Source organism: Rousettus aegyptiacus, unplaced genomic scaffold (assembly GCF_014176215.1).
Source record: "Rousettus aegyptiacus isolate mRouAeg1 unplaced genomic scaffold, mRouAeg1.p scaffold_m13_p_8, whole genome shotgun sequence".
Lineage (NCBI taxonomy): Eukaryota > Metazoa > Chordata > Mammalia > Chiroptera > Pteropodidae > Rousettus > Rousettus aegyptiacus.
Genome location: NW_023416311.1, coordinates 29033587 through 29155482, shown reverse-complemented (window position 1 = coordinate 29155482; position 121896 = coordinate 29033587). Strand labels below are relative to the sequence as shown.

The 121896-nt window shown below is 49.6% G+C and overlaps 8 protein-coding genes and 1 pseudogene across 27 annotated transcripts; 5 read left to right on the top strand and 4 right to left on the bottom strand.

Annotated features, from left to right (window-relative positions):
• Positions 1–678: 678 nt before the first annotated feature.
• On the top strand, positions 679–2502 carry EPO (erythropoietin). Its single transcript, XM_016124705.2, has 5 exons — positions 679–691; positions 1238–1380; positions 1650–1736; positions 1994–2173; positions 2344–2502. The coding sequence occupies exons 1-5, from the start codon at positions 679–681 to the stop codon at positions 2500–2502; spliced, it is 582 nt and encodes a 193-aa protein (XP_015980191.1).
• A 9478-nt stretch (positions 2503–11980) lies between these two features.
• On the top strand, positions 11981–43362 carry ZAN (zonadhesin). The gene is made up of 46 exons (XM_036225913.1): positions 11981–12021; positions 12586–12749; positions 12916–13187; positions 13362–13449; positions 14138–14290; positions 16581–16871; positions 17157–17248; positions 17429–17507; positions 17617–17763; positions 18282–18553; positions 18842–18953; positions 19496–19563; positions 20026–20780; positions 20865–21637; positions 22333–22517; positions 24523–24664; positions 24842–24958; positions 25443–25567; positions 25812–25957; positions 26580–26723; positions 27102–27209; positions 27320–27489; positions 28158–28360; positions 29503–29644; positions 29920–30167; positions 30408–30588; positions 30889–31000; positions 31388–31482; positions 31791–31967; positions 32792–33000; positions 33253–33394; positions 33823–34070; positions 34164–34328; positions 34539–34663; positions 35011–35321; positions 37673–37884; positions 38414–38555; positions 38932–39179; positions 39633–39762; positions 39960–40131; positions 40416–40589; positions 40861–41000; positions 41415–41614; positions 41714–41852; positions 42299–42439; positions 43259–43362. The coding sequence occupies exons 1-46, from the start codon at positions 11981–11983 to the stop codon at positions 43360–43362; spliced, it is 8604 nt and encodes a 2867-aa protein (XP_036081806.1).
• Positions 43363–45541: 2179 nt separating this feature from the next.
• On the bottom strand, positions 45542–61047 carry EPHB4 (EPH receptor B4). The gene is made up of 17 exons (XM_016124824.2): positions 60520–61047; positions 57685–57755; positions 57161–57448; positions 56069–56465; positions 55199–55354; positions 54690–55022; positions 54241–54365; positions 53726–53891; positions 52571–52673; positions 52319–52383; positions 52090–52203; positions 51741–51988; positions 49148–49363; positions 48725–48874; positions 48136–48329; positions 47794–47949; positions 45542–46650 (listed from the first exon to the last, which is right to left on the bottom strand). Exons 1-17 carry the CDS (start codon positions 60569–60571, stop codon positions 46521–46523), a joined length of 2964 nt encoding a protein of 987 aa, XP_015980310.2. The 5' UTR covers positions 60572–61047; the 3' UTR covers positions 45542–46520.
• An 11139-nt stretch (positions 61048–72186) lies between these two features.
• SLC12A9 (solute carrier family 12 member 9) lies at positions 72187–81370 on the top strand. Of its 3 annotated transcripts, none has more exons than XM_016124747.2 (14): positions 72187–72306; positions 73066–73286; positions 73530–73664; positions 74146–74277; positions 74656–74964; positions 75601–75708; positions 75841–75952; positions 76512–76669; positions 76776–76858; positions 77035–77159; positions 77308–77500; positions 77671–77845; positions 78053–78199; positions 80102–81370. In XM_016124747.2, exons 2-14 carry the CDS (start codon positions 73106–73108, stop codon positions 80986–80988), a joined length of 2745 nt encoding a protein of 914 aa, XP_015980233.1. In that variant the 5' UTR covers positions 72187–72306; positions 73066–73105; the 3' UTR covers positions 80989–81370. The 3 variants fall into 3 exon arrangements, with proteins under 3 accessions (XP_015980233.1, XP_015980232.1, XP_015980235.1); XM_016124746.2 differs by having other exon boundaries at positions 72198–72310; positions 80102–80988; XM_016124749.2 differs by lacking the exon at positions 74656–74964 and having other exon boundaries at positions 72198–72310.
• An 86-nt stretch (positions 81371–81456) lies between these two features.
• On the top strand, positions 81457–86236 carry TRIP6 (thyroid hormone receptor interactor 6). Of its 5 annotated transcripts, XM_016124771.2 has the most exons (9): positions 81474–81959; positions 82218–82345; positions 82435–82560; positions 82863–83246; positions 83555–83648; positions 83754–83923; positions 84378–84556; positions 84807–84927; positions 85039–85315. In XM_016124771.2, exons 1-9 carry the CDS (start codon positions 81851–81853, stop codon positions 85168–85170), a joined length of 1443 nt encoding a protein of 480 aa, XP_015980257.1. In that variant the 5' UTR covers positions 81474–81850; the 3' UTR covers positions 85171–85315. The 5 variants fall into 5 exon arrangements, 4 of the variants coding, with proteins under 4 accessions (XP_015980254.1, XP_015980256.1, XP_036081463.1 ...); XR_004952469.1 differs by having other exon boundaries at positions 81467–81959; positions 84378–84927; positions 85039–85181; XM_016124770.2 differs by lacking the exon at positions 84807–84927 and having other exon boundaries at positions 81467–81959; positions 85039–86236.
• A 166-nt stretch (positions 86237–86402) lies between these two features.
• SRRT (serrate, RNA effector molecule) lies at positions 86403–97556 on the top strand. Of its 6 annotated transcripts, none has more exons than XM_036225568.1 (20): positions 86403–86837; positions 87103–87242; positions 90167–90295; positions 90510–90656; positions 90900–91088; positions 92925–93094; positions 93246–93430; positions 93645–93743; positions 93827–93944; positions 94130–94287; positions 94615–94676; positions 94791–94869; positions 95171–95359; positions 95657–95830; positions 95925–96078; positions 96244–96437; positions 96606–96762; positions 96949–97038; positions 97152–97278; positions 97365–97556. In XM_036225568.1, exons 2-20 carry the CDS (start codon positions 87121–87123, stop codon positions 97438–97440), a joined length of 2619 nt encoding a protein of 872 aa, XP_036081461.1. In that variant the 5' UTR covers positions 86403–86837; positions 87103–87120; the 3' UTR covers positions 97441–97556. The 6 variants fall into 6 exon arrangements, with proteins under 6 accessions (XP_036081461.1, XP_015980237.1, XP_036081460.1 ...); XM_016124751.2 differs by having other exon boundaries at positions 86404–86780; positions 87096–87242; positions 96937–97038; XM_036225567.1 differs by having other exon boundaries at positions 86404–86837; positions 96937–97038.
• Positions 97557–98510, bottom strand: UFSP1 (UFM1 specific peptidase 1 (inactive)). Its single transcript, XM_016124773.2, has one exon. The coding sequence runs from the start codon at positions 98207–98209 to the stop codon at positions 97781–97783; it is 429 nt and encodes a 142-aa protein (XP_015980259.1). The 5' UTR covers positions 98210–98510; the 3' UTR covers positions 97557–97780.
• A 388-nt stretch (positions 98511–98898) lies between these two features.
• ACHE (acetylcholinesterase (Cartwright blood group)) lies at positions 98899–105561 on the bottom strand. 9 transcript variants are annotated; one of them, XM_016124762.2, is made up of 6 exons: positions 104881–105561; positions 103171–104439; positions 101795–102881; positions 100983–101467; positions 100054–100223; positions 98899–99938 (listed from the first exon to the last, which is right to left on the bottom strand). In XM_016124762.2, exons 2-6 carry the CDS (start codon positions 103383–103385, stop codon positions 99817–99819), a joined length of 2079 nt encoding a protein of 692 aa, XP_015980248.2. In that variant the 5' UTR covers positions 103386–104439; positions 104881–105561; the 3' UTR covers positions 98899–99816. The 9 variants fall into 9 exon arrangements, with proteins under 9 accessions (XP_015980248.2, XP_015980249.2, XP_015980241.2 ...); XM_016124763.2 differs by having other exon boundaries at positions 98899–99196; XM_016124755.2 differs by having other exon boundaries at positions 98899–100223; positions 104881–105047; positions 105179–105561.
• Positions 105562–111613: 6052 nt separating this feature from the next.
• Positions 111614–121896, bottom strand: part of LOC118606708 — a 13647-nt pseudogene continuing 3364 nt past the window's right edge.

Below are 121896 nucleotides of genomic sequence, written 5' to 3'. Positions count from 1 at the left end.
AATTCCTCAACGTGAACAACACTGGTTCTAGAAAAAGTACAGGGATTGTGAGAAGGAAGGTAACTGACTTGGCCTTGCCAGCACTTTCCGTCCTTCCAGACCCAGCGGTCTCGCAGGCACCCAGGCACTCCCAGCTCTGAGCCCGCCCCGCTAGCCCGGGACGCTCGCGAGCCTTTCTCAGAGTGGCCCTCCTCTCCCAAGCGCAGACGTGCCGCACCATCCTGCTAGTGCACACCCAGCTGTACCTCCCGAAACCGGGGTCTGGCAAGCAGACGGTGTCACTGCACACATGCCTGCTGCGGCTCCGCTCCCGCCCCGGCTAGCCCGTGACCCAGGCGTCCTGCCCCCTGCTGACCCCCTGGCCCCCACCTCGGGCGACCCCTCACGCACACAGCCTCCCCCACCCCCACACACGCACGCACACATGCTGATAACAGCCCCGACCCCCGGCCGCAGCCTCAGTCCCCGGCCAACTCCGTCTGGTCGCCTAGCCGCGCGTCTTCCCAGACCCTGGCCCTGAGCTCTCCCAGCCAGATCCCCGGCTCGGTGGCCCCTGGACGGTGGCCTCCTCCTCCGGCCCGTGGGGTGGCCCGGCCCGCCGAGATTCCCGGGATGAGGGCTCGGGGCGCGGGCGCCAGGAGAACCCTTGATCGCTGAGCGGCAGGGCAGGGCGCGGAGATGGGGGTGCGCGGTGAGTGCTCGCCCGCTGGGGAGCTCCCGCCCCGGCCCCTATTTGAGAAAGGATTTACCGCTAGGGCTGCTGGCCCTGAGGTGGCTGGGTTCAAGGACCCGCGACTTGCCGAGGACCCCGGAAGGCAAGGCGGGTGGGGCAGCCTCCACGTGCCGGCAGGCTTGGGGGAGTCCCTGGGAAAGGCAGAATGTGACCTGGAGACCAGGACGAGGTTTGGAGGTTCAAGGAAAAGAAGGGCTGCTATGCGAGTAGAGTGGTAGTTGATGCCTGGATCCTGGAGCAAGCACCGCGATCTGCGAGAGGGGAAGCCTCTGGCACAGCGGGATTGAAGTTTGGCCCCTAGAAGTGGAGCCGGTAGCTGGGGGGGTGGGGTGTGCGTGCGGCAGCGGGATTGAATGAAGGCAAAGGAAACAGAATCTGAGCGCTTGGAAGGTTGGGATCCGGAGGACTAGCCCCAGCGAGGAGCATGGTGTGTGAACCTGCTTCTCCAAACCAACCCTTCTGTTCCCCTCTTTGCCTCACACTCAGCTTGGCTCTTTTTTCTAGAATGTCCTGCCCTGCTGCTCCTGCTGTCCTTGCTGCTGCTTCCTCTGGACCTCCCAGTCCTGGGCGCTCCCGCACGCCTCATCTGTGATAGCCGAGTCCTGGAGAGGTACATTCTGGAGGCCAAGGAGGCTGAAAATGTCACGGTGAGACCTCCTCCCCAGTTTATTCCACAGAACTCGCTCTCAGGGGTCCAGAGGTCTCCTCCAAGATCCAAGTCCAGGTTCCTAGACTCTTTCCTGGCATTTGGTTGAGGGGTGGAGGTGGGAAGCCAAAGCCCCCAATAAAAATGATAAATCTGGTAGCCCATAATGCATACTTACCTGGAAGTTAGGTAAGGGGCAAAGCCTATGTCCTGTGGTCTGGACCAGGAAGGAGCTCCTGGGGGCCCTGACTCTTTGGGTTGACATTTCAGGTGGGCTATGGGGAAGGCTGCAGCTTCAGTGAGAATATCACCGTCCCAGACACCAAGGTTAACTTCTATGCCTGGAAGAGGATGGAGGTGTGTTCATTTTTTCCTTTCTCTTGGGGAGTCTCATTTTGCGAATCTGATAGGGTGGAAAGGAGAATGATGTAGAGAGAGAAGAAATGGAGCAGCAAAGATGAGAGCTGAATGGAACATGTTCATTTGTTTATTCATTCATTAAAAGAAACTTTTTGCGTGTCTTCTGTTTGCTCAGCTAGATGCTTGGGGCTGCTGAGAGGGAGGAGGAAGGGGCTGGCTTGGGCTAGTTAACTCCAAGTCTCTGCTCCCTTTAGATTGAGCAGCAGGCCATGGAAGTCTGGCAGGGCCTGGCCCTGCTCTCAGAAGCCATCCTGCGAGGACAGGCCCTGTTGGCCAACTCCTCCCAGCCATCCGAGACCCTGCAGCTACACGTAGACAAAGCCATCAGTAGCCTACGCAGTCTCACCTCCCTACTTCGGGCGCTGGGAGCCCAGGTGTGTAGAAATAGACCCTCCCCCACACTCTGTTTGCCCTTTCTGTAAAATGATACAGGGGCCCTACTAAGGAATACTGAGGCTTTCCTCATGCCCCCTCCAATTCTGTCCTGAACCCCCTCTCCCTCCAGGGTCCCTGGCACTGCAGTAACTTGTTTTTTCCTTGGCAGAAGGAAGCTATCTCCTTTCCAGAAGCAACAGCATCTGCTGCTCCACTCCGAACATTCACTGTTGATACTTTGTGCAAACTTTTCCGAATCTACTCCAATTTCCTGCGGGGAAAGCTGAAGCTGTACACAGGGGAGGCCTGCAGGAGAGGGGACAGGTGACCAGGTGCTCTCAACCTGGACACGTCCACCACTTCGCTCACCACCACTGCCTATGTCACGCCTTCCACACCACCACTCCCGACCCCCCAGCAAGGGGCAAATCAGCTCAGCATCGGCCTGTCCCACGGACACTCCAGGGCCAGCGGTGACATCTCAGAGGCCAAAAGAACTGTCCAGAGCTCAACTCAGATCTAAGAATGTCACAAAGCCAGTCTGGGGCTCCAAAAAAGGAAGAATTCAGAGGAGATCAGCTTGAACCCAGGACAACTTGCTGGGGAGACACTGAACTCACCTTAGTTCCCTGCAGAACTGTGATGCCAGGACAAGCTGGAGGGCAAATACCTCTTTTTGCACCTACCAAGCAGGGACAGGATGGACCGTAAAATTTAGGTGGCAAGCCATTACTTCTCCAGGCCTCATGGGGACTTCATGACCGCAAGAGCTCCCTGGACAATAAAGGTGGTGGGAGCCATGAAGATGGGATAGGGGCTAGCCCCTGGCTTTCTGGGGCCCAAATTTTGCATATTTTTAAATCTCACTGGCAAGAACTGAAACCACAACATGGCTCTTGTCTTTTTTGTTTTCCTGGGATCCCCTTACTTCCCTGGCTCTGCCCCCACCCAGGTAGCAGGCCTGGGAAACCAGAGGTGGATGGGGTCAGGCCCTACGTGCTGCCTCGCATGGCCTGTCTGACCTCCTGACCCACTGGGCCTGAGGCCACAAGCTCTGCCCACATTGGTCAATAAGGAGGCTCCATTGAAGGTTATTCCTCAGTAGGCAGCTGCCAACGTTTAATTCTTTCTGCCTCTTTTCTGTGGCCCCTTTGGCTAATGCCACATTCTCAGCATCAGCCTTTGGCACCTCAGTGCACAAACTCTGTATAAATCTAGCTGACCTCTTTCCTTGCCTGGGGATGGTCACCATTAATGCTCTACCCGGAGACTTACAGAAGGGGCAGTAGATAGCAGTGCAGAAGGAGTCATCCTTCCAGAGAGCTGACTCATTGATTATTCGCTCTATGCCCAGTATTCTTTAGGTAGCTCATGTCTATGACCTCATTTTATTCCTCATGCAGCCCTATCAGATAGTTACCGCTGTCATTCCCATCACATAGATAAAGTAAAATAACTTGCCCAAGGCCAAGGCAACAGGAATTCTCCCAGCACTCATCCATTCCTTCTTCTGCTTGTTCATTCCAAGTAACCCCTGTTACCTGCTCCCCTGGGATGGCAGACACAGAACAAACTAAGTCAACCTTCACTCCTGATCCCTACTTCTAATCCAACCTTTTACTCTGCCAATCCACTTCAAATTTCTTCCCAGAAATAATGCTTCCTGGGACGAAGCAGTGCCCTAGAGAGAGACCTGTGTGGGCAAGAAAAGATGTCACAAAATTATCCTGAGACCCCAATACTGACCATTTTGACGTAGAGAAGTCAGCCTTCATCCCAACAAATATCCAAAAGGAAAGAATGTTTTGCAATCTGCAGCAGGAAAAATCAGGAGCAGGTTGCGGGGTTGGAGGGTGTTTGTCGACTATTTGTGGAGGGGGGAGGGGTGAAGCTATGGTGGGAAGAGGCAGGGAAGGGGTGCACCCAAAGGCTTATTTTTGCACCGTGGCCAACTCAGCTTCTGGGCTACAGTGCCCTCTTCAGGTCCTATGAGGAAATGCTAGAGAAATCAAAAAGCAAAAGAACCCTGAATTCTGACCTCTGCACACTGCAATAAAAATTTGTATTGTGGTTTACATATACAGCATCTGGTTCTTGCCCCACTGCTGTGAATCAGTAAGGAAGAAATCTCTCCTTGCTGGCAAAATTGAAGCTAAGAGATTTGTTCTGAAGCTCAAGGAATCCAGATAATAAATGACAGGACCTGAACTAGAGATTTTGAATTCATAACCCCGAAGCTTGGTCCATCTCTTCTTTAGCCTGAGTTGCTGCTTACACATCCTGGGCTCCTTTTCCCCCAGAATTCAGGGACACCAACCCTCAACTTCTTTTCAGACTTCTTACTGCTTTCGATTAAACAACAACAAAAAAATGGTTAATGGAACCTGAACTATATGACCTGGGCCAGGTATAACGGGCAAGTATGTTAAGAACATTAAAACATAATTCATTTATTCCACATTTATAGAGTGCCAGCTGTGTGCCAGCCTTTACACTAAATGCCAGGGAACGTGAAATGACAGTTTGTGCTATCACACCCCAGTGTCTCCAAGAGCAGGCAGTCTCCGGGGTAAAAAGATGGGAGCTCATTAATTCAGCGATAGTCAGTTTGGTATGCGACTTGAGTCCCGAGATATGGGGCTACTCAGAGGCCCGAGATGTGAAGAAACTGGTGAGGGCCAGAGTCCCTGCACAGAGACACAGATATGCAAGGGGGTCATTGCCAGATTTTGGAGGTTCTTGAAGTGTGGGCCAAGTGTATGAACTTTCTTCTGTACTACTATTATTATGATTGACAACACATTAAACTCTGGCACCTACATGATCTTCTGTGATTCTTACTATAGCACCATGAAACAGGAGGACAATAGGTATCACTCTCACTTGTTAGACAGGAAACTGAAACTATGTTCCACCAGGTATGTGATAGAGCCAGCTCCTCTGACTTCCCGGTGGGACAGGAGCCAGCTCAGCCCAGTTCTGAGTCAGCGGGTAACATAATTGTTAATGGAGAGGCCTTCTGTTTGTAGAGTGTTTTGCGATTTACAAGGTGCTTTCCTGGGCATCTTTTATTTGCTCTCTTAACCCCATGAGGAAGGCAGAGATGGTAGAAGATCCCCATCGCAGAGGAGGAAACCGAGGTCCAGAGAGACTATGGGTCTTTCCTAGGTCATAGACACTAAGAGGAAGGGCTAGGACCAGAACCCAGGCTTGCTAACTCTAGGTCCCTTCTCTACCTGAAGCACAGGTCATCTGGAAAGTAGAGGGAGCAGATGGAGGGGGTGGGTGGTAAGAGGCATTAAGCATGTCCATCCCTCATTCCCAAATCCTCCCCACTCCATCCCCTGCCTCAATCTCCCACTTCCTCCCTGGATAGGGAAAAGATGCCTACAACTCTTCCCACCACCAACTCTCCCAGCACTAGAGGCCAACTTAGTCGCCTCTTGCAGCCCAGCTTTCACCTTGACTTTAGCTTTCTGGCCTTGGATACCACTAACATGAATCCTCTCCCTGGGCCTAAGCATCTGGCTGACCAAAAGCACTTGCCCGATCCTAGTTCAAAGGCTGCTTAAGATTTTTCTGGAACTACTCAGCTTACAAGTCTCACTACAACAGGTGACTCTTGCTGGAGCTGAGTTAGCTAAATGGGGCCTCTTAGACAGTGGAATCTAAGCTGAAAGTTAACTGTATTATTTCCAGTTGGTCGAGGCTAATTCCTCTAAAATTCCATTATAAAACTGTGACATTATGAAAGACTATTGGCAACAGAAAAACAGAGAGCAGTGTGGATTCCCAACTCACATGAGTCATGCCCAAATATAAACTCCCTTCTTGATTAAAAATATTATTTAAAAAGATTATGTAACCCACACACAATTTCCGATTAAAAAAAAAACTTGTCTGTGTTAGTCTCTCTTCTCCATCTTACAGATGAGAAAACTGAGGACTAGAGAGGGTGAGCAAAGTACCCAAAGACACATAGTGAAAACAGAACTGACTCCAGTTCCCTGGAGTAATTCCTAGGGATATTCCACATCCTAGGGTCTCTCACACTTATTCCTGCAGCTGCCAAAGTCTTATCAGGTGACAAACCCTTTTGGGCCTTGCCCCATTCCCGATTCCCCAAAATGAAGAGCCCAATGGTTCCTTCTCACCATCACCTTTCATCCCTTCCTGTCCTGCTTTGAGCTCCCAACCCCCATCTCCAGGCAGATTGGAAGCTGTGACTGTCCAGCTCTGTGGCGCCAAAGGAAGGTCAGGAAAAGCAGCCCTCAGAGGCCTATTGCCCAACAAGGAGGGGCAGTGGATCAATTGGCTTCTGCTTCTCTTTCCTGGATTAACCATTTCCCGACTCTGTCCCTCTGTTGATTGCTCTGTTAACCTCATCTGGAGGAAGGTAGACCAGCGTTTGGATAGGCATTTTTTACATCCCCAGCTTTGATGTTAAGGGGCAGAGGATCTCTCTCTCCTTGGGTCTAACCCCTGCATGGGCCCTGTTGGTACTCATTTGGCCAGGGGAGTCCCTAAGACTGCAAAGGGGCTTGCCGATCTCTTGGATGCCTGGTGCTCAGCTATGCCGGCCTCTCCCTGACAGCCCAGGAGAATGGCCTGGCCAGACATCACTCTCACTTGCCAGGCACTCTGGATATAGATTTAATAGTAGAGGGTTGGGGGTTGCCAAGGTAAAGGAAATGAAACTGAGCTAGGAACACGTGGGTGTGGTTGGATACAGGAAATATGGACTCACGATAGCTCAGTTCACTGCAGGACAGCCCTCCAGCTTAGACACAGCTGTGTGTGTGCAACTAAAGTCGACTGGGTTTTTATTTATTTTATTGATTTTTATTTTTTCCTTTTCTTTCCTCTGTCTATATATTTTTAATTAAGTTTATTGAGGTAACATTGGTTAATATAATTATATAATTTTCAAGTGTACAAAACATTTGACATCGTATATTGTATTGTGTATTCACCAAAGTCCAGTTTCCTTCAGCTACCATATATTTGATTCCTTTTATCCACTTCACCTCCCCATCTTCCCCGATATTTGACCCCCTTTACCTCGTCTACCTCCTCCTTCCTCACCCACCCCACTAGTAATCACTCGTTCATAGTCCTCTGGTAACCACTAGTCTATAGTCCGTGTCTGTGAGTCTCTGTTTGTTTGTCCTGCTCATTTGTTGCTTTTTGGTTTATACCCCACATATAAGTGATATCATGTGATTTTCAACTTTTTCTGTCTGTTTTATTTTGCTTAGCATGATTATCTCGAGATCTATCCATGTGGTCACAAATGGCAGTATTTCATCTTTTCTTATGGCTGAGTAATATTCCATTGAATGTATGTACCACAGCTTCTTTAGCCAGTCATCTATCATTGGACACTTTGGTTGCTTCCATGTCCTGGCCACCGTGAATAATGCTGCTGTGAACATTATTATGTAAATATCTTTTTGGATATGGGTTTTCAAGTCTTTGGGGTAAACACCCAGTAGAGGGATTGCTGGATCATTCAACTGGGTTTTTAAAGTAGAAGAACTGTTCTTTCAGCTGCAATCTTATGTAGAATTGCCATTTATGAAACTGATAAAAGCAGAGCTGCTCTGGCTGGGGTGGGAACCTCCCCCGCAATATGGATGCCCCTAACAGCCCCTGAGTGGGTCCTTGCAGAACTGTGGGACTGGGCAGGACACATCGTGGAGACTGTCAATACCATGCTCTTATACTGGTCAATTTACTTCATTTCTTCCACACAGAGAAAAGGACAATATCTTTGCTATGAACAAGACATGACAATCTGTTAGGTTAGCTCGCAAGATTGCTGTTTCCCGCTCCTGGGAAGCTCTCGATCCACTCACATCCCCACTCCTGCTCCATGACATTAGCATCCATCCACACCACATCGCTCACCCTCCACAACCTCTTCTCCTGTTTTCTTAGCTCCAGCCAGCCTTTCTTTGATCTATACCCACACACCCCATCCCACACCCAACACCCAGGTCGCCTGAGCAGCCTTTTGAAAACACAAATGGGATCAAGTCACTTCCACTGCTTAAAAACTTTCGGTGGCTCCTCAAAGCTAAGGTATTCAAGGTATCCTAGACAGGGCCCTTACCTTCTTCCAGACAACACACACATACACACACACACACATGCTTTTCTCCAAAAGTCATGCTTCCTCTGAGCTGAGCTTGGAACATTTCCTCTTCCTGGAATGTGCCCTCCCAACTTCTTTGCCTAGTTACCATCCTTCTGTTGTTTAGAAAGCCCCTTAGGTGTCACCACCTGCAGAAGGCTTCCCTAACCAGCTCCCTTCCTTTCTTGCTTGTTACCAGTGACCCGTGTCAGGGACTCCTTCCACAGGCTCCCTACCAAGCACTCATCTGTCTGCCCACCACAGCAATGCACATTGGAATGAAGTCACCATTGTAAAGTGTGGCCAAAAATGGGAAGGAGTGGAGTGGAGGAGAGAGGGCTGGCATAAGGGCAAACAGGACGGTGAGGATGAGCCGGTGGTCAGGACTGGCATAAAGCTCATCTGAGACGGGTATTACTGTGGCCTCCTTGCCACTGGAGTCTTCTCCATTTACCTCCTTCATAGATGAAACAGAAGCTACTAAACATGCATTTGTCTAGTCCCCTCCCTACTCCCTTTACAAAGCTGCTTGCCTCTCCTGTTTTCTGTGTTCTGGACTTTTCCACCCACCCTCCCAGGAGCCCTTTTCTCATCTGTCTTGCCGTTGCACTCTTCTCATGAACATTTACGTGGGTTCAAATTTCTCTTACCTTAAAAAGACCTTACTTTGTCCCAATTTCTGCACCTACTCTCCCAGTCTCCTTTAGATGGCCACACAGCTTTAACACATCCTCCCAACCAGGCCCCTCGAAGTTCTCTATGACAAACCGAATATATATGAAGGCACACCTCGATGCATCAATATGCAGAAGACATGAAAGCCCTGCCCACCCCTTCCCAGAGGACACCACTGTGAACAGGTTACTGTGTGTCTTTCTAGTTCTATCCCTACGTCTCGACCTGAGTACGTACATAAACACATACCTTTGTTCTGAAATTTTACATAAATGAGTTCACATCATAATTTTTTTTTCCGAGACTCACCTCTTTTGTTTAATCTCTCTCTGGGTGCTCTTTCCCTCATTTGAATCTGTGAATCTACCACCATTCCTCTTTTTTTTTTAAAGTCACGAATAAACTGTAATAGTATATTATCAAGTAATACTTTAAAAATATTTTTTGAACTTGTGGTAAAATACACATACCATAATATTTATCATCTTGAACATTTTTAAGTGTACAGTTCAGCGTCATTAAGTACATTCACATTGTGCAGCCATCACCACCATCCATCTCCCGAACTCTTCCATCTTGTAAAATTGAAACTTTATATCCATTAAAAACTAAATTCCCATTCCCTACTCCCTCGGCCCCTGGCAACCACTATTCTACTTTCTGCATCTATGAATTTGCCTACACTAAGTACCTTATATGAATGGAATCATATAGTATTAGTTCTTTTGTGACATATTGATTTCACTGAACATAATGTCCTTAAATATTTTAACATGAGTCAGAGTTTTCTTCCTTTTTAAGGCTGAATAAACATTCCACTGTATGTATATATTACATTTTGTTTATCCATTCATCTGTCTATGGACAGTTGGGTTGCTTCCACCTTTTATCTATTTTGAATAATGCTGCTATGAACATGGATGTACAAATATCTATTCAAGTCCCTGCTTTCAATTCTTTTCAATTCTTCCAGTTCAGCATATTCAGAATGGAATTACTGGGCCATATAGTAATTCTATTTTTATTTTTTTTAATACCTGCATAATATTCCTTCATATGAATAATATTTCTCAAAAATGATCCGACTGCATATCTACTTATAAGCATTTGGATAATCTCAATTATTTTCCTATTGTGAACAATGCTGCAATTAACATCTTTAAAGCGTGTACATTTTTGTGCAAATACACATGTATTTCTGTGGGAAGATTCCTAGAAAGATAATGCTGGGTCAAAGATATATACATTTGGAAGTTTAATAGTCATTGTTAAATTACCTTCTTAGAAATTTTCACCAACATACAGTCTTATTAACAATATATTTGAGTGTTTCTACCTGCATCCTGGCCTACACTCATTGCTATCAATTTTGAAAATTGTTTTCATTCTGATCAGCATTTCCCTTATTACTAGCGAAGCAGAGCATCTTTTCCAATGTTTACTGGCTGGTCATATTTCCTCCTCTGTGACGTGTCTTTTTCAACTCTTTGCCAATAAGCATTTCGATCCTCACTTTACTTGACCTTCTTTCGCCTTTGCCACTGTTGCCAACTATAGAATTTTAGGTTTGAAATTATTTTCTGTTGGAATTCTGCAGACAATGTTCTGCAGCCTCTTAGAATCCATGGTTGCTATTGAAAAGTCCTATGCCATGCTGATTCCTGATCCTTAGTATGTGACCAGCTTTTCTCTGTCTGAAAGTGTTTAGGATCTTCCCTTCATCCCTGATATTCTGAAATTTTATGACATGTTTTTCATGGTCTCTTTGTGCTTAGACCCCTTTTAATCACGAGATTCATGTTTCTGTTCTGGGAAATCTTGTGTAGTTTTTCTTGAGTAATTTATTTTCCTGTGTTCTCTCTTTTTTGAACTCTTTTGGTTGGATGTTAGATTTTCTGGACTGATTCTCCAAATTTCTTTCCCTTTTCCTTCTCTCTTGCTTTCCTTCTCTCTCATTCTCATATTATTTCTCTTGATTTTGATTTACAACTCTTCTGTTGAATTTAAAATTTTAGCCCTCATAATTTTTATTTCCAGTTCTCTGATTGTCTAGTTTTCATGGCATCAGAAAGATGCCCAGAGAGGGGGGTGAGGGGGGTCTAAAGTGGCCTGGGCTCCTCACTCTGCCTTCCCCCTCTTCCCTGAAAGCCACCTCTGAGGTCCCACATGGCTCCTCCAGTCTGGACTCTGGTACTGCTGGTGGGGGCTGCCTGGGGCCAGGACCACATACCTGTCCCTGTCTGGTAAGCTGGACTGAAAAATGAGGGTTGGGGATGCTCCGAGGAGTGAAGGGCAAAGTTGGAGGATGCAAGCAGGCTAGTGATGAAGGGCGCAGTCCTGAGGAGGAAGGCGGGAGCCCGATGGGATGGGAAGAAGATGATGAACAGAAATAGGGGTCCCCACAGCCTCAGAGTCTAGAACTGAGGGGTGTGAGAGCTCAATGGGAGCAGAACAGAGCTGAAATGTAAAGAAGGAGGGAGGAGATACAGAGCTGAGAAGAAGGTCTGAGGATGGCAGAGGAAGAGAAGGAGGTTGAGCCCTTGGCATGGAAAAAAACTAGGGCAGACCCAGGGAGAGAGAGACTTCAAGTAGGAGGCAACAAGGAATTATGGCTGGCTCAGTGTCCTGGAGCTTGCATGAGGAGATCTGAACAAGTACAACTCAAACAACTAAAACAAAGGGCTGCTCTATGTGGCCCACGCCACCTGGAGAGGAGCAGCAGTTTCTCTGGAGTTTGTAAGGTGAAGAGGGGTAGTCTCTTTGTTAGTTGTCTCTATGTTCAGCTGCATGTACTTGGGGCAATACCACCCTCGCCACACACCTAGCAACACAGGACCCACATAGTCCCTACGCTATGGGGAAAATTTGGGCTATAGGACAAGAAGACCTCAACCCAAAAGAAGGAGATTCCCCAGGTTTAAACTGATTCCTCCTCACCTGAAACCGAACCACGCCTGATGTCCAGGGCATAGAGGGATGGAGGGTACTAGTGGAGATGTTAGGAGCTCTCAGAGAAGACATAGATGAGAACTTAAGGTGAGCTCACAGTCATTGAGGTTTATAATTCTTGATAATGACAAGTATTACATTTTGTTCTTTCTTCAAATCAATCTTAAGGGAAGAGAAGCCTTCAGACCAGAAGCCAGTCACCTACAGCTCTAGGGATGACTGTGAGTTGGAAATCAGGACTGCTCGGACCTTCTCTCCCTCCCAGGGAGGTCATCCATGTGCCCTTGGGGGCGGCTTTTAGGTGACAGAGGGTGGAAGGAACTATGGAGGAATCCAGTATAAGCCCTGCTTAAGATTCACATTCTAATTAACAGCAACAACAAGTATATGCTGCCCAGACAAAGCTTGTCTGCCCCCCAGAACCCAGCCCCCAGGACCTCAGTTTGCTATCCCAGACCTAGACATTCTTCCCACACCATCCCTCTCCTGCCCTGAATTTTTCCTAAGAGATGACTTATTTCTCAGCTTCTCTTTCCCAAATCTTGGACCCTAATCTTAGTGGCCACCTTCTCTAAGCTTAGCAGTCCTACTAACCCCTACCTGCCCAGTTTGGCTCTGAAGCTGGCCCTCTCCTCTCTCCTGGCCTCACAGTGGCCTTTTCTTCCCAGCCATTATCACCCAGTGTGATTTTGAGGACAACTCCAAACCCTTCTGTGATTGGACACAAGTGTCCACAGATGATGGGGACTGGACTCGAACCAGCGGGCCCTCCCCCACCGGCAGCACTAGGCCCCCTGGGGGGTATCCCAATGGAGGTGAGGAAGCCTAAGGTTTAGAGAGGCAGCTGGGAGGTGGGCACAGTCAGATCTGGGTGGAGGAAGCAGGAAGGCAGCTGGGAGTGGGCTCCTGGGCTCTGGGAAAGAGGTGGGGACGGCCCTTGAGGATGGCAGAACCTCACTATCCTGAGCTCTGCCTCCCCAGAGGGCTACTTCCTGTACATGGACTCGAGCACCTTCCACCGGGGCGGGTTGACCCGTCTGAGCAGCCCCCGAATATGGGACCAAGGTCCCCTGTGCGTGCACTTCGCCTACCACATGTTTGGACTGTCATGGGGCTCCCAGCTCAAATTGCTGCTGTTCAGAGGCACCAAGAACAAGCACCCTCACCTGCTCTGGAAACACCTTAACACCCAGAGCCTCTCCTGGATGCCCACTGCTGTCACTGTGCCCATAGGGCACACCCTGCCCAGCTGGGTGAGGCTGAGGATGGACCCTGGGGCCCCAGTGGGAATCTGGGTGTCGGGGGATCTGGGAGGGGCTGGGACAATGAGGGGTGAGGGGACGCTGGACCATCTGAATTCAGGCAAGAAACTGGGAGCCTGAGGCAAAGGGGCTCACAGGATAGGTGGTCCCTCCTCCCTCCCACAGCTAGTATTTGAAGGAGTAAGGGGCAGCACTGCTTACCTGGACATCTCTTTGGATGCCATCTCTGTCCATCGTGGCTCCTGCAACCAAGGTGAGCTCCTGTCCCTCCTCCTCTTCCCCCCTCCTCGCCCGATCATCTGCCCAGGGTGACAGGAGTAGCTCAGGACCATGACTTTGGTTTCTTCCAAAATTGAGGCTACTTTTTTCCCTCTACCTTCACACCCTGTACCTTTGACTCTTAAAGTAGCTCCACCTAGAGAGAGGTTCTCTCTTAACAGAGTTGTGGTGATACCTATCCTAGAGTGACCAACCATTCTGGTTTGCCTCAGGCTGTCCATATTTTAGCACTGAAAGTCCTGCATCACAGGGAACCCTTAGGCCTGGGCAAACCTGGATGTTTGGTTACCTTGGCCGCTACTCCAGATTTATCCAGAATTATCCCTCTAAGCTGATGTTAGAGATTTTAGGGGATCAAATTCAAGGGAAGGAAAATGCTAGAAGGTAGGTACAGGAAACTAGCACTGAGCACAGACCCTGTGCTAGATGCTCCCCTCAGACAATCTAATTTACAACATACAGATGCTGTTATTCCCATTTATAGGTGAGGAAACTAAGGTTTGGGCATTTTGAGTAATCTGTGCCAGGAATACTAGGGAGTGGAACTGTAGCTGGCTTTCCAGCCCTTTGTGGCTCAGATTAGGACTCCAGACTGAGGCATACTCTTCAGAGCCTCCTCCTCTTGGTAAAAGTAAAATCTTTCCTCCTTTCTTTCCCCTCAGTCTGCATAATGCATACGTGCAGTTTCGACACTCCAAATGATCTCTGTGGCTGGAGCTGGATCCCAACAGCCTCTGGGGCCAAGTGGGTTCAGAAGAATGGGTCATCAGGGGTGTTGAACGTGGGGCCTGAGGACGACTTCTCCAGCCCTGGTGGTGAGTAATGGCCACACTCCTGTCCTCTGACTTTCTGGGCCTGTAGTGACCTCACAGGAATTTATGTTTGCCTGACAGCCCTACAATAATAACTCTACTTGGGACAATCTGGGGTGAACCCCAGCAACCTCAAACTTCTATCAGCTCAAGTTACCTGGCAGAAAGCAGATTCCAGGCATCCAGCTAGATCACCCTATTGCCACCCCACAATTACCTTTCTTCTTCATTAATCCAACAAATATTTATTGGGTACCTACAATGTGCTAGGTACTGTCCCAAGCACTTAAGATATATCAGCTTACAAAATAGACAAGGAGCAGTGGGGGCCAGAGGAAGAAAGTTCCCGAAACAATAAAGAAGTAAATTATACAGTTATAAGATGAGCAGTGCTATCAGAAAAATACAAAGTAAGGGGATTAGGAGTGCAGGGGTAGGGTGGGCTGTACATCTTAAATAGGGCAGTCAGGGTAGGTCTCATTCAGGTCACATATGAGCACGAATTTGAAGGAGGTAAGGGAGGGAGGCATGAAAATTTCAAAGAGAAGAACATTCTAACCAGAGGGGCCAGTCATGCAAAAGCCCTGAAGTAGCAGCGAGCTGCTGGGGATTGGGGGTGGGAGGCTGTTGAAGTATAGCAGGGAACCATGTGGCTAGGATTGAGAGGATGAGCTCAGACAAGTCCTAGGAAGGAATGACCATGTGGAGCCTCGAAGGCTGTTGTCAGGGCTGTGGCCTTTATTCTACATGGATGGTGAGCCTTTGCAGATTTGGAGCAGAGGAGTGACTTGATCTGACTTATGTTTAAAAGGATCTCCTGGTTTTTGTGTTGAGAATCCATTGAAAAGGTTGGGGCAAGGGCAGATACAAGGAGGTCATTTAGGAGGCTTTTGCAATAATCCAGGTGATACTCTTTCTTCCTCTTCTGTTCAATCCACGTCTATCCATAGCTTCTTTTTCTCCACCCCTGTGCTCTTGGCTGGGCTTTATTTCTTCTTCTTATGGTTGACTCTTTTCTTCCCTCCTTCCTTCTATTCCTTCTCTCTTCCCTTTCTTCACTCCCTCCCATCCTCCTCTCTTCCTTCCTCCCTCCCACCCTCCCTCCCTCTCCCCACTTTGGCTCCTTTTCTTTCCTTCACAGCAACCACCTCCTCTCTCAATCTGCCCCACACAAAGCACACTTTCAGTGGTCACGGAGTGCATGCCATGCCAAGCTTCACAAGTCATAGAGGATCATGCTGCCTAATTTCCTCTCTGAGTTTCTACCTCTTCTTTTTCCTCTTTCCCTTTGCCTTGCTCCATTTTCAAGTCTTTCCCTTCCTACCACCTTATTTTCATTTTCTTTTCTCTTTAGCTCCAGCTTTCCCTCTCCCCACTCCATGGCCCTTTCTGCCCTACCCAACTAACTCCGTATTCTCCTTCCTTTGAGCTTTTCTGCTGCCTGAGGTTTGCCTTCTGGAAAGACCTTGAGAAACCCCCACCCATTTGTATTTTAAGCCCCTGGAGGGCAGGGCCCCCATCTCTATGTCACCACCCCCCCCCCCAGCATTTAGTGCTCTAACCCGTGCCGGGCAGTTTAAGTAAATGTTGTTTAGAGTTTCTCTCTCTTCCTTTTTCTATCTTGCTCACTTATATTTTTTCATCTTTCTTTTCTTTTTCTCCTACTTGTCCATTTCTCCAATGTCCCAGTATCGCCACTCCTTGCTTTTTCTTTTACCATTTACCATGCCCTTTCCTTCCCTTTCCCTCCTCCTTCCCTGTTTTTCTTCTCTTTTCATTTCTTTCCCACTCCCTCCCATCCTCTGTTTCAGCCCTCTCCTCTCCCTTCCCCGAGGTCCACCTTCCTCCAGCGCGCGGCGAGTGCGCTCGTCAGACAGGCCCGCGTTCGACTCCAGAACTTGCACGCACACAAGCACGCTGTCCGCGGCCGCCTTAATTTCCCCCGCCCCCACCCTCGGCTACCCGTTACGTCACTGAGCGAGGTCCAGGCCGATTGGCTGCCTAAGCTGGTGGCAAAGATGGGGTGGGGAGTTGCTAGCTCATCTGTGTCAGACCAGGCGTCTCTCACCGGTTTGTGTGAATTGGCTGTGTCCAGTGGGTCAAGAGAACAAAGACGATATGAGTCTGAGGGACCTAAGAAGTCAGAACCCAAAGGACAAGGTTTTGGCAGCTGCTTCTGGGAGGATACCACTTTTCATATGGTGACGCCCACGTCCTTACCTAGCCCTGCCAAGCACTTCTGGAAGGATTGAAGGCGTTAGCCAGTCCTGAGACATGTGTAGGCCCACCTCAGTGCTGGCTGATTCTAGGCAGCTGTTGGAGCTCCCCAGGGCCAGGTCTCCTGCCCTTGCAGGGCCCGTGTGGGTGCCACACTCCCCCAATTTCACTCACTCCATCTTACTGACCTTTTACTTCACAGGTGGCTTCTACATGCTCCTGGACTCCAAGAATGCGAAACCGACGCAGAAATCTATCCTCCTGAGCCCCCTGAGCCAGTCGTCTGGCTGTCTGAGCCTATCTTTCCACTATACTCTCCATGGCCAGTCTCCTGGAGCAGCCCTCACTGTCTATGCTTCTGTCTTGGGTGAGAGTGGCAAAGTCACAGGATTTACACTAACCTGAGGCTCATCTCCCAGGGTCAAGTTAATGGGGAGATATGGGTCTAGGAAAATCTGTGCAGAGTGGAATCAAGAGCCATCAGGGCACTGGGTTCTGGAAAGATAAAGTGCCAGGAGGTGAGAGAGAACATGCATTTGGGGGAAGGGAATGCACTACAAGTATTCCCTTTGCTGCTTATCCTTCTGAGTACAGGTTTGAAGTTATTTTCCAGTCCCTGTAATCTCATGTCCTCGTATTCCTTTCATTGCAGGTAGCATCCGGAAACACACTCTTTTCTCAGGACAATCTGGTCCCAACTGGCAGCCTGTTTCTGTCAATTACACAGGCCAGGGACAGATTCAGGTATAGAGGAGCAAGAGGTCAGGTTTCCTTGCCCATGGTAGGCACCACTGATATTGAAATAGATTGAGGGTTTGGGCACTGGGAAGAAAGTGCCTGGGTCCCTGAATATAATAAAATCAGATGGGGGTTGGGCTTTTGGGCTGTTTTGTCATGTCTGGCCCCCTCTCCCTCTCTCTTCAGTTTACTGTGGTGGGCGTGTTTGGAAAGATCCCAGAACCAGCTGTGGCAGTGGATGCAATCAGCATTGCTCCCTGTGGGGGTGAGAACAAGGCCCTGGGAGGCCCAGATCTCTTAGAACCAGGGGTGGGAAGGGGGAGGAATAGAGAACATGGTCAAAATTTCTCAAATTGCCCATTTTGACCCCTTAGAGAGCTTTCCTCAATGTGACTTTGAAGATGATGCCCATCCTTTCTGTGACTGGGTCCAGACATCAGGGGATGGTGGATACTGGACCAGAGGTGGTAAAAATATGCCTATCCAGCATACAGGCCCCTTCGGAATGTTATTTAACAGAGGTGAGGAGATTGAGGACCCCTTAGACCAAAAGATTACTAAATTAGCCCAGATAGAGGGCTAGCTGGTGTGATTAATGGAACGATGTTGTAGGTAGTAAAGATAAGCCAGCAAATGTTTATTGGGAAATGCCATGGGGCCAGGGCTGTGCAGATGACAGAGATAGAGTGAGTTGAGGATTCTCATGGCTGTGGAATCACTGAACCCCCCAGAAAATCCAGGCATCTCACTTCACTGAGCCCAAGGCTTCAAAATCTTCTATCTTGTTTTCATTCAAGACATTTACTATTGCAGCCAACAAAAGAATCTGAGTTGCTGGCTTTATTTTCTCTTTCTTTCTGATCCTGCCATATTCAGTTAGAAAAGTCCAAAATGAGCAAACAAAACAAAATGTTACAATGTAAGGAGCTTGGGTATTTGCATCAAATTCTCATTTGGAAAACAAGGTGTTACTAAAGAAATCAGCATTAGACTTGCCATGTGGGGGTTTCTCATCTTGTCTGTTCCTTTCTTTTCCCAGAAGGTGGCTTTATCTACCTTGAGGCTAACAGGTTCTCCAGGGCAGGACAGTCTTTCAGACTGGTGAGCCGGCCCTTCTGTGCTCCTGGTGCAATCTGTGTGGAATTTGCCTACTACATGTATGGCCTCGAAGAGGGCACTAAACTGAGGCTCCTCCTGGGGAGTCCCGCGGGCAGTTCCCCAACTTCTCTCTGGCAACGCATTGGGTCTCAGAGCCCTGACTGGCTGAACGTCTCCATCACCATCCCTTCAGGACATCAACAGCCCATGCAGGTGATTGAGCCCCATAAGTGTGTGTGGGGGGCATGGTAAGGGGGACATAATGCCTGGTATCTGGGAGCACATCCAAGGCTGAGAAGATGGAAGGCTGGAAGAATTGAGCAGAGGTGAATTTGGTGTTCCTGAGAAGGCTGCAGAAAAGAGGCAGGGCTAGAGTTAGACTGCTAAGGCTGGAACAAGGTGACATTTTGGCAGAGGACAGACTGTGCCTGGCAGAGTTGCTGAGGTGCCGGGGATTTACTTTCATTTCTATTTTCTTTCTCTTTCCCTCATTACCTTTAGTTGATACTTGAAGCCATCAGGGGTACCAACACTGCCTTTGTTGTTGCTGTGGGTTTCATCTTGATTAATCATGGGACCTGTCGAGGTAAGACAGAACCCAAGACCCCAGAAAGTGGACAATGCTCTGGGATGATCATCCCTTGGGTTTCTCTATACGTACTGCTTAAAACGCAAGTTCTCTCTTGTGCCTGAGTTTGCAAGACAGCTTTGTTTTCTGTATTCTACTCACCTCTACCTTCCTGGCCCCTTTGGGATGCTTGCTTGAGTGGATGTGACTTTGGTGCCATAAATTTCTGTGATGGGATCCAGAACTCCTTACCTATTGACTGGTGATCCTGAAGGGAAGACTGATATCCTATTCATTTTGTGTTTCCTGTACCTCGCACAATATCTGATATATAGTAGGAGCAGTGGTTGTTGAGTATTTGTTAAGTGAGTGAAGATAAGGTTGGGAGTGGAAGGAGGAGTATGAATAAGCTATCCCTTTGATCCTACCCACTTCAATTAGATGTGAGTGAAGAAAGTGGTGGTATGATTTTGACTAAACTCCAAGGATTTTTTTCTTTGCAGAACCTGTGCCAACAGTGCTTCCTTCCAAATCTCCTGGCCCTTCTGAAACTCCTCTCTCCACAGAAAAACCTATGGCCACCACAGAAAAACCTGTGGCCCCCACAGAAAAACCTACTGTCTCCAATGAAATATCCACCATTCCCACAGAAACAGTCACTGTTCCCACAGAAAAGCCCACCGTCCCCACAGAAAAACCCATCTTATTCACAGAGAATCTCACCATTTCCACTGAAAAGCTCATCGTTCCCACTGAAAAGCCCACTGCCCCCACAGAAAAACCTACTGTTCCACCTGAAGAGCCCACTGTCCCAACAGAAAAACATACTATCTACACTGAAAGGACTACTATCCCCACAGGAAAGCCCATAATATCCACAGAAAGGTCAACTATCCCTACAGAAAAGCCTGCAGTCCCCACAGAAAAACCCACTGTCCCACCCGAAGAGCCCACTGTCCCAACAGAAAAACATACTGTCCACACTGAAAGAACTACTGTCCCCACAGGAAAGCTCATAATATCCACAGAAAAACCTACCGTCCCCACAGAAAAGCCCACCATCTCCACAGAAAAGCCCACTGTCCTCACAGAAAAACTCATCATCCCCACAGAAAAGTCCACTATTCCCACAGAAAAGCCTACTGTCCCCACAGAAAAGCCCACTATACCCACAGAAAAGCCCACTGTCCCTACAGAAAAGTCTATGATCCCCACAGAAAAGCCCACTATCCCCACAGAAAAGCCCACTATCCCCACAGAAAAACCCACTATACCCACAGAAAAGCCCACTGTCCCTACAGAAAAGCCCACTGTCCCTACAGAAAAGTCTATGATCCCCACAGAAAAACCCACCATCCCCACAGAAAAGCCCACTATCCCCACAGAAAAACCCACTATACCCACAGAAAAGCCCACTGTCCCTACAGAAAAGCCCACTGTCCCTACAGAAAAGTCTATGATCCCCACAGAAAAGCCCACTATCCCCACAGAAAAGCCCACTATCCCCACAGAAAAGCCCACTGTCCCTACAGAAAAGTCTATGATCCCCACAGAAAAACCCACCATCCCCACAGAAAAGCCCACTATCCCCACAGAAAAGCCCACTATCCCCACAGAAAAACCCACTATACCCACAGAAAAGCCCACTGTCCCTACAGAAAAGCCCACTGTCCCTACAGAAAAGTCTATGATCCCCACAGAAAAACCCACCATCCCCACAGAAAAGCCCACTATCCCCACAGAAAAGCCCACCGTCCCCACAGAAAAGCCCACCGTCCCCACAGAAAAGCCCACCGTCCCCACAGAAAAGCCCACCGTCTCCACAGAAAAGTCCACTATCCCCACAGAAAAGCCCACTGTCCCTACAGAAAAGTCTATGATCTCCACAGAAGAGTCCACTGTCCGCACAGAAAAGCCCATCATTCCCACGGAAAAACCTGCTGTTCACATAGAAAGGACCACCACCCCCACAGAAAAGCCCACCGTCTCCATAGAAAAGCCCACCATCCCCACAGAAAAGCCCACTGTCCCTACAGAAAAGCCCACCATCCCCACAGAAAAGCCCACCGTCCCCACAGAAAAGCCCACCATCCCCACAGAAAATCCCACTGTCCCTACAGAAAAGTCTATGATCCCCACAGAAAAGCCCATTGTCCCCACAGAAAAGTCTATGATTCCCACAGAAAAGCCCACTATCCCCACAGAAAAGCCCACCATTCCCACAGAAAAACCTGCTGTCTACATTGAAAGGACTACTGTCCCCACAGAAAAGCTCACCGTCCCCACAGAAAAGCCCACTATCCCTATAAAAAAGTCCACTATCCCCATAGAAAAGCCCACTGTCCCCACAGAAAAACCTGCTGTTCACACTAAAAGGACCACCATTCCCACAGAAAAGCCCACTGTTCCTACAGAAAAGTCTATGATCCCCACAGAAAAGCTCATTGTCCCCACAAAAAAGACTACGATCCCCACAGAAAAGCCCAACATCTCCACAGAAAAACCTATAATCCCCACTGAAAAAACTATGGTCCCCACTGAAAAGCCCACCATTTCCACTGAAAAACTGACTGTCCCCACTGAAAGGCCCACAGCTCCAACACCACCCCAACCCAGCCCAACACTTGTACCCAAAGGGCCTACAGTCCTGGTAATGACTCCTACTATTCCACAAACCTCCATGACCACTGTGACCCTGGCTACCACTGCAACCCCTAGACCTATTCCAGGTATGTAATCATTGTACAAGGGCTGGAGATAAGAGACTGTGACTAGGAGAGAGAATAATGGAAAGGGATGCTTCTAGTAGAAAACTATAGCATTAGAAGAGAGATAACTCAGACATGGTGACTTTAAAAGAAATGATAACTGACTATGCTGAGTGAGAAGGATAGCAGGGCATGGGTGAGTGGGGGTAGTTGGAAACCAAATGCCAGGCTTACTTCTTATCATTTTTTTCAAATTGAGATACAATTCATTATACCATTAAATTCATCCTTTTAAAGTGTACAATTCAGTCATTTTAGTATATTCACAAGATTGTGCAAACATCATCACTTTCTAGTTACAGAATATTTTCATCACCCCCAAAAGAAACCCCATACCCATTAACAGTTACTCCCCATTCCTCTCCAACTCCAATCCTTCACAACCACTAATCAACTTTCTGTCTCTATGGATTTACCTGTTCTAGACATCTCATACAAATGGAATCACATAATATGTAGTCTTTTGTGACTGGTTTCTTTCACTTACAATATTTTCAAATTTCATCCATGTTGTAATTTGTATCAGGATTCCATTCCTTTTTCTGGCTGAATAATATGAGCCTACTTCTTAGAGTGTGGGGGTAGAGAAAAAAACAAGAAGTCTCCCTGGGAAATGCTGTAGAGTGGAGGCTTGATGGAGGCTGTTTTCCCCTTAGCAAGCTGCCCGGCAAATGCCCACTATGAACCTTGCGCCTGCCCGGCATCCTGCCAGAGCCCCAAGCCTAACTGCAAAGTTCTCTGTAAGCCTGGCTGCGTCTGCAATTCTGGCTTTTTGTTTAATGACTCCCACTGCATTAATGCCTCTTCCTGCAACTGCTTCTACAACAACACTTACTATAAGGTAAGACCATGGAATGCCAAGATCTCCTGTAGGAGATTGAGTGGAACACTCGGGTTCTGGTTCCAATTGCTCCCCAAGTGAGGTGAATTTGGATCCATAGGACAGTCCCAAAGGGTCAGTTCACGAGCAGTGGTTACACAATGGAGTGATTCATTCAGCGTGTGGTTTTGATCGTCATCTCTGTTCATACAATAAATGTTTATTGAGTGCCCCCTTTGACTGGGCATGACGCTAGGCTGTGCAGAAGATTCCATCATTCCATGGCCCTGTGCTAAATGCTCCTAGCAGTCTCAATATTTCTGTACTTCTCTGTTCTGTACTGGCAGCCTTGATTAGACACTAGACCAGCCAAGATGTGCAGGTCCCTCATCTCCATTCTAAGAAAAGTTGGAGGTCCCTCGGTATGCAGAGAGCCCTGGACACTCACTGAGTAGGCATGTTCAGGACAGAAAATGGTATTCTAGAATGTTTTTCCAAAGTAACTTGAAAATCCTGATAGGATAGGTGAAAAAAAGAGCAGCTACTGTTCTTGTCTCCCCTCATTGATGTCCACTCCCTCTCCCTGGGGGGCGGGGGGAGATTCAACAAGAACAGAGGCTCTGATGGGCATATACTCTGGGCCAGCACTGTCCAAAAGGAACAGCATGCAAGCTGTTTTATGTTTCCTAATAACCATATTAAAAAAAGAAACGGGTTAAACTAATTTTAACAATCTGCTCAAATATTCTCATTTCAACATGTAGTCAATAATTACTAATGAGATTGTTTACAGTTGCATTTTTTTTCATACTAAATCTTCAAAACCCAGTTTATTTTACACTTACAGCATATCCGAATTAGGACTGGCCACATTTCAAGAATTCAGAGGCCCCATGTGACTGATGGCTACTGTATTGGACAGAGCCATCCTAAAGTCAGGCCAATCTAAGCTTGAATTCTTGGTCCAGCACTCTTACTGAATGACCTTGGGCAAGATTCTTTACCTCTGAATCTGTTTTCATATCTATAAAATGTGCACAGTAAGACTTTCTACCTCATTAGATGGTTGTAAAGATGAAATTAGATCCTGGTACAGACCAATTACTTAATAAATGTTAATTACTATTATTTTAGCAGTTTATGATAACTACTATATGCAACCTATTAATGGTGCATTAAGCTATTCATCAGTATCCAGTGCCTCTTCTCAGTTCCTGATGTTCTTTCCTTTGGTTGTCAGAGTTCTACTTGTCTCTTCGAGGGCCATTTCTTCCCCCACCCCAGTCTTCTTAACCAGTCTCTTGGGTGTCCCTGTGTCCAGGGTGAGGAATATCTTCAGCTGCAACCTGGGTAGAATAGTCTATCCGCATCAAGAATCTTCCGTACTCTGGAAGACATGTATATTTTCTGGAAGACTGAGTATATATTCACTTATATATCCAACAAATGTTTATTGAGTATTTTGAACCGTCTTAGCATTGGAGTCACCATGAATAAGGCATAGTCCTCATTCTTCTAATGCTGTCAGATTCTGAGAAATACATTGGGTCTTGGTTCATTCATTCAGCAAGTATTTATTGAATGAGAGCTCTTGGATGGGCAGTGTGCTATGTGTTGGGGTTAAGACAGTGAGTAAAGATAGACACGGACCTTCATAGGGGGCTTATAATCAAATAATACCAAAACCAAATATTAAAGTGCGCTTGTTTGGTAAGTCCTGGGAGGGAAAAGTACCCAGAGCTATGATGATGACTTAGTCAGGGAGGTTTGGAAAGTCTTCCTGAGAAAGAAGTGTTCCTTGAATTGAACCTACTGACCTAGAAAGGAGGAAGGAGAGCGTTCCAGGATGCGAGAAAAATATGTGCAAATGTCCTGTGATGTGCAGGAACATCTGGTAGGTGGTGGGAGGAAGAGTATGAGCAAGCTCAGGTCTGCAGGTGTGGTGGAGGAGAAGGGGCCTATTGCACAGGATGACAGAGTCTACCTAAGAGATACAGTATTGTGACCCCCAATCCCTTGCTCCCAGCCTGGGGCAGAGTGGTTCAGCCCCAACTGCACAAAACTTTGCCGCTGCTGGCCTGGAAGTCGGATAGAGTGCCAGGTCTCTCAGTGTGGGACGCACACGGTGTGCCAGCTGAAGAATGGCCAGTACAGATGTCTTCCCTATGGTGAGACCCTCTCCTCATGCTGTCCCCGCCTGCCAGCCTGTCAGAGTGGGTGTGGCACCAGGGTCCCAATCCCTCCCTTGACCAGAGAATCTGGGACATGCCACTGGGTGGGTGAGTTGGCTGTGGAACCTAGCTTGGTGGACCAGCTTCATATGGTGCCCTTTCTCCTCTCGGCAGACACTGCCACCTGCTTTGTCTATGGAGACCCTCATTATCTCACCTTTGACGGGAGGCACTTTAATTTAATGGGAAAATGCACCTACATCTTGGCACAACCCTGTGGGAACTCAACAGGTAAGGTCCTGGAGTTGCCCCTGTGGCCTGGGGAGTGGACCTTAGGTTAGAACAGCTGGGGATGGGAGCAGATAGGAAGGGCAAGTAAAGTAAGGGTTGACATGCCCACCCCAGAAGCAAGACTTTCTCAGTAGCAGACTACCGGGGAGAGTGCACTTTAAGACACTGTTCTTTATCAGTTGCTTCCTTGGCCAGTTTTTATTGAGAGGCCCACCTGGCACAGCGGCAATAAAGGGAACAGAGAAGTAGCACAAACACCTGCCCTGGAAGATATCCCAGTCCACTGAGGGGCGACATTATCAGCACACTGCGAGAGAGACTGTTCTGGAAGAGGTAGACAGTCATGCCCCACTCGTAACTGCAGAGCAAGTGTCTCTGTAAACCCTTTATCCCCACAGTGTCAGGTATGGATCCCCTTCAGGGGACACTCGGAAATACTTGTTGAATGAGCCCCTGGGCACTCTTCACCCCTCTCCCCAACCAGTGCCCTTCTTCAGGGTGATGGTGAAGAATGAGGAGCGAGGACTGGAAGGCTCATCTTGCTTAAACAAAGTCTACGTGAGGCTACCTGAAACCAACATCACCCTGCTCAGGGGCAGGCGCACGCTGGTGAGTCCCATTTTCTGCTCAACCTTGCTGAGGCTGCCAGGCCCGGCTTCAGCCTGTCCTATGGGCTGCTTCCGCCTTGTACTGGCCCGTTCCTGCAGCCTCCAGATTCTCTCAGAGACAGGTTCCAGAGTACTCCAAGTGAAAAAGATCCTTAGGATTTCCATGGAGGGTAGATGTGGGAGTCTGCTGGAGATCTTCCTGACCCTCGGATATGTTTATCTCTTTCTTCAACCCCACCTTCCAGGTTGGAGATCAACAAGTCACTCTCCCAGCAATACCTTTTAAAGGCATCTTCCTGACTCCAAGTGGACGATTTGTAGAACTGCAGACTGCATTTGGTTTACGAGTGAGATGGGATGGTGACCAGCAACTGTTTATGAGTGTGCCCAGGTGAGGGGCTAATCCAGGGAGGCAGCTGCCACTTCTCCCCACTCTGCCTCTCTCCCTCTCCCAAACTCTCTCATTCCCTTCCCCTTCCACTCCCGGCACTAATTCTCTGTCTGGGTAGGAAGCACCCAGCTCAACTGGCAGGCCTCTCTTTGGATGAGGAGACAGGAGGAAACGGTTCCAGGGCAGTGTGATAATAGCAGGATATACACACAATGCTTTAGGAATGTGCTAGAAGGAGTTGCTAATGGGCTATGGGAGCTTTCAGAAGAGTGGTCTCTTGATCCCGGCTTCAAGAAAGAGTGGCTTGCAAGGGAAAGACTATAGAAATAGTGAACAGCAAATGCAAGAAAAAAATTGGAACGTCTTAGGGCTAGAAAGAGATATGTTATGGTTGGAAATAGGGTGTGAGCAGATGAAAGAGAAAAGGAGAGTCTATACAGATGGCTTGGGGGGTGAGAGCTGTGAGGTCCTCAGTGTGCCTTGCACCTTGTGTAGACCCTTTGATGGGAGCCTGCACCTCTTACTCCTCCACTCAACTCGCTCATCCCCTCTCTGCTGTGGTCCTCAGATGACTGAGGCCCCCTCTTTTCATTAACGCTTCCTCCTCACCTCGCCCCCACAGCACCTACTCTGGCAAACTCTGTGGTTTATGTGGCAACTATGATGGTGACAGTAGCAATGATAACCAGAAGCCCGATGGCAGGCCAGCAGGAGATGAGGAGGAGCTGGGCCATAGCTGGCAGACAGTGGAGGACAAAGACAAGGAGTGAGTGAGGACACCCCTAGCTCTGTTTCTGCCCTCCTGCTCCTTTGTCCCTTCTAAGAACCAAACGCCCTGACTGGTGTCACCCTTTTCTTCCTCTCTCCTCTTCTGCATGCCCCCACTTCTGTCCTGGCCAAGTTCATGAACTCATTACCACCATGCTCAGCCCTACCATCATTGGTCTTCAGGCAATTCTGAGCAGCCCCCTTCTTGCTTGCCTGGCCCAGGTTTTCCTGCCTCCTTTAGGGCTTGGTGTTCAAAAGTTCTCCATTAGGAATTGACAAGAAAGAGGAGACTGCTGGGGTAAGGGGAGACTGCTGAGGTAAGGGCTCAATGAAGATTAGCCTTGCCCTTAGGGCATTTGGGGTGGGTCTCTTCTAGGTGCCAGAAGAACCCGGTAAATCCCCCATCTTGCAGCTCAGCCTTGCAGAACACTCTGTCGGGGCCAGAATTCTGTGGACGGTTCATAGTCTCCCACGGAGCCTTTGAGTATGAAAGGGAGCAGGATGGGTGGAGGGGCACTTGGCGCCTGGGGTCCTCCAAGCGGGAGATGGGAGATTTTGCCCCTTCCGTCCCTCTGACCTGGCTTCTCTCTGCAGGGCATGCCTGCCTCATCTCATGGCCTCGTTGTTCTTTGACAACTGCATGTATGACATGTGTAAATTTCAGGGGCTGCAGCAGATGCTGTGTGCCCATATGGAGGCCTTGACTGAGACCTGCCAGGATGCTGGCTACATGGTGAAGCCCTGGAGAGGACCCCAGTTCTGCCGTGAGTTGTGTAGAGAAGCAGAGGTTCCCATTCCCTCAGACACAGAGGGAGCAGAGGACTGACATCTAAAAGTGTTAGCACCGGCTGGGGGGCGCCTGGTTGAACTCCTTTGCTTCCACACATGGACAGAGAAATCTGCAGTCAGAAATATCTGCTGAGAAAATCATGGTCACTTGCAAACCCAGAAAGCCTTCCTAGTTGCCTGAAGCTATGGCAATACCTATGGGTGTATGCCTGCCCAAGTTGCCCCATGCACACATAAAATATGGACTTGTGGATGGGAGGTTGCCATGACTACTGCATAGCTATTGGTTATGGCCCAACTCTTTGAGGATCCTGCTTTAGGGCAGGGTCATGCCCTTGATCAAGGCCACGTGAGTGGTCCCCTGCTCTCCTTCCACCCTGACCACTCACCTTGGGCACATCTACATAACAGCTCCCATGGACCTATCTCTTGGTAGCTCCCTGCAGGCTGCTCCTCCAGGCCCAGGGTGGAAGCTGAGCTCCTCAGTCATGTTTCTCCCAGTCCTTCTCTTCTTCTCAACATGGGGCAGAAGCCTCTAGCTGTCAGCCTCCTGACCTCTGGGCTGCAAACTAGCTACCGATCTTCCTTCTCTTGTCTCAGGCCTGCCTCACACACTTCTCGCCTGTGCTTCTCCCTCCACCAGCTCTGTCCTGCCCACCCAACAGCAAGTACACAGTGTGCGCCAAGCTGTGCCCTGACACCTGCCATTCCAGCTTCTCGGGCATGTCCTGCCAGGACCGATGCGTGGAGGGCTGTGAGTGCAACCCCGGCTTCATCCTCAGTGGTCTTCAGTGCGTCCCCCGGTCCCAGTGTGGATGCCTCGACCCCAAAGCCGGCTACTTCATGGTGAGCCACTAGGGCTGGGCCTCTCAGCCAGGCAGCCCTTCTCTGGGATATGAAGTCTGCTGCAAGAAAGAAAGTTGGGGGACAGCTTGGTCCTATAAGGCTGGGATTAGGGAAATTCAGGCTCCGATTTCCTTTCCCTTTTTCTTTTTTCAGCGTTAGTACTTTTCATGCAGGTGGGGATGGAATCCTAACAGTTACCGCCCGCACTGCCCGGCAGAGCCTGAGACCCCTGCTTTTCTCCCCTTGCATCCTCCCTGCCCTTCATGTCCCTGAGTTGCTTTCATACATCTGTGTCTCCCCTACACACTTTCCAAACACTGCTCCTCTCCTACCAAGAGCCCCTTTCTCTGCCGAAGGACTACAACTTCCTCCTGTGCCTTGGTCTTCACAGTCTTCTCAGAGGCGGCATTTGGAACCAGTCCCTTGTCTGTGGAGCTTCTCACTTCCTTCTTTGCCTGTCCCTCACCCAGACCTGGGAATGACACTGGTGTCAATCAAAGCCTTCTGCCACATGACGTTCACTTGGTTCTCCTTCCCTCAGCCCCCATTCCAGGCTCACTGAACACTCTTCATCTATGCCTTGCTCTCCTGTCAATTTCACCTCCTTTGCAGTCCTTTTCACCCTGCTCTGCCTCCAGCCACCCAGCAACCTGTGCCTGTTGGAGTCCTTCACCTTCTCTGAGGCTCTGGTGAAATGCGGCCTCCTCCTTGAAGCCTTCCTAAGAGGCAAAGTCAGAAAGCACTCCTCTAAACTCTTAAAACAAGTGCTCACTGTGTGTGTTGATGATAGGAAACTTTCACTGGGTGCCTTGCTTGTCGTCTTTGGGTACATATCGGGTTGGAACACATGATCTATTAGTTTACTTGTTTAATGTTCCCACTGGGTTGTGAGTTCTCTTAGTGCAGGGACATCGTCCATCCAGTTCATTGCTGAATCCTTAACCCCTGGGAAAGTGCAGGTATAAATATCTGTTAAAATAGTGAAGGAACAAGCAAATGATGGAATGCCAGACTTTTACAACTAAGCCAGGAGCTTTGGGAAGACAGGAATGCCTCCCCAGTGAGCACGCCAGTGATCTGAATAGCAGGAGACTAATAGTTAGACCTGGGAAAAACCTCTTTTCCTTCCTTTTGTCCCCCAGGTAGGGCAGCAGTGGTTCAAGCCGGGCTGCAGACAGTTCTGTTTCTGTGAGCTCAACAACAGAATTAGCTGTGTTCTCTGGAAGTGCCAGGCCCAGGAGGTCTGTCGTCAGCAAGATGGCATCTATGACTGCTATGCCCTGGGTGAGCGGTTAGGTGGAAAGTGAGCAGGTGGGCTGCCCATATGGCCTCAAGCAAGAGCATAGCCTTGCCCCAAAGCAGGCTCCCCAGAGAGCTGGGGCATAACCGAGTGCTGGAAGGCAGTTGCCCAGAGCCAGAGCAGTGAGGTTGGGGTAGTCTTTTGACCTCTTCAAGCCAAGCCGACCACCCAGTAAGCCATAGGAACCACCCCAATGTGGACTCACCAGGATGTCAGCACAGGGTCAGCACACCTCTGAACGCCATCTCCTCCTCCCCAGGGTCTGCCACCTGCACTGTCTCAGGGGATCCCCACTACCTGACATTTGACGGAGCCCTGCACCACTTCATGGGCACTTGCAGCTATACCCTGACCCAGCCTTGCCGGTTGAGGGCCATCGACAACTACTTCGTTGTGAGCGCTACCAACGAGTTCCAAGGTGGGAACTTGGAAGTATCCCACGTGAAAGCTGTTCACATCCAGGTCTTCAACCTCAAAATCTCGTTAATCAAAGGCCACAAGGTCACGGTGCGTGCCTCCGCCTACCTCCTAGTCCCCACACCACCACCCTGCTCAGCACCTCTGCTCTGCCCCTCCTTGCCTGCAGGTCCACCTGTCTGGCTTGTAGAGCCCCTGGGGATCACCCGCAGCAGACTCAGCTCAGTTCCTGAAACGCGCCTGCCACCCCTCTCCTGCTCCCTGGTGTTGGCTCTGTTGCTGTCCTTGTTCCAAATGCCTTTCTCTACCATGCCCTCCCTGCCTTTGTAGCTGAATGGTCACCGGGTGTCCCTGCCTGTGTGGCCTGTACAAGGTCGGGTGATCATGAGGCCCAGTGGCAACTTTATTCTCCTCAACACGGATTTTGGGCTCCGAGTTCGCTATGATGGGAACCACCTGGTGGAAGTGACAGTGCCCTCCTCCTACTCCGGCCGGCTCTGTGGGCTATGTGGTGAGTTCCTTGGGCACCTGGGGGCAAAACCAGGATAATGGGGAGGAGCTTGTTTGCATCCTGCTCATACACACACCTAAATAGGTGTTCTAAGTGCTTGTCCATCAGTTCATGGGTAGAGGGTATTGGGCATGACGGTGGGTGTTAAGGGAAGCCCAAAGTGAAGAAAAAGAAAGAGTTAACCTTGGTCTGTGGAGTGCAGAGTGAGGGGGCCTCTTGGGGGAAGGAAGGTGGTGGTCCTGGGGCTGGGTCTGTTAGCAGGACACCTCTGTGGCCTCTCTTAACTGCTTCCTCCTCCAGGGAACTACAACAACAACAGCTTAGATGACAATCTGAAGCCAGATCAAAAGGCTGCAAAGGATTCCATGCAACTGGGGATTGCCTGGAAGTCACAAGAGTACTCTGAACCTGGGTGAGCCAGGAACGGGGGATGGCAAGCACAGGGAGATGGGCCTGGGGAGGAGCCTCAGTGGGCGTCCTATAGGTGTTCTCTGTGTGTCCCCGATCTCTCTGAGACCAGAGTTGCTGGATGGTCGTTCTAACTTCCCATGCCCCTGCCTGCTGATTTCTCCCATGCTTACTGATCTGTCTCTTTAAAGAATTCTTTTCGTCAGTCCATCCTGAGATCTAACCTTCTTCCTTCCTGCTGTATTTTCTGGCTTTCTTATTTGAAGGCACCACTTTGTTCTTTTCTCCTGTCTTTATTCACCTCCCTGTTTTTCTCTCCACTTTTGTTTCAGTTTTGGGGAAGGTTCCTCCAACCCTAAATTTCTATCCTTTCTCCCATGTTTTTGTTTAGTTGTTTCATCACTGGTGGAAAGCCTCCCAGATGCCAGGGGAACAAAATGCCAAACACGTGGAATAAGAATTGTGATATCTTAATGAACCCTCTGGGTAAGCCTCATTTCTTGCTGGCCCCTTTTCTTCTCCCCCAGTACTTGTCAGGTAAGGAGGAAGAGCGAGACATGAAAAAGATGAAAAGTCAGGAGGAGGGCAGATGGAAATGCAGAGGCAGTGTGCACCTTCTTGGGAGCCTGACAGATCAGCCCTTTTTTTTTTTTTTTTAATCTCAGGCAGTAGGTTCTCAGCAAATACAGGTTTTGATGGAAATGAATATCAGATTCACCCCAAGCAGCTGCCTGGTTCTGCTCCCTTCCCAGGCTTCCTCTCCTCTCTTATACCTTGGTGGTTTCATCCTCCAGGACCCTTCTCTCAGTGCCACAGGGTGGTACCCCCGCACTCCAGCTTCAACAGTTGTGTGCATGGCCAGTGTGGGACCAAGGGCGATGCCCTGACCCTGTGCCGTTCCCTGCAGGCCTATGCATCCCTCTGCACCCAGGCCGGCCAGACCCCCGCCTGGCGGAATAGCACCTTCTGCCGTGAGTGACCTGACCATCGTTCTTGCAGCCTAGAGGGGCCCCCCCAAACCCTGTCCTCTCCTCCTTTCTCTAAATTCTGCTCCTCTGCCCTTCGCTTCAGAGCCTGGCTGTCAGCCCCCACACGAGACCTCTTCCATTCTCCACTCTGCTGTCTCTCCGCCCCAGACCCCATCCTCTACATGTGTCTCTGCACTGGAAGCCTCCTCCATCTGACTGCCACCACACCAAAAAGTTCTTCCTTCATTTGGTTACTGCCTCCTTCTGCTCTTACCTAGGCCAGCTTTGTTCCCTTTCTTCCTGTCTTTCTCAGGAACTCTCTCTCTCTCTTTTTTTTTTTTTTAAAGAAATTGTGCTAGAATATACATAACAAAATTTGCCATCTTAATGCCATTTCTATAGCATTAAGCACATTCACAATGTTGTGCAACCGTCACCACTGTTCATCTCCAGAACTTTTTCATCTTCCCAAACAGAAACTCTATCCCCAGTAAACACTAACTCCCCGTACCCCCCACCCCAGCCCTGGCACCCACTATTCTCTGTGTCTCTTCAAATTTGACTACTCTAGGGACTTTATATACATGGAATCACACACTATTTGTCTTTTTGTGTCTGGCTTGTTTTACTCAGCATAATGTCCTCAAGGTTCATCCATGTAGTGGGTGTACCAGAATTCACTTCTAAGGATGAATCATACTCCATTGTATAGATCGACCCCATTTTGTTTATCCACTCATCTAATGGACATTCCCAGGAATTTTTGATGCCCCAAGGTCAGGGAACCAGAAATCATTCAGCCCTTCCTAACACTGGTTTCTTCGTAGCTATGAAGTGCCCATTCGGCAGCAGCTACAGCCCCTGTGCCAATCCCTGCCCAGCCACCTGCCTCAGCCTGAATGCCCCGCAAGACTGCCCAGCAGCACTGTCTTGTACTGAGGGCTGTGAGTGCCAGAAGGGCCACGTCCTGAGTGGAGCCTCCTGTGTGCCCCTCAGCCAGTGTGGCTGTATCAGCCCAGGGGGCGTCTACTACCCGGTGAGAGACCAAACCACAAGGGGTGCCCTGCCCTTACCAGCTCTATGGGTTTGGGGGCAGAAGGACTCAGAGCCTGAGAAGGGGTTGGGTGAGCCAGTGCTGGGGGCTGAGGAGCAAGCCCAGAAGCCAAAAGGCTGAGAGAGGGCAGCGATGGAGGCTATCACTGACTGAAGCGAACCTAATGAGGAGCTTGGGGTGCTGGGGTCCCAGTCTCTGGCTTCCAAGTTTCTGTTGCATTTCCGTGCTCCACAGGTTGGGGAGAGCTGGTACACAGACAAAACCTGCTCCAGGCTCTGCACCTGCTCTATCTATAACAACATCTCCTGCCTCAAAACCTCCTGCAAGCCTAAACAGATGTGTTTGCCCCTGGATGGGTTGATGCGCTGCCGGGATGGTAGGAAGCCACTGAATATGGAGAAGGACCCATAGCCACCAAGATGAGTTATTTCCAGTTCCCCCTGACACTCTCCTCACTGCCATCTGTATCACTTGGGTTCGTGGCCTTGCTATACCAAAGAACATCTGGCATGGAAAGATAACCATTGTACTGTCTGTTGGAAAGGGCTCCTTGGGGTCACTCATGGTTCTCCTGTAGCGGCTGTGGACTTAGATGGGCTATTAAAAGTCTTTCCCTGGCAGAATAACACCTGCTCCACCCCCAAGCCTCATGCCAGCCTGGTCCTTGTGCCTTGTTTCTATTCTTTTCTTTATCTTCCTTCCATTTGGAGACCCCCTCATCTTCACATCCTTTTCTTGAAGGTAGAGAGAATACCTATTCTTGCTAGAGAGTGGGCACTCCTCATCCACCTCCTTTTCCTGCAGGTAATGGAGTGTGCCAGACCTCAGACAGTTCCCACTATGTGAGCTTTGATGGCCGGCGTCATGCCATCAAGAGCACCTGTACTTACACCCTGGTGAAAATATGCCATTCTACCATGGACCTGCCTTTCTTCAAGATCAGTGGCAAGAATGGGAAGAGGGAAGGCCAAACCCCCACCTTCTACTTCCGCCAGGTCAACATTGACATCTATCACTCTCTGGTCACCCTGCAAAAGGGCCACCATGTGCTGGTGAGCCACATGGCATGGGCAGGGACAAAGGAAACAAACTCTGGGGAGACGGCTCTGATCTTTCTTCCTACTCATATGTCCTGCCCTCTGTAGATCAATGGCAAACCGGTCACCCTTCCCTCGACCAACCAGATCCAGGGTGTCAACATCTCTGCCAATGGCGTCTACACTGTGTTCAGTGTTGACACTAGGCTGCAAGTCAAGTTTGATGGCAAGGGGTTCTTAGAGATCAAGCTCTCTAGAGCCTATTATGGAAAGGTGAGGAAAACAACTGGCTCTTCTCCTGGAGGAGTCAGCCCCTCCCCCATGGGCAGGGGCTCTAGACCCAAGAAGTCACTCTTCAGAACAGGAGAGGGTTGTGCAGTGTGCCTTTTTCTTTAGAGTGGAAAAGGAGATGCCAACAAGAAGTGTTCTCCTGCCTCGCTCCCCAACCCCACCCTGTGTTGAGACTTCCTTCTGTCCACCCAGGCCTGTGGCATGTGCGGGAACTTCAATGGTGAGGAAGAGGATGAACTAATGATGCCCAGTGATGAAGTAGCCCAGAATGACTTTGAATTTGTGGACAGTTGGCAAGACAAGGAGGCCGACCCCAAGTAATTGTCCCCAGAGATTTTCTGCCTTCTCATAGGAACACAAGTTGGCATTTTAGACTGTATGGCACACGTAGGGTAGGGAGATCAGAGCGTTCCATTATCCTTTATGTGTGTAACTTGACGTGGAATGGTTCCTGGGTTCTGGGAATCTGTTTGGGAAAGCACGAAAGTCTTCCTTTCTTGGCTTCAAAATGTGGGAGGGAACTGAGGCTGCATGGAAGGTGGCCAGAGCTCAGACCTGCTTCCCAGTGAAGACAAGAGGCATCTTCAGGGTCATTTGGGAGCCCCAAATTATTTTCGTAGGTGGGGCAGTGAGTGTCCCTCTGATGACCCCTTTCCCTTCCCAGTTGCCGACAAGATGACCAAAAAGATGACCAGATAAAGAACAAAGCAGGGCAGCGGGAGAAGCGGAATGCAAACTGCAGGCCAGCTGACCTAGCGAGAGCCCAGGAGCAATGCCAAGTGGCCTTTCAGCCTTTGGCCTGGGCTAAATGTGCCACCCGCGTGGCCCTTAAGCCCTTCCTGCTCAGCTGTATGCACAATCTCTGTGAGTTTGGAGGCCAAAAACGTGCCCTCTGCGAGTCTCTGCAAGCCTTTGAGGCCGCCTGCCAGGCCCAGGGGCTCACGCCCCCAGTATGGAGAAATAGCAGTTTCTGCCGTGAGTGTTCCCTATGTTTATCCCCAAACAGTTCCCAAACCCTGTTTCTGTCTGTGGATCCCTTAAAGCTGCCCTGTTCTCTTTTCCCATTGTTTGCGACCTATGTCTGACCTTGCCGTCTCTGACGTGTACTGTTTACAATAACTTCTTAACTGGTGCCCCTTCCACCAGGACAGCACGAGCTGCTTCTCATCTGCTTCCTCGCTAACACTGTCTTTCCAAAGGAAATGTGATTGTGTTATTCCCCTGCATGACTGTTGCCTGCAAGATTAAGTCCAAGCTCCTGTCTGAGATGTACGATATCCTGCACTCTGCCCCAGCCTCTCCTCTCTCATCCCTATCCTGTGTCCCTGCCATCACCTGCACCAAAGGACCCATTCCTCACACAGGCCTTGCTCTTCCACCCTCTCCTCTGCTTCCTGCGCCTGGAAAGTTCTTCTCCCCACCTGGTAGACTTATAGGCATCTTTCTATAGATCTTTCCTTTAAAAATTTTTAAAAATTATTCGTCACTAACCATAATATTCACCCCTTTAAAAGTGTAAATTCACTGGTTTTTAGGATCTTCTCAAGGTTCTGCAACCATCGCCGCTATTTAATTCCAGAACCTTTTAAATTTTATAACTGTGATTCGGTATTTTTAGAATGTGATGTATTCACATGGTTCAAAAACTTAAAAGCATTAAAAGAGTCCCAGCGAAAAGTTTCCCTCCCATCCGGACCTCATGGGCCCAGATCCCAGCATGCTGTTATCAGCATCTGAGTATTTTTCCAAAGGTCTTTTACTTGTGCACATACAAACAAATACAAATTTACGTTCCTTATTTTCTTACAAAGAGCATTTGAGACACAGTATTTTGCACTTTATTTTTTTCATTTGACAATTTAGCTTGGAGATCTTTCCACATCAGGTATTCTCTTCTATGTCACAAAGCCATCTCTCATTCTCTTTTGTAGCCGCATAATATTCCATTATTAAATCACAATTGACTTATCATTTATTTATCTAGTCTCCTATTGATGGACTTTCTAGTCGTTTCCAATCTTTTGCTCTTGCAAACAGTGCTGTAGTGGATAACCTTAGGCAGTTATGATTTTCTGTGTTACTGTTTGTAGGATAAATCCTTAGAAGTGAAATTGTTGGGTCAAGGACTGCGTGCCTTTGTACTTTTGAGAGATGTTGCCAGTTGGCTTTCCATAGGGGGTGAGGAATTTATATTCCCACTAGCATCTAATGAGTGTCCGTTTCGCCAGTCTCACTGACATAGAGCATTATCACACTTTTGGATTTTTGCCAGTCTGATAAGTGGGAAGTAAACTTAATTTGCATTTTTCCTATTATGAATGAGACTGTGCAATCTTTCATGTTTGGAGCCATTTTAATTTCCCTTTCCATGAACTCTCTTTATACCATTCACCATTTTTCCACTGGGTTGCTAGCCCTTTCAAACTATTTTATAGAAGTTCTTTATCTATTACAGAGAATAACTCTTTATTAGTGGGGTTGAGTCTGGCTTCTGCATTTTGAGCCATATTTACAAATACCTTCCCCACTCCGAAGTTTAAAAATATTTGCCCATATTTTGCTCTAGTATTTTTATGATTTCATTATTTTTGTATTTGAATGTTTGATCCATGGGATTTATCTAGTGTAAGATATGAATCAACTTTTTTTTTCCCCTAGCATTATTAAATGACCAGTCTCTCTTTTCCACTAACTGAAATGCCACAATTTATCCTATACTAAATTCCCATACAGATTTGGGTCCCAATCTGGGCTTTCTCTCTCCTCCATTATTTTATCTCTCTTCACTTACTAGTAACACAATTTTGCTATCATTAAGAATTTTAAAAAGGTGTTTTAATTTCTCATAGGGAGAATCACTACCCACTGCTCTTTTGTTGTTGTTGTTAAAGTTTTCCTGGCTCTTCTGATTTGTTTCTGTCTTCATCTCCACTTTAATATCATCTTGTCCTATTAAAAAACAAAATCCTTTTAGTGTATTTTATAGGATCATATTAAATGTATAACTGAGAGAGAACTGACATCTTTATGTTTCAGGCTCTTCTTATCCTTGAACATTTCCATTTGTTCACAACTACTTTTGCTTAAAGAGTTTTATTTAATTCCTCCAGCAGAGCAAGTAGCTCCCTCCTCTGTGTTCTTGTTAAACCTCATACACACGTGCCTGTCACACACTTAGTGACCCTGCATGTCAAGGTCATGCGGTCACTGCTGGCTGACCTTTGTCTCCCATGCTAAACTAGGAAAGTCATTCTTTCTTCTTCCCTTGGGGCCTGGCACATAGCTCCATTCATTAAGTCTTTACCCGCACCCTGCTTCTCCCCCAGCTCTGGAATGCCCCATCCACAGCACCTACACTACCTGTGTTCCTTCCTGCTCACCTTCCTGCTGGGACCTGCAAGGCCAGTGCGAGGACACCAAAGTCCCCTCCACCTGTGAGGAGGGCTGCATTTGTCAGCCCAGCTACGTGCTCAGTGAGCAACAGTGTGTGCCCAGGACTCAGTGCAGCTGCAGGGATGCCCAAGGCGGCTCCCTCCCAGTGAGTGGGGACGGAAGTAGGGGTGGGGACAACGTACCTTGAGGATGGTGCTTTCTCTTTTCCTCAGCCTCTATCAGTGTGGGGTGCCTGGACAGTTGGCCCTCCCTAGCGTGTGAAGGCCGGTGACAGCAGGGTGGTGTCCAGCCAGGTCTGAGCTGGGGTGGTTTGGATCCGAGGAATCCAAATATCTGGGATGCAGCATGGTGTAGTGGAAGAGCATGTCCTTAGTTTGAATACCGATGGTACTGTTCAGGGTTCCTGCCTTACTTCAGTTTCTTCATCTATAAGATGGGTCCTCCAGAACATACATAAGTATGTTCCTGAACATACCTCCTGAACATATGTAAGATACCAAGCACAATGCCTCTAGGGGGCGGTACAGGGACGTTAAGTTTGTGGATGACGCCAGAACTGCCTTTGGCCCGTGCCAATTAAGCCATTCAGACAACTGGCTTGGACTGAAAGGGTGAGAGGAAAGAGAACTGGCCCTTCTGTTTTCATTCTCTTATTCTTCCTGTGGCTTCCACAGGCAGGGAAGACGTGGCTTTCCAGTGGCTGCACCCAGAGGTGTACCTGCAGAGCAGGAGCCATTCAGTGCCAGCCCTTCATCTGTCCTCCTGGCTCCCACTGCCAGCCCAGCTCCAACAGCAACAGCAGATGCACTCCCAACAGTAAGGGAGGCAGGCGGGGAGGTGGAGAGAGGCAGAGCTAGAGGGGTTGAGGCCGGGAAGCTCTGGACAGAGAAAGGATCAAGCTCAGGCATGTAGTGGGCCTGGGTTCTCATCCTGGCTCTCTCCAGCTCTATGACCATCTGTAAGTTATGACCCTCTCTAGGATTCACCCCTTTAAGGGCAAAAAAGCGGGGACCAGACAAGGAGATTATCTTCCGTTTTTAATGGGGCTTGGAGAGAAGAAAGTTGCAGCTCAAGTATCAAGCGAGCTCAGGGCTAAGAGGGAAGGTAACAGGAGACATCAGGGCAGGTAAAGGATTCTGGGGGCTGTTATATCTGGGCAAGGTGCCTTCTCAGCATTGGCCCTTCTTGGCAGAATTGGAACAATGCTCAATTTTCGGGGACCCTCATTACCACACATTTGATGGCCTCAGCTACCGCTTCCAGGGCCGCATGACCTACACACTGATCAAGACAGTGGATGTGCTTCCGGATGGCATAGTGCCCCTGGTCGTGGAGGGACGCAACAAGATGTACACACCACTAAGCCCGATCTTCCTGCATGAAGTTATCGTGATGGTCTATGGCTACACGGTCCAGCTTCAAGCTGAACTGCAGCTTGTGGTAAGATCTGGGCCACCTGAAGCAGGTGAAGAAGCCAAGACTCCCTATTCCCTGGGAAGTTCCAAGTAGTGGCTGCCTCATTACAGAAGTCAGAATCACTGCCACACTTGCCTCATGGGGAGAGGCAGCGGAGGGCATGGGATTAAGCAAAAGGCTGGGGGGGGGGGCGGGGAATGAGAGAGGAGACAGCCTGCAGTATGAAGGTGGAGCCAACTGAGGAAGTACCAGGGGCATCCACTCTGCCAATGTTTTTGCAAGGAAGGGGCTGGGGCTGCTAAGGCAGCCGACTTCAAGGAGGCCTTTGCCATGCAGATAGCAAAGCCTACTGGGGTATCTCGGTCCACGGAATGATAGCACAGAGAGACATTGCAATGTATATAGAGAGACTGAGCCAAAGTGGCAGAGGGTCAGCTTGATTCAGGACTCCCAGTGGCTCCTGTCTTCCTCTTGCAGGTCAATGACCAGAAGATGGCCATTCCCTACAACCCCAATAAGCATCTTTGGGTTACCATGAAGGGCCATCGGCTGTATCTGATCACTGACTTTAAGCTGGTGGTCAGCTTTGGTGGAAGGAACAACGCAGGTACCTGAGGGTAGGGGTCAGGAGAGCAGAAGGGATGTTTCTGGGATGGGGGAGGAAAACCATATCTTAGACAGACCAAGCATGGTGATAGGCCCCCTGCCTGGGAATGGTGCCCTGGATGCCAGTGGAAGCCCAGGAGGGGTGGGAGATCGAGGCAGGTGGGGAGTCTTGCTCTGAATGCCCTCTTCATCCTGCAGTGATCTCCTTGCCCAGCATGTACCAGGGACTTGTGCGTGGCCTGTGTGGGAACTTTGACAAGAACCCAAAGAATGAGTTTATGTTGCCCAATGGAGCCCTCACTCGGAACATAAACAATTTCGCCAACAGTTGGGAGGTGAAGATGAAGGGAGGCCTTGCCTGCTTCTCAAGGTGAGAGGGCTAGGGCTCAGAGTGGGGAGGCCCAGCCCCAGGAGCGTGAGCAACAGCCCAATATCTGTCCACACCACTCTCACCCTCATATCCTCATCCTCAGGAGAGGAGGAAACCTGTGATGCGGTAAGCACCCAGACACTTTTACCCGATTAACCGAATCTTGTAGGGGGCACCTACCTTCCGGATCTGTCTGTGCCCATTCCTTCCCCTTACACTCCCTTTCAGTTCTAAGTTCATGGTCCTTGTGGGTCTCCCCTGACCCTTGGCTGCCTCTGACCCAGGTCCATCCAAGAGGAGGAGAAGAGAGAAAAGGAGGAGTTGGGCTTTCAGGCATCAGATTGCAGCCTGGAGCAGCTAGAGCTCATCAATAGCACCCAGGCCTGTAGGGTGCTGGTGGACCCCCAGGGCCCCTTTGCTGCCTGTCACCAGACTGTGGACCCAGAGCCCTTCCAGGAGTGAGTCAGGGGCCCGGGACATTGGGAATTGCTTTTCTCTAGGCCCAGCTGCCTGTCTCCGATTTGTGCTGTTTGGTTCACTTCTCCGTGGCCTCAGTTCCTTGTGACATCCGCCCCCAATACATGCGCGTGTGTATGCACAGCATGCACACACCCAAACACGCACTGCCTGATGTCTTTCTGCTGGGGCTTCCAGGCCCTCTTCTGCAGGGCCGGGTGTCCCAGTCTCCTCCTCCCCTGACAGCCCCCACCTTCCCCACTGCTTCTCCAGGCACTGTGTGTTTGACCTGTGTGTCGCCCGAGACCCCAAAGCGCAGGAGGAGCTGCGCTGCCAGGTCCTCAGCGGGTATGCAATCATTTGCCAGGAAGCAGGTACCACCCTGGCCAGCTGGCGGGACCACACCCGCTGCGGTGAGGCACTGACCTTCCCCCACAGCTGGCCCATGACCCTCTCAGCCATTTCTACCTCTGCTCAGCTCTGTGCCACCACCTCGCCCCCACCTGGGGCTTCCTGTCTGGGTTCCCCATCCCTCAACACTGACCATGTCAGCGTCCTCCCAATCTAAGCCCTCTCTGCCTCTGCCTGGGAAGCCTCATCCCTACCCCATCACCCTATTCCTCTTTGCTCCACCAGTTCTTTCACGTGCCTTAATGTCATAGACAAAGTGATACTCAGAGCCAGCCCACTGCCTGGCTCCCCTGCCTATACTGAGCTGTGTTCTGTGGGTAACTTTGTTCCCTCTCCAGCCCCACACTCCCCACACCTGTTGGGCCAGCCCGAGCTCAGCCATCCCTTCACTCACAGAGGTGACTCTGTCCCCTCAGCCTTGGCATGTCCAGCCAATACTGTCTATCAGAGCTGTATGACACCCTGCCCTGCCTCCTGTGCCAACCTGGCAGCCCCTGGGGACTGCGAGGGCCCCTGTGTGGAAGGCTGTGCCACTCTCCCAGGCTATATCTACAGTGGTGCCCAGAGCCTCCCCCGGGCCCTCTGTGGCTGCACCAACAACGGCATCTACTACCAGGTCAGGGGGCAGTGGGAAGCCGTGGTGGGCAGAGGTTTGGAGGGAGAGCTGAAGGAAGAAAACCAGACCTTTTCCTTCTGGCCCTTCCCTCCTCTCCAGCGGGGAGACAGCTTTGTGACTGACGATTGCTCTCAGCGCTGTACCTGTGCCAGGGCAGAGGTCCTGCTGTGTGAGCCCCTCAGCTGCAGCGCTGGGGAGATCTGCACCTTGGGGAACCACACTCGTGGCTGCTTCCGAGGTGAGCCCAGACCGCGCCTTGGCTTTAAGCTGCCTTCATACCTCCTGGGCCACTGGACTCCTCCCCATTGATGTCGGGAAGGTTGTGGCATTTAATCCTGCTTTCTCACTCAGTCCCCTCCTTTTTCAGGGGTGGGGGGGACACAGGGCGAGGACCTGCTGCGTCCTGATTATCTGCTATCTGCTGGGCACTATGCTGGGGCCTTTTCCAAGCATCAGCTTCCCATGATCTCCTTTAGTCCTTGCTTAGCACTTGGTAGCAAGTATAGCCTCTCCATTTTATAGACAAGGAAAATGGAGTTCAGAGAGCATGACCAATTTCTTCAGAGCCCAGAGCTAGTGAGTGCAGAGCCAGAAATGGAAGCTGCTGCTTTGTTCCCCAGAATCCCAGCCCTGACTGTGGTGTCCTCCCAGAACAACCCACCACAACCCCTTCTCTCCTTGTAGAAAGCCCATGTCTAAAGAACCCCTGTCAGAATGATGGGCAGTGTCAGGAGCATGGTACCCACTTCACCTGTGAGTGTGAACTTGGTTATGGGGGAGAGCTCTGCACGGAGCCTAAGGATGTGTCGCCCCCCAAAAAGCCAGGTAAGAACTTCATCTCAGGCCCTGTACTCTTATAGCCCCTTTTCCACCAAAAACTGCCACAGCATTATTCCATGTATATAGTGTTCACATCTATAGATACTATTATAGGTATATAACAAATAGATAATATAGAATTAACATAATCTATATTACAGAAAAACATAATATATAATAACATGATCTCCACAGATTAGCAGGACAAGGGTTCTCAAAGACTCTTGAGTCTCCGTGCCCGTCACCACCCATATTCTCTGGAATCTTCTCTCTGAACCTTAGCTCTTCTGAGGTCCATAGGCCTCACACCCACTGTTTTTTCCCCTCTCCAGGACCTTTTAGTGTTTCTCCCCAATCAATACTACAGTTCCTTTGAGCTTATGGGCCAGTGGTTTTCCAACTTTATCTTACCTGACTGGGGTGGGGGTGGGGCAGAATGGTTTTAATGTGTGCATCCTGGGACTCACCCCAAGATTCAGATTCGGTTGGTGTGGAGTGAACCCAGAAATCTGCACTTTTAACAAGCTCCCAGGTGATGCATCAAAGTGATTCTAGAGTACCATTTTGAGAAGCACTGGCTATTACCCTGGACTCCAGGGGACGAACTGGATGAACAGTCCCCTAAAAGGCTTCTGAGAGTCGTGTGTCAAGAAACAAAGGGTTCCTGAGGGGCAGCACTAAGATCTTGGAGCCCCTGGGGCAACAGCCTCCTGGAGGGAGAACCAGCCACAACCAGGGATTTAGGGGGATGCAGTCCCTTCAAGATGGTGACCAAAGTCCAAAAGTAAATGTCTCCTCCCTGACACCCTTCCTATCCCATCCCAGAAGCATCCGACTTTGTGGCCATCCTTTTGGGAATGCTGGTGCCTGTGGTGGTCATAGTGTTGGTAGTGACCAGAAAATGCATTTCCAGGAAGAGGAGGAGGTGAGTTCTAAGAGAGGAGCCAAGGAGGGGTGGCTGGGGGTAAGTGAGCATGGGGAGTGGGCACTGACCTTCTGTAACCCACCACTGCCTCCTAGAGAGAAAATGCAGAGCCAGAACAGAGATAGGCTGGCAGACACAGGTAAGAACCAACCCATTTCCCAGAACCTGGGCTACTGGGAGTTGAGTTTGCCTCCAACACAGGTTTTCTCACTTTCTCCTCAGGTTTTGTTCCAGAGCCTGCCTTCAAAGTCCCTCAGTTTTGAGTTGTCCTCAAAAAAGGAGAGCAAATAAAATTATTCATTTTTGAGATGAGTATTTCATATGATCACTAGGTCTGTGAGATGGCCTTTGTGGGGCAGGGTATGAGGGAGACAGGTGTGTGGGGGTCTGGGGCTCAGTGCCCCATAAAATGTCCAGAGATCTGAGATAGTGAGGGACTATTTGTCCCTGAGGCAAATCCACACCTGGATGGGCCATCAGTTCTCTGGCTTCTGGGATACAGGTGAAAAAACTGCACTTTCCCTCTTTTTCCCAGGAATTCTTTCTGAGAGGACTTGGACCTTGTGTGGGATAGCAAATGTTCACCTCAGCCCGAGGTCGAAGGGCAAACATTCCTACTGCTCACCAGCCTGATGCTTCCCACCAGGCAGGTCCTTGTTTGGGAGAGAGGGCTATGACATTTTGCTTGGGCTCTAAGAAGGCTGGCAACTTGGCACGTGTATGTGTGTCAGGTGTCAGAATGTAGGACCCCAAAGGACAGGGGACTTGAGTTTGGGGATGCTAAATCAGGCAAGACATTAGGTTCTAGAAAGGTATTCTTACTCTGCTTATCCTGGGATGACTAGCAATGCAGCAACCTTCCTTTAAGGGGAACCTACCCTGGGTAGAAAAAGGGCTGAGGAAGGAGAGGTATGCCACTAGCCAGACCACTCTGCTTCTTGGCTGGGGGAAGCAGCTCAAGCTGGGCATGGCAGGGAGGCTCAGGGGGTCTGGAGCTGGGCTGCCCATGCTTTAATCGGGGGATCACGGGGCTTCCTGCTGCACACCTTCCCAGACCGTTGCCTGCTTTAATCCTTTGCTTCTGTCCATTTGTACTGATCCCTTGACCTCTGTTCCCCCTCTAGCCCTATGTCTGGCTGGCAGAGGAAGGGGGTGGCCTGGGCCTGCGTCCTCTGAATAGACCTCCCTCCCTCTGGACCCACACCCCCTCCATCCTTGCCAAGTGTCTTTCCTTCCCTGCATCTTGGAGGTACAAAATACGGGCAATGTCATCAACGGAGAAGGGAACAGAAGATTCCTGAGCATTAAGGACCCCAGAAGAGGTAGAAGACTGGGGATAGGATTATTGGCTGAGGCTCCCTGGGCTGGGAGGGACAGAAATTGCTTTAAGGTCCTGCACCAACCCCAACACAACGGGGGACAACTTAGATACAGAAAAGGTGCAGCTGCTCCAACTAAACAAAGCTGGCCCCATCTGGGCCTATCCCTGCAGGCGTCCCTAAAAGAAGGTAGACTAGGGGCAAAGGAAACAGAAGATAGCAAGAAAGACAATGTGGGTTGACTCCATCCTCATCTTCCTGTTTGGAAGAAGTAGGAGGAAAACAGGTAGTTTCCCCCTCCCCTTCCCAAAGAGGCTGGGAGAACCTGCCTGGGCAGCATCTTGAAAGATGGAATTGTATTCCGGACCCAGACCTAGCCCAGTACTGTGTGCGCATGGTGGGGGAGGGGGCTGCGTCCTCCACCCTAGCTCTCTGCCCCTCCCCCGCAGCTAATGCAGACACACCCCTCTCGCCTTTAAACCAACCCCAGCTGTCAGCATCTGGTGCACATCTGTCTCCTTCATCTGACTGGATCCCCACACCAGGGCATGTTCCCAACTTCAGGGGGCTTTAGGGCAGGGCCATGAGCTCAGGGCCTCTCCTCCGCCTCACACAGCCCCTTCCCAGGGTAGGGGAGCCAGGGGGCGGCCCCACCCTGGAGGTGCCCCAGGCTCTTGGCAGAGCCATTTGGAGCCTGTTAGAAGCAGCTGCCAATGAGTCATCTTCCACTGCCCCAACCACACCACCTCAAACACACCCTGGGGCTGAGAACTAAGCACCCAGCCTCTCACATCCCCATCTCTAGATCTCCCTCTCCTCCCCACTCCATCTCCCACTCCCAATCAGCCTCAGAGCTTCCACACCTCCCATTTTTCTTTTATTTATATATATAAAAAACCGTTTTAAATATAATTTAAGAACCCCCTCCAAGCACCGTTGTCTGTCTCTGGTTTCCACACCACACCACCTCGCAGATCCCCCCCCCCACAACATACCCCCTCATAGGCACAGCTTGGGGGTACTTGATGGGGCAGGGAAATGTCTGGGGGCTGTGGTATGACCGAGGCACTGTTCTGAAAACAGACACAAGGGTGGGTCCATGTTTCAACTCGGGCAAAGGAGGCCATAACGAAACAGGTCCCCCCCCCCAACACAAAAAGTTACGACAAGGACAGTAGAAAAACAAAAACAAAGGCAAAATAAGACCAAAAACAAAAAATAAAACTCAAAAACCTTCAATATGAAGGCAGCAGATGGGGGAGGGGCATTTACAAGGGAAAACTGAGTTCAGTGGAGACAGCAGCATGGTTGGGACATCCAAGCCCAATGAATTTGTCACTGGGCCATGACACCCCTTTCCTGCCTCCCGACACGGCACTCCACTCCCGAGCTCACAGGCTTGTCACCCTCTTCTCTTTGGTCTGCAGGGTCTGCAGGGTTGTGGCCCCTCAAGATGAGGAGGGGCACCTGGGGGCCCTAATTGGGGATCAGAGGGAAGCTGTGGGGATCGGGCCAAACGCCCTTGGAAAGTTGGCAGATTATGGGTGCTGCTTTTCCCTCTGGTCACATCCAATCCTGAGGGATGGGCTCCCACACCCTTGGTGTGGGGTTCCCCACCTGGGGGGCATGTTATTTCTATACTCCCATATGGCATAATTCCCAAATCCTGTCTCTCCAAATTGCCAACTCCCCACCCCCATGGGTTCAAAGTGCAATCCAGCGGGGCACAGGGATGGGAGTTTCTTGGATCCCCACCTGGCTCTGCCTCCAAAAGGGGAACTATTTCCCTGGCCTGGGAATTCCTGCGGCTGCAGAGTTGTGGGGCCAGACGAAGAGGTGTAGGTCAGTACTGGGGGGCTGGTGCTCCCGACCCGCTTGAGGGTCCAGGTTTGGGCTGGGACTTCATGTGCTGTACACTGGCCAGGATTTTCTTCTGGTGTCCCGCCAGAGTGACTCCAATTCGGAGCAGGTCCCTGGTGAAGAACGGAGAGCTAGTTGATGCCACACAGCTCCCAGAGCGACTCCCCTGGTTTAGCTCCAGAAACCTGGTCACTAGGACTGTCAGCCAATCACGAAAGCCAGCGGGGGAGGGGCACACATCATAGTTGCCGGGCAGTTTCAGGAGGATTTAGGAGCCAGGACACACAGCTTCTACGCAGCCGCGGTAGGGGGTGGGGCTAGGTATTCCGCAGGCAGGGGCCCAGGGGGCGGGGTCGAGAGGCGGGAGGTGGGGGCTGCGGCTTGGATGGATGCTCCAGCAAGGATTAAGAAGGAGGATCAGAGAAGGGAAGGAACAAAAGAGATAGCCCCACAAAATGCGGTTGGGGGAAGGGGCTGCGCAGATTGCTTTAAAGAAGGAGAAATCAGAAGGAAAAGGCCTGAGAGAGGAAGTGCTGGGTGGAGAGGAAGGGGAGGGAAGAGGGAAAAACAAACTGCCTTCCCCCTCCATCCTGAGGCCTGGAGACTGAGATAAGGAAAAAAGAAGAGGTAGGAAATGGGGAGCAAGAACCTGTGTCAAGGTGAGGCTGAAACAAGTTTGGGAGGAGAGTACCCCGGCCCACTCCCAGATACTCAGGTTCCAGATTTCTATTCCTTCTATTTGTTATTCAAATCTTGGGACAGAAGAGTCCTTGAGAGAGAAATGGGAAGGCAGAAAGGAGATAGACCAGAGAGATGTAAACTAGGGAAGAACTATTTGGGAAGCACTGGAACCATAAAACCATTTAACATTAAAGCTGGAAAGGTTCTCCAAAACCTAGTTCGATCTCCTTTTATGGGTGGAAAAACACCCAGAGTTGACACACTGTTAATGTGAGAGCAGGGTCTGGAATGCAGATAGATACACCAAGATAGATACAGATTGCCAGGCAGAGAGCGAGATGGACCAGGGCTGAGATGGTGCAAGGGGGTGAAGGGGACACAGCTGGCCTGGAAGATTCCCTGGGCTCTTGGCCCCAGCAGCTGTTACTGCTTTGGGGTAGGTGCTCTAGAAAACGACTGGCACCAAGAGTTGATCCCAAAGGCCCCTGCTGAACCCGTGGGCCTGATTCTGGTCCCCAGGTGTCGCTATGACTGCTTGGCTCTAACCTCCACCTCCAGCTCTTGCCACGACTTACTCGGCGGAGATCTGGCTGACCAGCTCGAAGGAGCCAAACCCAGCAGCTGCAAAACTTTCTTCGTATCTTCCCATCTTGATGGCTCGAAGCCACTCACCCACAGAGCCAAACGCTGAGTAGTGAGGCTGTCGCTGATCCAGGAGTGGGTGTGAGGCCCTGGGAGGCAAGGATAGGAAAGATGTACCGAGTAGCAGGGCTGTCAGGATGGGGACACTGAGTCCAGCCTTGGAGAGGCAGATGGGGACAATCCCACACCAAAGGGACAGACACTTTTTTGGGGGAAGGTAGGTTCAGGGGGGTGACCAAGTGCAGGAAGGAGGGCCCAGTCTCAGGGGTCCTCACCCGCCATTTTCCCTGGCTACGATTTTGAGGCTGGCAGGGTTCCGGATCATCTTGTCGAGGGCGCTAACCACCTGGGGGAAGCGGGGCCGTGCATTCCTGTCCTTCTGCCAACAGTCCAGCATGAGCTGATGCAGAGAGGTGGGGCAGTCTGGGGGAGGGGGTAACCGGTAGTCCTGTTCAATAGCATTGATCACCTGGAACGACAGAAGCAATGGATGAGGATGTCCAGGGAGAATGAGGATGCCAAAGGGCCCCAAAGAAATGAAAATTTTGCAAAGCCAGGATGTGTGCTGTAGCCCCCCACTGTGGCAAATATGGAGGTCTTCCTAGGCGGGGCTGAGGATGGCTGCAGCTCAATGCCCCAGCAGCTCCTGGGCTATGATCCAGATGTGTAACCTCCCAATCCTGCCCTCTATCCCTGTGTCCTTCTGTGACTAGACATGTTGTATCAAACTCTTGGGTACAAAGATCAACTCTGTGCCACCCTCATCATCTCAAACAGTGATGAGCTCTCATGGAACCCTACCCTTACCCCACATCCCAGGTGAGGCCAGTCCAAGAAAGCTTGGTAGGGCTGTGGGACACTTACATCCTGATTGCTCATATCCCAGTATGGTCGTTCTCCAAATGACATGACCTCCCACATCACAATTCCATAGCTCCAGGCATCACTGGCAGATGTGAATTTCCTGAAAGCAATGGCCTCAGGGGCTGTCCATCGGATTGGAATCTTTCCTCCCTACAGATGAGGAAAGCAAAGATGAACTGAGGATCTCACAGGACCCAGGAACTCTGCTCCTAGCCTTATCTTTTCCCCCTAACTCAGGCCTCCTTTCTTTCTGGGGCCTAAGCACTCAGCTCCCCAACTCTATTCTTTTCCTCGATACCGTGCTCTGCTCCTACATCCTGTCCCTGGATCAGAGCTGTCAACCTCCCAGCCTCTCACCTTTCCAACCTTTCCTCTCCACCTGGCCTTAAGAACCTAGTTCCTATGTCAGTTCCCCAGCCTCACCAGAGAGCTTGTGTAGGTAGGGTCAGAAGAGTTCTCCTCCAGGAATCGGGAAAGGCCGAAGTCAGAAACCTTGCAGACAAGGTTGCTATTGACCAGGATGTTGCGGGCAGCCAGGTCTCGGTGGACGTAGCTCATTTCAGCAAGGTACCGCATGCCTGAGGCAATGCCCCGTAACATGCCCACCAGCTGGATGACAGTGAACTGTCCATCATTCAGCTGGAGACCAGAAAAGGGAGAGGGACGTAGTTAGGACAGCTCACCTTCCATTCCCCTATCCTTCCACATTTCAAACTGTATTTGGCATTTTCCGATGCATCTCACATTCACCTGTAAAGCAAGTCTACAGACATTCCAGGTAAACTCTCCTCCTTTATCTTACCCCGAGTTCTCTGAGCTCTTACTACACTATCATGACATGATGCAATACTTATAAGTGGTTCCTATTTCAAATATACGCATTCATTCTCTCTTAATTAAGTAGTGTGAGGTGGTTCAGTCTCTTCTTAATTATAAGAAGAGACTGAAAAAATTTTTTCCATTTAACCTAATGTGGTGCTTTACATCCAGGAAATACTTAACAAATGCTTTTAATTTAATATATTCTTTTTATTTAGCAGTAACAGAGTTATGACAACAGTGTTTTCTGCACTGTCTACAGGTAGACACCCATTTGTGCTGATCTAGCCAAAATCCCACTCAGCCCTCTTGGACCAACTGAGAGAACAGTGAAGAATTAGGATATGATCAGTGACCACAACACCAAAACCAAGGTCTAAATCCCAATCTTGACCCTTATAGTTTGCTCTTACCAGGTAAGCCAACCAGTTATGGATGGTTAACTAATCCCATCTTCTAGATTCAGCTAGTATGCAGGGAACCCTTGGCATCTCTGCAGGGCCAGGAACAGAGTCCAAAATATGAATTCTGAATCCATCTTCCAAGCCTACACTTTATCCCAGACCTCGAATCACAGTTCATGGAAACACCTCTTGCCAGCTACTGGGGGTATAGACCTCAGAGCCTCCATGATTCCTTCCTTTCTCTTCCTCACCTGCCACTTATAATCCATAAGCAAGTTTTACTTGCTCTGCTTCCGAAACCTATCCCAAATCCAACCATTTCTCTGCACCTCACTGCAACCCTAACAGCCTGAATGACTGCAAGTCTCCTCATTGGTTTCCTTTTGTTCTTGCTCCCCAGCACCCACCAAAGGAATCTCCTGAACCACCTCACACTACTACTAAAATCCTTCCAAAGTCTTCCCCTGGAACTTCCAATCAAACTCAAATTCTGGACAAATGCCACAAGGCCTGGCCACCATCTACATCAGGATCCACCATGGGTCCTCTGCTCCCTGGGTTCAGCCTTACTGGCCTTTCTGCTTCTTGAACCTGCTGAGTTCCTGCCCACTCTGGTCTCTACTCTCTGCCCTCAACACACTTCTCCTCCACCATCTTTTCAAGGCTGGCTCTTTCTAATCTACCCAAATGTCATCTCTTCTAAAATAGACCCCCCTTCCCCTCCCTGCTACCAGATCTCAATCTGGTACCAATGGAACAGACTCCTGTGCCCACAGGGAGAGTCAGGCCATCATCACACTATTCCAGGTCAACCTTAGCATCACTCACAGTGGGAGCCAGGTGGCCTGTGTCTCCCCATGGGGTGTTAAGTTCACAGCACCCCCAATATAGGCTGGCCAACTAGGTTTACTTTTGAACATATCAAAATATTATACATAGATTCTTTTATAGAAAACACAGAGAAATGAGCTAAATGACCCCACAGGAAAGAATCTGATAAGTCCACAGATGAGATAACCAAGGGAACAAATAGCCCAGGTCTTCAACATGCCAGGGTCATGACAAGGGACCGTCCTGGATTTAGAAGAGGCTTAAAAACAATAATCACCAGGACAATGCTTGATCATAAAACTGCATGATGGTTTGGATAAATCAGCAGTAAGGGATATTTTGGGGACAACTGGGGAAATGTGGATATTGACTTGATATTAGGAAATACCAGAGTTGTTTGTTGTAACTTTATTAAATGCAATATTATTTTGTTATGTAGGAAAATGTTTTGAATTAAAAAAAAATGCACTGTGAAATTAACAAAATAATAATTCACTAAAACCTGTTAAAGTGACAAAAATAAGCTATTCCTCATCATCTCTAGCCATTATTCCATGATCCTATTTATTTTTTACACCTGAAACTACTTGTTTACTTTTTATAAAAGCTCATTTACTTGTTAATTTTCCATCTCCCCTATTACACTATCAGTTCCCCAAGAGGAGAGATGTTCATGGCTTTATTCTTGGGGCGTAGGACAGTGGCTGGTGCTCAAGAGGCACTGAGAAAATTTTGTCAAAACGACAAATGATGACTCCTTATATACTAGGGTCGGCTGCCTCACAGACAAGCCAGTTTCACCTATGGCCTAAGGAAGAGGCAGTCCCAAGGACTCAACCTTTCCTGAAGGGAGAATGAAGGACAGGGGGCAAATGATGTGGGATGCACCATCTGTCCTGGGTTCTAAGACTGCACTGGGGGTGCATGAGAGGACACAGGAGGCTGGAGGGAGGGGGGCTCACCCGCAAGAAGGAGTCCAGGGCACCATTCTCCATGAACTCAGTGAGGATCATGACAGGCACACTGTTGGTGACCACGCCCTCTAAACGGATGATGTTGGGGTGCTCAAACTGGCCCATGATGGAGGCCTCACTCAGGAACTCCCGCCGTTGCCGCTCCGTGTAGCCACCCTTCAGGGTCTTGATGGCTACGCAGCTCTCTTTCTTCCCTGGAGCCTTGAGTCGCCCCCGGCACACCTCCCCAAACTCGCCTTTAGAAAGGATGCCAAGGGTCAGCTCTCCTTGGCTTGATCTGGCCCTGCCTTCCCTCCCTTTCCCATCCTCTGGGGTAACCAGGCACCTTTCTTCTCACCTGCGCCAATCACCTCTTCAATCTTGACATAAGAGACATCAATCTCTTTTGCGAATTCCCTCACAGCCTCATTAGGGTCTTCATAAGTGAAAGGGTCAATGTAGACCTTAGTACCTGAGGAATCATGCAGGGCCCGTTAGCCAAGTAACTTGCCCTGCACTCAGAAGCCCTTAATTCTCGGCTCACAGCCTTGCTCCTGCCCTGTTTCCTTCAAGATATGCCTACCCACCATGCCCGATGAGATACTGTCCATGTTTGTCTGAATATTCAGCTTCTCTTCCACCGCTCTGCTTCCTATAGATAATGGAGAAGAAAAGGTAAACTGAGTCACTTATATGTCCCCAAAGGGACAGGATGGAAAAGAGAAGCAGGGACCAGAGAAGATTCCAAGTGGAAATGGGCTTCTAGGGCATCAAGGGAGGCTTGCCCTGGAGGGCAAGAGGGCAGGTGGGCATCTAAAGGGGTTTCACCGAGCCCTCACCTGAGGCAGAGAACACCGATGAGGATGACCACCAGGACCAGCACCACGCCCACAACCGTAGTGCCTGCAATCAGAGCCAGCTGCTCCCGCCAGCTCTCACTCTCTGGGGTAGAAAAAACATCCTGATGATGACCCTTGAATGTGAGCTGTGGTTCCCCTGAGAACAGTGTGGCAGGCGAAGTAGGACGAAGGAGAGGCAGGTTTTGGGGAAGCACAGTTTTTTCAAACTGCTTTCTACAGGCCAGTGGGTCCCTCCAGAGCCCCCCAGGGAAAGGAAGAAAGTTTCCCATCCTTATTACTGCTAGAGAGGATTGAATCTTGTTCTGTTATAAATACTGCTGACCACAGAAAGTCCCATTTGAATGAAAATTTCCAAAGGCTAAATAAAAATGAAAGGGTTTACAGCCCTAAAGTGGAAACAACTCCAATGTTCAGTGGTGGATAAATAAAACATGCTATGGCCATACGATAAAACATTTTTCAGCTATAAAAGAAATGAATACATGCTACATGCTAAAACTGAATGAACATTGAAAACATTAGATCAAGTGAAAGAAGCCAGTCACAAAAGACCCATTGTATGATTCCATTTGTATGAAATGTCTGGAATAGGCAAATTCATAAAGTAGATTCATTTCTGCCAGGGGCCGGAGGGTGATAGAAGGGGTATAGGGTCTCTTTTGGGGGTGATGAAATGTTCTAGAATTAACTGTGGTGATGGTTGTATGACTCTGTGACTATACTAAAAGCCAATAAAATGTACACTTTAAATGGGTGAACTACATGGTATATAAATCATATCTCAAAACTTTAAAAAAGTTTTAAAGTTTAGAAAACCACTGGGCCAGCATATTACAACTAACAGGTGTCACCTCATTTAATCCTTGGAACCCCATGAGAGATGCCTCATATTTCCTTTTTTTTTTTTTTTTTGGATAAAGAAGCTGGGGCTCAGGGGTCACGTCTTTGCTAAAGGTCACAGCTAGCTGAAAGGCTGCTGAGCGGGTCTTCACGCCCAGCTGTTGGTTTGGGTTTCTATGCTCTCCTCACTAGGCCAAAGTACCTTGAAAGTGAAAGGGGAACACGGGGGTGTGGCTTTGAGGGTCCATCCTTCTGGGGCAGCACCCCCGCCCACACCCTGCTCCCCAGGCTCACCATCTAGCTGAGTCTGGCTATGGTGCTCCTGGCCGAAGGGTCCATAGCCAGCTTCAGAGCGCGCCCGCACCTGGACTAGGTAGCTGGCTCCTCGCTTCAGCCCCCGTAGCTCTGCCCGGTTTTCCGACGTCTTCAGGAACCGCACACTACTGGGACCTTCTGCACCCTGTCCAGGAGCAGGAGGGGCTGGACCTAAGTTCGGGTTCCCAATTTCTTAAGTTCTTCCCACCTCTCCCTGCCCCGCCCCCATAGCAGGGGAGGACTTGTGCTTGCTTACATGCACTGGACCAAGCGTTTCGCATTCATTTTCTCATTTAATCCCTGCAGCAATTCTGTGGGGTTAGCTCTATTTTACGGATGGGGATATTGAGCTCAGAGATGCCAAAGGGCTGGTTGAAGGTCACTCAGCTAGTTATGTAACAGAGCTGAAATTCAAGTGCCTGCAATTCAGGTGTCCTGCGGTCAGGGCACGTCCCACTGCCCATCCCCACCCTCGGGACAGGGCCTGGTCTCACCTTCTCGTGGTACTTGACCTCATAGTCCAGCACTGCTCCACTGTGTGCTCTGGGAACTGCCCAAGCCAGGCTCAAGCTGCTGGGTGATGAGCGTGTCACCCGGATGTCGGACACTGGGGGAGGCACTGAGAGAGACGGGATACGTTGGGGTTCTGCCACATGGCAGGTCTGTCTCCTGCCTTTCCCCGTTCTTCTGTTGGCTACACTTGTCTCGGTCTTCCAGCTGTTTCAAGAATTCCTCCAGGCTCTCTCTGCCCCATCTTCAACTCTCCAGACCACTTTTGAATCTTTTTAACTATCTTTCTGCCTCTTTCCACCAAAGCCTGACCCTCCATACCTCCTAGGGACCCCACTCCACAGCCTCTGCCTTTTTTTCCTTTAGGCCTCACTGACCTTCCACCAACATCTCTCCCATCCAACCACAGGCTGTCCCCAGCCCTCAGTCTCACCCTCGCGGTCAGTGGTGACATTCACAGCCTCAAATGGGACTGGCCCGCTGGCTAAGGAGGATACCCCATTCAAGGCAGTGACCTCGAAGGTATAGGTGAAGTCAGGACGAAGCCCACGAACTGCCACCCAGGACTCCACCAGGTCCCGGGGGCCAGGGTCGAAAGTCAGGTCTCCTTCACAGGGTGTGCAGGAACCCCCAGGACGGCACTCCCGGCAGCGAAGTGCGTAGGTGAGGTCCTCCCGGCCACCTGACTCAAGCGGGGCACTCCACTCCAGGCGTAGGGAGGAGCCGTTCAGGCGGGGAACTACGCTTCTCGGAGCTGATGGAGGGGCTGAGGGAGACCAGGGAGTAAGACAGAGGCTAAGCAGATTCGAGGAGTGGGCAGTGGGACAGATAAGCAGCCACAATGATTTGGCTGGGCACCAGCAGGCCAGGGTCAAGAGAAGGAAGGCCTGGGAGGATGGGGGCTAAGGTGAGGATCCACCCGAGGGGTCACTGGTCACTTACTTGTGCAGGGTGCACTCCGGGGGTCTGTGCGGGCCCGGAAATAGCCGACGCGGCACTGGCAGACAGGCGAGCCAATGGTGTTAGAGTGACTGTTGGCTGGGCACGGCTGGCAGGGTCCCTCCCCAGACGAGGGCTTGAAGGTGCCCTGCGCACAGGCTGAGAAAGAGAAGGCATTCACCAAAACGTTTATTAAAAACATGCAACTGCTCTTAAGGTTGCATGAAGTGCACAGGGGGAAAACAGGGCAGGAGCTCAGAAACCTCCAGATTAGGGAATTAACCGTGACCTCACTGCCCCACAGATCCCTGCCCAGAATGACTTAAAATGGACACCACAAAACATACAGGGTTACAAAGGAAACCAAATTAAAATACAATGATTAAAATGTGAAGAAAAATTTGTGACATAGAAACGCATGCATTTCTTTATTAGCAAGATATAGCAGGTGATCTAACAGTCACCATAATACTGACATGGTGAGGAACAAAGACAACATTTGACATCCTTACATCATCTATCATAATGTGAAAATACCCAGGAAGAGACAAGAATAAAGACCCTGACGCCTTTGTCCTCTAACAAGGTCCCCTGCACCTGAGGACAGTCCTGCCTCCCTGCAGTCGCCCATGTCCTGAAAAGAGTGGACGTAGTTAGGAGGATGAGTGTGGAAGTGAGGAAGGGCTCAAAACAAATGCTGGGGGTAGGAGGAGGGAGGAAGGATGGAAACAGGAGCAAGAGCTCCAGGAACTGAGTGCCCAGAATAGCAAAGAATGTTCAAAATAGAAATTTAAGAAGTGGATCCAAGAGCAGGGTATGGGGCTTTCCCCTCATGGATGGCCAATAGTTTATCAGGGACATGCCAGCCCTCACCTCGGCACCTGGTATTCCCCTCAGCAGCCTCAAACCCAGGAGTACAGGTGCAGCCAGTCACTGGCTGTTCGGCCCACTGTCCATCCTCCCGACAGTAGAGGCTGGGGCTGGGGCCAGGAGCAGGGACGGCATCAGCCACGCAGCTCCCTGCCACAGGTACCACAAGTTCACGAGGCACAGTCTCCGGGAATCGGGTGAGGTTCACGGTCAGCTGCGCACACTTTTTGTAGAAGAGGTGCAGGGACAGCAGGGCCATGCAGGTGCCCTGGTCCTGGAAAGCCAGGTAGAAGCCAGCCTTGGTGAGTGGGCCCAGACGCAAAGTCTTGACATTCACCTTCCCGGTTGCCTCAGCCCCAGGTCGCTTTCGGGTCAGGTGCTCAGCAGCCACTGTGTCCACCTGCCAGGTTGGAGAAGAGACTCATTGCCGCTGTCCTCCACTACCTAAGGACCCAGTGGACTGTCTTCTCCTTCCTAGCTCACCTTCTCCCTGACCTCCTGGGTTCCTGTTCCAGAACCTTCTCTCTACCTACACTTTCCTGAAAGCTCCGACACTGTCCGTGAATACTTGCTGTGCTCCTACTATGTGTCTAGCCTCTGGCCTGCACTCCCTTTCCGTTCATTCACTCATCCTACAAACATTTATCAACACCTACTCTATGCCAGGCCCTGAATTCAGTGCTAAGGAAAAAGAAATGAAAGAAACACAGACAACTTATAAAGTATGATGAGTGTTATCACAGGTGGGACATCTCAGCAAAGGCATCCTGGAAGAGACCTTGGAGCTGGAACTTAGAAGAGAAGCAGTATGTGGGTAGAAGAGGCAGAGAGAAGGGATTCCAGGGTGAATGGTAGTAGGAAAAAAGGGGAAGTGTAAGGTGGCCCAAGTACAGTGAAGCAGAGTGATGGAGAAGACCCCCCCGCAGGCGCCAGGTGGGCAGCCCAACTGCATGCTGCTGTTCCATCTAGCAGACCACCTTCTTCCTTCCTCAGACCTGAGGCTCCTGCTTTCAGCGTTCAGTACCCTGGGTCTTGGAGGTTCACCTCCATTGCCTCTAGACCACAGGACTGCCCCAGCCCCTGGCGCCTGGGTACCTTGATGTACGGGTTCTCCATCCAGGCTGGTGTGAGGGCTGTGGCCGTGTCAGCATCGCTCTCGAAGTAGAAGACCGTAAAGGTCTCCTTGCAGGAGCGCCCGGCCCGGGGCAGGGACAGGCACTCCAGCATGGTGAAGCGCAATGTGGCGTATACGTGGACAGCGCCTCGGCGTGGGACCCAGCCCGTACGCAGCCAGTGGGCCAGGCCTGGGGCCCGCTGCATGTCACACACCTCATAAGTCCGAACGCTGTGCTGCTCCTCATCCAGGCCACTCAGCTCCTCCCACTGTGGGGAGAAGGGGATCAGTGTGGGGGCTGCTGAAGGGGTTGAAGGTCAGTGGGAGGGTATTTGTCATAAAACGGGAAGGACGAAGGAAGGAGACTTCTGAGAGAAAGAGCTCAGAGCACACTTGTTCCCACTGCTGTGATCTAAGGGGCAGTTAAGCAGGTGAGCACTGGTGCCCCTCGTCCCTTCTCCCTCAGTTTCCCTCCTGAACCCCAGCTCCTGGGCCCAGCTCTTACCTGCCCCTCCACCTGAGGGAATGTCACCCACTTCAGATCAGCGGTTTCCAATTTTGTGTTTAGTAGGGTCTCTAAGACAGACAGACAGACACAGAGTAAATCAATGCTTGGGGGAGACATCAGGAAGACCAGATCCCTAGGAACAGAGACAGGGAAGTCCTCTTAGCTCTAAATTGGAGTTAAGCAGACAAAGAAAAGAGGAGGAGAAGGGGAGCGAACCCTGACCTCAGCTCCCACCATTTCTCGCCTCTTTTTCTGAATGCCAACCCCACCCCTAACAGCTGGCAGGCTTGGGCTGCCCTCTCAGGACTCCCAGATGAAGGCCTCCGTGAATCAATGTGCCCTGGAGGAGAGGGGGAGCCAGGCAAACAGCTTAGAAAGGATTAAACTAGAACCCTGACCCTGTGGTGAGTAAAGGGCTGATGGCATGAAGACAGTCCTCTCTACAGGGCCTGGCTCAGACTCCACTTCTCCAATCTCAAAGTTGTTGCCTCCCTCCCCACAACTCTACTCCTCTTCCAAATCCCCACGTCCCTTTTGGGACACAACAGTTCAGGTCCTTCAGATCCTGGAACATGGTGCTCAGCTCCTGAGGCCCAGTTCTGATCCTCCCCCTCAGCTACCCACCCCTCCCCGGCTCACTGCTGTCAGAGGAGTAAATGCTGGAGGCCTGGACACTTGGGTTCCTTCCCGCCCTGGCCCCTGAGAGCAGAGCCCTAACATCTGGATTTGGTTACGGGAAGGAAAAGGGGAGGAGACTTTAAGGGTGTGTGTGTGTGTGTGTGTGTGTGTGTGTGTGTGTGTGTGTATGGGGGGGTGAACACACCTGGCTCTGCTTGTCCTAGGGGAGGGACCTCAGGGGAAGGGCAAGGCTCAGGCGGAAGTGGGGGATTAGGGGAAACTGCAAAGGCCCAGGCCGTGGAGGGTGGAGGGTGGAGGGTGGAGGGTGGAGGGTAGGAGAATCCCCTTGGAGGCCAAGGCAAGGTGGTGGGCCTAAAGGCCTGCCCTGGGAGGAACAGAGTGGGGGCCCTTAAGTGAGCCAGCAGCATACCTGGGACTAGGCTCCCCCTTTCCCGTGGGGGCTGCAGAAGAGAAGGAAAGACAAGTGGGTGGGGCAGCGTCCTCCCTGGGAACAAGTGATGTCTACAGAGGCAAAGGAGTGAGGCGGGAGGGACTGGCCTGCCCCAGGTGAGGCCCTAGCCCCCATGGGTGGCAAGAGACAGCCCAGCATGCTGGGGACAGGATGCCCGGGTTCTGGGAAGGGGGTGGATAGAGGCTGCCGTCTCCACCCTTCATTGTTCCAGCCTGGATAGTGTTTTCCTGTCTCCAATTTACACACTGTCTCTGTTTCAGGGCAGCCCTTAGGCTGAGCCGCTCACTTTCTCTCACCCTATCTAGGTCTCTCCTCCTCTAGCTCCCTTTGATCTGTCAGCTCCCTTGCCTCTCACTTCTCTCTCCCCAGCTCTGCCCACCTTCATTTCTCTTTCTGACCATCTCTCTCCTCCCTTTTGTCTCTTACCTTTCACCTTCACTGGGGCACATGACCTTAGATAAATTATTTAATCCTTCCAAGCCTCAGGCTCCTCATCTGTAAAATGGGACAATGCCTCCCACTCCCAGGGCTGTGGAAACCAAAGCCCTCAGCAAGGGCCTAAGGCTTGGAAAGCACTTTGTTAACTGGAATTAGTAGTGATCCCTTCTTCATTTTTGCATATTTCTTTCCCTCTCACGCCACTTGGTCCTAGTGGGTTTTCTCTCTGCTCTGTTTTCCTTTCTCACTCCTACAGTTCTTTCTCCTTTTTTCTCAGAACTAGGCCAGTCTCCCCTCTCCTCACACCCAGCCTTTGATCCCCAGCACAGAGCGGCACTGCCCAGCCTGGGGGAGAGGGGTTCTAACTGCCTTTGATTCCTCTTCCTCAGCAGCCCCCCAAAGCCTCCTCCCCAGAGACCCCTTTGATTTCAGGTAGTGAAGAGGGGGAAGGAGGCAGCTCACTGAAAGGAGATTAGGGCTGTTAGGAGGAGGGTTTATAGGGCCCCTGGTTCCCCCTCTAGGGGGTAAGGAGAGGGGTGAGACTAATGGATGAAGGAACATTTCAGGGGGGTTATAGAAATATTAGAAATTTAGAGACTAGGAGGTGGTGTTAGGCTGAGTTAGGGTGACACAGGGCCTGCACAGGTCAGTTTCTGCTGACCTGTAGGGTCGGAAGAAAGCCAGTTTGTCTAGGATTTGGGCAGGGCTGGGGTCTAAAGAGCATTTAAAGGGCTGGGGTGCAGCCTGGGGAAATCAGGAAGAGGGCTTCGCTGTAGCAGGGGCAGGGACTTTGGAAGAGATCTGGGGATTTGAAATTTGAGTGACACAAGGTGGCCATCCTAACAGAGGTGTGTGGAATTGCAAGATAAAGGTGTGAATACTAAGGAATGAGCGGTGGGGGCAGTTTATGGCCTAGCACAAAGTTCTGCCTTGTCTGTAGTTTTTCCTCCAGAAAGTTTCCTCTTTTCTGTTTGGTGGAGGTGGAAGGACAGAAGAGTTTTGAAGATTGGAGTAGGGAGAAAAGGAGAGGATGCCAAGGATGTCTGGAGTCAGGAGTGAGAGTTTGGGGAGCTGGGGCACGGGAACGTCCCGGGACGGAGCCCGACTCCATCTCTCTCCCAAACAAAAGAAAACTCCAGTCCCTGCTGGGCCGCCTCCTCCCCGCCCCCCACCCGGCCTAACACTATTGGTTCGATAAGTTCTGGGTTGGGGTGCCGCTGGAAAGGTAGAGGGAGGTCGGCCCATCCACTCCGAGGCCCAATTCTGGGGACCAGGAGTGGCGGGATACCACCAAGGAAACTCACCTTCTAAAGCGGCTGCGAGAGAAGCCCAGCAGAGAAGAGTCCGGAGCTCCATGGCGCCGTCTCGCTCCGGTTGAATTCGATCTGAGTTTGGGGGGCGCTAGCCCCCCCACGTCTGAACCACTCCGACTGGGTAGACACCGATTCTCCGCGTGGGACTCTCAGTTCGGGCCTCAGCGCGGGCCCATGCGGGCGCGCCCGGCACCGGGCAGCAGTGCCCAGGTGTGGCCCCGCGTCCTAGTAGCGCGCGAGGGAGGGAGGACCGGGGGCGTCCTTGCAGGGGTCGCGTCGGGCGGGAGCACAGCGAGACGTGGGTCCCTTCGGGGCCTCGGGGTCTCCCCCCGGCTGGCTGGGGGTGGGCCTGCTGCGCGCAGTCTCCACCCCCTCCCTGGACTGGCGCTGCTCGCGCCTCGGGTCCGAGTGCGCTCCGCTCGGGCGAGGAGGGTGGGAGCCGGAGCCGGGACAGAGCGGGAGGGAGAGAGACTTCGGAGCCCGGCCGGAGGCCGTGGCTGGGCGGGGCTAGGACCGGGCTGCGCGGCGCCTGCCCTGAGAGGGAGCGGCGCGCGAGGGGCGGGGGTAGCCGCCCCCCAGCCTGGGTTCGGTCGGGAGGCCGGGGCGCGCTGATTGGAGCGCGCGCTGCTGAATAATTCATTAGGGAAACGGAGCTGACCGCCAAGTGGAGCAAGTCGGGAAGTTAGGAGAAAGTTTGGAGAAGGAGGAGAGGCAACGGGCGCGGAACTCACCCACTGTGCGGGTGTCCAGGCCAGGGCGCGGGGGATCCCCGGGGCAGGCCCGAACCCGGCATACGCTGGGGAGCAGAGAAGCACACCCAGTAGCCCCGGGAGCCGCACGGAAGTGCACATGATCCTCTTTCGGACTTCAGATTCTAATGGACGCCCCCTCCCCCCAACGCTTGGTGCAAAGGACCGTGTTTTGGGGAAGCTTTTGAGGATGAAGGGTGGCCAAGCGATCTCCGAGGCAGTAATCTCAGCTTAGATAACCCCAGAGCGAATGTTCACACAATCATTCAACAAATATTAAGTATGGGGGACCCCCCATGTTCGCAGCTTTGCGCTGAAAAATGTGGGAAGAGAGTGAGACAACTGGGTTGAGATGGGGAGTATAGAAAAGTATAGGAAGCAGGGATAAATAAAAGGTAGTTGTGTCCGAGAGAGTGAGTCCGGATGGATTCCCAAATCACCGTCCTCATTCTCACTGTCGCGTTTGGGAGGGCTCCGCGCCGCCCGCAGCCCTGACCTCTGCGGCTAGGGCTGGGGCCCAGGCTGCCGCTCTCTTTCCTGAGGCTGTTTCCTGTCTGGCTCCTGGGGGCTCACGGGATGGCTGGGAGAGTCCTTCCTCTGATTGCCACCACCACCAACAACCACTCCCATCCCATCAGTTACAAGGGAGGGTCCGGGAAAGCAACCCTCTTCTGTGTCAGGGTACCTAGCGTAGGTCATGGGGTGAATGGAGGGTTCTGCAAGAGTCCTCCAGTGGAAGGGCTGGGAGGAAAGGGCTGAGACTCAAAAGTATTTAAGGAGGACAGAGTCTGGAGGAGTTGAGCCAACGGAGAGGGAAGGAGTCCCTGATGCCTGGGGGACTGCCAAGCGCCTCTAAACCCCTAGAGAGGACAGCCAGGCTGCAGTGACCTCTTGTCCCTGCTCACTTATCTTCCTGCCGCAAAGTGGTTCTCCCCACACCCCTACCCTTCCACACTGTCCTGACTGAGTTCTGCTCTGGGTGGGGGTGGGGGGTCACAGAGGGCAGGAAACAGCCGCTTGGCTGGAGCCAGGCAGACCAGGCAGGGGCTGGGAATACCCTTCCTCCCTCCCTAATCCCAGTTGTCTCCCTTCTCTTATTCAGTTTCTCCTCCAGGTTACATCCCACCTCCCTTTCCCTGCGTTTGTTCTGCACTCAGATTCTCTCCTCTAAAACTATCTCTGTCGTCTCCCAGGCTCTGCTTGAATTTCTCATTTAGTAGTGGTGATTGTGTGTGTGTGTGTGTGTATATGGGGGGTGCAACATTACAGATGAATCATCATATGGGGTGGAGGGGTGCGTGGCCTGAATGGTAGAGAGAGACCCAGATACACAGAGAAATCAGGTAGTGTGGAATAAGAAACTGATTAGACAGTGGGGTAAAATAGTGTAATAGCTCACTGCAGATTTGAACTCTATGTTTCTGACCCTTGAGGACCAGGCTGCCCTCAGCTAGAGAGAAGACAGCATCTTCAGTGCTAAAATACCCAGTAGATCCCATATCACTGAGTCCACAGCTCCCACCCCAACCCCTTCCAGCATATAATCCATTTCCTAGTACACACTGTATACTAATAAAAGAATGAATAAAATGAAACCTTTATTGAGCATCTACTATGTACTGGGTGATAACTGCTAGTTTGCAAGATTTGTAAAACATAGCTCCTGGCCTCAAAGATTATAAACTGGTGGAAATCCTATTGCTTCTTTCCATGGATATTATAGCTGAGATTTTCACTCCAATGCTCAGGAATCACTTTCTGTCTGTCCTGTAGATGTGAGGTCATTTCCTATACCCTCTGACCACCCAGGACCACTTCCTAGCCAAGTCAATGCAGTATCTACTGAATTACGTTACACGGGTGAACATCCATGTTACTATTTGGATTGGCCCAAACAAATCTCAGGTCTTCCTTTCCTCATTATTAGAACACTTAGGGCATTTCACTGTCCTCCCACTCCAAATATTTGGCTGTCGCCCTGTCCCCTGCCCGTGATCACTATGCTGCTATCCCTCATTGCCATGGCAGTACCTATATGGAGCACTCCCTGAACTGCTGGCAGGGTTTTCTTTTTGCTTATCTACATTGTAACAGTTGTTTAGAGCAGTCTTGGAGTTAGGACTTTTCCTATATGTACTAAACAAACAATAACTCATCTATTTTCACCATAAATTATAAAAATTATCACTCCTCTTCCCATATCCCAGCCTACCTAACCCTGTAGAGTCTAGAGTTAAGTTTACCTGGGAGCTCAGAAGTTTACACTTGGGTACCCCTCACCTGCCTGACTCCTCCTACCACCCTGGTTAATGAGTGCCATCGATTTAAATAGTTTTTAAAGTGAGTCACAACTTGGGAACATTTGAAATGGCCTGGAATTTTACAGCTCTTGTAGGAAAGGAATTTGATAGAAGTTTTAACCTTACAAATAATGAGTTGTAAAGCCTAAAGAGACTTTTATAAACTCTCGACAATGAAAGCAAAAATGTTCAATTGGCCATACTAGAGGGAAGACTGAGATATAGAAAGAATAGAAAATACAAATACAAAATTATCATATGAAGAGATGGTCAAAGAGTAGACATGTAAGAAAAAGGTAGGACATGAAAATATTATAGAGGTGTATTAAGCATTTATTTACTACAAATAGCTTTTTTAACATGTATGGTATTTGTCATCTTAACATTTGCAACTTCTTGTGATTTCTTAATCTAACTAAACATTAATGTTTATACCTAATTTTGTATTCTAATTTTGTTTTTGTTTTCTTAGTGTTTTCCAAATTGTATAAACTTCAAGATTCACAAAACATGAATCCATACCTCTTCTGATTACCACAAATCTTGCTGAACTAATCAAATACAAAATTGTAATAGACATGCACATAAAAACCTTTATTAGTTTGTTAGTGATTGTATATTTACTTGTATGTGGCCCTAAATTTCATGAAAGCAGTGCAACATATACTCAACATATACTCTAAGTCCAGTACAGACCTAGCCCATAGTAAATAGTCAGTAAATAAATATTCATTAACTATTCCTTTATTTTGGGGGGGTGGTCCGAACTCCATTATCTATAACGTGTATACAACACAGTATGGCCTCCCCCCAGCCCAATCAGAAATCGACATAAACATACAGTGAAAAATTTTTATATTTAGAATTAGCCAGCTGGACTCAGTTTAGATGACCCCGATTTTGTTGGCAACATCCAAAGCATCATAGTCAGGAGCCAGCTGAACATATATATGCCTTCTTCTCTCCATCAGGCCAAATCAGGGTATTGACTTTGGCCACATCAATGTTGTAGAGCTCCTACACAGCCTGTTTAATCTGGTGCTTATTGGCCTTGACATCCACAACGAACACAAGTGTATCATTGCCTTCTATCTTCTTCATGGCTGACTCAGTAGTCAGGAGGAACTTGATGATAGTACAGTGGTCAAGCTATTTCTCTGGAGGGCACTCTTCCAAAGATATCTGGCTTCAGTTTTGGGAGGGGTGGGGTCTTCCTTCTTCACTTTCGGCGCCATCTTCATGAAAAGCTCATTAACAATTCTTTATTGACTAGTCATTCTTTAATTAACTCAGCAATTATTTATTGAATATTTGGGACTGGACTGGGGACACAAAGTCATCCTCTACCTTCCAGGACTTGATATCCCAGGACTAGGACTAGCTATGAAACTGCTAATATAGGAGGCTATGCGTTGAGCACAAAAGGTGGCATACAGAAGGTCCTATGGGATCAGGTAGGAAGCACACCGAATCTAGCCTGCAGGATCAAGGTGAGCTTTCTGGAGAAGATGATGCTGTCTAAATGAGTCCTAGAGGAGACTGGCAGGAAAGGTTGCTTTAAAGGCAAAAGGAGGGGCAGATACCACAGCATAAACTTGTGAGATTGTCCCCTAGCTGCCAGAGTTCACAATGCCAGGATGTGCTGTGCAAAGACAGTGAGTGACAATGGATAATCTGGAGAGAAGCAATGGCCAGCCTTGGTCATTGCAGGACCTTCCAGGAGTGTGGGCTTGTCCTGATTACCTTGGGAGCCACCAAAGGGTTTTCAGCAAAGAAACAATATTGGTGGATTTGTCTAGAAAGATCCCACTTATATGAGAATAGATTGAAAAGGATCAAGACAGAAGGCAGGGAAACTAAATGCAGTTCAAATGACAGAGGGCATGAATGCATGTGTGTGGCGGGGGGGGGGGGTGCGCAGGGTGTCTTGGGGGAGGATTCAAGAGACATTTAGGAGCTAGAGTAGGCAGGACTTGGAACCAGGCTGTAGAGAGGTCAAGGAGACTGAAATCAAGCATGAGTCAAGTTTCAGACTCCAGCAGCAAGGTAAGAGCTAGTGAAACAGACCACAGGAAAGGAAGATGATGGGCATGTTGACTTTGAGATTCCTGTGTACCATTCAGGTCTGGAGCTCAGAGACAGCTTTTTGGCTGGAGAGGCAGGTTTAGGAGTTTGGGGCATATGTAGTGATGGAAGCTGTGGGAGTGGTAATGGGATTATGGAGGAGACTATAGATTGGGAAGACAGGAAAACCTTACTATTTCACCCCTATGTTTTTTAAAGCCAACATTTAAATCATCATAAGAGCCTTGTTAGAGATGCAGGATGGGCACTATTATGACATCCACTTTAAAGATAAGATAGGCTCGGAAGGTTAAGTGATCAGTCGGTGCACTTACTAATAGTTAACACGTCAGCCTGACTCCACTGCATTCAGCACCCTTTACTGCCTTCTAGCTCCACTTCCAAGGCCTTTTCCTTCTTCCTCTCTCACCCAGGCCCGGCAGAGGACATTTCCCTCCCTCTGATTTGGAGCCTTTCTCTTGCAGAACATATTCTTTCCACTAGTCATTAAAGGAGTGTGATTTACCCCCTAACATTCACTAGAGCCTTGCCCATCCAGCCCCTAATCTTGGCACTGAGCGATGACGGGATAGCAGGGGACTGAAACAGCTAGGACTGGGAGCAAGCAGCAGTAGGAGCTGATAGGAGGGAGGGAGGGGAAGGGCAAAGCTAACAGCAGAGGCCGCGGCTACCAGAAGGCAAGGAGGTGGAGAGAAGGGGGTGCAAAGAGGTTGGGGCCAGAGCTAAAAGGGTGAGGTTGGGGGTGGAGGGGTGGAAGGAGGGGAGAGGTAGTGGGAGTTGCATTGTCCCAGCAGGGGGAAGTCTTTTGTTTCTTCTCTTCCCTTGGCAGCCTGACAGGATATGAAGCCAAGCCCCCATCCCCCCCCCCCCCCTCCATGCCAGCATCTCCCCACCCGCTGGACCTGGCCCTTCCCTTACCATTGTGTCATTGACAGGAATGGGGCAGGAGCTTTGGCTCTAAGAGGGACTATAAGGACTATTCATGGCTGGGGGCTAGGCTACCAGGGTCCGTAAGGAACAAGCAGCTCCCAGGTTGGTTCACCGAGCTTGGCAGGAAAAGCTCTGTGCCTAGGGAGGAGCAGGAAGCCAGGCTTGGGTGGGGCCGGCACAGAGGGTAGCGGGTCAGGCCAGGGGGTTGTAGGTTGGGCCCAGGGGAGATGACGCAGGGTTTTAGGCATCTCCCAGCCCCTACCATTCCAGCCTCAGGGTCTGAAAGCTCACCTGAACCCATGTCCCCCAACCCCCTTCATTCTCTAAGGTTGACATCACTCCTACCAAAGCAGTAGGCATCTGGCAGTGACCAGCAAACTCATGTGTCCTGCCTGGGTCCTCCACATCCACTTCTCTGGATTCTCTATCTCCCTGGGATCTAGGAGTCTGGCCTCTCCGTGGTCCTCCAGGAATCCTGAAATTTCATCCCTCCCCTCGGCTCCCTCAGGTGCAGTTTGCTCCATCAGCTGTTCCAGCAGGAAGGGCACCCTGCTTAGCCTCAGCCTCGCCTCTCTTCCCGAGCCTTTTGTTTGCTGGGTCTGCAGGAAATTGTAGGGGCGGTGGTTAAGGGCTCATCTGCCCCTGGGGCCTGAGGGAGGGGAGGGAGGTCTGGGCTCATTAGACTTAATCCTGGGGAGCTCACGGCAGGGGTGGGGAGGGTGGATCACCAGGGAATTAGCATTTAGGGCCTGAACTTGGAGTGAGGAGGCCCCGGGGCTGGGCGAATTGGAGGGCTGGGGTGTGTTAGCAGCGGTCCTCAAACATTTTGGCACCAGTGGCTGGTGCGCCTATGAATATCTACTGCCTGATGATCTGAGTTGGAGTCGAGGCGGTGGTGCTAGCACTGGAGAGTGGCTGCAAATATGGAAATACAGATGAAGCTTCGCTTGCTCATCTGCTGCTCACCTCCTTCTGTGCCACCCGGTGCATAACAGTCCACAGACCGCATACCAGTCTGTGGCTCGGGATGGGGGCGGGGAGCGGGGTGTTGGGCTGGGGACCCCTGTGTTAGGGGATGCCTAGAATGAACAGACACTCCGAAGGCGCCTAATATGACCTGGGAGCCAACACCTGGGGAGAAAAACCCAGTTACTGGATCCCACAACCTCATCCTACACGCCTCGGATCCTGGGGATCCCAATGAGTGGTGATGCAGCAAGGCAGATCTGACCACACAACCTGAGGATTAGCTATTTCTTTTTTTTCTTTAAAAAAATGTTGGGGAGGAGGACCAGAACGCAGACCCAGAATGCGCGCCTTCCCAGGACGCAACCGCAGAACAGCCACAGAGTGGGCGCTCTAGCGAGCCATGGGCACCCTCTCGTTGGTTGCCCTCTCTCTGAGGTCTTTCTGGGCGCCGCCATCTTCCCTTCCCAGCAGGCGGGGCGGGGTCATTATTGTCACGTTAGGAGCAAGCGCCAGGTCTGCTAGGGTTCCTACAGTCAGTGAAGGAATGGTTGTTAAGGGCTACTTGAGTGCCAGGGACTGTTAGAAGCATCGGGAGCTATAGCACCGAAGCAAACAAAAATCCCTATTTCGTGGGCTCATCTTTGTGTTGGGAGGAGGCAGGCAATGAACAAGATAAACAAGTGTACGGCATATATTAGTGTTAAAGGCTTTAAGGAAAAAAATAGGAAAGGGAATGGGAAGGAAAGTGTGGCTCAATTTTAAATGGGGTTGGTGGGGAAGATTTCACTAAAGGTAATATTTGAATCCCTATGAACCTCTGCTCTTCCTTGGCAACAGTCTAGGAGCAGATGAGCAGAGGTAGGGGAGGGATGTAGATGCTGTAGGGCTTCAAGGGTAGGTTGGCCATGTAATATCTAAACCACTCTGGGTCACGTCTAAGCAAAGGAAACGTTGTTAGTACATATGCCAAGGCAACAAACTGTTGTAGTAGGACTACAGTCAGACAATCAGGAGGTGAGTATGGTTACCCTATGAATAAGGGCCTTTGGCCTAACCAAGAGAGTTAATGTAAATGGTGAAAAGAAATGTGAGGATTGAGCTTCCAGTCCTCAGTGGAGCCACCAGTCCACAGTGGCCTCTTGGCTGTTCTTCTAACAACACCTAGGGGTGCTCCTGAATTAAGAGGAGAGATGAAGAAGGACCAGCAAAGGGGTGTTAGCAGGAGGTTATCCATGAGAGTGTGTTGTCTTAGAAGCCACATGAGGAAAGTGTTGGAGGAGAAGGTAGTATGTCACATGATGCTGGTAGTTTAATAAAATGAGGACTTAGCAATGACCCTCACAGATTGACCAAGTAGAAGTCACTGGTGACTTGATGAGCAGTTTCCCTTTTGCTGAGGTGCAAAAGCACAAATGTAGTGGGTTTTAGAAGAAACAGAGGAGGGGATAAGAAACAACTAGTATAGACAGCTCGTGTAAGAAGTTTTCCTATAAAGAAACAAAGAAATGGAGTGGTAATGGGGGCTATGGTACATTTAAGAAAAAAAACAATTTTTAAGACGAGAAATAAAAGCATATTTGTATTCTAGTGGAAAGGATCCAATAGAAAGGGGAAACAAGATGATGACACAGGACCTAGCGGCAGATTAACCTAGCTGGGTGCATGATCAGTTCATCCCTAGTAACAGGAGGGAGGGCAGAGCAAAGCGTAATGGGTAGATAGGAGCTTTTAGATCTCATCTGTTGGCTTGTTTTCTCAATTGGGAAGCAAGGCAGTGAGCTGAGAGTGAGAACTGTGGGGGAAGCACTGGAGGGTCAAAGAAAGGGGTGAAGATTTTATAGTCATCTAGGAGTGTGGGAGAGTAAATGAGCTGGAGAAATCTTGTCTGAATGCTGGGCTGCAGTAAGGACCTACTTTTAGTTCATAATCATGAATTTGAAATGACACTAGCTGCCATGGTTGGGTGTTTTCTCCAGCCACATTCAGCTGCTTGGGCAGGTTCAGGATAGAAAATCGTGTTTAACAGGGCTGTAGTTTTGCCAGGAGGTGTAACAAAGTTTGATCACAAACTAAGCAGGGCAAGAAAGGAAATGAGCGGGGGTCAGTGGAAAGTGGTCAGGATCAATGGATTGGGAGTCCGGAGAATTGTTGCGGTCAGAGCATGAGAAAGACCCTCTTCTTGATCAAATTTGAGTCAGGCTCCTCTGAACCCTTTTCTGGACTAAGCCTTGACTTTTATCCCCATCCTTGCTGGGTCTGCCTAGCCCAGTTTAGAGAGATATCTAATATCTTGATATCTGATCACCCTGGCCTGCCTTCAGCAAGAATCCTGTCTGCTTAGCTAGACTCTTCCTAAGCTGGGTATTTCCTCTTAGAAATTTACCATTCACTAACCCCCTCATTCTGCTTGTTAGGTATAAATACCTAGCTGTATTTGTTGTATTCGGGGGTTGAGCTCCATCTCTGTCCCCTGTTGTGAAAATCTTGATATCTATTGCAATAATCTCGAATAAAGTCTTCCTTACCATTTTTTTAGAAAAATTATTTTTATTTTATGACAATACAATGTGTCAAAATTTTTGTAAAATATAACATGATTTTTTTTTTTTTTTAAATGGCAATGATATCTCCATGCAGTTTTTCTTTCTTTCTTTTTTTTTTTTTTATTCTTTGCTCGTTTGGGTCACACACTCATTTTTTATTAGGGATCATGTTGCTGAGCTGGACCCTCATATCGAGTGCCTTTTAAGACTACTTCCATATTAGGCTTTCATGGCTCTGCAGTGTGAATATGCTGTTTTTTGCAAATATGTTGTGGAAAAGGTAAGTGCATACACATTTTTGAAAATCTAGCTACTCCTTAATTAGGCTAATTCAGAATTAAATAACTGATTCTTTAAGGGAAGCTCACTTTCCCAGTTTTTCCCCCATTACAACAAGAATTGTGATTGTTTATCTTCGTTTTTACTTGTTGAGAGACGTTTTGAAAAATAAGATTTAAAAAATTTATTTTAGTTTCAAGTACATTGACAGTACATTGACATTGGTTAGACATTTATATACTTTATGAAATGATCCCCCTCATTGCTCTTCTCTCCTCTGGCTCTACACCTAGCCATTACATTTATGCCAACTGCATTACCTATGCTGTGCTCTACATCCCTGTGACCATCTATTAACTGCTAATTTGTACTTCTTTAACCCTTCACCCCTTTCTCCTACCCCCCCAACATCCTCTCCCCTCTGGCTGTCACTATATTGTCCCTTCCTTACTGTTTTAACAAGTGTCTGATTAATTTTTTTCTCAACAGGCCTACTAGAAGAGAATGAAACGAGGGGGGCCTGCAGTTACTGGTAAGGACAAAGTTTAGAGATGACCACTGGGTAGGGTGGAAGGTGAGATCTATACAGAAGTAGAGTTTAAACAACTGCTTTGCCAGGGTGTTGGAAGTGTCATTGATGTGAGTATTGAAATCACCAAAAATTGGGACAGGAGTGGTGTTGGAGGATCCAGGAACCACACTGCATGTTCTAGGCAGCAGAGATGACCACTGAAAATGCCACAGTTTAACTGCTTGTGAAACCTCTCCCTGGCAAAGCCACATTTGAGCTGGTTTAAACTCCGTCGTCTCCTAGGAAAATGTTGTGGATACAGCCAAAGACCGGTGATAAGAAAAGCAGTGTTCATTTCCTGAGGCTCAAATTATGATGTAACTATAAAGGACTGTATAAAAGTTAAGAGTTTATTACTGAAGCTCTCCAAGCTTCAATTTCCTAATGGTTATGTATATTTAATGTAGTACTACATGCAAATAATAACTTATTGAACATTTCGGCATTGTTCTCAAGTGCCTATTCGTGAACTCTTACTGTAACCTTATGGGGGAGGATGAGGAAACATTGCCAGGTGGTGCTGATGTTGCTGGTACCTGAAGAGAGTGAAGAAGGGGTCCTAACTCTAGGAAGTTCAAAAATGCTGTAACCTCTACTAGAGGGAAAACATCATGCTGGGAGGCGAGGAGGCACACAAAAGCAGGCGGCAGGCGGTGAAGACCGACGGCGGCCAGCGCCTCCAAGGCTCGCCCGGATAAGCGGCCAATGGCTCCCTCTGGTGGCGGAAGCAAAAAGCGCGGCTGGTGGGCTGGACCCGGAGCGAGGGGGAAGGCGCGGATAGTGAAGCGTGAGACCAGAATCCGGCGGATATTCGGGGGATTCGAGAGGCTAGAGGAGTAAGACCCCAGAAGGCGTGGACTGACAAGGCTCCGCGTTCCTCGCCACGCACCTGGGCCAGGTGTTGCAGACCCGCCCACCTGCAGGCTGTCGGCTGCTGTCATCAAACGCCCCTTTCAGCAGTGTCTCTTCCGGAATGCCTCGGAGCTCGGATTAGGGTCCCTCCCGGGCGACAGGCGCTTATGTTGCACGAGGGTGATGGGCTCTGTAGGAGCCATGGCCCACACTCGGAGGGAGACGCGCTCCCAAGAAGAACCTGAGCAGCATCCCGCGAGCAGGTGGGCCTGGAGACGCGCTGGCGGCTCTTCCCCGGGGGGCGGGGCCTCCCGGGCGCGCCCACAGGGAAGGGCTGGGCCTGGGCCCGGGAACCAATGGGGCGCGTGTGTAAGGGGGGCAGGCTCTGGGCCTGGCATCCCGGTAACCCGAGCTGTCTTTTCCGGCACCCGCGACCCTCCGCCGGTAGCGGACCCCTCTGGCTCTCGGGATCACACGTCCCGAGCAGCTGCGTCCTCCGGGTAGGTGAGTGAACGCCTTGCCGCATCCGGGCGGTGGGGATGCGCCTGGCCAGGGAGAAGGGGGATCGTGGCCCCCTTCTACCCACCTAGGGAGAAAGGGGGCAGGAAGCAGTGGGGAGGAGGACCTACCTTGTGTTACTCTTTTGGTAGTCGAAGGGTGTGTTTGTGTTGGTAGTGTTTGGGGGTGCCTTGTGTGGGTGGGAGAAATCTGGTGAGGCTAAGAGGAGGAGCTGCTTTGAGCTGGTTTAAGGGAGAGAGCTGATGGAGGAGGATGGGGTGTTGGAAGATTTGGAAGTTTCTTGTTGCCCGTAGGTGAGGTGACTGCATGGGGAAGCTTGAGGGAGGGGGTGGCTCAGGACTCTAGAGAAGGGTATGAGGAGAAGGGTATGAGCTTCCTGCCCATAAATCACTTCCCTTTTGAGGGATTTGCTTCCTCTTCTACTGTTAGTTAAGAAGGGAGAGGATCTTTGCTCCTTTCCAGAGCCATTGCCATCCCTAGTCTCAGGGATATGGGGGAGTGATTGCCACCAGGAGCTGGGAGAGGCTCCATACTCAGATTCTGCCATTGTTGGGCCAGTGGCCAGGGCCAATCACCACCCCCCTTCCCTAACTGTGTGTGTGTGTGTGTGTGTGTGTGTGTGTGTGTGTGTGTGTGTGTGTTTCCTTGCAGCTCTCCCTTTGGGTGAGGCTTCTGAGTGCTTAGAGGTATTTTAGGGGCTCAGTGGATCTGCTTTTCATTCGGTATACTCTCTTGTGCAGGCCTCATAACCCATCTGGCTTCCTCTGCCTGCTCTCCACCATGGCTAATGAGAACTCTCCTTTGCTGGCCTACCGGCTCCTGGGGGAAGAGGGGGTTGCCTTCCCTGCTAATGGGGCTGGAGGGCCTGGAGGTGCATCTGCCAGGAAGCTCTCCACCTTCCTGGGTGTGGTGGTGCCCACAGTCCTGTCCATGTTTAGTATAGTTGTCTTCCTGAGGATTGGTAAGTGAGTAGGGAGGGGCTTACATGGGGGGTGCAGTAGGAGGGGGGGAAGGGGTACTTAAATGAGGTTGGGGAAGAGCCCAGGGAAAAGTGGGTGGATGAAGGGCTTGGGGAGGGGCCTTCCTGTGTCCTGTGTTCAGTTTTGGTCTAGAGGTTACTAATGACCAGTGGGGTGGGGTGTAGAGGTGTGCGGTGTGTGGGGTGTGAGTTACCCACTGACCTGCTTTGCCATTCCTGTTCCAGGGTTTGTGGTGGGCCATGCTGGGCTGCTGCAGGCTTTGGCCATGCTCCTGGTTGCCTACTTCATCCTGGCACTCACTGTCCTCTCTGTCTGTGCCATTGCCACCAATGGAGCTGTGCGGGGCGGTGGAGCCTACTGTATCCTCCAACATTAATGGACTGGTGTCTGGGCTCTTTGGTCTTATAGGGAGGAGGAAGGGGTCCCTCTCTCCATCCCCTGTGGGGTTGGGCAAAAGGGAGGCAAGTCCTAGTGAATGTTTTGCAGGCAGGCTGGTATGGGAAAGGTGACCAATGTAGCCTTACATATTAGTGCCATTTCCCAGTACACCAGGTGTCTTTCAGCTGTCATTTTGGTTCTCCTAACAGTCTTATCAATTAGGTTGCATTCATTTTACAGAGGAAGAAACTGGAACTCAAGAGCATTCGGGACTTGTGTGAAGCCACATGGCTTGGGAGTGGCTGTTCTGGGAGCCATCGCTGCTGGGAACAGTCCCAGTGTGTGTGTATAGGAAGACAAGACCAGTAGGGTCAGCTTCAGAGTGCTTTGTGCTGAGGCCCTTCCTCATGGTCCATTTCAGTTTCTTTTCCCTTAACACTCACCCCCTGCTTCCACTTTTAGTCATGATCAGCCGGACTCTGGGACCTGAGGTTGGAGGCAGCATTGGCCTCATGTTCTACTTGGCTAATGTGTGTGGCTGTGCTGTCTCCCTGCTGGGGCTGGTGGAGGCCGTGCTCGATGTCTTCGGGACTGGTCTGTGCTCATGGCATCTCTGTGGGTTTGCAGGGTCTAGTATTCTGGGATCATGAGGGAAAGAGGCCCATTAACTTGGCTTTCTTGAGCTACATACAGCTGTGCCTAGCTGTATGTAGATGTCTGAGAGATTGTCCTGGCCCACAGAGAGCTTAACCATCTAGTCAGGAGACCAGGCTAATACCCCTAAAGTCGACATCAAGATTAGTAGTACCCACAAGGCAGGGCTAGGATGCTGGGGTACAGTTGTGTGGGGGAGTAGGGAAGATGGCTTTTCTGAGGACAGGTGGGCCAAAGAGGGGATCCGTTCCTGCTTTGAGTCCTGGTTGGGGTCCCTTCTCAGGGCCTGGCCTTTTAACCCTGTTCCTTCTTCTGCAGATGCCACTGGGTCCAGTGGGCTCCGTGTCCTGCCCCAGGGCTACGGCTGGAGTCTGCTCTATGGCTCCCTGCTGCTGGGCCTGGTGGGTGGGGTCTGCACACTGGGGGCTGGCCTCTATGCCCGTGCCTCCTTCCTCACATTCCTGCTGGTCTCTGGTTCCCTGGCCTCAGTGCTGGTCAGCTTTGTGGCTGTGGGGCCCAGGATCATCCACTTGACCCCTCGGCCTGGCTCCAATGGATCTTCCCTGCTGCCCCAGGTTGGCCACTTCACTGGCTTCAACAGCAGCACCTTGAAGGCCAACTTGGGTGGTGAGCTGGGCCCAGGGGTGCTGAAGTTCTCGGGGTGAGGGGCAGGCACATGTGGAGGCTCCACATGAGAACAAATGTCAGAGAGAATCAGGGGCAGGAGATCTGGGCCTCGGAGCAGAGCAGTTCAGTTAGGCTCTGTCCATCGTGTATTGGCCGGTGTGTGTTTGGCTTAGTGGAGCACAAGAGTGCAGCATAGTCCCTGCGTTAGAGGAACTTGTTTAGTTGGAGAGATAAGGTGTACATTCAGGACATAGTTAAATAGTGTAATAGACCAAATGTGATTCAAGTAGACAAGAATCAAGGTGTCAAGAGGAGCGAGACCAGCATGTGGCTGGGGAGGGCAGGAGCAGGTAGAGCTATGGGTGCCCAGGGTGGGCTAGGGAATTCAGGTAGGAGTGGGAGGGAAGGCATCTCAGGAAAGAGTATGAATGAGATCTGGAGGGAGAAGAAGAGTATTCAGGAGGAGGTGATGACCTGAGCCAGAGCCAGAGATGAATCAGGGATGGGGTCTTGGTGAGGGTGGTGGGGGAGGCAGGGGTCTTGTGGAATGTGAGGAGCAGGTGGCAAGGCCAAGATACCTGGCTCACTAGGAGGGATATTGACACCCTCTCCTCCCTGGGAATGATCCCTTCTCAGCTGGCTACTCCAAGGACTATACCACAGGGGCCATGATGACCTTTGCCAGCGTCTTTGCCGTCCTTTTTAATGGCTGCACAGGCATCATGGCTGGGGCCAACATGTCAGGTGAGAATCCCTGCCTGCTGCCTCTTGGGGGTGAGGGGCTGCCACCCTGTGCCCCAATCTGGGTGCTCAGGGCTCAGGGATGTAGGGGATGGTGGAGGGCTGACCTCTCTCCCTCTGCTCCCCTCCCTCCAGGGGAACTGAAGGACCCCAGCCGGGCTATTCCTCTGGGCACCATTGTGGCTGTTGCCTACACCTTCTTCATCTACATCCTGCTTTTCTTCCTCTCCAGCTTTACCTGTGACAGGTGCCTAGGGAGGGGGTGAACCTGGCCCTCTCAAGGGTGGAGGGGGTTGTCGAGGCAAGGTTTATATACCTGGATTATCAAACATAGCACAGGCTTGGGGGTAGATACTCAAGTTGTTAGGGTATAGGGAAAATGGGGACTGTTTCTCCCATAGGAAAGGAGTAGAGTTGCTGCTGCTGGTGGGAGGGTTGGCTAAGCAGTGACAGACAGCCTAAAACTAGAATCTGCCATGTGCCTGGTACTGTTGTAAAGATTTGGTTTGGGGTGGGGTGGGGAATGGCTTTCTAGTCAATTTCCATAAACAGTTGGCTTCTTGTGCATAGACTGTTGGGAATGTCCATCACATGATTAAGCCAGAGCTGTGCAACGGTAACTTATGAATGCCAAGTCTATCCCCCGGCACACTTGATCTAGTACTGTGGTTCTTGAGATGAGGGCTGGGGTCAGTTGAGAATGTCTAGCTCATAACCTCACTCAGTGTTGTGAGTACTATTCTCACGATGACTACAAGATGGCTGCACATTTTTTCTTCAGTGTCCTTCTCTTTTCCTCCCTGTAGGACCCTATTACAAGAGGACTATGGGTTCTTTCGTGCCATCAGTGTGTGGCCCCCACTGGTATTGATCGGTATCTATGCCACAGCCCTCTCAGCCTCTATGAGCTCCCTCATTGGTGCTTCCCGCATCCTCCACGCCCTGGCCCAGGATGACCTCTTTGGTACGCTATCCCCTGTCTTGTTGCCTGGCTCTGGGCGTGCCCTCCCATGTCTCTCAGTCTCTCCTTGGCCCAGGCTGATGTGTCTGCTGCATTTCTGTTTGTACAGGAATGATCCTGGCACCAGCCAAGGTTGTATCCCAAGGGGGGAACCCCTGGGGGGCTGTGCTCTATTCATGGGTCCTAGTACAGGTAAGCTGTTCTTCCTCTAAGCTGCCCTTTTCCTCACCCTAAGCCCCTCCTGGTTACACTCATCAGACCAGGAGGGGATTAGGCATGGGCTGGGGGATGTGAATGAAAAGGCAGGATTCATTGGCATTTGGTGCGGGGGAGGTGGCTCAATGCTCAGCCTCTTGGTATGTGTCCAGCTGGTGCTCCTGGCTGGGAAGCTGAACACACTGGCTGCAGTGGTCACTGTCTTCTACTTGGTGGCCTATGCTGCAGTGGACCTGTCCTGCCTGAGCCTGGAGTGGGCCTCGGCCCCGAACTTTCGGTGAGAGAATAAGATGCCTGTGTCCCCAGAAAAAGAGGGAGAAATGGGAAGGACTCAGACCAAGAGGGGTGAGGCTGGGAATGGAGTGGAGTGATCTGGTGTTCAGAGCTGGCCCTAAGTGGCCTTTCCTCTCTCTGTTCACCTGCAGCCCCACCTTCAGCCTGTTCTCCTGGCACACCTGCTTGCTAGGGGTGGCCTCCTGCCTGCTCATGATGTTCCTCATCAGCCCCGGGGCTGCTGGCGGCTCCCTGCTGCTCATGGGCCTGCTTTCTGCCCTGCTTACTGCTCGAGGTGGCCCCAGCAGCTGGGGCTATGTCAGCCAGGCCTTGCTTTTCCACCAGGTCAGAGGAGCTTGGAGGAGGGTAGGGAGGGGAGGAGGCAGTCTGAGAAAACCTACCCAAAAAAGGAGTCCTCCATGTCCCTTGGCTAGGGTTGGAGTTTCTGTCTGAGAGGTGTTGAGTAGTGGGGGCTGCCCACTTGAGCCCTTCCCAGCACCTTACTCTGTCCCCAGGTGCGCAAATACCTTCTCCGGCTGGATGTTCGGAAGGAGCACGTGAAGTTCTGGCGGCCCCAGCTGCTGCTCCTGGTGGGGAATCCCCGGGGCGCTCTGCCTCTACTGAGGTTGGCCAACCAGCTCAAGAAGGGGGGCCTCTATGTGCTGGGTCATGTCACCCTGGGAGACCTTGGTGAGTTGTCCTCCGTTCCTCCTCTCCCTTTTGGTTTCAGACACTCCTGTGTTCTTTGTGTCCCAGAGGCCTCATGCTTCTTCCCAGATGACCCTTCCAACCAGCACACAGCCCTGCCCAGACCTTTTTCTCCTGCCCATTTTGGATTTGGACTCTAGGAGAAAGTACATGAGTTTGGCCTACATTTGCTGCCTTCCTTTTCTGCAGATTGCCTGCCCTCAGACCCTGTGCAGCCGCTGTATGGAGCATGGCTGAGCCTTGTGGACCGGGCCCAAGTGAAGGCCTTTGTGGACCTCACCCTCTCACCCTCTGTGCGCCAGGGGGCTCAGCACCTGCTCCGGATCTCAGGTCTTGGTAAGCTGCTCCTCCTTGGGTCCCCTCTGCCCACTATGAGGCCCTTTTCAGTCTCCGCTACAACCCCACCACCACCACCCAAGAGAGTAAACCACAGATTATAAACCCCAAAAGGAACCCACAGTCTAGTGCAGATAAGACATGGTGCTCAGAGATAACACACAATGTGTGATCAAGTCTCTGAAGAGATGTTTAAGGACTAGAGATTAGGTGACACTTATTTTTTTCTGACCCAAATGTTGGGGCACAGGCTCTGAACATCATGTTGTATATCTGGGGGCAATGGAAGAATATTGGAAGCTGGGGACTGCCCCATCAAATCTGTGGCAGATGGTTTTTAACCACCCGAGTTCAGAGAAAGGAAGACCACTCATGTGGCCAGCAAAGGTTTTGTGATTTGATGGTATCTCACTTGGGCCTTGAAAGGGGCAGGGAAATAGAGAGTGGTGTAATACAGCCCCCAGATACTGCAAAGATGCAGAAGGTGTATGAGGCTGATGTTTTTGGGTGGAGTGGAAGTTTCCCAGCTTTGTGACTGTGTCTTACTGCTGAGGCCTCTGGCCTTGTATCCCAGCTCTCTCCAAATCCGTGCTTAGCCTCCTCCTTCTTTCTTAATCCTGGGACAGGCTTCTGTCTCCTCTCTGAATGCATGCTTCCTTCTCTACTTAGAATCTGGCTAAAGATCAAGTTTTGGACATTGCCCTGTTTGGTGTAAATCAGAACCCTGGAAAATGCTTAGGAGGAGGTTTGACTAGTCTGATTTGCAAGATCAGCTAGAGTTCACACGTGCTGAGGTGTTTTAGGATGTTATTAAGCAATATAAGATAGACCCTGGAGCATCTGAGGGCCTAGTCTCTCCTCAGCCCCACCTTTTGTGGGAAAATCTGTGCCAAAGACTACTACTTTTGTGAAATTTACTTCGTGGAAAATGATTCAAATAAAAGGAAAAAAGATTTCCTTTAAACAGTAAATTCTCCTGGTAACCCATTTGTGTCAAGAGAAAGGGTTTTAGAAGAGGTTTCAGATCTTCCTGTATAGTCAGCCTTCTTAAGGGGAAGTGGGGTGGATTATTTGATTCTATATTGGCTGTTCAAAAATAAAAACCAGGAGTGTTGACAGGGATTTGGGGCATCATGATTGATACACCCACAGCTTAGAGGTCCAGAGAATGGGCTCTAGTATTGGGTGCACTGTGTTCACCTGCTGCTCCAGTATATACCTTTGGGCAGGTAATTTCACTGCTCTGTCTCAGTTTCCTTATCTGTAAAAGCGAGTGAGTAAATAGTCTCTATCTCATAGCATTGTTTCAAGAATCAGATAAGTTAAAACATGAAGTGTTTTCAACAAGACATGGCCCCTGGTTAGCATGCAGATGTTAGCTATCCCTTCTCTATGGACCATGCTTTGGACATGCCATCATTACAGAAATATTACATAGCCCCAGCCCTGAGTTCTCATTCTCCTTCAGCAGAATCTGGGTGCTGTTTCCCTGGATATTAAGGCTGTAAGCTTAATTATTCAGGGGTTCTGTTCTGAACATTGGATCGGACTCATCATGAAAAAGGTGTGCTGCTAGAATCTGGAGTGAATGGATCCTACTGCCACCCAAAGTGCTCATTAGTTAAAAGAATCCTAAGGTGAACTTTGCCTATTTAAACAGTGAAGATTAGTTATGGAGATAAATCAAATAAATGCATGTGAAAGTGTTCGGGAAAACTAAAAGTCATTATGCAAACATGCATAACTTTGCCCTAAGAGTCTAAGCAGAGTGCAAACTATTATATACTTGATGTTGCCATCTGTGTATGGGTGGATTCATATAGGGTGTAAACTCAGTCGTTGAGTTTGCACCCTATATGATTGCTGTCGGTTCTTTCCCACTTCCTCCTCTCTTCCCCCCAGGTGGCATGAAGCCCAACACATTGGTCCTGGGTTTCTATGATGATACACCACCCCAGGACCACTTCCTGACGGATCCGGCTTTCTCTGAGCCTGCTGAGGGCACCCAGGAGGGCGGGTCCCCAGCTCTGAGCACGCTGTTCCCTCCACCCCGAGCTCCTGGGAGCCCCCGGGCTCTCAGTCCCCAGGACTATGTGGCCACAGTGGCGGATGCCCTCAAGATGAACAAGAATGTGGTTCTGGCAAGAGCCTGTGGGGCCCTGCCCCCGGAGCGGCTAAGCCGGGGGTCTGGGGGCACCTCTCATCCACATCATGTGGATGTGTGGCCCCTCAACCTGCTGCGGCCCCGGGGTGGACCTGGCTACGTGGACGTCTGTGGCCTCTTCCTGCTGCAGATGGCAACCATCTTGGGCATGGTGCCTGCTTGGCACAGTGCCAGGCTTCGGATCTTCTTGTGTTTGGGGCCTCGAGAGGCTCCAGGGGCAGCAGAGGGGCGGCTCCGGGCACTGCTAAGCCAACTGAGGATCCGGGCCAAGGTGCAGGAGGTGATGTGGGGTGATGTGGCTGGTTCTGGAGAGCCTGAGGAGGAGGAAGGGGACTTTGTGAATGGCAGGCGGGGTGAAGAGGAGGCAGAGGCCCTGGCATGCAGCGCTAACGCACTGGTTCAGGCCCAGCAGGGGCGTGGCAGAAGAGGAGGGCCTGGGGGGCCTGAGGGTGGGGATGGTGAGGAGGGGCCCACCACAGCCCTCACCTTCCTGTACTTGCCTCGGCCGCCTGCTGATCCTGCTCGCTACCCCCGCTACTTGGCACTGCTGGAGATTCTGAGCCGAGACCTGGGGCCCACGCTGCTCATTCACGGTGTCACCCCTGTCACTTGCACTGATCTCTGATGCCCCATTCCTGAAGTATAGCGTCCAAGTCTGGCAGCCCACTTTAATTTGTGGACGAGGACAAGGGCCGCCTCCTTCCTACCTTGCACATGGGACACACAGCCAGGTGGAGGCATTAGGAGATCCTGGGCTGGGGCATCTCTGTCTTTGGGAGAGGACCCCTGATGCACTAATGCAGGGTAGGTTTCCCTGCCACCCAGGGAAGGCAGTCAGCCCTGCGCCTTCCCTCCCTTCACCGGTGCCTTGATGGGGGTTGGGTCTCTCGGCTTGTGACTCCAGGCTACCTCAGTCTTCCCTTTGCCCAACAGACTCGTGAGGTTGTGATGTTTTGTTCTGTTTTATTTTTCTAACTACTAAGCGTGAATAAAAGACCAAAACACTACTGGCTGACTGAACACTGGTGGTGGTGGTGGTGGTGGTGGGGCGGGTAGGTGGGACAGGAAGAGGGAGAGATCTGTATGGGGAGAAAGTGCTGGAATGCCCCAACAGCGAAGGGGCCACGTGTAGGACTTGGGGCGCCGGCCTGAGGGAAAGAGAGATGGAGGCTGCTCCCGGCCCTTCAGACTGGGGCTTCCGTGGAAAGCCCTCCCTGCTCAGGGGCAGGAGGAGGCCGACTCGGGGGAGGAACGGGAGGAACTCGGTTTAGGGCCTAGGGGGCCACGTGACCCTCCCCCAGGAATGTGGTGATGTCACCGGGGGCGTGGCCGTCCCCCAAATTGGAGAGGAAAGGGAAAAAAGCCAGAAAGTTTCTTTCCTGGAGTTTCTTTCCAAAACGAGGTGTGTGACGGAAGAAGGGGTCAAGGCCTGAGTTCTGGGGTGCCGTGGGATTCTAACTGCTGTCCCGAGTCCCCCATTCTAGGCCATGTCGGGGCCCACCTGGCTCCCCCCGAAGCAGCCTGAGCCTGCCAGAGTCTCTCTGGGGCGAGCTCACCCCCGAGGCACCCTGGGGCCGCCGCCAGCCCACGGAGCGGGTAAGGTAGCCCCAGCGTGGTGGAGTAGGCCACCGCTCGCTCCTGCCTCCCGTGGAGCCTACTCCTGTCAGCCAGGCTGGATCCAGCCGCCCTTACCCTATCTCTGCTCTCCCTGCCCCCTGCCTCATTCTCGGATCCCAGGTGCGGGGGCGGGGCGGCAAGGGGAAGGGGAGAAGAAAAACCGGAGAGGGGGGACTCCACAAGTGTCACCCTTGTCTCCTTCCCCATCCCTACCTTCACTCTTTTCCCTTACCCCAGCACTCCAGCCCCACCCCAGGGTCAATTTTTGCCCCCTCCCATCTGAGCAGTGTTACCAGGCCCCAGGGGGACCAGAGGATCGGGGGCCAGCCTGGGTGGGTTGCCATGGAGCACCCCAGGGCTCGCAGGTGAGAACCGGGATTGGGGGGGGGGGGCACCCAGGGCAGGAGATGAGGCCATATGATTTGCATTCTCCCTGCATTCGCTCTATTCTCAGGGTCTTCCCCCAGACAGGGGGGGCTTGAGACCAGGAAGTCTGGATGCTGAGATAGATTCCCTGACCAGCATACTGGCTGAGCTGGATGGGGGTCGTGGTCACACCCCTCAGCGGCCTGACCGGCAGGTATCCTTCCTAACCTGCTCTTGTACCCCCTGCTCCTTGTCCCCTGCCTCCTTTCCCCGGGCCTAGTCTCTTCTTTGTCCAGCCAGCATACTCCCACCTACCCTCCCCCTCTATGTAAGTGATGCACACACAGAAGCTGGGCCACTAGAGCTTACTGGGTTGTCGGCCACTCAAGGGTGGACCCTTATCAAAAACCAGACCTTACCTGGTGGCCTCACACATGGGGTGAGGGGAGGTTTCCATGGCTGTGTGTATACTGTAACAGGCATGTGCACTCCTTTTTTATCTGTATTTCTCCCCAGGCTTATGAGCCTCCTCAGCCCCCTGCCTACCGCCCTGGCTCAGGCTCCCTGAAGCGGAACGGAGGGGGTGTTCCTCCTCTGCTTCCAGCATCCCACTATGGGGGCCCCACTCCAGCCTCCTATGCTACAGCCAGCACACCCGCTGGCCCTGCCTTCCCTGTGCAAGTGAAGGTGGCACAGCCAGTGAGAGGCTGTGGTCCCCCCAGGCAAGGGGCCTCTCAGGCCTCTGGGCCCCTTTTGGGCCCCTTTCCTCTCCCAGGCCGAGGTGAAGTCTGGGGGGCTGGCTATAGGAGCCACCGAGAACCAGGGCCTGGGGGTAAATTGGAGACTGCTGGGGTCTCCAGCCCTGCAGGAGGAGGAAGAGGAGGCGGGTATGGGCCTCAGGTAAGCCCTTCGTACTGGGATATGGGGCCCTCAGACAACTGGACACTAATTGGGTGGGGTAGGGAGTGATGTTTAAGTCCTGATTGTCAGAAGTGTGGGTTGTCAGAGCTCCGGACCCCTTGGGGGTGTGGGGCAGGTCAGGAAATGTAGGAGGGAGGGGACTGGAGTGGCACATTGGTTTGAGGCCTGCCCCTGGACCCTGAGCTATTCTCCAGAGAACTTTTTGTGTGGAATTATCTGTTACTCTCTGGTATTTGACAGCATCGAGAGCTAGAGGTAGAGCCTAACCCTTGATTCTCACCTCTCAGGTTTCCCTGAGCCAGCCTCCTGAGGAGGAGCTTGAGAGGCTTACCAAGAAGCTGGTGTACGACATGAGCCACCCACCCAATGGGGAGTACTTTGGTGAGCTGAATCAGGGTGGATGGAAAGGGTGGGAGGCTGGAGTCAGAGGGACAGTGGATTTGGCTTCCTGGGCTATGCAGGTTGACTGTCCCTTTCTGTCCCCAGGCCGGTGTGGTGGCTGCGGAGAAGACGTGGTTGGGGATGGAGCAGGGGTTGTGGCCCTGGACCGCATCTTTCATGTTGGCTGCTTTGTGTGTTCTACGTGCCGGGCTCAGCTTCGGGGCCAACATTTCTATGCCGTGGATAGGAGGGCGTATTGTGAGAGCTGCTATGTGGTAAGTGGTTGGGGCTGGGCAGTAGAGTCTGCAGAGGAGGCAGATGGCTTCCATCCAAGATGGGAACTAGATGTCCAAGTCCCAAAGAGCTGGGGGACTAAAACTGATACATAAGAAGGGATGAATTAGGTAGCTAAATACTGGCTGCTGGAAGGGAAGGCCAACACACTCTTACAAATTTGAGGCATTTGTTTTAGAGTTTAGGGAGTATGTTAAATTCCTGCAACATGCTGTGAAGCAGAGATTACTAATTCCTGAAGAAAACTGAAGTTCATAGAAGTTAAATAACTTGTCTGGGAAGCTACAGTGCTGGAATTCACACTAAGAGCTGTTCAACGGCACCTTTCACTAAATCATATGCAGAAAGTGAAATAGTTAGGTAGGGTGGCAGGATGCCTGTAGGGCTGCCGTGGACTTCCCCAGCCCCTGACTTTCCTGTCCTCTCTCCCAACAGGCCACTTTGGAGAAGTGTTCCACATGCTCTCAACCCATCTTGGACCGGATCCTGCGGGCTATGGGGAAAGCCTACCACCCTAGCTGCTTCACTTGTGTGGTATGCCACCGTGGCCTTGACGGCATCCCGTTCACAGTAGATGCCACTAGCCAGATTCACTGCATCGAGGACTTCCACAGGTCAGGCTGGGTCCCCAATTTTATCTCAGTATGTCTGGCCTTTCTTATCTTCCTCATTTTCAGTTCCAACCTCTCCTGTTTCTCACTCTTGCCATGCCTTGTTCTTGCTAACATCTCTTTCTTCCCTGAGATCCAAGACCATACCTCTGACCGCTTCCATTCCTTCCTATATCCCACTTTTTCTGGGCTCCACTGTTGGTCCCCTCCAACTCTGGGGCTTGACAACCTCCTTGGTTCCCTTCTACCCCAGGAAGTTTGCCCCACGTTGCTCAGTGTGTGGTGGAGCCATCATGCCTGAGCCAGGTCAGGAGGAGACTGTGCGAATTGTTGCTCTGGATCGCAGTTTTCACATCGGTTGTTACAAGTGTGAGGTTAGGGGGCCTGGGCAAGGGGTTAAAGGGATTCTTGAAGTCTGGGGATGTCAGGTATGGTACAACCCAGGGGTCTGGGCCTGATGGAAAGTTGTTGCTTCTTTCTAACAGGAGTGTGGGCTGCTGCTCTCCTCTGAGGGTGAGTGTCAGGGCTGCTACCCACTGGATGGACACATCTTGTGCAAGGCCTGCAGTGCCTGGCGCATCCAGGAGCTCTCAGCCACGGTCACCACTGACTGCTGAGTTTTCCCAGAAGCATCTGCTGCATTCTCCCTTTTCATCAACCACCTTCTCTGACATCCACCTTTACGACTTTGTCACCAAATGCTGTTTCCTCTTCCTCCAATCATGTAATAATAATCTCCCAAGAGTTTACTTAACACTTAAATCTGTTGTCTCATCTGATTCTCACAGCAACCCCACACAAAAACAACTATTGTGACTGTCTGCATTTTTAGCTGAGACATGACTTTCCAAGTTGCATGGTTCCCAAGTGGCAGAACTTTGGTCTTCTTAATCCTGGCCGAATTTTTGCAACTCTACCACAGTTGGCCCTCTCTCTCCTGCGTTCAATCAACAGACAGAAAATTTCAGGAAAAGTTACATTTGGCTAACATGTACTATGTAGTTAGACCTACCATGGTTGTACTTGGTAATTAACATGTGCACTTTTTTCCTTGTCATTAGTCCCTAAGCAGTACAGTGTATCAACTACTTACATAGCATTTACATTGTATTGGGTATTACAAGCAATATATAGATTTAAAGTGCACAGTAGGATGTGTGTAATTTACATGCAAACGCTGCACCACTTTATATAAAAGACTGGAGCATCCGAAGATTGTGGTATCCCCAGGAATCCTGGAACCAATCCTCTGTGGATACCAATCTACCCCACCCCCAAGGGGTGAATGTATATACCCTTTTTATGTAGTTTGACTTAAAGACACTCCTCCTCTCTCTTGGGACCAAGGTTGCATCGTGCTCCAGAAAGGGAGCATTTCCTACTAAGTCTTCACAGTCAACTCAACTATCAAGGACTTGGTGTTATCTCGGGGTGGTGGTGCATTTAATATGGGTTAAGCCAGATACTGCCTGTTGAGCAAGACCTTAACCTACAACCTACCTCATCAAAGAACTGGTTGAGGATGACATCTGCCAGTTTTGCTTAAAAGAGGAGGGGGTGCCTTTGAGAAGAAAAGCAGGAACAATGGGTTTTGCAGGTTGCGTTTTACCGAGGTATCCATAAAGGCTGGTTCCCCTGTGGGAGCACAAAATGGTGGTAGAGGTTTTAAAATGGTTGCTCGATCCCGCTAAACGGCCGCACTCCCCAAACCCCTGCCCTGCGCAAGGAGCTACGCTGGATGAGGTTCGAAGGGCCGAAAGCAAAGTGGTGGGGTATAACAGCTAAATGGGAACTGGTTCAGAACCGGACACTTCCGGGTAAGTGCGACCTTTGGCCTAGGCCCGAGGAAGTTCTCTTTTACATACAGAAAACTCCACCGCCTTCCCCAGGCCGCGCTTGGTCCAGCCCGGCCTCCGTGGTTTCTCTCTGTCGCGTAGTTCTCGTCCCGTAAAGTCGCGAGACTTCTGAGTTCCCTATCCCTTCCCATCATCCCCCGGTGCTCCCGGCCTTCATTGGTTTAGTTCTAGTTGGAGCGGCGCGGGGAGTAGTTTGTAGTTCGAGGCGCCGTTCAGCGAGTGACGCAGGCGCTACGCGAGTGGCGCGCGCCGACTGCCCGTCCTCCGCTGTCCCCCTTTCTTCGCGTCTCGGCCCCATAGCTTAGAGCCTCTTGTTTCTCTCACCCTCTCCGTCGTTTTCATCGCGCGCCGGAGGGAAGGGGCGGGCCTAGGTATCCTTGAGAACTAGCTAGCCGGAGCTCGAGACTAACGGCTGCGACTCCTTCCAGGTGGGGGAGGGGAGGGGCCTTAAGAGCCCTGGCTAGGGCGGTCGGGAGGGAAAGGCCCCCGGGTCTCACGGGCGTGGGCGGGAGACCCCTCGGGACGAGCGGCGTATCGAGGCCATCCAGTCGTTAGGGAAGAGGGCACGGGATGGCGGAGACTGCAGAAGGCTGGCCTTTACGTGGGGAAGTGGTTGTGCAGTTCCAGAGGGGCGATCTTTTCCTCCTCTCGTCATTGTTCAATATACCCTGACCACCCCTGTCCAGGCTCTAGGCCTCTTCAGACCGCGTCATGGGTGACAGTGACGACGAGTACGATAGAAGGCGCAGGGACAAGTTTAGAAGAGAGCGCAGCGACTATGACCGTTCGCGGGAAAGAGATGAAAGACGTCGAGGGGACGATTGGAATGACCGGTAAGACACTTTTCCTCAGTTTTGTCCTCCGTTTCATTTTGTTAGGTTTCCTTTGCAATTTTATTAGGGCAAAGCATGTGAAATCGCCCATACCTGACCGTTTTATGGGGTTCATTTTAACCTCTTTGCTGTTGGCCAAAGATTTTTGAATTATCTGGAAGATGAAAGCAATAGAGCCAAGAGTTTGAGTAGGGACAAAGAATATGAATTCACTTAAAATGTGTGTACTTTATTGTTTGTAAGTTATACTTCAAAAAGGTTGGTTTTAAGGTAATATAGAATTGACTTAATCGGTGAGGTGGTCAGATCAATTCCCTGGTATAATATGATTACATTTCTTGTAATTTATCTTGCCTAAAATCAAAGTTTTTGGACAGTGATGATTGGGTTTGACAGCGATGGGGTTAGGTTTGATTCAGCTACTGATTAGTTTTTTAGAATATTTTTAATTGTAGATATGGTGTTTCGATTAACAAACATCTAATGTGGTTTCAAATAAGGTAAGGTTAAGAGGAACTGTGGAAAATTTAATATAAGGGGTGTTACGAATTTCTAATCAGTGAGCAGATGGTACTGGCTCGATTTGGAAACATCAGAAAAAGGTTTGTGGTGACTTTGTGAGACCATTTATTATTCATTCAATACGGTTTTGAAAATGAATTTAGTAAATCAGTCTGTAAGTCGCTGTATCGCTTCACTGTGGAGACTGTGGCAGTTTGTTTTCCTTGGTATTTTCTAAGAAAAAAGAAAAAGGTGTTCTGAATTCTGAAGATAGATAAGGGGGGCAGAATAGATTGGGGTGTATGCTGTCAATGAGTATATATAAGAGGTCATCATAAAAATGGTAAGTTTTGAGGGAACAGACCTTTCAAGGGAGGAGTGGTTTGTCTCTGAGAGCTACAGGAAAGTGACCCTTAGCACGACTTGGAAAGATGAGTAGGAAATCCCCAGACATAGGTGGTTTGAACATCTTTGAGTTGTGGATATAATTCAAAGAACACATATTCTAGGTTTTTAGAGTAGTGGTTCTTAAAATGTGGTCCGCAGACCCTGGGGTGGATGTGCGTGAGGTTACAACTGTTTTTGATAGTATTTACATTTGCACTGATGGTGCTGTAGTCATTGTGGGGTAAAACTTCTGGAGCCTTAGCACAAATCAAGGCAGTGACGCCAAACAGAAAAAAAGCCAGTTTTGCTTAATGTCCTTGCTGAAGTGGTAGAACTTTAAAGTTATATTAAATTGGATCTTGAATATACATCTTTTTAATATACATGACAAATGGGAAGTATGCATAAAGTTTTGTTGCATGTAGGGGGTACAGTGGTTATCTCCAGGAAGAGCATTTGCGGAATTGAGTTGTCAGGTGAATAACAGTGTGTGTTCCTGTGGGGGGCAGGGCGGGGGAAATGGCTCTCTTCCCAAATTCATATTTGGATATTTGGCAGACATTTTTCTTGAAAACAAACTAAGAGAACCTGTTATATCAAGGAAAATTGTCAGTTTTGTTGCCAATGAAGAAGCGGAACTTTCCAGTATTAACTAAAATTTTGGAAAACTTATATCCACCAGTGTGAGCTTGACAGCTCCCCGCTAAAAGACTTTTCTGTGGAGATAGTGATATTAATAAATATGACATTTTTATGTTATGTACTGAAATGTGTCAAGATTCTCTCAAAGAGTAAAATAGAACAATGGATGTTAATGTAGCACAGCACAAAATGATCATTAATGTGGTTTCAGATTCAATATTGCATCCAGCCTTTAAGAAACTACGTCTCGTCAAGTTTTAGGTGGTGTCAAAGAACATTCCCAGTTATATGAAAAGGCCATATTAAAGTATTCCTTTTTCCATCTTTAGATCAGTGTGAGGCCAGATTTTCTTCATATTTTTCAACCAAACAAATTATCACAACAGATTGAATATAGAAGCAAACATGAAAATCTAGTTGTCTCTATTAAGCCAGACCTTGAAAAGATTTGTAAATGTAAAGACAGTGCTACTTTTCTGACTAAATTTTTTTTAATAGCCGTTTTTCATAAAAATACATAGTTTATGTTAATATATACATTCAAAGTGAATACATAAATTTTTTTATTTTGAAAACATTAAAGATTGATAGTTATAACTCACATAAACAAAAATTTTTTAATCTTCAATAATTTTTAAGAGTGTAAGGCCAAAAAGTTTGCAAAATCACCAGGTTAGAGCAGAGGATTAAAAAAAATTTTTTTTTGTTAAGATGAGGATGGGAGTAGCTGGTGACTGATGATGGAGAGTCTGAAGTGACAGCCAGAAACCAAGATTTTGAACAGTGTTCTGTACTGGCAAGGGCATAGCATGATCAGATTTGTGTTTGAGAAATATTACTTTGATGTAGAAAAGGGGGAGGACCAGAGGCAGGTAAGCAGAACCAGTGCTGCACTCAGAGGAGAAATTTCTCAATCAGGGGATGACAAGGAAGAGGGCAGCTTTGATAGGTTTTGAGGCAGAGGATTAACAAGCCAATAACAAAGTAGTGGTGAGGGTGACACTTGACAACTGGATACAGGGTGCTATATTGGAATACCAAGCACAGAAAACAGAAGGAGGGAAGCAAGTTTGGGCCCATAGTGGTGGAAATAATGGGCTGAATTCTGACATGTTGAATTTGAGGTGACAATGGCTTTCTAGTAGGGGATTGTGAATGTTGGTCTGGCACTCAGGAAAAACCCAGGCTGGAGGAAATAGAATTGAGAGCTCTCAGTTTTTGGGCAATGGCTGAAGTGATGAAAGTAGGCAATAGTCTTTTTCTGTTGAGAGAGTAGTTTTATAATTTTATGCTTTTAGTCTGGTGTCTCAGATATGATAGAAAGCGCCTGTCCAGGAGTTTGACCTTGTGGTATCCAACTGTGTCTTATTTATTATTACTTCTTCTTATCCCAGAGAGTGGGACCGTGGCCGGGAGCGCCGCAGTCGGGGTGAATATCGTGACTATGACCGGAATCGGCGAGAGCGCTTCTCTCCTCCCCGCCATGAGCTCAGCCCCCCGCAGAAACGCATGAGGCGAGACTGGTGAGATGGCAAGTTTTTGTCTTCCCTCACTTCGCTGAGAACTTCCTTTGTAATTTCCTTTTCTTAAACGTTCATAAACCCATCTTTTTTTGTCCCTTTAAACCCTTGGGTGAGAGACAACATTCCATATGTTCCCTTCCTCTGTCCTATCCTCCTTCTTGCTCTGGAGAGATGATTCTGTCCTCTGTCTGACTTTTGTGTCCCCCACCCTCAGGGATGAGCACAGCTCTGACCCATACCACAGTGGCTATGAGATGCCCTATGCTGGGGGTGGTGGGGGCCCAACTTATGGCCCCCCTCAGCCCTGGGGCCACCCAGACGTCCACATCATGCAGCATCATGTTCTGCCTATCCAGGCCAGGTAAAAGATCTAGGGTCCTACAGTTCTTGGGAGAAGGGAGTTGGTGGGCTTGGGGAATGGATTGGGGTTGCTGAAGACTGTTGTAGGAACTGAGGCACACAGAGGTAGTGCCTGTGGGGGTGGTAGCAATTGGTGCCTAGGGTGATGTCCATGTGGGCAAAGGGAAGGGGGTACCTGTCTACCTTGCCTGCCCCTTTCCCCCACAACCAAGACTTCCTGACTGGATCCCCCCCTACCCCCCAGGCTGGGCAGCATAGCAGAGATTGACTTGGGTGTTCCACCACCGGTGATGAAGACGTTCAAGGAATTTCTCCTTTCGTTGGATGACTCTGTGGATGAGACAGAGGCAGTTAAGCGCTATAATGACTACAAGCTGGATTTTCGAAGACAGCAGATGCAGGATTTCTTCCTGGCTCATAAGGATGAGGAGTGGTGAGTGCCCCTACTTTCCTGTTATCTTTTCCCTAGCATGTATCCCCTGGCCCCGCCAGTGGAGCCTGCAGTCCTGTCCTTTTCCCATTTTCCCCAATCCAGAACTTCCTGCAGGGTGGGGGGTGGGAAGTGCAATAGCACTGGCTGATGGGTTCTCCTCCTCACTTCAGCATCTGCCACGGCCCCCTACCCATCTCCCTTCCCCACTGTCCTCAGTCAGTGGACACCTCCAGGCACTTGGCCAGAGCCACCCGTTCCCTTGGGGCAGCAGACAGACTGTTTCCCACTTGCTGGATTTGGGTCATTGTCATCCCTGATCGTCGGGACCCTGTGTGGCTGTGGCATCCTCCCAAAAGCAACGAATGAATTCAGACAAGAAAAGCAAAGATCTCAGGGTCGTTTGACAGAAAAAGAATTTTAATTTTTTTCTTTTTTGTGGATGTTTTAATTTTAATCAACCATCTTTTCCCCCCTTCCTGCTCCTCCTCCTCCTCCTCACCCTCTTTCTGCTCCTCCTCCTTGAAAAGAGCCAGAACTGGGAACTACACCCGCTCATCGACGGAGCTCGGAGCAAACCCACCTCCACCCCCACCATACCCAGCCCATACATGAGCCCCTGGGCTGAGCCGCGCTGCCCCGGCCAGGCAGACAGGCAGGGCACTGCTGTGCACAATGCAGCAGTTTAGCTGAATGTGATTACTCAGGCAGTTAGTCAGTCAGGGCCCCCACCGCGGAGTCCCGCGGGGGTGGGGCATCCGGGCCGGGACACCCCAGCCAGGAGCCAGCCGGTGGCCCACCTGCCAGCATGGGCCCTGGGCGCGCTAGTTAAATCTTGAGCTCTGTTTGACCAAGCGGCCAAGGTAAAGATCCTGGAGGTGATGCCTGCGGCTTTCCTTTTCTCTTACGCTCAACTTGTGGTTCTGTTCTGTCTTTTACTGTCCCTTTTTTCTTTCTCTTTATCTCCTCTCATGTACCTTTCTCTCCCTGTTTTTGTTCTTGCTCCCTAACACCTTTCTCTGGTCCCCTGTTCCCTCCCCGCCCCCCAGTTGCTCTGTCTGGTCTTCAGTTGTTCCCTTTGTTTTCTACCTGGGAGTTTCTCATACTTTTTCTCATGTCTAATTTCCTGCCCCCCTCCCCCTGCCCCTTCTCCCAAGGTTCTATTTTAAATGTTTTTTTTTCATCCTCCACCCTAATCCTCCACCCCTCTACTCTTACTCTTCCTGTGGGCAGTATGTGAGGTTATAAGGGCACTTCAAGTTTTCCCTTTGGTCTTTCCCTGTCTGTTCACCATCTGCTTATCTTCCCCATGCTGGGAAGAAAGGTGTCCTGCCCTTTTTTGGCTTTTCCTATCTGGTGCATTTCAGGTTTCCTTCTGTCTTTCACCTATGGATGGAGGGAGTTGGTGGGAGCAGTCTTTTTAATGACTCTAGTTTGGGGTTGGCAAGGAGAGGGAGGTTTTTTGGGGCCTACTGTTCCCTTAGCCTTCCTCTAAGAAGCTTTGGGAAACTACACTTTAAGTTAGTGATTCCCAGAGATTTAGGGCAATCAGTTTGCCTCTTCAACTCTGCCCCACCCCCACCCCCATAGTCATTATTCTTCACAAATCCAGGGCTCTTAGTTCCTGGCTCTTCCCCAAATCTAATCAGACAATAAACTGGTTCCTCTGTGGGTTTGGGTGGTTCTAGTGTATCCCTCTCCCAAGTTCCTCTGCTTTTATGATCTTTTGTGGGTGTTAGAGGATGGGGGCTAAGCCCTGATTTTCCTGGGCCCCTCCCCATGTCCCGGCCCTGGCCTTCAGTGACTGTTTTGTCTCTACCCTCCCCATTTCCTTTATAGGTTTCGATCTAAGTACCACCCAGATGAGGTGGGGAAGCGTCGGCAGGAGGCTCGGGGGGCCCTGCAAAACCGACTGAGAGTATTTCTTTCTCTCATGGAGAGTGGCTGGTTTGATAATCTTCTTTTGGATATAGACAAAGCTGATGCCATTGTTAAGATGCTGGATGCAGGTAGGTGGACTTGGAGTGGGGGTTGGGCAGGGCAGGCAGTGTATGTCTGGTGACCAAGGTTTTTGTTAGGAAATAGAAGTAGGTTGATAGAAAAGCCAGAGGCTGAAGGCCAGGGCCCCTGGATTGTGATCTCTGCTCCCTTATTTGGTAGCTGTAATTAAGATGGAAGGAGGTACAGAGAATGATCTACGCATCCTGGAGCAAGAGGAGGAAGAGGAACAGCCAGGAAAGCCTGGAGAGCCCAGCAAGAAAGAGGAAGGCCGGATGGGACCAGGCCCGGTGGATGGGGAGCGCAAGGCCAATGAGAAGGAAGACAAGAAGGAAGATGGCAAACAGGTCTGAGTGCTGGGGCTTCTGGGTGCTGCCTGTGAGTGCCAGGGGAGGAGATTGGAGCTGTTTCCGCGGTGGTGGGGTTCATAGCTGGAACTAGAGAGTTGTGTATTGGGATGGGGAGGGGTGAACTTATGGGCTCAGCAGTAGAGGGTGGGCGGGGCCCTCTGATAAAGGTTGATGAGGAGATAGACATCCCAGTGACTGTCTCTGTCTGTAGGCTGAAAATGACAGTTCCAGTGATGACAAAACTAAGAAGTCTGAGGGTGATGTGGACAAGGAGGAGAAGAAAGAAGATTCTGAGAAAGATGCCAAAAAGGTAGGGAATCTCTTACATGGGGTCATTGTCATGGCTGGGATCCTAGTTATCTGACTTACTTCCTTTTTCCATGGTTCCCACAGAGTAGCAAGAAGCGGAATAGGAAGCATAGTGGTGACGACAGCTTTGATGAAGGCAGTGTGTCCGAGTCAGAGTCAGAGTCTGAGAGTGGCCAAGCTGAGGAAGAGAAGGAGGAGGCTGGTAGGTTTTAGTTTTTGCTCTCAGACCATTTTTCCTGCTGAATGGGGAGGGGAGGTGAGAGGTCGGTGATATGGATGGGAGAATGGCCTTTTGGGAAAGACGGGTGGGATGAGAGGCTGACAGTTTTCTCTATCCTCCCTTCCAAAATCTATAATATTCATCGACTCCCACTACTTCTTGTGTAGAAGCAGCACTCAAGGACAAGGAGAAGCCCAAGGAAGAAGAAAGGGAGAAGCCCAAGGACACTCCTGGGCTGGAATGTAAACCCCGGCCCCTGCATAAGACTTGCTCTCTCTTCATGCGCAACATCGCACCCAACATCTCCCGGGCTGAGATAATTTCTGTGAGTGAGGAAAAACAGCATTGTGGGCAGGGATGGCACCCAGGCTCCATCCATCCTTAAAGGGGTGGAGGTGTGAGGCGGGGAGAAGATAATCTGGCACTGCTTTTGACATACATTCCTATTTCTCTGATTAGAGAGGCCTCCTTCCCACAGGCCCATGGCTTTCAAGGGCTGGTTCTGGTTGCACCGTTCATTTTCAAAGGCTATTACTCTTAATTTCTTTGCTAGTATTTCCTTGTCCAAGTATAGATTCAAGGACATGGGGACTGAAGGAGGAAGTGAATCCTTGAATCACTAAATGGAGTTTCTTTTTCTCTGTTTTTCCAGCTTTGTAAACGATATCCAGGTTTTATGCGTGTGGCACTGTCAGAGCCCCAGCCTGAGAGGAGGTGAGGAATGGAGAGAAGTGCGACCCTGGATACGTTGGAGAAAAGGTGCTGGGGAAGGTTAATGGCCAACATCACTTCTACCCCAGAATTATGGTGACATTTTTTCTTGTTTAGGTTTTTCCGTCGTGGCTGGGTGACATTTGACCGCAGTGTTAACATCAAAGAGATCTGTTGGAACCTGCAGAATATCAGAGTGAGTGCTGGGAGTGGGACTGTTTTAAGGGAGAGAAAGTATCCCTCTCCTTCCTCAAAACACCTCTGATCCTTTTGTTTGTTGATTGCTTCATTCATTCTGCCCCCTATTTCATCCATGTAGTCTGCTCATTTTAATTGTGTACTGTTGTCTCTGAGCCAGGCCCTGAGACTGTTATGGTGAACATACCTGGTCCATGTCCTCGGGGAACTCACAGCCTAATCACTGGTGCTCTCAGTAGGGCCATTCTTTGAGTTGCTGCTTCTTGGGCAAGTGTCGGTAAGCTTTCTGTTTCTTCCAGCTCCGGGAGTGTGAGCTGAGTCCTGGTGTGAACAGAGACCTGACCCGTCGTGTCCGCAACATCAATGGCATTACCCAGCACAAGCAGATAGTGCGCAATGACATCAAGCTGGCAGCCAAGCTGATCCATACGCTGGATGATAGGACCCAGCTCTGGGCCTCTGAGCCAGGGACACCTCCTCTGCCAACAGTTAGTGAATCTCTACTGATACCCCCTCATACGCTGTGGGCATCTCTGGTCTTACATGATCTGTAGCACTGACCCCTGGCAGCATCTCCAGCTTCCAGCAGAACAGATTGGTGTTACTACTTGTGGGTTAGGGTAGAACAGATGCAAACATAAAGACAAATCCTGAGGTAGCAATAACAGGCAAAGTGAGCTTTGAATTCTTGGCCCCTCACCTTGCTTTTTCAAAAGCAGTTCTTGGACTACCTACTCCAAGGGGCTTTCTCTGCCTCACTTGTCTCTCTTCTCCCTCCCAACCAGAGTCTGCCCTCTCAGAATCCAATCTTGAAGAATATAACTGACTACCTGATAGAGGAAGTGAGTGCTGAGGAGGAGGAGCTGCTGGGAAGTAGTGGGGGAGCCCCACCTGAGGAACCTCCTAAGGAAGGGAACCCAGCAGAGATCAACGTGGAACGGGATGAGAAGCTGATCAAGGTGCCAGTGAGAGCAGAGTATGAGATGAACAAGAACCTGGCTTGGGGTGGTAAGGGGCAAGTGCGGTGAACTCATGGCTTCTCATTTCTCTTAGGTTTTGGACAAACTCCTTCTCTATTTGCGCATTGTGCATTCCATGGATTATTATAACACATGCGAGTACCCCAATGAGGATGAAATGCCCAACCGTTGTGGCATCATTCATGTTCGGGGGCCCATGCCACCCAACCGCATCAGTCACGGAGAAGGTGAGTTCCCCTGCCTGAGTCCCCTTTGATTCTCCTTTCTCCCTAGCTGCCTCTGGTTTTATTTCTGCTCTGGAGCAGTGCTTTGTCACCTTCTCTAACATTCTCCTTTTTTATTCCTTGCTTCTTGCTCCCTTCTCCAACCTGCCATCTCTTCTCAAACCACAGTACTAGAGTGGCAGAAGACATTTGAGGAAAAGCTTACTCCACTGTTGAGTGTGCGGGAATCGCTTTCAGAGGAAGAGGCCCAGAAGATGGGTCGCAAAGACCCTGAGCAGGAAGTGGAAAAATTTGTCACCTCTAACACTCAGGAACTGGGCAAGGATAAGTGGCTTTGCCCTCTCAGTGGCAAGAAATTCAAGGTCTGGGATATTAGAGTTGTGTCTTAGATAGGTGGGAAAAGGGGATGGAGCCAGGAATCTGCCTTAAGGCTTGGGAAGAAACTGCTCACTCAGATTAAGTGGGAGGGGAAGGTGATTGGGGTGTTAAGGAACTGCTTGCTCTGTTCTGATCCTCCTTTTTTCACCCAGGGCCCTGAGTTTGTACGGAAACACATTTTCAATAAGCATGCAGAGAAAATTGAAGAAGTGAAGAAGGAGGTGGCATTTTTTAACAACTTTCTCACTGATGCCAAACGTCCAGCTCTGCCTGAAATCAAGCCAGCTCAGCCACCTGGCCCTGCTCAGAGTAAGATACGATCCACGACAGTCTGTCATAATATCTCAATTTTTCAAGGGTTTCTGGTTCTGTATTCTGTTGACCCTTGAAAAGTTTCTGCCCTACCTCAGGCCATATTCCTAAAAGCTAGCCCCCTGCTCCCTCCCCTCTCCCCCGCAGTAATTCATGTCCCTGTCTGTGTTGTACTCCCCCCAGGCCTGACCCCAGGACTCCCCTACCCACACCAGACTCCCCAGGGCCTGATGCCCTATGGTCAGCCCCGGCCCCCCATCTTGGGTTATGGAGGTAAGTATAGGAGGGACTTGAAAGGGCTTGGTGATTGTGAGGGGCTGGGAGAAAACAAGCTAAGATATAGGTGAAGTTATAGATTTTCAGCTCAACACTGATCTTCTTTGTAGCTGGTGCTGTCCGCCCTGCAGTCCCCACAGGAGGGCCTCCATATCCCCATGCCCCTTATGGTGCTGGTCGAGGGAACTATGATGCCTTCCGAGGCCAGGGAGGTTATCCTGGGAAACCTCGGAACAGGTGAGAATAAGCTAAGTTGTCCAAACTTTTTTGCCCTTTTCAAACTAGGACCAACTCTCATTCCATCTTACCTCTTTATCTCACAGGATGGTCCGTGGAGACCCACGGGCTATTGTGGAATACCGTGACCTGGATGCTCCAGATGATGTGGATTTCTTTTGAGCCATCTACTTTTCCTCACTCTTGTTACCTATATACTTGTGACTGCCTTGTCTTATCCAGCTGAGAATTTTTTTGTACATCCAGCCCTACTGCCAATAAAAGCACTTCCACAGCGATTCCTGACTGAATATATAGTATATGTATTTCCCAAGAGCTTCCCAAACATTGGCTGGGGCAGTGGTTGGCTGGGCTTGCCACTTTGATGCTGAAGGCACCAGGTTTTGCAGGGACTTTCTGGAGGGCCTGACATACAGCTTCTAAGCCTCTGCCTTCGAGAGTGGGTAGGTGGAGTTTGGGGGTCAGGGGTGCTGGAAACATTTTCCATTCTGGGACTTTTGCCTCAGTCCAGGGTAGACAGCTGCTTTTCAGAGTTATGGCTGGTCAAACACAGGTTGTAGAAGGAGTTGGGGTCAAAGGCTGTGCTTACTTCTTGCCAGCCCACCCACCCAGTGGCCTGTAGTTCACTGGGGTTTTTCGGAGCACCCCAGTAGTGAGGGTCCAATACCAGGGCGTAGGCTTTGGTGCCTGGCCCCAGGCAGACTCCCAGCAAGGCCTTAGACCGGGCATCTACATCCCCCCCAACCATTATAGGCCCCCCACCCCCTGTAAAGTGGGAATAAAGCATCTCCAGTTCTCCCTGAAGCCCCACTCCACGGGGCACATGGCATAGGCGCCCCTGGGGTCCTCCAAAGTGGTCCAGACAGAGGCTGGCCTCTACACAGCCGATCCAGTTCCGGGAACCCCGGAATCCGGGGGGTTTGTCGCCCATGTCCTCCAGTGCCGCCTGTATGGCGGCCAGGCTGGGTACGCCGGCGGGCCGGCCCTCCGGCCACGAGCACAGCGTCTGTAGAGTGCGGTATCCGCAGCCCCAACCTCGATCGTCCAAACCGTCGCAGCCATAGTGATAGTAGAGATAGTGACCCGACAGGGCCGCCAGGCGAGCGGGGCCAAGTCTGGGTGGGGCAAGGCCCAGGTGGACGTCCTTAAGCGGCTCCAGGGTGGTCAGCGAGGGAAGAGGTTGCCGAAGGCTGGCAGATGCTGCGTCCTGGGGCCACGGGGCGAATTCCAACACTTACTCTCGGCTGGGATCTTGGGTTAGCTGCGGGCAGGACCGTCGCGCAGGTTCTGGCTACACTCTTGCTGGGAACCCCGCACCAGCGGAAAGCGCAGGATGGCTGTGGGGACCGAGCCAATCTGCGGGGTTCCCACAATGCACCGTCGCCCCGCCAAGCCAGCACCGCCCTGCTCACTGCGCAGGCGCGCGTTCCGCCTTGCTGGGGCGGGCACCCGGTAGCCTATATTTTTCAGATTGTTAGTCCGCAGTCTCAGGCGTCACCCCACCGATCGCTCAGCTCCAGCGGTTAGGCATTCTGCCCAACCCCCGCTTCCCAGTCGTGCACACGCCTGTGGCCATAACAGTTTATTGGCAGCCCAGAGGGGCGAAGGCACCGCGGGGGAGTGGTGAGGGGAGGGGGCTCGGCCGAGACATGCAGAGGACCGGGAGCCCCCGGGCAAAGTCCAGGTGGGCAGGGTCTAGGGCTCCGGTTATATCCCAGCCCTCAGATAAATAGTATATACAACTAGCGGGCCTGGAGGGGAGGGCAGGGCGGCGGGACATGGGGGTCCCTCCTGGATCACAGGTCTGAGCAGCGATCCTGCTTGCTGTAATGGTCAAACTGGTTCTTCCAGTGCACCATGTAGGAGCTCCAGCGGTGGAACTCGGCCTTCCACTGGCGCTCCGCCTCGTCCAGCGTGTCTGCGGCCAGGGCGTTCGGCAAGTGGGTGGGGGTGGACGTGGGGAAGGTTGGGGAATGGACATGGGGAGGGGTGTGAGTGCAGAAGGATGCAAGGAGAAAGGAGGCAACGTGGGATGGTGGAAAGGATTAGGAGAATATTCGAAAGATGCAAGACCAGAGGGAGGATGAGGGTAGAGACGGGCCGAACAAGGATGGCGGGAAGGAGAAGGGAGGGGGAGAAAATGACCGGAAGACAGGGATAGAAAGGATCAGAAGGGGAGCATCCATTGGTTGATGAGGAAAAGAGAACAGACAGAAATGGTTGACAGTTATAGCCCCACTAGGAGATACTATCTAGCCTCGGCTCTTCCCTCTACTCCCAACACCAGGCTCAGGCTCCAAGGAATAATTTTATAAAAAAAGAAAATAGGCTTTTTCATTTCCATTTAAACAACAAAGGCGCGTGGGTCCCTGAGACGGCTCATAGGTCAGCCTTGCCTACGCCCTGTCCAGTTTGAGTCTCTGGGTTTGAGAAGGGACGGGGCGCTGGGTCGGAGATCCCTGAGTGGGGCCCTTCTCCGCGGTCCGACCACTCTTTAGAGGAGGGGCCCCCTGAGGCCGGAGAGGGAAGAGGCCATGGTCACAACCGCTGAAGCCCGGAGAGGAGGAGGAGGAGGAGGAGGGGTAATGGGAGGCCAGGCCTGGGCCTCGGGGCAGCCTTCCCGTGGGTGGGGCCTGGGCAGGAGCTGGGAGCCTCCGAGGCTGGTGGGGAGAAGAGAGGGGTTATACCCGGATGGCTTCCACTCCCTTCTTTTTCTCTCCCTGCCCCATTTCTCCCCTACTCTGTCCAACCCCTTGCCCGCCGGCCCCTGCATACCGGTGGCACTGAGCAATTTGGGTAGGAAGCCGTTCCAGAAAGCGCAGGCCTGGGCGCGCAGCCCCCGCCTCACCTCCAGCGGCCGCAGATTCAGGCTCACATACTGCTGCGCTGCCCCCGTGTATGGTGGCCACTTCGGGGCTTTGGGGTCCCCGGGGTCATTGGGGTCCCTGCAGGAGGAAGAGGATGATTTAGCCTCAAGCAAGCCTGCCTCCCTCTGGGAGCTGGGGATGGAGCTGGTGAGGAGGAGGAGGCAGGCTGCTTCTAGACCCCATGTCCTTTTTGCTCCAAGAAGAGTACCATCCCCTCCCTTCCACTGCCACCACTTAATTCTTCATCCTCTTCTCCACTACCCTCATGGTCAGGAGTCTTCCCCTTCCTTCTGCCCTCCCTCTGTCCTCCCTTTCTGTTTTTCTGCTCCATCGTTGTCTTTGTTTCTCTCATTAAAATATTGATTTACTGAGCCCTTACTATGTAACCAGGCCCAGTCCTATCTCTACAAACATTACGTTTACTTCTGACAACAGACAAGTGATATCAGATTGTCCCCTTCTTGAGGTTAACTGTGTGTGTGCACGCATGTGTGTGCACCACAGCTAATAAAATCACCACTGGTCCAACTGATCAGACTCTACAGCTCATGCTCCTAACTATGTTAACTTTTCTGTTTCTCCTTATCCATCTCTTCGCTTCCCTCTCCTGCTATCCTTGTCTCGTCAGGATCTGCCACTCTGCTTTCCTTCCTTCTGTCTTCCTTTCTCTATCTTTGTCATTCACTCTCTCCCCCTTTTCTCCTTTCCTTTGTGAACTTTCCCTCCTCTCTCTCGCCCTTCCTGTCTGTCTCTGTCTCCCTCATTCTGTTTCTCTCTGTTTGTACGCGCCCTGCCTCCCTGGCTCCCAGAGGTCGTCCTCCCCTTGGCACTGCTGACCCTGTGCGGGCGAAGTTGGCCCAGTATCTCATCAGTCGCTGGGCAAAGGCTCTCTCTTCGATGGTGTAGTTTAGCGAGGGTTCCAAGGGGAGCCCAAAGATGAACTCGATCTCGTAGCCGTGGGGCACCCCCATCCAGAGGGGCCAGGAGAGTGTGGACGCACGGTGTTCAAAGATGTAGGCATAGACCCGAGCACCCTGGGCAGCCAGTCGCCCAGCCAGCTGGGCCACAGGGCACACGACGTTGTGGTCGCCCACCACATCACTCATGGCTTCCCTCAGGCGTGCCGGGTCCTCAGGGTGCAGCCAGTCTGTGTAATGCAGGACCACAGCCTCGGCAGCCAGGTCACTCACCTGGGGGACCCCGACCCGCACCCCGGCCAGGAACTGGGCCCGGCTGATGAGAGACTCGTTGTCTTTGCTGAAGCCTGGGGCCCCGTAAACCAGAAAATAGGAGCCCTCATCCTTCACCACACCCACCAGCACCTGGGGGGACAGGATGGAGGAAGTGGGGATGGGGCAGACACAGACAGACAGGTAGACAGAAACAGATGGACAAAGAGCCAGAGAGATGAACAGTTACAGACGCAGAACCACAGAGGAAGAGAGTACGAAATTTGGGAAGGGATAGAGAGAAGGAGAAAATATACCCACATTTCCTTTCCTCTCTGTCCCACTGGCCACCCTGGGATCAAGCCCTCAGGGAAATGAAGCCTGGGCCTTTTGGAGTAGGTCTTGAGGGTCCCCAGGGAGAGGGCAGGTGGGAGAACAGGCCTAAAAGAACCAGCTCCACCCCCTCCAGCCACTAGTCACCTGCAGGTTGTGGAAGTCTCCAGTGTTGATGAGGGCCTCAGGAGTGTCACTGAGGAAGTCTCCATCCACCACAGGCACGAAAGAGAAGCGGAAGACGCTTTCCTGAGGCAGCACGTGCCACTCGTGGTCCACCAGGTCCTGAGCTGGCCGTGTCCGCAAGCAGGCAACTAACTCTGTATCATTGCTACCAGCCCCACCTGGGGGACAGCCTACGAGGCGGGCCAGTAGTGTGGCCCTGCGCCGGGCCTCTCCCATGCCCACCGTGGCCCAGGGGCCATTGGGTGCACCACTCTGAAGCACAGCCCTGTGGAACAGGCCCCGGCTAGGTGGGGACAGCAGGTGCATACCCACGGAGGCAGCACCTGCACTTTCCCCAAACAGAGTCACTGACATTGGGTCCCCCCCAAAGGCTGCCACATTCTCCTGTACCCACTGCAGGGCCAGCCTCTGATCCAAGAGACCTACATTGCCTGGGGCCTCCCGGCTCCCTGGTAGGGCCAGGAAGCCAAAAGCTCCCACCCGGTAGTTCATGGATACCAGCACAGTCCCCTCTGCCTGGGCCAGGAAGCGGCCATCATAAACGTCCAAGGAAGAGGCCCCACTGTAGAAGCCACCCCCATAGATCCAGACAAGGACAGGGGTGGGAGATGTAGGCCGAGGGTAGGGTGTCCACACGTTGAGGTAGAGGCAGTCCTCACTCAGCTCACGGTTGGGGTTCCACATCTCGCTGCCCTCAAAGCCAGGGTACAAGGTGTCCACGTATTGGTAGCAAACACTTTGGAAGGTGGTGGCATCCAGCACCCCTGACCAGGGTTGCTTGGGCTCTGGCGGCAGAAAGCGACGGGGGCCCACAGGTGGCTCTGCGAAGGGGATGCCCAGAAAAGCAGAGACAGGGCCCCCAGGGGCTGTTAGGCGGATGCCCCGCAACTGGCCCCCACGCACCGTCACTAGCAGCTCTGGGTCCTCTAGGTGCTCCGCCCTTCCTCCCAGGAGGAAGAGGAGGAGGAGAAGGAGTGGGGACGTCGGGAAGAGAGTGTGTAGAGGACACCACGGGGGCCTCATGGCTGCCAGGGCAAGCAAGCAGCTGCTGGGAGAAAAAAAGGCAGAGGGTGAAGGCTTGAGGCTGCCAGGAAGGAGATTAGGTAGCATTCTTGCCCAGGGGTTATCGCTGAGCTGCAGAGGAGGCGGGGCAGGTTGGCAGAGAGGAGGAGAGAAATGGAGGGAGGGAGACAGAAAAACAGAGACAAGGACGCGGGCAAACAAGAAGAGGACAGAGAACAGACACATATACACCCAGACAGACAAATGTAGGGAACAGAGATGAGGCCTGCCAAGCAATACCCTCCCCTGCCCCGCAGAGGGCCCACTACCCTCACCTCTTTCCCTTAGCTGGGTAGACTGGGCTAGGCCCACTGTGAGCAGTGCAGGCACAGGCACCAGAGGCTGCAGTCCACTTACAGGCCACCCGACAGGGGTGGGGCCCTCGCTGACAGGAGGAGCCGACCTGCCGGTGTGGTGGCGTAAAGGCGCACGCAGCCTCTCCCGCGTTGGCCCTGGCCGGGGTTCTGGGGGTGGGGGGTGGGTTGGGCATTCAGGGTGTGGAAGCCACAGGTCCTAGGGCACCAGGGCACCCCAAATCCTCCTCCACAACACTGCCTTTCCTAGCCCAACTCATCCATTATCTGGTACAGCGCGCTGGCACCCAGGTGTGCCCGTTAGCTGCGCACCCCATCGCCTATCTTGAGGGAACAGGCTCACCCGCCCTGGACCCCAGGACTCGACCCCAATCCGTCCCATCTGCTGCGCACGCTGCCGCCAGTGGGGGGCAGTAGAGACCGAGAAAAGGACTGCGTTCGCCGCCCGAGTCCAGAAGCTGGGAACCTGGGGCGTGGGTCTGGGGGCTCGCAGGCATTGAAGAGAGAGGTCTGAAGGGTGAGCCAGGACGCCTGTGTTCTCGGAGCTCCGGAGATCTCCCGGCTGCAGGGGCGGGGGCGCTATTTTGAGGCAGCAGCTGCTGCGGTTCCGGCATCTCCAGCCAAGGGATCAAAATTCCCTGGGTCGGAACTCCCCCCTCTCGCAGCGGTCACCCCTCGCCCAGCCTCTGGCTCCCTGAGCTGGGGTGGTGGTAGTGCTGAGATTAATTAGGAAACCCTAGTGGGGCTAATTATAACTCGGAGCTTCCGCTGAGCCTCCCCTACCCTCAAAATAGAGACGGAGTTCCCGCGGGAGGGGGACGCCTGGGCCTGGGAGGGGGCTTTGGCTGGACGCTGCGCAGGGGCGCTGGGTTGCGGGATCAGAGAAGGCCCAGTCAGGGACTAGGAACCTGCGCAGCCAGGGTTCCGCCCCAAGCAGGGGGTGTCTTCTAGTGGCCCCAGACTTGGAAACGAGCAGGGGAAGGGGCGCTCCGGAGTCCCCATAGGAAATAGAGAGCTGAGGTGAAGGCCAGCTTTGCGGGGTGCCGGCTCCCGTGAAGGCGACCGTAAGTCTGCGGCGGCGAGGGAAGAGTTAAAGATGAGCGTGGGGCGGCGGGGGTTCGTCGTTGGACAGGTCCAGGGGCACAGTGAGCGTCCGGTTTGGGGGTCTGGATCCCTCCGGGAGCGCACCTTCCCCCGGACACGGAATGGGTTGCAGACCGAGGGAGGGTCCTGGGCAGGGCGGGAGACTCACCTGAGGCGGCCGGGCCGGGCCGCGCCGGGAGCTGGAGGCGGCGGACGTTCACCCGCGCAGGCTGAGCTGACTCTGACAGCCGCCGCCTCCGGCCCCCCGCAAACACCCCCTCCAGGCCGCACGGAGCCCCCGCCTCCGCCCACTGTCTCCGCCCCCGCCCCTCCCTGCCGCCCTGGGCTGCCACCTCCTCTCCTCCCTCCCTCGGAACCGAGACCCAGAGAGAGAACCCGGGGCCCAGACGGACGCCAGTGACAGACGCCGACAGACGGACAGACACGACCGAAAGACTCGCAGCGGTGGAGCAGACACCCACAGCGACACAGAGAGAATCCCTCGAAGACAGACACACGTCGATGGACGGTCTCATGCAATGACTGCCACAAACACAGTGACCGACATTCACAGACGGACGGACACACTTGGATACGGCGACAGCCTGGGTCGGGGCCGGTGGCCGAATAAATGAGCATCCTTGGTCACGAAACTGCAGGGTTGGCATTGGGGGACTAGCATGCCAAAGTGTGGTTGAGGACCCCATCAGAGGTCCGGGTGGCACTGGTGTAAAATCTTGGGGACGAGGGCACACCTGTGGGAATGAAGATGTGAACATGAGATCACAAGTGAAAATGAAGGGGGCCGCCAAGGAGGAAGGAGACGGGAGTGGGGGAAGGGAAATGACTCCGGGGCACCCCAGAAGGAAAGCCAAGGTGATGGTACACGCAAGGCTGCGGTGCTAGGCCTCACTCCGCCGCCTCAGTGGAAACTTCTGGAACCCTCGCGGGTGGGTTTGCGCTGGTTCCCTGACGGATGACCTCGGACTTCGTCACCAGGGTCCAGTTGGGGCATGACATCACCAGGCCAGGCTCTCATTGGCCGCCGCAGCCAGCAGGTTGGGTGCGGCCTAGCCCCGGCGCCCCCAGCCAATTCGGAGGGGCCGGGGCCGCATAGACCCCTACATCCCGCCCTCCATGGGCTTGCCCAAGGAAACGTGCGCCTGCTGCGGCACCTCACGCCTGAGGTGAAGGTAGAAAAGTGTGAGGCGGTGCCCGCACAAGTGCCCCGCGCCAAGGAGCCCTCTTCTCTCCGGGCGTCGGGCTCGCGAGCTGGCGTCCCGCTCTGTGGAAGACCTACCAGCACTGCCGAGCGCCGGGGCGTGCGTGCGCGTGGCGGTGCCCGGCGCGGCGGTGCGGGGCTCTGCGTGGGGCGGGCGCGCGCGCTCCCGCTCCCGCGGCTGCCAGCGCACCGCTGTTCTTGCGTCCTGCGTCTACCGCCGCGAGGGGCGGAGGGCACCGAGTACTGAGTGTTGCGTGGATTGTGGGGTCCGCCCGAATCCAGAGACATGGCTCTCCCTGGGACGCGCAGTCCTGGTTCTCCAAGCTGGGCATCCCCCACCCAGCCCGCGCCGAGCGGGAACCGGCCTCCCCAGGCCCTGGAGCCCCGCGAAGCCTGCGCTCTGTTCGCGGGCTGCAGCCGCCAGGTGGCGCAGAAGGCAGCCTCTCCGGTCTTGGAGGGTGGGATGGGGGTAGGGGCGATGCGGAGGTTATTCCCTTGTCATCTCTTCCGGTTATTTCCAGCTTTCCACGTTCCATTCTTCGGGCACCTCAGATCCCCTGCTTGAACACCAAGGTTCCCAGCATCCGGTCTTCAGCGACCTGATCCCATTGGTTGAAAACTCTCCCAGTGGTCAGATCACTTCCCCAGTCCAGCTCCCTGAAGAGCAGGTATAAGAGCTGTCCAGCTCCCTGAAGAGCTGGTATAAGGGCTGTAGGTTGGGGATAGGGGACAGGAAAATGGACAGTTGGTGTAGCTGCAGGAGAAAAGGATCTGAGGCAGATTTCTCAGTCTGGTAATTATTAATTATTAGAATGATGAAAACCAACTGAATGAATGAGCAGAGGCCTGTCCAGGGCCTAAGGCTGTAGGGATTTTGGGCCTGTAGTGATGGGAGTTTGCCTCTATGTCACTTTCCCAAACTAGCTTTGCCACACATAGCCTCACCTGACTTCTCTAATCAAGAGTCCCTAGACATGTACCATGGAAATAGGGCAGGGACAGAGTACAGCCCAGGGTTATGAACTAGTGGTATCTTAGATATCTTAGAAGGTGAAAGGACAGGACATGTTCTAGGAGCTGGCCCAGCAGAAACTGCCTCAGAAAGGTCAGTGCTGACCTTAGGCTGGACCTGCTGCTGGAGTCAAGGATAGGATATCTAGGGTGGGCTGGAATCTCCCAGGGAGGCAGACCCTATATTTATCTGGGTCTTAGTAAATGAATGTAGCCAGAAAAGGTGCCAAGATGTGTGTGCAGGGGTTGGAGTGGAGAGCAAGGACAAGGGCAGTTCCTGCCTGCTTGGGTGTGGCATGAGCAGTGCAATTCCTGTGAGGGATCCATGGGAGTTAAGGGCAAGACGGATTGTGGAGATTTCTGAAGCCAGTCAGAACTTTATTCTTTTTGGGGGTGGGGTAGGGTTGGGGGGACACTACGGAAGGTCAGCCAGCAGGAGAGGGAAGGGGAAGTGGAGTTTCCAAAGATGCTAAAAAGTCTGGGCCAGGAAGAAGATGTAGCCGTTTATGTCAATACTCTCCTCCCCACTCCCTAGGCCTGGGGCGATGGGAGGAAGGGCCCACAGGCCCAGAAGTGGGGTAGGTAGGAATCCAAGGAAAGTGTCCTGCTCCTAGAGCCCCTAATGTGCTTCCCCAGACCCTGGATCAGAGAGGGTTCAGTTGAAAGTCCAGTCCGATGACTCTGCAAGTCTGCATGGAGTCTAGTGCGTGTAGGCCTTGTGCCTGCAAGTTAGGTGCTACAGAAGGAGGCTGGGGCTCTGCAGTTGCAAGCACCTCAGGGAGATGTGCTGACATCTTTGTCCTCATCCTGCAGTTTGTCCTGGGGTTAAGAAGGATGGAGACCATGAAGATTGTGTTTTCATCTCAGAGAGTTTTTAGGTATTGGGAGATCCACAGGGCATTGGAGTAAATTGTGGTCTACTGGAGGTCTCAATTCCTGGGTTCTCATCCAGTGCTCTGCTGATTGGCAGTGAGACCTCTGGAGAGTCATACTTTTTGTCTGGGCCTCAGTTTTCCCTAGTGTAAAATGGTGGACTTGAGTTTATGTCAGGATCACTGGGGCCACTTAGAGTGGGTGATCCATTTGGTATTGGGTGGAGTCCTTAGTCTGTATTTTTAGCAGTTCATCAGGACAGTGGCATGAGAGTGGTCTGAGGACCACATGAGGAGAAAAGCCTTACTAGGTGCCCCCACAGGCAGTCCAAACTGACCTCCTGAGAACCAACAGGCTATGTGGGTCAGCAGGAGGTAATGCGGGCAGTCAGGAGGTACAAGAATTAACAGGGACACCTCTGGCCATGAAGGGAGATGGGCAAGGATTTTAGTTTGTTCTTGAAAATGGATATAACTTCCAGGAACAATTCCTCTTTTTACCTTGAGACTCTCCCCATCCTTAGTTGACCAAGTGATCTCACCTATCTAGCCATGATATCTTTCTCTACATAGTCCAATATAGTAAGCCCAAAAACATTCTCTGTGACCCCACTCTCCACAGCCATCACTACAGGGATGTCTTTGATTCTTCCATTTCTTCCTTCACCATATCTGTTTATCCAGGAATCAATCTTTCTTCTACTACCAATTCTGCCAATTCAGAGAACTCTTCTACTTCCTTGCATGTCTTTCTCCCACTTTTGCCAACACAAGGAAGCCCTACTTCTATTACAGTCCTTGCCCTACCACTGCCAACAAAAAGGATTCTCATTTCCTCTGTTTATTGGTTAGGATTCAGTTCAGCTGTGTGAGACAGGAAACAAACAGTAATTGTTTGAATGAAATATAGTGGAAATATATTTTCCTCTTACATAAAAGAGACCCAGAAGTAGGACATGAAAGGTTAGCAAGCTGCCCTGGATGCCAGGGATCAGGTTCCTTTACACAGAATTTTGTTACTTAACCATCTTCAGCATGTAGTTTCAACTTCATGGTGTAATATAGCTGCTGGAGCATCAGCTATCACATCTGCATTCCAGCCAGCAGGAAGGAAGAAGAATTGAAGAAGGGCATTGCTCCTCCCTTTAAGGACATTTTTCTTTTTTTTAAATCACTCACAGCCCTTTGATTATATCCCACTGGCCAGAACTTAATCCTGAAGTCATAATTGTTTATACAGGAAGTTCAGAGATGTAGTTTTTGTTCCGGATGACTGGGAGCAGATACCGGGGGAAAGCCATTGTCTGAGGCCACTGTCCATTAAGCTGGGTTGTTGAACTGCAGAGTTGGGAGCCTGAGCCATGCAAGAGATGTTTCTCCCTTTCCCCACTCCTTCCTGTGATCCCTTCTGAAGGTTGGCTTAAAATTAATACTGATCCAAGTTGCATAATTTCACACAATTCCTCCTTATACCCATCTATCTATCCTGTTTGTACATTTTCCCTCATTTGCTAGTTTTGAGCATATTGCACAATTTTCAACTTGTCTCTGGATAGTCTAATTTCACAATTGTTAAATATTTAACAGTTTACAGTATTTGTCATGCAGTTCATCAGACATCCTTCTGCTTATTCTCACTCTCTTTCTAGCTGGGGTTAGGGTAGAATGGCATTTCATATCTTGTGCTCCAGATGGATTAGTTATAGACATTGGTACCTTTCTCGCGTTGATTTCCATCCATGAGCTGTACTGGTTCTGAAAGGAGTGAAACTTATAAATTCATCAGGAGTACATTTTTCCCTGTGTTACCAATTATCTGCCCTGATGTCAGAACCCTGAAGGATTTTGGGATCCCACCTGACAGAGTTCCTGGTGTATAGACCCACTACCTGCTCTGACCCTGGCTCCAACCAACACTGTTGCTGGTTTTGGTTTAAATGTTAGCAGCACATATCTGGATGACTTCTTGGGAACAGCTAGGTTACATTATGTTGGACACCCAGGGAGTTCCTAAAAAAAAAAAAAAAAAGTCCCCAGCTGCTTCTGTAGGTATCAGTCAGCCAATGAGAGCCTCCCAAAACAGAGGTTCCTTGGATGAACCTGGCTATGATTCCAGGGATGCCAAGCATTAGACACAGAGGGGTGCAGAGGTGGGAATAGTTTGTCTGGGATCCCCACTGTGCCTGGGGACAGTGCTGGCTAGCTTCAAGGTTGGCCACATGGCCGACATTCTTGTGAAATTTGGAGCCCTAGGTGAATGTCTACAATATCAGGAATACCAGAGCAGGCTGGTGAATAGCTCAGACCCAGTGTTATTTCTATGTTAATGTTTACTGGGGACATGTTTGCTAGGCACTTGCCTGAACGCTTTGCTATTTAATTCCTGCTTACAACAATCAGCGGGACATGCCCTATTATCCTTACAATTTCAGGAAACTGAAACTGACACCCAGAGAGGTTAAGTTTCTGCTTACTTTCATTCCCTGGTAAGTGAAGGACCTGGACTTTGAATGAGAACTCTGACCTTGTGATAGGGTTGACGTGCTTCAGAGCCACTTGTCTCTTCTGTAACTTCCAGAAAATGAACTCTTAGAGTCCAAGAAAAGAAAAGGGGTAGAGTGAGTCCCTACATGAACTTCCTATTTTTCCTGAGACAACTTCCTACCTGTCTCTCACTCTCCCCTCCTCCCTCCCTTGTTCTCCATTTCTCTCTGTCTCAGGCCTCAGTTTGGGATTCTGCCTATCATACCTTCCAGCCCTCTAGGACCATGAAGACATTCAGGTCTGAGTGACAGGTGCCCAGTATTACTCCAGCATTTTAAGGGGAGAAGGTAGGTGGGTATAGGATGCATAACTGTTAGGAAGGGCAGGTAATGGTTTCTGAAGTTTCCAGGGACCCTTCCTCCTCTCCACCTGAAAACTCAGACCTCCATCTCACTCCCATACCCAGACATCTTTCCTGACAGCAGGACATGGCCCTGTTCAGTCAGGCCAGGGCCTGAGGGTGTGGGATGCCCAGCCTTCACTGTGGTCAGAGGCAGTTAAGCTGACTGAGTCTTTCATCTCATCCTGGAGCCACAGGATAGCACAGCAGTGTTTCAGCCCCTGACCCTATCTCTCTGATCTTCCCCTCACCACCTCACATTTCAGGGGCACCTTCTGGAGCTTCTTCTCCCTGCCCAGACCACCCCATTTCCTGGGGCTCCATGATTTTCAGGGATTGGGACTGGAGGAGGAAGGGTACCCCTCCCCTAGTTCCTTCTCTGTAAGCTGGAGGGCTCTTGTGGGGGGATGTGGAAGGGAGGACCTGAGATCTGCCAGGACCTTGGGGTTTGATGACAGTACAAAGAATTTAAGTAGTGAGGTGGCAATAGTTACAGTCCCCAATACCCCATCCTCTCCCTCCCTCACCTGAGGCCGAAGACCCTGATTCTTCTAGGCACACATTGCTTCTTTTTATTGTAAAAAGGGCTGGGAAGATGTCTCCTTTTCTCATTGGCAGCTTGTACTTGGGGGGAGTAAGAATGTGTCTGGAGGAGAAAGTGTGAGGGAACTGGGGAACATCTAATTCTCTTTGTGATGGAGAGAGGGCAGTGGCCAAGAGCCATCTCCCAGCTCTCTTAGAGGCTGAGTTTCTGCCATAATAGTTGGGGAGGGGCAGCATTGGGTTCCTGCAGGTACTTAACATAGGGCCAGGTGAGGGGCTGGGTGCTATGCCAGCAGGATTTGCGCCATTGACAGATAGGAGCTGTGCAGGGAGATGGATTAGTTTGGAGCATCTGGAGCCCTCTGGATCTAAGGCAAGACTCCCTTCCTTTAGTTCAGTTGTTACTTCCTACTCCCCTCTTGGGCACCCATACAAATGTCTGTAGTACAGGTGAATGTGATTCAGAAATGAGAGCTGAAGGATTTCAGAAGAGTGGAGAGAAATTATTTCCTGGCTAGGGGATTTCTTTTTAAGTTACATTTTATTTATTTGAACAGTTAATGAACTCATAGAATTCAAAAGGTTCCCATCTTACCACTGTCTGAGACACCCATTTCCTGTTCCTAGAAATAGATAACTGTTGGCCACATATTGCATTTATTAGCAATAGATATCCTTCTGCCCCTAACTCAGGTTTTTACATAAATTGTAGCATTTGTGTATACTCTTCTTTTGCACCTTGACTTTTTTTTTTAAACAACTGATAGTCAATTTACTAGAAAGGCTGATTTAAGCATCTGCAATGGTAACTTCAACCTTGACTCCTGGCTCGATATTGATGGAGGTTACTGCTTAACAATCTCAGAAGGACTATGCCAGTCAATGAGTCGCTTGTGGATCCTCATCTGCAAATGATCCCAAGTCTTAGAACCTTCAGCACAGGGACTTTATCTTGTAGTGATTCTCAGAGTCTTGGTAGGCATCCGAACTGGTCCTTTTACTTTGAGATTCTTGTCCTTTGCACTTTTGACCAAGTCAGCACACACCTTCTCCAAAGATTTTACATTGCGGCTGGTCATAGTAATACTAATTCGGTGAATCGCCACCTATGGTTCCTCAGGTGTCTTCCCCATATCTTTAAAAGCTGTGGTGCAGCCTCCTGACAGACTCTGTGAGAGAGAACAGCAGTGAGTCAGGAGCAACAGCGAGCAGAACAAACAAAGCTCAGCTGAAGCTGCTATTGCGTCTTCCTCAAAGAGACCTTGACTTTTTAAAAAAACTTAACAGATTGTCTTTAGGGATAGTTACAGTTTGGTACATAGACTTCCTCATTCATCTTTATTTTCTTCCTTTTAAATGAAAAGCTGCATACTTGACATTGAATGGGCATTAACACAGCTAAATGTGCCCCCACTGTCTCACTTCACTAAAATACGAAAATTACTGGTGGCCTATAGTCTTGCCAACACAGCTTGTTATAATATATATTTTTAAAATCATGGCTTATTCAAGAGTTGAATGGTGTTTTCAGCATAGCTTAATTTATATTTTTCTTATTATGAGTGAATTTGAGCATCTTTTCATTTGTTTAAGGGTTCCCATTTTTCTGTTTTCTAGTTTACTAAGTCTGCTCTTTATTAATTTTTCCTTCTGCTTTTCTAAGTACATCTTATTGTTTTGTAATTTGTGAAGCTAGATATTTAATTCATTGATCTTTATTCTTATTAATTGATATAATTACTTAAATGCTATGAATTTTCCTCTAAACATTACTTTACCAGTATCTCATAGGCCTTATATGTATTATTATTATTATTATTATTATTATTAAATTTTCTAGATGTTCTGTAATTTTGGCTTATGCCACCTCTTTGTCTTAAGAGTTTTTAAGAAAGGGTTTTAAATTTCTAGGTGATAGGATTTTTTAAATGTTTTTTTTAAATTAATTTTTAGGTTATTGCATTATGATCAAAGAATGTTGTTTGCTCTACCTTATTTCATTGGCTCTAAGATGTTATAGTTGTAAGATATGTCATTATTTATTTCTAAACTTTATTTTGTAGGTTTACAGAAATGTTGCAAAAACAGCATAAAGAGTTCCTGTACACCCTTCACCCAGCTTTTCTAAGTGTTAACACTTTACATCATCATGTTATAATGATCAAAACTAGGAAATGACCATTGATACAATACTATGAGAAAAATCTATAGATCTAATTCAACTTTTGCCTATTGTTGTATTGATTTCCTATTTCTGGTCCAGGAGCCAATCCAGGATCATACATTCCACTTAGTTGTTATGGCTCCTTAATCTTTTCCAATCTAGTTTCTCAATCTTTCTTGGTCTTCCAGGACCTTGACAGCTTTGAAGAGCATTGGCCAATTATTTTGTAGAATGTCCCTCAATTTGGGTTTGTCTGATGTTTTTACATGATTAAATTAAGATTATTCGTTCTTGGCCAGAATACTACAGAAGTGATGTTATGACCTTCACAGTGCCTCATTTCAGGAGGTAAGGATGTTGATATGATGTATTCACTTGTTTAAGGGAGTATCTGCCATATTTCTCAACTATAAAGTTAAAACTTTTCCCTTTGTATTATAACATTATTTTAAATACCACTAAGGAAGAAAGAACAATGTCGCCAATGACATATGTAAGATATAGTCAATCATAAGATGGACACTCATTTTAGAGACATCAACATGTAGAAAAATATATACCTCAGAACTAATGAAATACTGTATAATTCTTTTGGAGATGTGGGGGGTTTATTTTGGCCTAATGCATGGTAAGGTTTGTGAATGTTCCACTGGCACCTGCAAAAGAAATACATACTATGTTTTTAGGATACAGAATTAATTATATAGATCTATTAGATTCACCTTACTATGCTATTTAGGCTTTTTATATTCTATTAAATCATTTCTACATTCGTTTCTCTTTTTTCGGCCCTTTAGATTTATTATGGGCTAGGAGATGAATTATAGTTTGCTAGTACTCATGTGTTTCTGTCTATTCTTATATTTTGTACCTGTTTAGCTATAATAATACTTGATAGGAGACCGGGCAAAATGGTGTAGATGATAGAAGCTTTACTTATTCCCTCTTATGACCACATCAAAGTTGAGACAGAAACACAGAACAAACAGCGAGCAAAGTCACTTGAGAGTCTAGAGAAATAAAGCTGGGGGCAGGGGGAAGGAATGTTGACATTTTGTAAATTGGTGCATAGCTGTTCATAACTCATATCTTCATGTGTTATGTCATATCTTCATAATATATTATTTTTACATAATGCTAAATTTTTTCTGGCTTTATTGAAATATGATAGACTGTTGCTTGTATTTGCATTGTTCAATTAAATGAATTTTTTTCAATTATAGTTGGCATATAATATATTAGTTTCAGCTGTACAGCACAGTGATTAGAGATCTATATAACTCACAAAGTGATCATACTACTAAATACAATATCTCTCTTCCCCCAACATTTTTATTACAACATTATTAACTACTTTCCCTATGCTACACCTCACATCCCCATGTCCATCCTGCAGCTATCCATTTGTACTTCCTAATCCCTCTGCCCCACCCTCACCATTCCCTAAACTCCCCTTCTATCTAGTAGCCCTCAAAATATTCTCTGTATCTATGAGTTTGTTTCTGCTTTTGTTGTTGTTGTTTATTTTGTTCTTTAGATTCCACATGTATGTGAAATCATGTGGTATTTGTCTTCATCTGACTTACTTCATTCAGCACAATATCCTTTAGGCCATCAAAGCAATATCTTTTTCCATCTCCTTCCTTTTAGTCTGTGTGTGTCTTTTAATCTGAAGTGAGTCTCTTGTAGGCAGCATATGTAGGGGTCTTATTTTCTAATCCATTCAGCTTCTCTGTCTTTTGGTTGGAGCACTTAATTCTTTTCCATTTGAGGTATTTGTTGATAAATATATAGTGATTACCATTCTTTACCCATGTTTTAGATACATGTTTTTTCTCATTAAAGAAATCCCTCCAATAATTCCTGTAATACTGGATTGGTGGTGATGAATTCCTTATTTTTGTCTGGGAAGATTTTTTATCTGTCCTCGGACTCTAAACGATAGCTTTGTCGAATAAAGTATTCTTGGTTGTAGATCCTGAGTTTTCAACACTTTAAATATTTTGTCCCAAGCCCTCTGTCCTGCAAAGTTTCTTTTGAGAAATTGGCTGCTAGTCTTATGGGAGCTCCCTTGTAGGTAACTAATTGCTTTTCTTGTGCCACTTTTGAATCTCTTTGTATTTAACCTTTGGCATTTTAATTACGATGTGTCTTGGTGTGGGGCTCTTTGGGTTCATTTTTTTTGGGGGGGGGGCTCTCTGAGCTTCCTGAGGTTGTATGTCTATTTCCTTTACCAAGTTAGGGAAATTTTCCATCATTATTTCTTCAAATACATATTCAACTTCTTGTTCTCCCTCTTCAGGTACACATATGATGTGGATGTTGTTACTCTTAATTTTGTCCTATAGGTTCCTTAAATTAATATTATATTCTTGGTTACTTTTTTCTTGCCATTCTGGTTGGGTGTCCTTGGCTTCACCATCCTCTATATTGGAGTTTCAATCCACTTCTTCCTCCATTCTGTTGGTTCTCTCTAATATACTCTTCATCTCAATAATGTGTCCTTCATTTCCGACTGGTTCCCTTTTATAATTTCCATTTTTATTTTTATTTTTATGTTATTTATCTCTCTGTTAAAGTTCTCATTGAGTTCATCTACACTTCCCTTAATTCCATTGAGCATTTTTGTAACCAGTGTTTTGAACTTTGCATCTGTTAGATTGCTTGACTCCATTTTTCCCGTGTCTTTGTTTCATTCTTTCATATGGTTTCTACTTCTTTGTCTTTCCATTTTGGCTGCATTATTGTGTCTGTTTCTATGTACTAATCAAAGTTCCTAAGTCTCCCAGTTTTATTAACATGGTTTTGTGTAATAGGTGTCCAGCAGCACAGTCCTGAGAGAGGCTCAGCTACAGGCCAAGTTTAGCCCCAGCCAGTGCCCCACCAGGGCCATATGTTAAGATTTAGCAAGCAATCCACAGATGCTGTGCTTACAGTTGCCTCAAGAAGCCAAGCCAGAAACCAAGGCCAGCTGCCGCCAGTGTAGGCCTTCAGGTTTGTTCAGCAAGTGACACAGGATTTGCTGAGGACACAACTGGAAATGTCTAGGGTAGGACCACGAGTTGGGGGAGGCAGAGTTTCAGGTAATCCTCTGGGCCAAGTGACCTGTTATCTAGTTTGATGAGTCTCAGCACTGCATCCACACACTGGGAGTGAGGAGGGCTCAACAGAGGAACAATGGTTACCTACAGCACTTCTGCCTGAGAGAAAGCCTCACCTCTGGCCCTCACTCTGACAACTCAGTGTCCTCCTGTAAGTCTCTGGTGTCCCCTGAGCAGCCAGTCCAGCACTGGTTCTCAGAGTGAGCAGCTCCGTCATTGCAAAAGTCTGGTTGCTACAAGGCCCCTTTAAGAGGCATCTACAACTGCCAGCTGCCACTGCTGTAACCTCTGTCTCACTCAGCCACTGGGGACCAGGCAGCCTCATGTCTTTGCCCCATCCTACTATTGCAGGGTCATTTCTTATTTCTCTCCCTGGTTGCAGTGCTTCTGTTCATCTAGATCCCAGGTGACTTTGCTTGTTTTATGCTCTGTGTTTCTGTCCCAACTTTGATGTGGTCACAAGAGGGGTGAACAAAGCCTCTCTAATCTATGCCATTTTTAAGTGCCTCTCTATATATTGCTAAATTCTATTTGCTAATATTTATTGAAGATTTTTGTTTCTGTATTCTTGAGGGATATTATTCTGTAGTTTTCTTGTAATATCTTTGTCTGGCTTTGGTATCAGTGTAATGTTGGCTTTACAAATTGAGTTGGGAGGTTTTCTCTCCTTTCTACTTTTTGGAAGAATTTGTGTAGAATTGGTATTATTTCTTCCTCAAATGTTTGGTAAGTTTCACTGGTGAAGCTATTTAGTCATATCAGTGCCCTGAGCTATTTCTATAGAAGTGACTGTGACACTATTATTGGCACTATTAATATCCTTATGTTAGAATTTTTTAGTGATTTGTTTTTTTTTAAAGAGAAGTTTTATTGTTTAGAGCAGTTTTAGCTTTATAGCAAAACTGAAGGGGAGGTGCAGAGAATTCCTATGTACCCTCTGTCTCTACACATGCACAGCCTGCCGCATTATCAATATCCCTCATGAGTGTGGAACATTTATTACATTTGAGGAAACTGCATTGACACATCGAAATTGCCCAAAGTCCATAGCTTACATTACACTTGTGGTGTCATACATTTTATAGGTTTGGACAAATGTACAATGACATGCATCCATCATATGGTATCATATAGAGCATTTTAACTGCCCTAAAAATTCTCCGTGCTCCACCTATTTGTCCCTACTCCTGAAAACCACTGATCTTTTTATCTGTGAGGGAGGGAGGGCAGGGATCAATAGCTACCTCCACAATTTTGTCTTTTTCAGAATGTCATATAGTTGGAATCATACAGTATGTAGCCTTCTCAGATCAGCTTCTTACATATAGAAATATGCATTTAAGTTTTCTTTGTGTTATTTCATGGCTTGATAAATCATTTCTTTTTATCACTGAATTATATTTCCTTGTCTGGGTGTAGCACAGTTCATTAGTGACCTACTGAAGGACATCTTGGTTGCTTTCAAGTTTTGGTAATATGAAAAAGTTGCTATAAACATCTATGTATAGGTTTTTGTGTGAACTTAAGTTTTCCACTCCTTCGGGTTAATATCTTCTTAGGCTCTCTCTTCTGTTCCATTGATCTATTTGTCTATTCTTTTGCCAGTACTATGCTGTCTTGATTACTATAGTTGTATAGTAAGCCTTGAAGTTGGTGAGGGTCAGTTCTTTAACTTTGTTCTTCTCCTTCAATATTCGATTGGTAATTGTGGATATTCTGTTTTCCTCAATAAACTTTAGAGTCACTTGGTTGATATTGACAAATTAACTTGCTGGGATTTTGACCGAGATTTCATTGAATCTGTGGATCAAGTTGGAAAGATCTGACATCTTGATGAAATGAGCCTTCCTATCCATGAACATGGACTATCTTTCCATTTATTTAGTTCATCTTTGATTTTGTTTTTTAGAGTTTTGTAGTTTTCCTTATATAGATTTTATACATATTCTGCTGTGTTTAGACTTAAATATTTCATTTTGGGAGATGCTAATTAAATGGTATTAATTTCATATTCCACTTGTTCACTGTTAGTATATACAAAAGTGTTTGAATTTTGTTTATTAACTTTGTTTCCTGCAACCTTGTTATAATTGCTTATTAGTTCCTGGAATGTTATTGTTGATTTTCTACATAGATGATCATGTCATCCATGGATAAATACAGATTTCTTTCTTCCTTCTCAATCTGTGTACCTTTTATTTTTTTTCCTATATTATTGTATTAGAGTTTCTAGTATGATGGTGGGAGGGGACATCTTTGCCTTGTACCTAATACTAATGGAAAAGCTTTGGGATCCCCACCACTAAATTTAATGTTAACTGTAGAGTTTTTTTGGATATTCTTTATTAAGTTGAGAAAGTTCCCCTCTATTCCTAGTTTACTGAGAGTTTTTTTTTTTCCCAAATCATGAATGGGTGTTGAATTTTGTCAGATGTTTTTTCTGCATCTATTAATATGATTTTTCTTTTTTAGCTTGTTGATGTGATGAATTACTTTAATTGATTTTTTAAATTAAATTGATTTATTTAAATTAGTTTTAAATGTGCAGTACATTGGTTAGACATCTATAATGTTCATAAAACGATCCTCTTAATTGCTTCCTCCCTCCCCTGGCCCTCCACTTGCCATCATATTAATCCTAACCACATTCTCTCTTCCAAGCTCCCCATGCCCAACTATCAACTACTAATTTGTACTTCTTTAACCCTTTACTCCATTCTCCCAGCCTCCCAACCTCCCTCCCCTCTGTCTGTCACCAAATTGTCCACTATATTTGTGAATCTGTTTTTGCTTAGTTTGTTCTTTCTGTTCCTTAGATGTCGCACATAAGTAAAATCATATGATATCTATCTTTCTCTGTCTGACTTATTTCACTCAGCATAATAACCTCTAGGTCCATCCATGTCATTGCAAAGGATAGGACTTCATTTTTTTTAATGGCTGAGTAATATTCCATTGTATAGATGAACCATAATTTCTTTATCCAATTGTCTGTTGATGGGCATTTACATTGCTTCCATATTTTGGCTATTGTAAATTGTGCTGCCATGAATATTGCAGTGCATATATCTTTCCGAATTATTGTTTTGGTTTTCTTTAGATAAATACCCAGAAGTGAAACTGCTGGGTCAAAAGGTATATCCATTTTTAATTTTTTGAGGAACCTCCATACTGTTTTCCATAGTGGCTGTAGCAATTTGCAATCCCACCAACAATGTATGAGGGTTCCCCTTTCTCTGCATCCACACCAACACTTGCTGTTTTTCAATTTATTGATGATGGCCATTCTGACAGATGTGAGGTAATATCTCATTGTGGTTTTAATATGCATTTCTTTGATGATTATTGACCTTGAGCATCTTTTCATATGTCTGTTAGCCATCTGTATTTCCTCTTTGGAGAAGTATCTGTTCAGGTCTTCTGACCATTTTTTAATTGGACTGTTTGGTTTTTTTGTTGTTGAGTTGTATAAGTTCTTTATAAATTTTGGATATTAACCCCTTATCAGATATATCATTAGAAAATATCTTCTCCCAAACAGTCAGTTGTCTTTTTGTTTTGTTGATGGTTTCCTTTGTTGTACAAAAACTTTTTAGTTTGATTTAGTCCCATTTGTTTATTTTTTCTTTTGTTTCCTTTGCCTGAGGAGATATATCTGAAAAGAAATTCTTATTACTAATATCTGAGAGTTTACTGCCTATGTTTTCTTCTAAAAGTTTTATGGTTTTAGGTCTTACATTTAAATCTTTAATCTATTTTGAGTCTATTCTTGTATACGGTGAAAGAAGATGGTCCTGCTGCTGCTGCTGCTGCTGCTGCTGCTGCTGCTGCTGCTGCTGCTGCTGCTGCTTCTTCTTCTTCTTCTTCTTCTTCTTCTTCTTCTTCTTCTTCTTCTTCTTCTTCTTCTTCTTCTTCTTCTTCTTCTTCATCTTCTTATGCATGTATCTGTCCAGTTTTTCCAACACCATTTATTGAAGAGACTGTCTTTACCCCATTATATATTCTTACCTCCTTTGTCATATATTAAGTAAGCATGTAGGCATGGACTTATTTCTGTGCTCTCTATTCTTTTCCATTGATCAATGTATCTGTTTTTATGCCAGTATCATGCTGTTTTGATTACTGTAGCTTTTTAGTATAGTTTGATATCAAGTAATGTGATACCTCCAACTTTGTTCTGTGTTCTCAAGATTGCCCTGGCTGTTTGTTTTTTTTTTTATGGCTCCATATAAATTTTAGAATTGTTTGTTCTACCTCTCTGAAAAATGCCATTGGGATTTTGGTAGGGAGTGCATTGAATCTATAGATTGCTTTGGGTAGTATGAACATTTTAACAATGTTGATTCTTCCTACCCATGAACAGGGCATATGCTTCCATATACTTGTATCTTCTTCAATTTCTTTTTTCAATGACTTACAATTTTTTGAAAACAGGTCTTCTACTTTCTTGGTTCATTTGATTCCCAGGTATTTTATAGTTTTTGATGCAATGGGATTGTTTTCTTAATTTCTCTTTCTGAATGTTCATCATTGGTGATGAAAGTTCATCATTTTATAAATGTCACTGACTTCTGAATATTTATTTTGTAACCTGCTCCTTTACTGAATTCATTGATCAGTTCTAACAGTTTTTTGGTGGAATCTTTAGGGTTCTCTATATGTAATATCATGCTATAGGCACATAATGAGAGTTTTACTTCTTCCTTTCCAATTCGAATGCCTTTTATTTCTCTTTCTTGTCTTATTGCTGTGGCTAAGACTTCCAATAAAATGTTGAAGAAGAGTGGTGAAAGTGGGCATCCTTGTCTTATTCTTGACCTTGAGGAAAATGCTTTCAGCCTTTCCCCATTGAGCATGATGTTAACTATAGTTTTGTCATATGTGGCCTTTATTATGTTGAGGTATGTTCCCTCTATTCCCACTTTACTGAGAGTTTTTTGTTTGTTATAAATGGATGCTGAATTTTGTCAAACACTTTTTCTGTATCTATTGATATGATCATATGGTTTTTATCTTTTGATTTGTTAATGTGGTGTATTGCATTAATTGATTTGCAGATATTGAACCAACCTTCCATCCCAGAAATAAATACAACTTGATCATGGCGTATGATATTTTTAATGTATTGCTGAATTCAGTTTGCTATTTTGTTCAGGGTTTTTGCATCAATCTTCATAAGAGACATCGGCCTATAGTTTTCTTTTTTTATAATGCCTTTGCCTGGTTTTGGAATCGAGGTAATGGTGGCCTAATAAAAGGAGTTAGGGAGCCTTCCCTCTTCTTGAATTTTTTGGAATGGTTTGAGAAGAATAGGTGATAATTCTTCTTTAAGTGTTTGGTAAAATTTTCCAATGAAGCCATCTGGTCTAGGTCTTTTATTTTTGGGGAGGTTTTTGATTACTGATTCCACTTCACTGGTGGTAATCAGTCAGTTCAGATTTTCTGTTTCTTCTTGACTCAATCTTGGGAGATGGTATGTTTCTAGGAATGTGTCCATTTCTTCCAGATTGTCCAATTTGTTGGTGTGTAATTGCTCGTAGTATTTTCTTATGATCCATTGTATTTCTGTGGAGTCCATAGTTATTTCTCCTCTTTCATTTCTGATTTTATTTATTTGAGTCCTCTCTCTTTTTTCCTTGATGAGTCTGGCTAAGGGTCTGTCAATTTTGTTTGTGCTTTCAAAGAACCAGCTCTTGGTTTCATTGATCTTTTGTATTGTTTTTCTAGACTCTATTTCATTTATTTCCATTCTGATCTTTATTATTTCCTTCCTTTTATTCACTTTGGGCTTTATTTGCTGTTCTTTT

Coding starts and splice junctions, on each gene's coding strand:
- EPO (XM_016124705.2), top strand. Junction 1,737..1,993: donor ATGCCTGGAAGAGGATGGAG/GTGTGTTCATTT, acceptor TGCTCCCTTTAG/ATTGAGCAGCAGGCCATGGA. Junction 2,174..2,343: donor TTCGGGCGCTGGGAGCCCAG/GTGTGTAGAAAT, acceptor TTTCCTTGGCAG/AAGGAAGCTATCTCCTTTCC.
- ZAN (XM_036225913.1), top strand. CDS start 11,981: ATGTTAGGAGCTCTCAGAGAAGACATAGATGAGAACTTAAG. Junction 33,001..33,252: donor CAGGGGGCGTCTACTACCCG/GTGAGAGACCAA, acceptor CGTGCTCCACAG/GTTGGGGAGAGCTGGTACAC. Junction 34,071..34,163: donor AAAAGGGCCACCATGTGCTG/GTGAGCCACATG, acceptor TGCCCTCTGTAG/ATCAATGGCAAACCGGTCAC.
- EPHB4 (XM_016124824.2), bottom strand. CDS start 60,571: ATGGAGCTCCGGACTCTTCTCTGCTGGGCTTCTCTCGCAGCCGCTTTA. Junction 57,449..57,684: donor TCCCTCAGGTGGAGGGGCAG/GTAAGAGCTGGG, acceptor TTCTCCCCACAG/TGGGAGGAGCTGAGTGGCCT. Junction 53,892..54,240: donor AGGTCAAGTACCACGAGAAG/GTGAGACCAGGC, acceptor GCTCCTGGACAG/GGTGCAGAAGGTCCCAGTAG.
- SLC12A9 (XM_016124747.2), top strand. CDS start 73,106: ATGGCTAATGAGAACTCTCCTTTGCTGGCCTACCGGCTCCTGGGGGAA. Junction 73,287..73,529: donor AGTTGTCTTCCTGAGGATTG/GTAAGTGAGTAG, acceptor TTCCTGTTCCAG/GGTTTGTGGTGGGCCATGCT. Junction 74,278..74,655: donor GCTCGATGTCTTCGGGACTG/GTCTGTGCTCAT, acceptor CTTCTTCTGCAG/ATGCCACTGGGTCCAGTGGG.
- TRIP6 (XM_016124768.2), top strand. CDS start 81,851: ATGTCGGGGCCCACCTGGCTCCCCCCGAAGCAGCCTGAGCCTGCCAGA. Junction 82,561..82,862: donor CTCAGCGGCCTGACCGGCAG/GTATCCTTCCTA, acceptor ATTTCTCCCCAG/GCTTATGAGCCTCCTCAGCC. Junction 83,247..83,554: donor GAGGCGGGTATGGGCCTCAG/GTAAGCCCTTCG, acceptor CTCACCTCTCAG/GTTTCCCTGAGCCAGCCTCC.
- SRRT (XM_016124751.2), top strand. CDS start 87,121: ATGGGTGACAGTGACGACGAGTACGATAGAAGGCGCAGGGACAAGTTT. Junction 90,296..90,509: donor AAACGCATGAGGCGAGACTG/GTGAGATGGCAA, acceptor CCCCACCCTCAG/GGATGAGCACAGCTCTGACC. Junction 95,360..95,656: donor GGACACCTCCTCTGCCAACA/GTTAGTGAATCT, acceptor CCTCCCAACCAG/AGTCTGCCCTCTCAGAATCC.
- UFSP1 (XM_016124773.2), bottom strand. CDS start 98,209: ATGGGCGACAAACCCCCCGGATTCCGGGGTTCCCGGAACTGGATCGGC.
- ACHE (XM_016124755.2), bottom strand. CDS start 103,385: ATGCCCAACCCACCCCCCACCCCCAGAACCCCGGCCAGGGCCAACGCG. Junction 102,882..103,170: donor TACCCAGCTAAGGGAAAGAG/GTGAGGGTAGTG, acceptor TTTTTCTCCCAG/CAGCTGCTTGCTTGCCCTGG. Junction 101,468..101,794: donor GAGACTTCCACAACCTGCAG/GTGACTAGTGGC, acceptor CTGTCCCCCCAG/GTGCTGGTGGGTGTGGTGAA.